Source organism: Chrysemys picta, chromosome 12 (genome assembly GCF_011386835.1).
Source record: "Chrysemys picta bellii isolate R12L10 chromosome 12, ASM1138683v2, whole genome shotgun sequence".
NCBI lineage: Eukaryota > Metazoa > Chordata > Testudines > Emydidae > Chrysemys > Chrysemys picta.
This window is the reverse complement of record NC_088802.1, coordinates 16,571,831-16,714,984: the sequence shown is the minus strand read 5'-3', so window position 1 is coordinate 16,714,984 and position 143,154 is coordinate 16,571,831. Positions and strand designations below refer to the sequence as shown.

Here is a 143,154-nt window from a genome sequence, read left to right as displayed (position 1 = left end):
GATCGCGGCTTTTTTAGATCGCAATCGCGACTTTTTTTGTTCGTTTTCTTTTTTTTGTTTTGGCTGCTTGGGGCGGACAAAAGCCTGGAGCCCGCCCTGGCCCCAATGCCCAGGAGGCTGAGGGCTCTCACTTCCCTGCCCTGGGGGTGAAGGGAGGGGCCCTGGGGCTGCTGTTCCCCATCCCAGGAAGGGGGTGAAGGGGATGTGGACACAGACAATGTCCCTGCTTGCACTGTGTCCACTCTGTTCCAAGATTCGCTTCTGCAGGCTGTGTTGATGAACCCAAAGGGTCTCCAGAGTCTGGGTGTGAAAGTTCCCAGCGTGTCTGACCCAGGGCTGGTTAATGAGAGCGAGGGGGGCGGCTGGCAAAGTCGTTAGATGGAGACACCTGAGCTCCTGGGGCTCTGAGACGGTCTCTGTGACCACTAGCCGCTCTGGGAGACGTCCAGGTGCAGCTGCAGAGGGTCTGTGCCACTCACAGCATCCATAAGACAAATCACTCTGGGCAGAGAGTTCAGGCTGGAGCCGAGTCTCCATTTTCAGCCTGATTTGTGGGGGTGAGATCAGGGGCCCAGGGGGAATTTGTCTGCAAAGGGCAAATTAAACAGCAGCTCTGGAGTGTTTCATAGCTGATGTCCTAAGCCTGGCCTGCCTGTAACTGTGCGTTTCTGGGGGTGTTGACAGTCACTCACTGCAAGTCACTGGGATTCGGGCTCCTAAATTGCTCAGACAGGTTTGCAGTGGAGCTGGGTGAAATGTTTTGGACAAATAGTTTATTTGCTGCAAAATTATATTTCGGGTCAACAGAAACTATTCGCGAATCTATGTTGAGTTTGCTGTTGAGTTTCAATTAAGAGAAAAAGGTGCCGCTGCTTCCCCTCTAGCCTTTAGCCCAGCGGCTGGGCTCTCAGCTGGGAGCCCCAGGTTCAATCCCCCCATGTAATGCCATGAGGGCTCAAAGCGCTGGGATCCGAGTGACATCCCCCTGTGGCTAAACACTGCCATGGGCACTGGGCCAGAGCGTGGGAGTGAGAACGACGCTGCAGCCCAGTGGGTCGGGCCCCCACCTGGGAGCCCAGAGTCCTGCTCCCCTGCTCCAGTGACCCTGTAATTATTGATCTATAACCCCAGTGATGGGAGGGGTTACGGCCCCGGGCACAGCAGTGGCTCAGGCCATGTCTGCTGGGGTTTCCTTGCACCGATGTAGCTGCACTGGTGCAAACCCCTAGTGCAGACGCGCTGTGCGGGTGTTAACTGGGACTGGCACCTGGTGCAGCTTCTCCCAGGTGGAGGGGTCAGGAAGTGGGGAAATGCCCCCTCCCATCCCCTCTGCCCTGGCTTCATTAGCAACAGCCCATTAGTGCGCATTTATACCCCCCCCGAATCTTCCACTGTAATGCCCCCCAAGTGAGCCCAACCCAGAGGACTGCCCCGTGGGGGTGGGGCTTGCCCCGGTGAGGGGAGGGGCTGGCTGTGGGGTTTTCCTGGCTGGAAGGTGGTGCACTTGGGGCCCGCCAGCATGGAGAGTCCCAGCTGCTCTCCCTGGGGCAGGGCTGCACCCCCAGTGTGTGTGGGAACAGCACCGACCTGCTCTGAGCCAGAAACCAACCACACATGACCCAAAAGCCACAGAGATTCCCTGGGGCCTGCCCCTCCCTTACCCTTCCCTCATCCCTGTGACGGACCCTGCATCTATTCTGACCCCTCACCAACATCCCTCCCTCTCTTCTCACTCCCTTTCTGCTCCCCTGGGCCCCTGCCTCTCTACTCCCACTTTGCCTCCTTGGCACGTGCCCCTGCCCTCCACCCATCTCTGCCCCGCTGGAACTCGCCCCTCCCTTCTCCCCCTGCCCTACTGGCACCTTCCCCTCTCCCCCAAACATCCTCTGCATCCTGGAGCCCACCCATCACTTCACACCCCTGCTATGTCCTGGCATCCACCTCTCTCCTTTCCCTCCTCTGTGCCATGTCTCCCACCCCTCCCCTCACCCACATCTGCTTCCCTGGTGCCTACCACTGCCATCACCCCCCTACCCTCTGATGGCCACCCCACCCCTCATCCTCCTCTGGTGTCCTGGCTTTCGCCCTTCTTACTCCCCTCAGCCCTCCTGACACCTGCCCCTCTCCCCACCCTCTCTGACCCCTGGCACCCACCCCTTCCCTCACCCCCCTGTGCCCACCCCTCCTCTAGCCCCACTCTGACCCCCTGGCACCTGCCTCTCCCCAATTCCCTCTCCTAACACCTCCCTCTACTCACCTGCCCTGCCTCTCTCCTCTCCCTTCTCTGCCATCTGGTGCTTCTCCCTCCCTGTGTCTGCCCTTCTGCTCAACCCCCTCAATCCCTCAGCACCTGCCCTTCCCCTTACCCCCGCACCCTTCTGCTGCCTACCCCTTTCTTCCCTCCCCCTGCCCCCCAACACCTGACACTCCCCTTGTCCCTTTCCTTCCTGTTGCCCACCCCCTCACCAGCCTTTGCCCCACTGACCCCGCTCTCCTCTCGCCCCTCTGCCACCATCACCCATGCCACCTTCTCTTTATTTCTCACCCCTGCCTCTCTCCTCGCCCTCTGGCTCTGTGACACCTGCACCCCTCACCACCCCTCCAGTCCCCTGGTGCCAGCTCCTCCTCTGCCCCAAGTCCCAGCTCTACCCTTGCCGCATCTGCTTCCCTGGTGCCTGCTGTTTCCTTTGCCGCCCCTGCCTGTCTGGTGCAAGTCCCTCCCTCACCCCCCTTTGGGACCCCTGGTCTCAGCCCTTCCCCTCACCTCAGCACTGCCCCACCCCTCACCTCTCCTTCTCCTAACCTCTGGGTCCCACCCCTCCCTTCATCTTCCCTCTGCCCCCCTGCTGCCCACATTTCCCTTCACACCCCTCTGCCCCCCTAGGTCCTGCCCTTCTGCACACCCCTCTCTCTGCCCCCCTTCTGCTCACCTGCTCCTTCAACCCCCATTCTGCCCCTTTGGCACCAGTGCCTGCCCATTTGCTCCCCCCATATTTCCACCTGCCCCACTCCTCCTCATCTCACCCCCTGGAATCCCACCCTCCCCTTGATTTCCCCTGCCCCATTGGAGCTTCCCCATTCCCTCAAACCCCCTGTGCCCCCGAGTGCCTGCCCCTTCCCTTGCTTCCCTGTGCCCCCTGGGGTCCGTCCTCTTCTTCTGCCCTCGTGCCCACCCCTCCCCTCACTCCCTGCAGCCCCCTGGAATCTGACCCTCCATTCACCTCCCTCTGTCCTGCTGGTGCCAACCCCTTTCCATGTCCCCCCCATTGCCCTTGTGCCCGCCCCTCCCCTATGTTCCTCCCTCCACCCCCTCTGCTCCTGTCACATCCCCCTCCCATTTCCTCTCCAGGCATCAGCCTGCCCCCTCCCTCGCCTCCAGTGACAGCTTCTCACCCTCCCCCCCGCCCTTTCCCCCCATTGTCTCCTCACAGTTAGAGGGGCCCTGACTCCCCTCAGCCAACAAACCCCCCTCCCCCCCCACAGCGATTAACGGGGGTGCAGGTTAATTTCCCTTTGATCCCAGTGACCAGCCCCTGCCCCCGGCTCTGACTCTGTGACTCTCTCCCCAGTGGATGTGACTCTGGATCCAGACACGGCAAATCCCAAACTCGTCCTGTCTGAGGATCGGAAAAGTGTGAGAGACGGAGACAAACGCCAGGATCTGCCCAACAACCCTGAGAGATTTGATACATACCCTGAAGTTCTGGGCACTGAGGGGTTCGCGGGCGGGAGGCGTTACTGGGAGGTGGAGGTGGGAGACAACCCTGACTGGGCTCTGGGGGTTTGTAGGGAATCTGTGAGCAGGAAGGGGAAGGTCACATACACACCTGGGAATGGATACTGGGTCGTGTGGCTGAGGGATGGGAAATACGAGGCCATCACCTCCCCCAGGACTCCTCTCCCCGCGAGCGTCAGGCCCAGCCAGGTGGGGATTTTCCTGGACTATGAGGCGGGCGAGGTCTCGTTTTACAATGTGACTGACAGGTCCCATCTCTTCACTTTCACTGGCACCTTCTCCGGGACGCTCCGCCCTTATTTCCGTCCTGGTCTCAACGCTGGGGGTGAAAACGCGGCTCCCCTGATAATCTGCCCGGTCCCAGCTCAGGCCGGAGGGAATCTCTGTCCCTGACAGTGACCCCGCGGCACAGACTGTCCCCTCCCAGCCCTGCTGCTCTTCCCGCTCCCCTGTGGTGGGGGCCAGTAACTGCAGCAACTGGACTTTTTGTGCTGACCGGACGCTGCCAGTTTCCCTGTTCAACTGGAGCTTCCAGTCGAAAAACAGACACCTGTGAACCCCCAGCCCTCACCTTTCCCCATTCCCATCCCCAGGGGTAGCAGATGGGGGTGGATGGGGTCATTTACCCTTGTCAGAATTTTCTACCCCTGTGAAATCTCAATATAAAATATGAAAGAAAAAATATCATTTTAATATAGAAATTATTATTGTACCAAGGTGTAAATGCAAGAATATTTTAATTTACATTTCAACAGTATTTCAAAAACAAGCCTATAGATCTATTTGTAGAAATGGAATTATTTACATTAATTTTTATTTTTCCCTCAAATCTATAGTGAAGTTTAACATCTCTAAATAATGTCATTTGCATTTCAACTGTGGAATTTCAAGAAATCCAAAATGTTTATCTTAACAAAATAAACCATTAAATTGTCAGACTGGGTTGTTCAGTTACAATGTACCTGTGTCATAAACATCACAACTACACACATGTGCAGCTGCTCTCTGTTCTCTCTCCCTCTCTCTTTATTGTCTTGTCTGGTTCTCTCTGGAAAGCAGGGCACATATGCTCACCTCCTGCACTACACCTTTGAAAATTAATAGTTGAAAAAATGATAGAATTAATTAAGCAATATATTTAAGTTAACTCACACAAGATTATATAATATTCTTTGAACTCCTGTCAGCATTAATTCATGTGATTTTTAACTTTCTAGCTACATATAATTGGTAATCAAGATATGACCCTTCCTTTCTTTTACTCACATCAATTAACAAAACAGGGTCCCCAACCTCAAATGCTCTCTTCCTATTGATAGAAATCTCTTCTACAATCTCCATTTTTTAGTTTATTTTTCTTTAGAAATATTATTTGCAGGCAATGTACTGTCACTGTGCACTATTGATTTCAATATACTGCCGGGCTCCTCATATTCTTGGTTATAAGGACACAACAAATGTACTTTGGTAAAGAAATCGAGAAGCGGTTGTATTCCTTTACTCAATCATCACAAATTAACTTAATTGTATTAAAGACGCTGGCACTTAATGACACACAACATGAAATTTTGTGAAGCTTTTTGGCAAACTTTTCTTCTAGGCCATAAATCAGTTGAAAGGGTGATATTTTTGTTGTCGTGTGAGGTTTAGAGTACAAAGAAAATAAAATTGCTCCAGGAAATTCATCACAATTCCTCTGGGTTCTGTCCACCACTTTCTGCAATGCTCTGTAAAAATAGTGACCAACTGGTCTAATTCCTTGAAATCAGTGATTGAGCCTAATGTCTTGAAGAGCGAGCTGAGCAGAGTCTGAGGGGAGGCACATCACATGGCATTGCTAGGACTACTTTTTGTTTTAAACGTGATGTCTTATGAACATTTTCAATATAATAATTCAGTTTTGAAGATTTATTCACAATATGCCATCCTTGGCAGAGTGCCCTAAATTTACTTTGATTATTTGAAAATAAATACCCTAAAATTATCTTTTGATAGATTCATTTGTGCTTTTTATCCAGTCTGCTAGTGTCTAGGTGGAATGGGCTCCTGAAGCGATGTGTTCTTCCTAGTTTTTAACACAGGGAAATTTTAATCTAAAATAGATCATTTGTCCCTAAAATTTCCTTCAGAAATATCTGCGTTCCTTTCCCTCTTTCTCACTGAATTATGTGTAATTACTGTGCTTTCTTATCCAATCTTATTGTGTTATTACATGGGAAAATATGTTGGCAAATAGGTTAATATACAACATGGTTTTTACTGTCTGACAAGACATAAAAATGTGTTGTCACTCACAATTTACAGCATGAAGTGTCATGAAGAGATTTCAGGCAATGTTCATTTTTAAATTTCTAACTATGAATGGGTTCCCCCATCAGTTCCTGCAACCCCTGGCTGGCAGACCTCTCTGTGAATGAAGTCTGCCAGGGAACTTCCACCGTGTCTCTTTATTACTTTTTATGGTGCCTCACAACATAGCAGTAGTTACGAGGAGCCCCCTTCCTGCTCCCTGGTTCAGACGTTTATACTGCTGCTTTCTTCTCAGCATTGAGCTAGTGACCAAATCAGGCTCTCTACAGGTGCCAGTGATCCCCTCTGCCCTTCCAAACCCAAACTACTCAGTCCCTCCTCCTCTAACTGCACCCGGTGCCCTGGGTGTTCTCAGTGACCAGGGTGCTGCTTTCAAAGGGCTCAGTTTGTAGCTGCTAACAGCCCCCGTCACACAGCCATGATTGTGTAATTGACCATAGAGTGAAAATAACACCCAATGTAAACTGTTACCTCATTATTCAATTCAGAGCCTAGATCTGCCAGTGTCTGCTCAGGACAGCCATGTTGATATATAATTTTATATGTCGTCTTCTCCACCTCATGTGCTGTCACAGTTCTAAGTGGAAATTCTTCTACCTATTTTGAAAAATGATCTGTAGCTGTCAGTACATACAGGTATCACTTCTGTGGGACTGGATAGAGCCCAATTCAATCTGCTCCCAGCAATTCCCAGGGATTAACAACCTATGTGCAAGAACACAGGCTAGAGTTAACATTTGGATCTTCCCTATGACATTTTTGTTATAATCCCATATATAGTAAGCAAAGTAAACATTATAATGTGGTTTCTATAATAGTTGATGTCTCCACACAGTCAGAATCTAACTTTTGGTGTTTTTCAGAAGTAAATAAATACAGGCCAAACTTCTGCAACTGAAAACTTGCATAAATACGCTGTGCAGGGGCCATGAGTTATATGGGCCCGTGGTGCCTGTGCTCCAGCAGTACTCAAGGCCCAGGGAGCCCAACTCCACCAATGTTTGAGGCCGGGTCTCTCCCACAGCCCCACCTGCCACCACCATGCAGCTCCCCTGGAGCATCGCTACCTATGCCCTGTGCAGCGTATGGCTGCCCTGCTGCTCCGTGCTGCGCTACCTCACAAGAAAGGGACCTGCGCTGGTGGCAGGCTGAGGTGGCTGCTGCACCTGCAGTGGGAGGAGGGGAGGAGGCGCACATGTTATGGCAGTTCCCCCCTCCGCCCAGCACCCACAGGGAGACAACTCTGACTCCGAGGGGGCTTCCGGGAGTCTGGACCTGAGCAGCTGGGGCTTGGATGAGTGTCAGACTCATGACACCCTGCCCTTCGCCCGCAGTGACCACTCCTGCCCCAGGCTTGGCAAGGGGCAGCCCCATCCCCCACCCCATGAGGCTACGGTGAGGGGCGCACCCACCCCAAGGGAGGCGAGGGGGCTTCCTGGACCTGAGCAGCTGGGGCTTGGGTGAGTGTCGTGACACCCTGTCCCCCCTTCCTCCCACAATCACCATTCCTGCCCCAGTCTGGGCAAGGGGCAGCCCCATCCCCCACTGAACAACGATGAAAAGTGTTTGCTCCCTCCTGAAGAACATTGCAAAAGAAGGGGCTACATTTTGTTTTAGTTTTAGAAAGTATTTGCTTTTGAGGGTTATTGATCTAAGAGTGTTGGGTTGTTTCTGTATTCAAAAGAGTATTAATCAAGTTGATATTCTTAGTTAAATAAATTTTTCTGACGATAGTGATATTGTGCAATAGAGGGAAACTGTTAAGCGCTTACTGTTTCCAGTCCATTTTTACATTATTTTAAAAAATATAGATCGGCTTACAAGGCAGGTGTGTGTGTGTGGGAGAGGGGGAGGCGGTGGCAGGACATGGACCCATTCTGGGCACCACCAAAAATTATACAAACCTGCTGCCCCTGACACTGTGCCAGCACAACGGTGAATAGAAGTCGTTGCTGCACTATGTCATCCATTAGTTCACATGGGCACTTGTTATAGCTGATTAGAGGCTTTATTGTGCAGCAATAATAAATACAGATAATGATAAGCAATTAGCTTGGCCAATGTTTAAAAACACTTCAGATGTATTTAACATGGGGAAAGATGCAAACTGTTTGATTTAACAGGGAGCCATCCACTCGGGTCCACTTCATTGCAGAGGTTGTAAAGTTAAGTCCAATCCAAGCAGGACATTAGCCTTGCATGAAATCCTGTATGAATCCCCTACTGGGGTGTCCTCATTTCTGTCCCCACCAACGGCATCTGAGGAAGGGGGAGGACAGTGCTAATGTGGATGCATCTTCCAGACTTTCTAGAGTCCCCCATCCTAGCTGTGGGGACGGGGGGGCTGCATGAGGGGATTTGCCCATCCCAGCTGTGGAGGGACCCATCCAGACATGCAGAGATATGACTGAGAACAGGAGGTCTCATGGGGAGTGTGAGATGTGTATTGAGAATTGGTCCTAGAGTCAGTATTTTCTGTGGCCACCATCGGGGGGGGGGGGGAGGGTGGTGGTGGTGGAGGGTTTGTATTGTTCCTGGTGCTGTACATAAAGAATTTAGGGGAAAAAGCAGCGGGGGGATGGGGAGAAATTAACAAAAGGGAAAGTGAGGCTGAGTCTCTGGGGAAACGTCCTGGCAGTGATATCTGTGGGGCTGGGGAACCATTCCCCCGGGGCCAGTGCTGAGCACCCCATTATTCCATGTTGCCTCTGGGAACCCTGCATCACCAAAGCCCCCGAGACCTGCCAGTGCGTATGAGCTGAAACAGCCCCACAGCCACCTCTGTGCCCAGCTCTGGGCCTCTCCCTGTGCTGCCTGCAGGCTGAGTGAGGCACAGGCATCGGTAGCAGCCTGGTGTATTGCAGCCTCCAGGATTCCCCAGTGGCAGCAGGTGGTGCTGCCCCCCACAGTGTGTCAGCTGCACTGCACAGCAGTTACATTCCTGCTGGGACTTCACTCCACCCTCCCCCAAGGAGGAGCTGCCCCTGCTGGTGACAGGTCTCTGCAGGGCCAGGGCCCCTAAGCAAGAGCCCCTGGTGAGTCGCACTGGAACACACAGTGCAACAGGAGAGAGTCTAAGGAGAGATCCTGGGAGAAGCAGAATCAATTGTGCACAGGCCCTAAAGTGCCAGGGCTCAGAGCTTTTGGCTGTTCTGCCTGTAGCTAGTTCCATGAGGTGAGGCCCATTGTTGTGAAATGAATGAATGAAACTGAATTTCCCCTCCCTGTTGCTCTCCCAGGGCCCTGGCTGCTGCAGCCCCCCGCCCCACCCCCGCTCCATCTCTAGGAGGCTCTCACCTGCCCAGTCTGCCTCGATTTTGAACTTGGGCAGAATTTCTGCTGAGTCTGCATCACTCACAGCTGGGAGGAGTTAGAGGGAGATTTTCACCAGCAGGTGTAAATACCGTTCACCGTCACGGCAGGGCATGTGGAGTCCTCCTGCAAAATCTCTGCCTTGTTCACCAGAACCAAACTGGCTGGGGAAGGGGCTTCCCCATGTGGAGTTATTGTCCCTCCCACTGCTGTAGGTGGCTTCTCAATAGAACACAGAGGGGATTAAAGGTGCAGTTACCTCCAACTCTGTCATCAAGGACCCCCATTTGCCCACCCCACCCAGTGCCAGGGGCCCCAAGTGTCTCCCATTTCCTGCTTCCAGATTTCTGACACAATCAGGGCAGTTCTGCCCGCTGATGCCTAGAACATTCGCTGAAGTGTTGGAATTGATCAGATGCAGCATTGAAACATTATTGTGTTACAGACAGAGAGGTGAAATGCATTGAGTTAAATGTAAGGCCTCTGTACCTCAAAGCAGCACCCTGGAACCCCCATATTCACCATTGTCCGATCATTATGATATGTTTTGTACAAAGTATGCCTTGTGAGGTATCATTTTAAAAGTCTTGATTGTATGTGTTATTGTATGTGAAGTTATGAATTATTGCTATATGTGTTACTAAAATATGTTGTCAGGTTGGGAACACCACAACTAGCCTTTCAGGTACAACAATGGAGTAGCCAGACACCGGTTAATGGCTCATCAACACCCATCAAGGAAAGAATCCACTATCCAGAGACTGTGTACAGTGGAGACGGCTTGACCAATGGGGACTGACTGACCCCCACGTCACAGCAAAAGATCTTTCCAGCAAGCTGGAAGAAACTATAACAGAAGGGGGTCCCAGGGTGGAAAAGAGTCCCAGCCTGTGTATTTAGGAACTAGACCAGGGGTCTCAAACATGTGGCCTGCAGGGCTCTTGCATGTGGCCCACCAAGCTCCCCGCGCCCGCCCCCCCAGCCTGCGGGATTGCCCCCTGTGGCATTGCGAGTCCCGCGCCGCTCTCTGACGCAGCTGGCAGCTCCCCTTCAGGCACGGGGAGAGGGGGAAGGAGGCAGAGGGCTCCTGCATTGCCTCCTTCCAGGCACTGCCCCCGCAGCGCCCATTGGCCAGTAACAGGGAACCACTCTAGGTAAGCAGCGCTGGGCTGGAGCTCACACCTGAACCCCTCCTGCACCCCAACTCCCTGCCCTGAGCCCCTTGCCACATCCCACAGCCCTCCCACACCCCAACCCCCTGCCCTGAGCCCCCTGCCACATCCCAAACCCCTCTTGCACCCCAACCCTCTGCCCTGAGCCCCCTGCCACATCCCAAACCCCTCCTGCACCCCAACTCCCTGCCCTGAGCCCCTTGCCACATCCCACAGCCCTCCCGCACCCCAACCCCCTGCCCTGAGCCCCCTGCCACATCCCAAACCCCTCCTGCACCCCAACTCCCTGCCCTGAGCCCCCTGCCGCATCCCGCACCCCTCCTGCACTCCCTGCTCTAAGCTACCTGCTGCACCCTGCACCCCGACCCCCTGCCGCACCCCTCACCCTCTTGCACCCCACACACCAACTCCCAGCCCTGAGCCCCCTGCCACACCCTGCACCCTTTCTGCACCCCCTTGGGGCAGCGTTAGAGTGGGGACTTCAGGGAAAGGGTTGGAATGGGGCAGGGAAGGGGTGGGAAGAGGTGGGGCAGTGGCGGGGCCTAATGGAAGGGGTGGAGTGGGGGCGGAGCCAGAGGCAGAGAGGAGGGGTGTCAGTGATGCGGCCCTCAGGTCAATGCACTAGTCCTCATGTGGCCCTCGTGGTCATTCAAGTTTGAGACCCCTGAACTAGACCATCTGTCAGGGTGAGACACTGCTTGATTCAAATCCTCTTTAGTTTGTGGAACTTAGCCTGTGAATTTATTTTCATTTCTTAGGTAACCAGCTTTGATCTCTACATTTGCTACGAATAACCACTTAAAATCTATCTTTCTGTAGCCAATAAATCTGTTTGATATTTAATCTAAAACTGTGTGTTTTGCTTGAAGTGCTTGGAAAATCTCAGCTCAGTTTACAAAGGCTAGTGCATGTCCTCTCCACATCAACGGAGGGGGCGGACTGGGTAATGAACTTACATTGGTCAGGCTTCTGACCAGGGCAGGACAACACAGTTCTGGGGTGCAAGGCTGGGGAACTGGGGGGAATTGGCTGGCACCTCCCTATTGATAGTTCATGAGTGTCTGGGAGATCATTCATGTAACTCAGTTGGGTGTGTCCCTGCCTGTGGATGTCTATGTAAGTGCAGCACCTGCCAGAGGTTTGTGGCTTGACATCAGTATCACAGCGTGAGAGGGATGCCCCAGGTTGGTGGGAAAGGAGGCTCAGTGATCCCACACTCCAGGTTGCTCCCCGGGGACCCCGTCACAGCCTCCCAAACTCGGCCAAATATGGAGGAAGGGCTGAACACTCCGAAGAGTCAAGTTCCTAAGTCCCTATTTTAGGCACTAAGTCCTGGATTTGGCACCACTGTGATGCTCAAAGCCTCTGTCAAACCTGTAGGTGCCTAAATTCACTTGGCCCCTAAGTTTTTTAAAGTAAAAGTTCCCTTTGCAGCTATGCTTGAATCTCTAGGCACGTGCAATACTGCCTCCCTGTGGGGATCTGGGCCCTTTAAATCCCTGCCTGAGCCCGGCTGCCAGAGCTCTGGCGGGTATTTAAAGTGCCAGGGGCTCCCCGCAGCAACTGGAGCCCTGGGCCCTTTAAATCACCGCCGCGGAATCCGGTCCAGTCCAGCACAGCATACTGGCTCTTGTCAGTACGCCGGACTGGACCAGCTTACTTTCACCTCTGGATCCACTCCACAGATGAGCGCTCCCGTCTCACCTCCTTGGACAGGCTTGTCTGAGAGACGAAGGACTAAATGGGATCAGAGACTGAAAACTCCTCCCAGCTCTAGAGCTGATCCTGGCTTGTGCAGGGTTCAGACATGGTCACAGCCCAGGATGTCCCTGCTCTGGGGCTAAATATTTAAATCCAGTCTCCCAGGTTTTAAGCCCAGCTCTGCTCTCACCTCTGGAGCAGACCACCCTGACAACCTCTAACCCCACAGAGGGAGAACAGCACCCGCCCTGGATCTCACATGATGGCAGCATCCCTGGCAGGACCCTTGGCTAATAACAAGGCAGGGCAGAGGTCCAAAGCATGTCCCAAGGTGTTTGCAAAATAAAACAGGGATTTTTTCCTCCTGCATTGTATCAACAGCTCCTGGGATGCATCCACTAGAGGAACCCACGGCTCAGGCTGCCCTGTCTGCTTGAAGTCAGTCACCAAGAGGTACCCAGAGGTGAATACTAAAAACGAAGGGCCAGGTAATGAGCTTGTATCAATTGTTACACTTCCATTGAGTTCATGGTAGTTTGGACTGTTTACGCCAACTGGGAATCTGGGCCTTTGATTTCCGTCGAGCGATGTCAATTTACATCAGCTGGGGATCTAGCCCATTACACAGTTATAAATCCAGATTTTTTGCCTGCCAATCTGATCTGAAGCAGATTCAAAAGTTCTGAACCGGTCCGCACTTTCTTAGCTCTTTGCCCCATGGGTTTAATTACAAGTGTAACTTTTATTGGTGACGGAGAATGGTTCAGTCCCACTAGGGAGAGAACTTTGGAGGAATTCAGTGTTTCACGGTTTTCAAGTATCTGATCTTCAACTTCTGTTGGGATGAATGGCCAGGAATCTTTCTTTCTTTCTTTCTTTCTTTCTTTCTTTCTTTCTTTCTTTCTTTCTTTCTTTCTTTCTTTCTTTCTTTCTCAGCCATTACATTAATTTTTCTCTTACTACAGACAGCACTACACTAAAAAGCTCAATGGGCGGCAGATGCGATGCTGAATGACTTTTTAAAAATATTTAGTTCACATTGGTCGCCCAGCAGGTGTAAATTGACTGTAGCTCCTTTGCAGTCAATGGGCCCTGCTGCCTGTTCTGCAGAGTGTTAATCGCCCACTTCATTTTAATTGGTCTCCTACAACATGTGTGATCCCCTTATGCATAACAATCTGTCCCACCTTGTACTGATCGTGGACACTATGGTTCTCTTCTCCAGACCAGAGGAAGAGCTCTGTGAAGCACAAAAGCTTGTCCCATCCACCAACAGAAGTTGGTCTAATAAAAAATGTTACCTCACCTTCTTTGTCTCTCTCAAAATCTTGGAAAGTCTTGCAGGATGGGAAACCCATTTCCCACCCAGCTGCACTCGTCAAGTGTTCTCCCCTGCGCTGTGCCTGGTTCCCCTGTCGATCTAGATAACAATACAACATAGCTGTGGATCTCAAAGTGATTTATCAAGCCGGGTCAGTATCATCATCCTCATTTTTCAGATTGTACAGAGAGGGTAAGTGACTGGCTAGAGGTCACACAGCAGCTCTGAGGAATATAACCCGGGTGTCATGAGTCCCAGTCCCTTAGGGTATGTCTACACAGGGATAAAAGCCCTGTGGCATGGCTGCGGCAGGCCTGGGTCAGCTGACTCGGGGTTGCAGAGCTTGGGGAGTGGGGCTAAAAATTGCTGTGTAGGATCCCAGAGCTCAGGGTTCAGCCAGGGTCCAAATGTCTACACAGCAATTTTTCAGCCCCAGAGCCCGAGCCCCATGAGCTTGAGTCAGCTGACCCAGGCCAGCCATGGTTCTTTTTATCCCCGTGAAGACAGACCTTAATAATGTTGCTCGCTCTCATCATCTAGCAATTGTGACACTGACAGGCCAGATCAAGTCAGAGCAATAGGCCAATGCACTTGTGTGTTGTTAGGGCTTCCCCTACCCTCCCTTGTTCTTGTCACGCAGACAGAAAGCAGATAGTGAGAGTCCAAACTGCAGGCAGTGCGATGTTTATTGGGGTTAACAAGCAAGCATAACCACAGCTCTTTACACCAGTAGTGCTTCCTCTCCCTGAACTGGCCTCCGGGCATAAGGAATAAGTTACATTCCATGTTCAGCACTGGATGAGTTGATTTTTCACCTGCTGTGAAGCACCAAGTATTGGCTATTGCCCAGAGCCACCAAGTATGTCAGTGGCAAAACCAAAAACCAAGTCCCATGAGAGCTGGGTGCATAATACCTTGGAGGACCTGGGCCTGGAACAAGTTCTGAATTCCTATCTACTGCACGAACTTCCTTATACTCCCTTGAAAATAAAAGCCCAAATATGTAATTTTTTGCACAATTCTGGAGTCCTTTCAGGATGCAGAATAAAAGTGACATTTGAAAATGTGGCTCAAAATAATTATTGCAAATTTTGTTTTAAAATTAACAAGACAGCAAATGTAAACGTTGAAGGACTCCTGAAATGAGCTGGACTTGGCATGTGAGGAAATGATGCATTGTAGGCATCACCTTTGAATGGACTAAAATCTCACTATCTTAGGAGCTGAAGGAAGACAGCAGCTTTTGATTTTTATACCAGGCTCAGCGGTAAGTCATTATTAATGTTCACTTCCAAACATACACATGCACAAAATAATATTTGCCCATAAATACACAATCATGTACATGTAGAAACTCACACACAATAATCCAGTCACAACACACATGTAGTCACACAATATTTTTCACTAATAAACACACAATATTGTGTGTTCACAAACACAACAATTATGCACACTTGCACTCCAGAAGAAGCACTGACAACACACACAAAAGTTACACAGTATTTTTCAGTAATAAACACATGATATTGTACATTCACATCATGTATGTTCTCAAGGACATACACAGGAATAGAAAACTCACATGTACATTGATTTCAACTCAGATATATACTCAGAATAATGTGCACTGACAATAACACGCATGTGAGCAGTGTACTTGACTAGCAAACACACACTGAAAGCAATGTCTCAGTACATTGCACTTATAATGTAATCTCACAAAAAGAAACACAAAAGCCAGATCTACACTAGGAACTTTCACCATCATAGCAATGTCAGCTTGGAAGTGTGATTTTTTTTTTGCAACATTTCTATACCGGTAAAACCCCTAGTGTAAATGTGGTTAAACCAGCTTAAAAATGCTTCTGCGGTGTGGCTTGTTTCTCTCAGAGAACCAGTGTAAGCAATATCAGAAAAACATCAGGAGAGTTTGTTTGTGTTGCTATATCAACAAAACTTTTCCAGTGTAGACCTGGCTATACATTGTCTCGCTATACATTCTCCTTCTTCTTCTCATATAAACACACACACTCACACACTCACACTTACACTGGGTAAAATTATCACCCCCCACCAAGTTATTTAGGGACCTAAGTCTTATTTTCAAAAGTGACTTTGGCACTTATAAATATAATACGGCCAAAGTTTTAAAGGTATTTAGGTGCCTATGGAGGATTACCTAAAGAACCTAGATGCTTAATACCTATAGAAATCAATGGGTGTTAAGTGATAAGATGGTTTTGAAAATCTCACAGCACACCTAAATACCTTTAAAAATCTGGCCTGAGTGACTAAGGCATTTTTGAAAATGGAACCTTGTCACATAGGTGCTTTTGCAAATGTTATCCCTCGCCATGAGGCAAGATACGATTGCTCACAATAGTGACGTATTGCAGCAGGTATCAGATGGCCATTTAGAAGTCTAAGGACATGACATCAAAGAGGAAGAACCCCATGCAGTCCATCAGGAAGTGGAAGTAGGCCTGGGCATGGTAGCTAGGGAAGGAACTCATCTTCCAGTTGCTCACCATCGGGATGACCATGCTGGTGAGCAGGACGTCCGGGAGGGAGAGGTTGGTGATGAAGCGGCATACTGGACTGGTGAGTTTGGAGAAGAAGACCCAGAGATTCTGGCTATGGGATAAACTGTTATTTCATGTTAATAATCCAGAACCCAGAAAGGGACAATAATTCCAATGCACCAATTGCAGGGATTTATTTGATTGGGAAAGGAGAGTAACTTGTACAGTGTCAGGGTCTGACACAAGTTTGGTGTTAGCCTTAAGCCCTATCCATAACCCTAACCCATAACCAACAGGGACTTAAGTATAAGTTTTTCTTTAAACCTTCAATGGGGCCACTCCTGTGTTTAAAGTTTAGAATGTGCTGAAGGGGCTGCGGAATCAGGGCCTTTGTACAGAATATTTAAAGTGAGTTTTAATTTCATAATCATGAGTTTTTGGACCAGATCCTCAGCTGGTGTAAATTCTCAGAGATCTATTGACTTCAACAGAGCTATGACAATTTAAACCAGCTGAGAATTAGCCCCTTGATTTTTCAGGAACCCACGTGTGATACTTCCATTCATTCAGAGAAACAAAACGCAGCATATTTAAAATGTATCCAGTGAAAACAGCTCAAAGTCCAAACACCAAGTACTTTTTATGAGCTGTTTGTAAATGAGTCATAAAAATCTTTGCTAAATAATGTTTAATAAGGAGTACTTATAAGAAAATCATGATGTGGACAAAGACAACCATTAAAGGGAAAAGAAGCACAATAATTTCCATAGGTTATTTGTTATCTAGCTAGCTAACATAATTCACACTCAAAGAGAAATCTGTCATTATGACTAAATGAGGTTGTGTTTTAGGAGAAGAAATGGTCCTATCTGTCTGTCTCTCTATCTAAGCACATGATCTGTTTTTGTACCTGTACCATGTTTTTGTCTGTCATATATATAGTGTACAGCAGGAGGTGACACACCATCAGTTAGACTGATCCCGGAATATTGCATTCAGTTTTGGCGTGCACTTTTGACAAAGATTTTGAAATATTGGAGATGGGGCAGCAGAAAGCAATGAAAGGTTTTGAGGGCTGGAGGAAAATGCTTGCTAGTGAGCTATTGAAAGAGCTCAGCCTGTTTAGATTATAAAAAAGATCGGGAGGTGACGTCATTGAAGTACTGAAGTGACTTCATGGAGAGAAAATATCGGGTATTAAAGGGCTCATTAATCTAGCAGAGAAAAGCATAACAAGACCCAGTGGCTGGAAACTCAAAAGAGACCAATTCATATTAGAAATAGGGCACAAATATTCAACAGTGAGGATGAATCACCAAAGGAACAAACTAGAAATGGAAGTGGTGGGAATTCCCTTTTTCTTTATATCTTCTAATGAAGACTAGATGCCTTTCTGGAACGTGTTTAGTCAAAAACTAGCTACTATGCTATACAGAAAGCATGTGATATTCAAGGTGTCAGATTACGTGCTCTAATTGTCTCTTCTGTCCATAAAGTCTGCTAATTTATGAAAACCTGAGCGTAGCATAGGGAAGAGCCTCTCGTGTTCTACTGTGTAGTCGGTGTCACCCCCACAATGAAGAGTCATTGAGTGGGGTGATCCAGGGGAAGCAGCTCAAACATCCAATGTGGCTGAACAGGGACAGGACATCAGCACTGCAGGGGAGCGGTGTGTGTGGCAGTGACATCACAAGGGCCTTTGGCAGGACCTCAGCCTATTGGACAAAGGTGGTGGGGAGGCGATGATCTCACAGAGAGATCTTGACATCAGCCAGGCAGCACAGGGGTGCAGGACAGGGGCAACCTTGGAGATCCCTGTGGCTTTGCTTCAGCACGTCTCCTTCTAGAGGTCTCTCCTTGAGGACTGAGAAAGAATTCACTTTCTCGTATGTGAGCACAAGGAGGACCCTCTTTGGAGTTTTCTCCTTTTCTTTTACTGATTTTGCTAGAAAACAGATGTCCCTGTATAGAAGGTAAGAACCTCCGAGAGGTTTGGAACCTGTTCAGTCTGATCCATCAGGTGCCGGCTGATTTTTAGGAAAGGAAAACACTAGATTGTGGGGACACCATTTTATTTCCGACCTAGGACTTTTGACCCTTAGAATTACTGGGGACATTGGGGTTTCTCCTTTTTGTTTTCCCTTTTCCTGTCTCTCCCTCCTTTCTCTTCTTCTCTTGCATCTCTGTCCTTTCCCCCTGCTCTCCTTTCACCACCAGGACTTGTCTGTGCATGTGGAGTGGGGGGTGGTTGCACTCAAACCTCTCATTGTGGGAGGCCCTCCCAAAGTCATGTGGCTGGAATAGTGCTCTAAGAGTACTTGTGGCACCTTAGAGAGTAACAAATTTATTAGAGCATAAGCTTTTGTGGGCTACAACCCACTTCTTCGGATGCATATAGAGTGAAACATATATTGAGGAGATATATATACACACATACAGAGAGCATGAACAGGTGGGAGTTGTCTTACCAACTCTGAGAGGCCAATTACGTAAGAGAAAAAAAACTTTTGAAGTGATAATCAAGATAGCTCAGTACAGACAGTTTGATAAGAAGCAAGTGTGAGAATACTTACAAGGGGAGATAGATTCAATGTTTGTAATGGCTCAGCCATTCCCAGTCCTTATTTAATCCTGAGTTGATTGTGTCTAGTTTGCATATCAATTCCAGCTCAGCAGTCTCTTGTTGGAGTCTGTTTTTGAAGTTTTTCTGTTTTAAGATAGCCACCCGCAGATCTGTCATAGAATGACCAGACAGGTTAAAGTGTTCTCCCACTGGTTTTTGAGTATTATGATTCCTGATGTCAGATTTGTGTCCATTAATTCTTTTACATAGAGACTGTCTGGTTTGGCCAATGTACATGGCAGAGGGGCATTGCTGGCACATGATGGCATATATCACATTGGTAGATGTGCAGGTGAATGAGCCCCTGATGGTATGGCTGATGTGATTAGGCCCTATGATGATGTCACTTGAATAGATATGTGGACAGAGTTTGCATCGGGCTTTGTTACAAGGATAGGTTCCTGGGTCAGTGTTTTTGTTCAGCGATGTGTGGTTACTGGTGAGTATTTGCTTTAGGTTGGGGGGTTGTCTGTAAGCAAGGACAGGTCTGTCTCCCAAGATCTGTGAGAGTAAAGGATCATCTTTCAGGATAGGTTGTAGATCTCTGATGATGCGCTGGAGAGGTTTTAGTTGGGGGCTGAAGGTGACAGCTAGTGGTGTTCTGTTATTTTCTTTGTTGGCCCTGTCTTGTAGGAGGCGACTTCTGGGTACTCGTCTGGCTCTGTCAATCTGTTTTTTCACTTCAGCAGGTGGGTATTGTAGTTTTAAGAATGCTTGATAGAGATCTTGTAGGTGCTTGTCTCTATCTGAGGGATTAGAGCAAATGTGGTTATATCTTAGAGCTTGGCTGTAGACAATGGACCGTATGGTGTGTCCTGGATGGAAGCTGGAGGCATGTAGGTAAGTGTAGCGGTCAGTAGGTTTCCGGTATAGGGTGGTATTTATGTGACCATCACTTATTAGCACAGTAGTGTCCAGGAAATGGACTGCTTGTGTGGATTGATCTAGGCTGAGGTTGATGGTGGGATGGAAATTACTGAAATCATGGTGGAATTCCTCAAGGGCTTCTTTTCCATGGGTCCAGATGATGAAGATGTCATCAATGTAGCGCAAGTAGAGTAGGGGTGTTAGGGGACGAGAGCTAAGGAAGCGTTGTTCTAAGTCAGCCATAAAAATGTTGGCATACTGTGAGGCCATGCGGGTACCCATAGCAGTGCCGTTGACTTGAAGGTATATATTGTCCCCAAATGTGAAATAGTTGTGGGTGAGGACAAAGTCACAGAGTTCAGCCACCAGGTTAGCTGTGACATTATCGGGGATACTGTTCCTGATAGCTTGTAGTCCATCTTTGTGTGGAATGTTGGTGTAGAGGGCTTTTACATCCATAGTGGCCAGGATGGTGTTTTCTGGAAGATCACCGATGGATTGTAGTTTCCTCAGGAAGTCAGTGGTGTCTCGAAGATAGCTAGGAGTGCTGGTAGCGTAGGGTCTGAGGAGAGAGTCTACATAACCAGGCAAGCCTGATGTTAGGGTGCCAATGCCTGAGATGATGGGGCGTCCAGGATTTCCAGGTTTATGGATCTTGGATAGCAAATAGAATACCCCTGGTCGGGGTTCTAGGCATGTGTCTGTAAAGATTTGTTCCTGTGCTTTGTCAGGGAGTTTTTTTAGCAGATGATGTAGTTTCTTTAGGTAATCCTCAGTGGGATCAGAGGATAGTGGCCTGTAGAATGTGGTGTTAGAGAGCTGTCTAGCAGCGTCTTGGTCATATTCCAATTTATTCATGATGACGACAGCACCTCCTTTGTCAGACTTTTTGATAATGATGTCAGGGTTGTTTCTGAGGCTGTAGATGGCGTTGTGTTCAGCATGGCTGAGGTTATGGGGCAAGTGATGTTGCTTTTCCACAATTTCAGCCTTTGCACGTTGACGGAAGCAATCTATGTAGAAATCCAGTCTGTTGTTTCGACCGTCCGGAGGAGTCCACGCAGAATCCTTTTTTTTGTAGTGCTGGTAGGGGGGATTCTGTGGGTTAGTATGCTGTTCAGAGGTATGTTGGAAATATTCTTTGAGTCGGAGACGTCGAAAGTAGGATTCTAGGTCACCGCAGAACTGTATCATGTTCGTGGGTCTGGAGGGACAAAAGGAGAGGCCCCGAGATAGGACAGACTCTTCTGCTTGGCTAGGAGTATAGCTGGAAAGATTAGCAATATTGCTGGGTAGGTTAAGGGAACTACTGTTGTGGCTGCTTGTGGCATGTAGCAGTTTAGATAGTTTAGTGTCCTTTTTCCTTTGTAGAGAGGCAAAGTTTGTCTTGTAAATGGCTTGTCTAGTTTTTGTAAAGTCTATCCATGAGGAAGTTTGTGTGGAAGGTTGGTTTCTTATGAGAGTATCAAGTTTTGAGAGCTCATTCTTAATCTTTCCCTGTTTGCTGTATAGGATGCTGATCAGGTGGTTTCGCAGTTTCTTTGAGAGTGTGTGACACAGTCTCTCAGCATAGTCTGTGTGATATGTAGATTGTAATGGATTTTTTACCTTTAGTTCTTTTGGTACGATGTCCATCTGCTTGCATTTGGAAAGGAAGATGATGTCTGTCTGTATCTGTACGAGTTTTTTCATGAAGTTGATGGATTTCCACTCCATACGGCTAAATGCAGTGCCTTGCATAATGACAGGTTTCAGGGTAGCAGCCGTGTTAGTCTGTATCCTCAAAAAGAACAGGAGTACTTGTGGCACCTTAGAGACTAACAAATTTATTAGAGCATAAGCTTTCGTGGGCTACAACCCACTTCTTCGGATGCATATAGAGTGAAACATATATTGAGGAGAAATATATACACACATACAGAGAGCATGAACAGGTGGGAGTTGTCTTACCAACTCTGAGAGGCCAATTAAGTAAGAGAAAAAAACTTTTGAAGTGATAATCAAGGTAGCTCAGTACAGACAGTTTGATAAGAAGCAAGTGTGAGAATACTTACAAGGGGAGATAGATTCAATGTTTGTAATGGCTCAGCCATTCCCAGTCCTTATTAAATCCTGAGTTGATTGTGTCTAGTTTGCATATCAATTCCAGCTCAGCAGTCTCTCCTTGGAGTCTGTTTTTGAAGTTTTTCTGTTTTAAGATAGCCACCCGCAGATCTGTCATAGAATGACCAGACAGGTTAAAGTGTTCTCCCACTGGTTTATAATGCCTTATAATGAGACATTGAAAAAGCTCAATCTGTTTAGTATATACAAAAGAAGAATGAGAGGTGAGTTGCTTGACTTCATGGAGAGAAAATGTTGAGTATAAAAGGGCTCTTTTATCTAGCAGAGACAGGCATGACAAGACTCCATGGATGGAAGTAGAAATCAGAAAAAGTATAATGACAATAAGACCCAGATTTGTAAGAGGGTGATTCGTCATTGGAACAAACTACCAAGAGAAATGATGGCTTCTCCATCTCTTGATATCTTCTAATAAAGACTAGATGCCTTTCTGGAAAATGTTTGAGTAAAAGAAAAACCCAGCTCTTCTGACATACAGGAGGCCTTAGGATACGCAGGGGATCAGATTAAATGCTCTAATGGTTCCTTCTGGCCATAAAGTCGACTAACTTATGAAAACCTGATTGCGGCCTGGGGAAGAGCCTCTCGTTTTACTGTGTAGTCGGTGTCATCCCTACAATGAAGAGTCATTGAGTGGGGTGATCCAGGGGAAGCAGCTCAAACATCCAATGTGGCTGGACAGGGGCAGGACATCAGCACTGCAGGGGAGGGGTGGGTGTGGCAGTGACATCACAAGGGCCTTTGGCAGGACCTCAGCCTATTGGACAAAGATGGTGGGGAGGCGATGATCTCACAGAGAGATCTTGACATCAGCCAGGCAGGACACGGGGTGTAGAACAGGGGCAACCTTGGAGATCCCTGTGGCTTTGCTGCAGCACGTCTCCTTCTCAAGGTCTCTCCTTGAGGACTGAGAGACAATTCACTTTCACGTACTTGAGCGCAAGGAGGACCCTCTTCTGAGTTTTCTCCTTTTCTTTTATTGATTTGGCTGGAAAACAGACGTCCCTGTATAGAAGGTAAGAGCCTCCGAGAGGTTTGGAACTTGTTCAGTCTGATTCATCAGGTGCCAGCTGAATTCTAGGAATGGAAAACACTAGATTGAGGTGGCAGCATTGTATTCCCAACGTAGGATTTTGTCCCTTAGAATCACTGAGGACATTGGGGTTTCTCCTTTTTGTTTTCCGTTTTCCTCTGTCCCTCCTACCTTTCTCTTCTTTCTTCCTTTGTCCTTTTCCTCTGCTCTCCTCCCAGCACCAGGAACTCTGTGTGTGGAGTGGGAGGCCGGGGGCATTGTGGGAGGTCCTCACAGAGAGGTGAGACTGGAATAGTGCTCCGAGAGTGATCCCCTCGGTGGTGACCTGAGACATTCTTTGGGCTATTTGATAAGAACCCTTCGCCTCCCACCCCTGAAAGTCTCAACCTTGATTGGCTGAGGAGGGGGCTATTGACAGGGAGGAAACTCTGGTCTTTGTTGTTGTCTTTTATGACCAAACAAATAAGTCACAACCAGTTATATGTTTGACCAATGTTGATGCTGCTCTCCATTCACTGTCTCGGAGCAGTTCATTATCCTCTCTAACATTCCAATTCTTCTAAAATACTTGCTGAATAACACATTTGATCTTAGCTCATAGAGCCGAGAAGAATTGTTGGTCTGTAGCTCATTTGAGAGCAACTCTGCTACTGACTGGCTGCATCAGCTAAGACAAGTCACTGCTCCTTTCTCAGCCTTAGTTTCTCCTTCTGTCAAGTACGAATAACAAACCTCTCCCACCTATCTCGCGATGGGTGGATGATGGGGATCCATTGAAGAGTGTCACTAGTAGCAGTGCAGAATAGGGGGTGTCCTATCACATTGAGCCATCAGATTATGACACAATATTCTATTTTATTTGTATTTTATTATTTTGAAATTGTTAAGAGCAGCAACTACTTAGCTCAGACTGAAGCATCTCATCTAATTGTCTAGATCATAGTGTCTCCCCTTTGTGTACGACGAGACTGTTTAATGCACTGTGACAAACAGGAGATGCTCTTGTTTTGCAAACAAATATTTTTGCAAAGAATTTTCATCCTACTTGTTATGATTTCAAGAAGTAAAGGGGTTTAGTCAGAATGGATTTTCTGACAGAAAACGGTTTCCATGAAAATTTTCACCCCTTATTTCCTGGGCTCTATCCCTGCCTCCAGGGGGGTTGTTGTCTGTTAATTAGAACAGGAGTCAGGACTGTTGGCTTCTCTTTCTGGATCTGTCACCGCTTTGCTGTGTGACACCTTGGGTAGGTCCAACAGGAATAGGGTCAATTCTCTAACTCCAGGCAGCAGTGAACCTGGGTCAGATAAGGGATGTTCAAGCCATCTGCGAAGGAGAAAGATAAACTGGCACTAGAAAAGCAGAGCTCTTTTTGTGAAGAATTGTCTCATTAGACTGACCCCCCCTTGGTATGGCAACTCCCATCTTTTCATGTGCTGTATATTTATACCTCTGGGGCACCTGGCATTGGGCCCTGTCGGTAGACAGAATACTGGGCTAGATGGACCTTTGGCCTGACCCAGTACGGCCGTTCTTATGTTCTTATGTGTTGGAGGCAGCTGTTGGCAGTAAGAACCCGGATGTTGGGGAAAGTGGGTTGGAGGTGACATGGAGGCACAAGGGAAAGAGTTTTGGGACAAGGGCTGCAGCAGGGAGCGGGCATGGTAGTGCTCCACTGGCATGGCTATGAGCGCCTTCATCGAGTCCGCTTGGCACTCCATGATGCTTATCAGCTGATCTATGCTTTGCTGCTGGAGCACTGCGCTTTTGTGCTGGCGCTCCTCGTTCTGCTGGCGGATCCTCCATTCACTCTCCCGCCACTCCTGCACTTTTTGATTTTTATTACTTGAATGCTGCATTATTTCATGCAGCATGTTTTCCTTGCTTTTACGTGGCCTCTTTCTGATACTTTGGAGTCTTTCGGCCAGTGATAACATGGACGGCTAAGATCTCAAGGTTGCGTCTGTAAAGGCAAAATCCAACACTTAACAGAGGCAGCATTGTTCACACCAGACAGAGCAATGATTCCCCCGTACCTAAGAGCAAGCACAGTCTACACAATAGCAGAATTTGCCCATCCCAAAGCGAGCGCACATAACTCCCGGGGGCAGGAAGGGCAACTTGTATGGGCCCGTGGTGCCTGGGCTCCAGCAAATTCAGGGCCCCAGCTCCACCAATGTTCGGGGCTGGGTCTTGCCCCCAGCCCTGCCTGCTGCCCCTGCACGCATCCCCCGAGCTTCCCTGCCTGCCCTGGGCAGTGGGTGGCTGCCCCCTGCAGCTCTGCGGTGCACTCCCTCTCCAGGTGCTGCTGCGGCTGGCTACAAGGGAGCGGCGCTGGGGGCAGTCTGAGGCGGCTGCTGGGCCTGTGAAGAGAGGAGGGGAGGAGGCACATGGCAGCCTCCCCCTCCCCCCCACAGGTGACTTGGAGTCCAGTCCAATGGGGACAGGACAGGACTCATCCTGGCTGGACCCCTTGAGCAGCAGCCTGGGGGGCCAGGGAGGACCCCCCCTTCCCTGGAACTCACTGCTGCCAGTGGGCAGAGGGCTGGGGGGAGTCCTCCTCTCTGGCCCCCTGCCCCAGCCCAGAGCCTGCACCCAGCACCCAAACTCCATCCCAGAGCCTGAGGCGGGGTGGGGTGGGGACTTGGACCTGTTCTGGGCACCGGGGGGTGCGGGGGTCTGTGAGTCCCAGAGCTGCTTCCGTCCCTGACACCCCGCTCTGCTCCCCTGAGCGCCTGCAGGAGCCGAGCCAGCTACAGCCCGGCAGTGCCTGAGTCACAGTCAGTCCGTTCTGATCCCCCCCATTGACCAGCTGTTGCTTCCAGCCCCGGTTCCCACTCAGTCACTCCGGATTTCAGCTCCCCCCTCACCCAGCATTCCTCCCTCCTCCACCTTCCTCATTCTGCCTCCACTTATGGCAGGGCAGCGGGGGGAGGGGGGGGGTGAGAACTGGCTGGTGCTTTTTGCTGCTTTATTTCCCCAGCTGGACCGAGCTGTGGCGGGTGGTGCTGGGCGGGGGAATTACTGAGACCCAGCGATCCCTGGGGAGCAGGAACAGCAGCTGGGGGGGGGGCACTGACACCCCTACACTGGCTCACCCAGGAAACTGCCCCTCCCAGGCCCATCCCCCTAGCTCCAGGCTCTGTGGGGTGGGGTGGGGGGCTGGTACTTCCACAGGAATTTGCTCCGCTCCAACCAGCCCGGGACACAGACCGGTACTTTCACTTCCCCTACTTCTGTACTTCCAGTTTTGCAGCGCGCAGAAGGCCCAGGCGGGAGGGGGGCTCGGCCCCGTCACTTCAGCTACAAATGTCACAACAATAACGATGACAGGTCGGGTCTCAGGCTGCAGCCTCGGTGAGTGACATGGGGACAGGGCCGGATTTAGGGGCACGTAACCGAGGCGACTGCCTGGGGTGCCAGGCTGGGGGGCGCCGGGCTCGGGGGCTGTTTTTGTTGTTAGAGATAAAAAAAAATCAAATGTTTGATGTAAAATGTTTCAGATTTTCCTTATGTGGCTCATTCGTGTAGTGTAGACACCACTGTCTGTAGGAATTTGCTACTTAGGGGGTGCACTTCATATGCTGGGAACAAACTGAGCATGCTCAGTAACATCTGCTGAAGCCACTGCCCTTCATCCTGCCCTTACTAGGCATAAGATTCTGCTGACTGCTTTTTACAGTGGTGAGAAAGGGGCAAAGGGGGCGAATCGGAGGAGGGGATGGCCAGGGTCTGAGCAGGGGGTGAAAATTGACTGGTCAGGGGAGTCAAGCAGCTGGAAGCAGGGTTAGGAAGGGGCTGAAGGGCAAAATCAGGGATGGGGGGAAGGAGCCAGATTTAAGCCCAGGGGTGAGGTGCTGCCCGAGGGTGACTGAAGGCAAAACCCTGGCACAGGCAGGGGCAGATGGTGGGTGGAACAGAGGCGATTTTTTTATTTCCCCTCTCACAGACAAAACCTCTCAGGATGGGCTTCCCAGGGCTGGGTTCTTAAAGGCGCAGACATCCAAATGCATAATCATTGCAGCTCCTCTTTCAAGTAACCTACTGAATAAAGGTTACTGCAGCAGGAGACTTTATTCAGTGAGACCGGGCCCTCCCTACACGCCCCCTTCGGGGGAGGGAGGGTTGAACATCCCCCTGAATTTCCCATACACCCCTCCAGTGGTCAACTAGTTACAACAGTGCTGCCAATTTTGTCATTGGTGGGAAATTTCAATTGAAATTGAAGCATTAATACACACTTTAAAAGTATATACAGTGTATGATAAAATACTTGTACCTGAGAAGTATAATAGCTTAGAAAACTACGAACAAAGACTGGCTTCCTCACACAGCTGTTGTTTTTTCTGACAATGTCGGCACATTCGTTTCGGCAATGTCGGCCAGCTTTATAATTTCAAATTTATGATTTGTAAGCAAGGTCTGAATGAGCTCTCCCCTGACAGCTAGTGATGAGTCAGGGGTGGGGGGAAGGCTTCAGGACCAGACTGTATTTACATGAACTCACCTACTCTGCCTAGGTTTCCAGCAGACAGAGCTGTGTTGCCCAAGTGATCAATTTTGGCTGGTGTTGGGAGTTTCTGTACTAAACATTTTTATTACATTATAATTAATTTTTTACATAAGAACAGTCATACTGGGTCAAACCAATGGTCCATCTAGCCCAGTACTCTGTCTTCCAACAATGGCCAATGCCAGGTGCTTCAAAAGGAATTAACAGAACAGGACAATTATTGAGTGATCCATCCCCTGTCGTCCACTCCCAGCTTCGGGCAAACAGAGGCTCTCAGAGCATGGTGTTGCATCCCTGCCCATCCTGGCTAATAGCCATCGATGGACAATATCCTCCCTGTACTTATCTAGTTCTTTTTTGAACCCTGTTCTAGTTTTGGCCTTTACAACAGCCCTTGGCAAAAAGTTCCACAGGTTGACTGTGTGTTGCGTGAAGAAGTACTTCCTTTTGTTTGTTTTAACCCTGCTGCCTATTACTGTCATTGGGTGACCCCTAGTTCTTGTGTTATGTGAGGGAGCTTTTCACTTTCTCCACACCAGTCAAGTGTTTTATAGACCTCTATCATATCCCCCCCTTAGTAGTCTCTTGTCCAAGCTGGAAAGTCCCCCAGTCTTTTTAATCTCCCCTCATATGGAAGCTGTTCCACATGCCTAATCATTTCAGTTGCCCTTCTCTGTACCTTTTCCAACTCCAGTATATTTTTTTGAGATGGGGCGACCAGCACTGCATGTAGTATTCAAGCTGTGAGCATACCATGGATTTATATAGTAAAAGTGGAGGAGCTTGGTTTGCCAGCCTGATCAGCAAAGCCAATGCTGATAAACTATGTGAAAAGGCTGCAAAACACCAATCCTCTGGACTGCATCGACATGCAAAAAGCCTTATAAACCAGTCATTGTCAAAGTGAATTTTAGAAGTACTCAATGAAGCTCTTAAGAATGCTGGAGACACAACACAGTTTATGCGAACAAACATGACTGTAACATCATACTTTCTCTTTAAGCAAGAGATACCACACGCTACAAACTGGAGGCCAGTGTTAAGTGCATTGTCATTTGTTAATCTAGGGTTACCATATTTCAACAATCAAAAAAGAGGACAGGAGGAGCCCCGCCCTAGCCCCTCAAAAAAGAGGACGGGAGGAGCCCCGCCCTAGCCCCGCCCCTGTCCTGCCCTAGCCCCGCCCCTGCCCCTTCCACTCCCTCCCACTTCCTGCCCCCTCAGAACCCCCAACCATCCCCCCCACGCCTTGTCCCCTGACTGCCCCCTCCTGGGACCCCTGCCCCTAACTGCCCCCCAGGACTCCACCCCCTACCTAAGCCTCCCTGCTTCTTGTCCCCTGACTGCCCCCTCCTGAGACCTTCCCCACATCCTAACTGGCCCCCTAGGACTCTACCCCCTACCTGTCCCCTGACTGCCCCAACCCTTATCCACACCCCCACCCCCAGACAGACCCCTGGGACTCCCACGCCCCATCCAACCACTCCCCACCCCCTGACAGCCCCGTCCCAAACTCCCGACCCATCTAAACCCCTCTGCTCCCTGTCCCCTGACTGCTCCGATCCCTCTCCCCACTCCTGCCCCCTGACAGCCCCCCCCTAGAACTCCCAAACACCCCCCCCGCTCCTTGTCCCCTGACTGCCCCCTCCTGGGACCCCTGCTCCTAACTGCCCTCCAGAACCCCACCCCCTACCTAAGCCTCCCTGTTCCTTGTCCCCTAACTGCCCCCTCCTGAGACCCCCCCCACCTGTACTCTGCCCAAAACCTTACACCCCAACCCCCAGACAGCCCCCCCTGAACTCCAGACCCATCCAACCCTCCCCCCGCTCCCTGTCTCTTGACTACCCCCCCCCCAGAACCTCCCTGCCGCTTCTCTGACCCCCAGCCCCCTTACCGTGCTGCAGAGCAGCGCGCTCGGCAGCGGGGGAAGGGAGAAGGGTCGGAGCTCCAGACTGCCGGAGGCCTGAGGCGACGGCCGGCGATCTGTGAATGCAGGGCGGGGGGAGGGAGGGAGAGGAGGGGAGTGGTGTCAAGTTGCAGGGGAGAGGAGGGGGAAGTGGAGGAAGGGCTTTGGCTGCCGGAGCCCCGTGCGAGTGGCACCATCCGGCCGGCTGCCCTGTAAGCCCCGCACGCTCTGCATGGGGGGGGGGGAAGTCCGGACATTGACAAATTCCCCCCGGACGCTATTTTTAACTGAAAAAAGCCGGACATGTCCGGGGGAATCCGGACGAATGGTAACCCTAGTTAATCCAGAAGTCGGACACTGGTTCTGACCAAGACCAGCAAATGCTCATTATCTTTCTGCAAGAAACTCAACTGACTGGTTAGAAGCATGCAGTGCAACAGTGAAAGATTCAGCAGTTGAAAAAGTGAAGAACTCTCTCACTTCATTCAGAAAATGTACATAGATGGCTGATGAATGCACCAACGCAAATGGGTGTCAAGTATTATGAAGTCATTGCCTACATTCTCTTGATATCAGTGGCAGGTCAGTAGATGAATTTCTAGATGTTCAGGTTATAGAAGACACATCGGCTGGCGACTGCATCTCTGACAACCCACAACTTAGAAGAGTTAAATGCTTGTCAATTGAACCCCAAATAGATGGCTGCTTGTGCATTTGATGGAGCTGCAAACTTCTCTGGAAGACATAGTGGAGTACAAGCTTTGCTCAGAGAAAAGTGTAACTCTAATCTCCCCAATACACACTGCAGAGGCCATCTACTCCAACTAGCACTAGTACAAGCTGCAGAATCTTCAAAGAGCATTTAAAAAGGTATAAATTTAATCAAGTATCAGGGGGTAGCCGTGTTAGTCTGTATCCACAAAAAAAGTGAGGAGTCCAGTAGCACCTTAAAGACTAACTGATTTATTTGAGCATAAGCTTTCGTGGGTAAAAACCCCACTTCTTCAGATGTGTGGAGTGAAAATTACAGATGCAGGCATTATTATACTGACACATGAAGAGAAGGGAGTTACCTCACAAGTGGAGAACCAGTGTTGACAGGGCCAATTCAGTCAGGATGGATGTAGTCCACTCCCAATAGTTGATGTGGAGGTGTCAATACCAAGAGCAGGAAAGTTGTTTTTGTAGTGAGCCAGTCACTCCCAGTCCCTATTCAAACCCAAATTAATGGTGTTAAATTTGCAAATGAATTTTAGTTCTGCAGTTTCTCTTTGAAGTCTGTTTTTCAAGTTTTTTTGTTCAAGTATGGCTTCTTTTAAATCTGTTATTGAATGTCCAGGGAGATTGAAATGTTTTCCTACTGGCTTTTGTATGTTACTGTTCCTGATGTCCAATTTGTGTCCACCTCTCCGAGAGGAATAGTGAGTATTGCGCTGCCGCTGCAGCGCTGCGGAGCCAGTGTGGCCGCCCAATGCGCTGTGAATGGCCTCCAGAATTATTCGGCAGTATCCCACAATGCCTGTTCTAGCCACTCTGGTCATCAACTCAAACTCTACTGCTCTGGCCTCAGGTAACCAACAATGTGACCGACCCTTTACATTCCCCGGGAATTTTAAAAATCCCCTTCCTGTTTGCTCAGCCCAGCGTGGTGTGAAGTGCTATCAGCGAATCTTTCCAGGTGACCATGCCTCCACGCGCCAAGCATACAGCAATGGCGAGTTGCTGGACCTCATCAGTGTTTGGGGGGAGGAAGCTGTACAGTCCCAGCTGCGCTCCAGCCGTAGGAATTACGATACCTTCGGGAAGGTATCAGAGGACATGATGGAAAGGGGCCATGACCGGGACGCCCTGCAGTGCAGGATTAAAGTGAAGGAGCTGCGGAGTGCCTACCGCAAAGCCCGCGACGCAAACGGCTGCTCGGGTGCTCCCCCTGCGATCTGCCAATTCTACAAAGAGCTGGATGCGATACTTGGGGTTAACCCCACCTTCACTCCGAGCACCACCATGGACACTTCAGAGCCGGTGTGGGGGGGAGGAGGAAGAGGAGGAGGAGGAGGAGGAAAACGGGAGTGATGGTGGTGGGCCGGATGGAGACACCCCGGAATCCCTGGAGCCATGCAGCCAGGAGCTCTTCTCGAGCCAGGAGGAAGGTAGCCAGTCGCAGCGGCTGGTATTTGGTGGAGGACAAACAGAAGAGCAGGTTCCCGGTAAGCGGGGTTTTTTTCGGGATGGAATTTTTTCGGTGCAGGCTCTTTGGGAGAGGAGGGTTAGGCATGCATGCCTAGATGCGGAATACTGCATTGATGTGGTTTATCACATCGCGGTAATCGGCCTCGGTAATCTCCTCGAATGTCTCGTCCAGAACGTGTGCAGTTCGCTTGTGCAGGTTTATCGTGAGAGCCACCGTGGTCCTTGTCCCAGCCAGGCTAACGTGTCTGCGCCACTCTGCCAAGAGGGGTGGGGGGACCATTGCTGCACACAGGCAAGCTGCATATGGGCTAGGGCGGAAGATGCATTGTAGTAGAAGACCCTCCCTTGCTTCCCAGGTCACCCTCAGCAGCAAGATATCATCCAGGACGAACTCCTGTGGAAAATGTTGGGACAGTGTTCAGTGTAGGTGCCCCCTGAAGCTGTTGACTCTCCCCAAGGCACAGAAACCCAGAGGACACTACAGCCCTGAAACAATCAGTCCCCCTTACTCACCATTTTGAGGCTCCCGTGGGATATGTGTGCTCTGTTTCGGATGGGAAAATTATGCTATTGTGTAGACCCTGTGTGTTTTCTACTCCTTAAGTGCAGGGGAAATCATTACTCTGTCTAGTATAAACAATGCTGCCTCTGTTAAATGTTGCATTTTGCCTATACAGCTGCATCAACCTTGAGACCTCAGCCGTCCCTCTTATCACCTGCTGAGAGACTGCAAAGACTCAGGAAGAGACCGCGAAAAAGCAAAGAAGACATGCTGCAAGAAGTGATGCGGCAATCTATTAAAGAGAATGAGAAAGCACAGGACTGGAGGGAGAGAGAAAGCAGGATCCACCAGGAAAACGCAGTGCACCGGCGGCAAAGAACCGCGCACCGGCAGCAAAACACTGATAGGCTCATAAGCATCCTGGAGCGCCAAGCAGATGCTATCCAGGAGCTGGTAGCTATGCAGAAAGAGGAGCAGTACCGCAAACGCAAACGCCACCCCCCCTACAGCCCTTTTCCCAAAACTCTTTCCATTGTGCCCCACTGTCACCTCCAACCCACTGTCCCCAACTTCCGTGTTCTTCACGCCACCCGCTGCCTCCAACGCCAGTATCTTCACCACCCAGCCCTGAAAACCACGACCCTTACCCTCTGCACTCAACCCCCATCACCATGCAGTATAGCTATCCTGAAGTGCAGCACTCACTGCACAGCACACCAGACAGGACATACGCGAATCTGTGATTGTACCATTCCCCACTCCACCCCCTTGTTTCTTTTCAATAAATATTTTTTTTTCTTTTCAATAAATGGATTCTTTGGCTTTGAAAACATTCTTTATTATTGCATAAAGTAAAAGACTCCTTAGCCCAGGAAATCAACAGGCACTGCAAGTCTGCTTGTCTGCTAAGCAGACACTGATTCCTAAAGATTGGAACTACTGCACTTCACTCCCGTGCAGGGCACCAGATATCACTGCTGGTTTTCAGCCTCAAATTGCTCCCTCAAGGGATCCCTAATCCTTGCAGCCTCGTGCTGGGCCCCTGTAATAGCCCTGCTCTCTGGCTGTGAAAATTCAGCCTCCAGGTGTTGAACCTCGGAGGTCCATGCCTGAGTGAAGCTTTCACCCTTCCCTTCACAAATATTATGGAGGGCACAGCAGGCGGATATAACCGCAGGGATGCTGTGTTCGGCCAAGTCCAGCTTCCCATACAGAGTTCGCCAGCGGGCCTTTAAACGGCCAAAGGCACACTCCACAGTCATTCGACACCGGTTCAGCCTGTAGTTGAACCGTTCCTTGCTGCTGTCAAGGCTCCCTGTGTAGGGTTTCATGAGCCACCGCATTAACGGGTAAGCAGGATCTCCAAGGATCACAATGGGCATTTCAACTTCCCCTACTGTGATCTTCCACACTGGGGAAAAAGTCCCGGCCTGCATCTTCCTGAACAGCCAAGTGTTCTGAAAGATGCGTGCATCCTGCACCTTTCCGGGCCAGCCTGTGTTAATGTCAATGAAATGCCCACGGTGATCCACAAGCGCCTGGAGAACCATAGAGAAATACCCCTTCCGATTAACTTACTCGGATGCTAGGTGGGGTGCTGCCAGAATAGGAATGTGCGTCCCATTTATAGCCTCTCCACAGTTAGGGAACCCCATTTGTGCAAAGCCATCCACTATTTCCTGCACGTTACCCAGAGTCACGGTTCTTCTGAGTAGGATGCAATTAATAGCCTTGCAAACTTGCATCAACACAATTCCAGCGGTCGACTTTCCCACTCCAAACTGGTTTGCGACCGACCAGTAGCTGTCTGGAGTTGCCAGCTTCCAGAATGCAATAGCCACCTGCTTCTCCACTGGCAGGGCAGCTCTCAATCTCGTGTCCTTGCGCCGCAGGGTGGAGGCGAGCTCCTCACACAGTCCCATGAAAGTGGCTTTTCTCATCCAAAAATTCTGCAGCCACTGCTCGTCATCCCAGACTTCCATGACGATGTGATCCCATCACTCGGTGCTTGTTTCCGGAGCCCAAAAGTGGCGTTCCACAGTGCTGAGCATGTCCGTGAATGCCACAAGCAATTTCATGTCGTACGCGTTACACGGCTCGATAGCATCGTCGGACTCCTCACCCTCACTCTCACTGTCACTTTGGATCTTAAGGAATAGTTTGACAGCCAAACGTGACGTGCTGGCGAGACTCATGAGCATACACCTCAGCAGTTCAGACTCCATTTCCTGCAGACAGATCGTGCTGCACAGAAACCGTTGAAAGATGGCGCCAAAGGTGAACGGAAACAAAGGGATTTCTGGGATGCGAAGTGATGCATCACGGGGCATTTTGACAGGACCCAGAATCCCCCGCACCCACGCCCCCTTCCCACAACGCCAGAATGGGAAGAGGTGCTCTGTGGGATAGCTGCCCATAATGCACCGCTCCCAATGGCGCTGCAATTGCTGCAAATGTGGCCACAACAGTGCACTGGGCAGCTGTCAGTGTGGACAGACTGCAGCGCTTTCCCTACTCAGCTGCACGAAGTCAGGTTTAACTCACAGCGCTGTACATCTGCAAGCGTAGCCATGGCCTCAGATACCTAGCCTGTTCTTTCCCCCGAAGCAGCAGCAATGCCAAGGGGATTGGTACAGAGTCCTACCGATAGTTCATAAAAATATTTTAGTAAAATTCCCCACCTGTCACACCTTCATGAAGAAAATACAGGGTACTAAAGGGCTCTTTAATACAGTGAGGAAAGGCATAACAAGAACCAATGGGTGGAAGTTAAAACTGGACAAATTCTAATTAGAATTAAGGCACAGAATTGTAACCATGAGGGTGATTAATCACTGGAACAAACTACCAAGGAAACTGGTGAATTGTACATCTCTTGCTGTCTTCAGATAAAGACTTGGTGACTTTCTGGAAGATGCTTCAGTCAAACACAAGTTTGGGTTCAGTACAGGGATAAATGGGTGAGAGAGTTTGGCCTGTGCCACAGATCAGACTAGATGATCTAATGGCCCCTCTGACCTTAGTCTATGAATATTGGGAACTGTGCTAATGTAAACATAACTGACCAATGGACCAGGGCTATGAAACCTGGCACTGTCACTGCATCTCACTCTCTCACCGTCTGGTTTGTTATTTCTCCTGTTCCCCAGACCAAGCTACGATGATGGGGAAGGTTCCTTCGTTCTCCCCCAGCTCCACAGTGCGCTCAGCTCTGCCCGGCTACGTCGCTCTCTGCCTCGCTCTACAGGTTCACAGGCTGGCGTCAGGTAGGAGCTCCAGCCTCCTGGCTGGGATTGCTGCTGTTGCTATGGCCGGTCATCACCATCCACCTCACATCACTGCCTTGTCTTGTAAATCACATCTGCTCAACCTGCCCACAACCAGCAACATGGAGAAATCACAGGCTACACCTGGGTCCCCAGTAACCATGGTTACTATCTATACACCATCTTGTCAGACCTTGACACTACATCCTTCCTACTGCTCTGGCTGATTTCTGGCAGCTTCTAAAACACAGAACACAGTGAGCACCACTACAGGACTCATAAACTATTTAAAAGGACACTATCCAATTCCTATACACTGCACTGACAGACCGTATATGTCACAAATCAGACTCTTCAGCCACGAAGGAGTCCTGAGTCCTAGACTCTCCAGTTTAGATGTAACAACCCACAAGTCATTCATGCTGCACTAGGCACATGTGACTAGGGCTCAGAGCTAGAGCTCATCTCATAGTGAGGATGTGAAGATATTTGCTGGCTTCTTCATTCTGTGCCTTCAGTGAAGCCCTGATAGTGACCCACTCCACCCCCGGATCCACAGCTACTCAGGCATTTTGGTTCCCTCCTGCTGTGGTTTCCATCCTGTTAATTTAACCAGCTCTCTCTGTGTCTCCTGATGCTGAGTCTCTGCACCAAGACCCCCACATCCTGTGCAGTTCCACAGTGACCGATTCTCTTTTTCTTGCACTTTTCTATTTGCCTCCTCCCCTCCTTCCATTATCTGACCCCTGACTTTACCTTTATAGCCATTGCCCGCATAGCGATGATCTGTTTTCATATCTTTACACCTTGTCAGCCTTCACACCCCCCTCCTGCAGATGAGGAGGCCCCTGTGCTGGAGCAACACGAAAAGGCCTTGGTGTATCAGAGAACCAGGCCCCAGGGTGTCCATGAGAAGTTAGAGGTTTATTCAGAGATAGTAGGGACAGTGTATAACACTCACATGTGAACTCTGTGTGACAGATATTGCAGCCACATACGGCATTTTGGGGACTATCAAATTCACTTTATGCATGTTCTGTTTATTTTTGTACCCCCTTTATCAATGGTATCTATACATGTTATATGTATCGTTGTGGGTTTGGGATTGTAATCTATGCCATGGGGGAGGGTTACCCCATCTCCTTCAGAATTTGCAAACCAGGGGGAATAATTACTTGTGGGACAGGTAACAGCTCCAGAGAAGCTGTTACCTCTCTCTCACCCCTCGGGAGAATTGCATAAACTGGGTTAGACCAGGTCCCAGAAGCCCAAGAGAATAAAGATTTTTGGTATAAAAGTTGGCTTTGAACTGACCAGAGGCCTGAGATCTTGGGCTGCAAAGTGACAGGACCTGTTAACCAAGAGGACAAACCCTTAGAGAAAGGTTTGAAAGACTTTGGAACCTACCAAAGAGTCCCATGTGCCAAATGAGACTTCTTTGGGATAAGCATAACATATGTTCAGACCTTTTATTGGTTTATGGTAAGTTTTCTCTGTCAGGCTTTTGTCTTTAAATGGTCTCACTTCTAATGCAGGGCACTCTCTTACTGTGTGTTTTACTGCTGAATTAACACCACACCCCAGCTCCTCGCTGATTTAATTTCCTTTTTTCATTGTACATTTCACAGCACAGTTTACAGTGGCTGGACCTGACCACCCAGTCATTGCCTCCCTAGGTGGGGAGGCCGTCCTGCCCTGCCACCTCTCCCCCAGGATGAGCGCTGAGAACATGGAGGTGAGATGGTTCCGATCCCAGTTCTCCGCAGTCGTGCACCTGTACCGTGATGGGCAGGATCAGTACGGACAGCAGATACCAGAATATCGAGAAAGAACTGAGCTCTTAAGAGACGACATCACCAATGGGAGTGTTTCCTTGAGAATACGCAATGTGCGACTCTCTGACAATGGGCAGTACAAGTGTTTTTTTCAGTCCAGTGTCTCTTATGAAGAGGCTATATTGGAACTACAGGTAGCAGGTCAGTAACTTCTTCTGATGTTTTAATGTCTTCAACAGGGTAATAAGTGGAGTCAGAGGGTTCATTGTGAGATGACACAGTTTTTCTCATTATAGTGGGGCAGTAACTGTGCTCTGGATAAAGTTGAGTCTAGTTTGCTGTGTAATATCCATTTTTTTGAAGTTCTCTTAAACCCAGACGCATACTCATGGTGTGTCTACAGTGGCAGACTTTCTTCACCGGCAGTTCCAGCGCCACTCAGCGAGTGCTGAAGGGAAACCGCTGTTGTGTGTTCACACTGTCAGCTGCCTGCGCAATAGCCTGTTCAGACTTGCGGCATTTGCATCGTCATTCAGCAGCTATCCCACAGAGCACGTCTTCCTCTTCCGCCGCTAAGTGTTGTGGGAAGGCAGAGGGGGTCGTGAGGCATCCTGGGCCCTGTCCCAATGCCCTCTGATGCATTGCTTTGCATCCCAGCAATCCCTGTACTTCCTTCCACATTTGGCGCCATCTTTCAACGGTTTGCGAAGTGTGCACTCTGCCTCTTCAGTCTGCAGGAATGGATCCCGCACTGTTGACCAATATGCTGCCTGCTCTGAATAACACGTCATGAGTGGCAGTGAAGTTGTTCCTTAAACTAAAAAGGCAAGAGATGTCTAACATTGATCTCACCGCGCAATAGCTATGACATGAGATTGCTTGTGGCATTCACGGAGGTGCTGACTACAGTGTAACCCCGGTTTTGGGCTCAGGAAACAAGCACTGAGTGGTGGGATCATATCGTCATGCCCATCTGGGATGATGAGAAGTGGCTGCAGAACTTTCGAATGAGGAAAGCCACTTTCATGGAACTGTGTGATGCGCTCACACCAGCTCTGTGGCACAGGGACACAAAAATGAGAGCTGCCCCGTTGTTGGAGAAGTGCGTGGCAATTGCACTGTGGAAGCTGGCAACTCCAGACATCTACCAATCGTTTGCTAACCAGTTCAGAGTGGGAAAGTTAACCGTTGGACTCGTGTTGATGGAAATGTGGAGGGCCATTAATCACATCCTGCTGCGAAAGACCATGGACTCTGGGCAACGTGCATGACATTGTGGGTGGCTTTGCAGAAATGGGCTTCCCTAACTGCGGAGGGGAGATAGATGGCACTCATATTCCAATTCTGGCACCAGCCCACCTAGTCACCGAGTACATTAATCACAACGGGTATTTCTTTATGGTTCTCCAGGCGCTTGTGGATCGCCATGGGTGTTTCATGGACATTAAAGCAGGCTGGTCCAGAAAGGTGCATGACGCATGCAACTTTCAGAACACTGGCCTGTTCAGGAAGCTGGAAGCAGAAACTTTCTACCCAGACCAGAAGATCACCGTAGGGGAAGTCGAAATGCCCATTGTGATCCTGGGAGACCCCACCTACCCCGTAAAGCTGTGGCTTATGAAGCCATAAACGGGGAACCTTGACAGCAGCAAGGAGTGGTTCAACAACAGGCTCAGCATGTGCAGAATGACTGTTGAATGTGCTTTTGGTCATTTAAAGGCCCACTGGCACTGCCTATATGGGAGGCTGGACCTGGCCAATGACAATATTCCTATGGTTATTTCCACGTGCTGAACGGTCCATAATATTTGTGAAGGGAAGGCTGAAAGCTTCACTCAGGGCTGGACCATTGAGTCTCAGCACCTGGATGCTGACTTTGAACAGCCAGAGACCAGGGCTATTACAGGGGCACAGTGCGAGGCCATAAGGATCAGGGATGCCTTGAGGCAGCCATTTGAACCTGAAAGCCACTAATATTTGTTGCTACGCTTGGGATTGCAGTGCTTGTAATGCTAGAAGGTGATTATGTTGGTGTGGATGATGCACTGTGAAGGTTTAAGAAAATGGACTGTTGCTTTGCAGGGCTATGTTTGCATTCAGTTAATGTAATAACGGTGGCTTTCAAACCAAAACAAATCTTTTATTAAAAAAACAACTGGAGGAGACACACACACACACACACACACACAAAATCAGCAGTGAGGGGGATGGTGGAAGGGAGGGTCCCAGGGGGAGGTGGGGTCCTGAGATGTTTAAAGATTTGTGTATGTCCAGGTGTCATATGCACTCTTGTCCTTTGGAGTGCAGTGGGTACTGTACTTCAGCAGGGTAAACTGCAGAGGAACGGGTGTCGAGTGCAGTAGGTACTGGGAGTCCACAGAGCTGGACTCTGTGTGTGTGTGTGTGTGTTTGCGGGTTGGGGGTGGTGCATGGGAAAGAGTTTTGCAACAGCGGCTGCAGAGGAGGGTGGGCCGGAGCTGCTCAGTTTTCAGTGCTGGGAGTGCCTGGAGCGTGTCCACTTGGCGCTCCCTAATCTTTAAGAGCCGCTCTGTGGATTCATTCTGGCATGCTGCATTCTCCTTTTGGTCCCTCTTCTCGCTGTCCCGCCACTCATTCAACTCTTGTTTTTCGGCTGCGGAGTGCAGCATGACATCACGCAGAAGATCCTCTCTACTTTTTCATGGCTGCTTTCTAATCCTGCGCAGCTGTTCAGCCGATGATAAAAAAGAGGGAGGCTGGGCTCCCAAGGTCAGATTTGTGAAGCCAAAATGAAGCATTTTACAGAGGCACTATTGTTTACAACACAGAGAGCACTGAATCACTGTTTAAAACACAGCCAGTACTCACACACCTGTCACTAACTGGCTGACCCCAGGCAAGCACACGTGAGCCACAAGACCCCCAAAATGGTGAGTAGCCACAGAGGCAGGGGAATTCAGTGTTCCAGGACAGCACTGGGCTCTTGGAGAGAGCCAGCACTGTAAGGGGGGCATTGAAATCATTCCTGTCCCCACTTTTTCTACAGGCTGTGTTCATTATGGAAGATATCTCGCTGCTGAGGCTTCATTCTGGTGTGTCGCGTTCTCCTTTTGGTCCCTCTTCTGACTGTCCTGCCACTCCTTCAATTCCTGTTTCTCAGCGGCAGAGTGCATCATAACATCATGCAGAAAGTCCTCCTAAGTTCTTCTTGGCTGCTTCCTATTTCTGCGCAGCCGTTCTGCCGCCGATAACAAAGAGGGAGGCTGGGCTCCCAAGGTCATCTCTGTGAAGTTTAAATGCAACATTTTACAGAAGGAGTATTTACAAAAACATTGTTTGCAACACAGACAACACGGATTCAGTGGCAGTGCTTTAGAACACAGCCAGTACTCACACACCTGTCACTAACTGGCTGACCCCAGGCAAGCACACATGAGCCACAAGACCCCCAAAATGGTGAGTAGCCACAGGGGCAGGGTAAATTACTCTTCCCGGACCCTGCTGTACACTGGGCACGTGGCTCTTGGGGAGAGCCAGCACTGGGGGGGGGGGGCTGATAATTGTTCCTGTCCCAACACTTTCCACAGGCTGTGCTCATTATGGTAGATATCTCGCTTCTGAGAGTGACCGGGGAATCAAGGGAGGCTCATCTCTACGAATGCAGCTTCCACCCAGGCCCTTATGCAACTAGCCCGTGTGCAGCAATGGTCCCCTACCCCCCAGTGATGGCCGAGTGGCAGGGGAATGTTACCCTTAGTCAGGGGTGAAAGTAACTTACAGGATTTACCGGTACTGCCGGAGTCCTGAGCGGGGCGTGGCCTCATCCAGAAGAGGCGGGGCCTCTCAAGATTTAAAGGCCCTGGGGCACCAGCTGTGGCTGGGAGCCCCAGGGCCTTTAAATCACCCCGGGGCTCTGACCGCCGCGGAGCTCTGGGCCCTTTAAATCCCCCCACAGCTCCAGCAGCCGGAGCTGCGGGGGGGGGGGATTTAAAGGGCTCGGGGCTCCCCACAGTGGTGGGAAGTCCTGAGCTCTTTAAATCCCCCCCCCCCCCACAGTTCCGGCAGCCGGGCTGGGGCCTGGATTTAAAGGGCTCGGAGCTCCCAGCCACTGCAGAGAGCCCAGAGCCCTTTAAATCCCCATCACTGAAGCCGGTGCGGTCTGGCATGGCGTACTGACTCTTGCTGGTACGCCGGACCGGACCGGACCCGCTTACTTTCACCTCTGCCCTTAGTGGGGCAAGAAACAAAGCAGCTCTGCCAAAGAACCTGTGGCAGCCGATTGCCCAGTATCTCCACGAGAGTTTCCTGGAGATCTCTGAGGCAGATTCCTGTGAAGTGAGGGAGTCCATCAACACCCTGTTCCGCCGCTCTGCCTAGGCATGTGGTGGTACGCGCATCGCACAGACACAAGGCAGCCTTCTGCAAATCCCTCCGGCAAGCTCAGCACACAGAAACAAGCCAGTCTTCTGCAACCCTCCTCCATGCAACAGCTCGCTTCAGTGATTTCCAAAATCAAAGCCACTTACCAGGGGCCTCATCTCCTGTTTCTGCTTCGCCAAGCTCTGTACGCTGTGACTGGCTAGCCACCTCCAGGGTACACAAGAGCTCCTGGCTGCATGCACCTCTGAACAACTCATCCTCTGGCTCTGGGTCCATCTCCCTCTCAGCAGCCTTGTCCAAGATTTCCTCCTCCTGGCTCAGTCCACTCTCGACTGGCACGGAAGCCCCTGAAGTATCCACAGGACTCTTCGCAGTGGAGGTGGGGTCACCACTGAGTATCATGTCGAGCTCTTTGTAGAACCGGCATCTTGTGGGTGCAGCACTGGAGCGGCAGTTTGCCTCCCGCGCCTTGTGGTAGGCGTTCCACAGCTCCTTCACTTTGACCCTGCACTGCAATGTGTCCCGGTCATGACCCCTTTCTGTCATGAAGTGTGAAATCTGTCCTTAGGTATCATAATTCCAACAGCTGGAGCACAGCTGGGACTGGACTGCCTCCTCTCCCCAAACGCTGATGCGGTCCAGCAGCTCGGCATTGCTCCAAGCGGGGGATCGCCTGGTGTGTGGAGCAGCCATGGTCACCTGGAAAGATGCGCTGAGACCACCGCATGCCGAGCAAACAGGAAGGGGACTTTCAAAATTCCCAAGGAATTTAAAGGATAGGGCTGAAGGTTGGTCACCTGAGGGCAGGGCAGTAGAGTTCTAATCCATGACCAGAAAGGCGAGAACAGGCGTGTGGGACACCTCCTGGAGGCAAATCACAGTGTTGTAATCGACCAGGGTGTCTGCGCTGGCACTGTGGTGCTGTAGCCCCAGTGCAGAAAGTTGTACACCTCTTGTCGAGGTGGTTGTTTTACAGCGCTTCAACTGCGCAGTTTCTGCACACAAAGTGGCTTGGCAGTGTGTACAGCTCGGGAGTTACAGCTCTCAAAGCTGCTTTACTGCGCAGAAACTTGCCAGCGTAAACAAGGCCTCAGATTGTCTTGAAAACTGCTGCGACTCATTGGAGTCTGGGGTTGGGTTAGTGGCCCAAATGTGAGGTCTTTAGAGCAAGGAATTAACAAGACACACAAACACCCCTAAACAGTCAGGTGACATTAACATGTTGTGGTCATTATAACTATTTTGTGCACACCTGGGGCTGAACAATGACTCTGATCCTCCCCAAACTGATGCCACTATCTGGGATTGATCTCAGCTCATGTCTGGCCCCTTCAGGGTAACAGTGGTTGATACACAGGGACCTGTAGCCCAGAGCCTGGTCTAAGGGTGGGAGAATTGAGGAATTCCCCACCCCCAGCACACGTAGAGGCAGGAGGCCTGACCCCTGAAGGTGCTGTCAGAGAGACCAGCAAGGGGACAGAGGTGCAGCTAGTTCTGTAACAATGACATGAGGCTTAGGTCAGGTGTAGGGAACTCCTGGTCTCCATTCAAACACTGCTGCACACAAACCACCCTGACTTGCAAAATTTTATCGCCTCATCACCCTTGCCCTGAGGATTCCTTCTGGGACATTGCCTTCACTTACTCCTCACCAAGCCTGGAGATCACTGGCATATCTGACACCAGACAGCTGACAATCCCCATGGCAAGGAGTCTGTGCCCTGCTACTGACACAGCCTGCACAACTCAGCACTGAAATGAGGCATGATTGATCCCTCAAGTTACACCTGCACCTCTCCGCATATCACAGTGACAGCTCTGCCAATAGGCTCCAAATAATCCCCCCCACTGGTCATTACAGCTACACCAAGCACAGTGCATGCAGCTTTAGTGCATGCAGCCAATTCCCAGTGGTTATTGCCAGCTCCAAAGGGGCAGAGTTAAGGTTGTTTGGGTGTTTACCTTCACTATGGATTTCCTGGTTTTAGAGGTCTGAGTTTTGCTGAAAAAGGCATTCTGGAAAGGCAGGAGATAATACGGAGTTAAGGTTGCCTGGAGGTAACTAAGTTTTTGGTCAGTGAATAGACATGAGGGAGGATTACAGGAAGGTGCCATTGTTTGTGTCGTGTTCCACAGATTTGAATTGCAGCATGTATCTGCCTGCACTGCAGCTGCATTCCCTGTGTTCAGTGTAGCTGTACTGACCAGTGGAGAGAGTAGTGGGGACAGGGTCTCAGAGCTGTCACTGTGCTATGGAAGGGCAGGAGATAATATCACCAGGCAGCCTGAACTCTGTGCTAACCAAGGTTTTGTCAGTGAATTTTCTAGTTGTTTTTTATTTTTAACAGAAAGGGAAACGTTTGTTGTAGGAGCTAGTGGCCATTTACGTGGTTGTAGTTCTCACCTAGGTTTGCAGTTGCTACACGACTGTGCCTAAGTAATAATCAAAAGTATAGTATGGTGCTTTTCCATTAGAGACCAGAAAGAACTTTACATCATTATCCCCATTTTACAGATGGGAAACTGAGGCACAGAGCAGAGACGTGAGTTGCCCAAGATCACCCAGCAGCTCAGTGGCAGAGCAAGGAATAGTCCCAGTCCTGGGAACGCTCTGTTAGGCCACTCAGTTGCTCTGTGGTTACTCACTGCCCCTCCCCCCTGTATGTTCTGTGATAGTGCAATGGGGATAATGGTCGTGCTTTGCAATGTTTGCAGTGTGTAGCTCGTAACAGGGCTGGTGAGAGAAATCTCATCCCAGGTCTCTGTCCCAACACCTTGACAGTTTTATTATACCGCGGATACTCTAAGCGTGTGAGAGGAGACTCGTGTGTCTGTTTCCTTCTCCACCATCCCCCACAACATGTAGCTCCCCTCTGTCCTGCGTTTCTGGTGGCCCACATAACAGGCAGCAGCTTACTGGTGGGCCACACACTACCTCGGTTATGTGAGCTACACACTGAGCTGGGCTTCTCACCCCAACTACCAAGCCTAGCTAGACCCTCTGCCCCCGGTCCAGCCAGACTTCCCCAGCCATGTTACAGGCTCACCCAATCCAACTCCACCTCCCCCACACAGTCTGGCAACCCCACACAGGGGCGATGTGTATTTTAACTATTCATTTCCTGCGTTTCAGATGTTTACATTTTAACCATATTCAGCCCCCACCCCACTCCCTGTGATCACAGATTACATGAGGGGGTTAGATACCCCAAGAGTGGCAGGGGATCCCAGATCCCAGGACATACAGTGGGAAGAAAAAGGAATTCAGAGCCCTGCAATAGGGTAGAGCTCCCCCAGATCCCAGAATGGGGAAGGGGAGAATTTGGGGCTGACAGGACTCCCTGCCCCTAAACCCACAACTTTTACTGTCACTCCTCACAATATCAAATCCCTCCCATCCCACGTCTTCCCCATATCTGAGGAGGCCTCAACCCTTTTTTCCTCCCCTTTCACCCGTTCCAATTTATCCCCCTCCCCATAATACCCACATTCCTTGCTGCAGACCCAACCCCTGTTCCCATCTCCTCTTCCATCCCCATCACCCCTCCCAGCGAGCCTTTGCAGGTGTAATTTATTTTCTTTTCAAATATAGTTTCAGCACGTTCTGAATTATCTCCTGGATACAGATTACATCTCAAAAAAGAAAAACAAAATCAAAACAAAAAACAAAAAATCCATCCACCTTGAAATAAGCCTTGTCTACACTGCCAACTTTTGTTGACAAAAGTTACGCCGACAATCAAGAAGTGCTATAATAATGTAACCCGTCTGCCAGCTGGACTGGGCAGCAGGAAGCACCGGGTTCAATATCTAGGGGGTTCCTTTTCAACATTATAACCAAAACCGGCTTGAGCTCCCGCCCAGTAACGTGGGAAAATTTCACTGTACCCTCTGGGCACTTCTAAGAGGCAATTCTTCCCCTCTCATAAGCACAGAGTCTGAGATAGAAATAGTTTCTTTAATAAAAGTAACCTAGCATTAATCTGAGAAAACAGCACAAGCGATATTCATAAACACAAAAGCATGAGCAAGACACCCTCCACAGAGTATGCTGGGCAGTGTCCTTTGCTTCAGGTTCTTGAGTCCAGCAACCAAGTTCTTGCAGTGTGCCCCCCGTTCAACACAGCGCTCACAGTTGTTGTACCTGGTCAGCACAGACCCAGAGTTCATAGGTACATCTGTGTGCATTCTGCTCCTGCCATGAGCGGGGGGAGCGGGGCAAATGCACCTGCCGGCCGCCTGCTCACCACTCCCACTGCCCCCCTGCTCACTGCTCCTGCCTGCCACCCCCACTGGGTCACTGCTCCCACCGGATTAAGATCATTCAGATTAAGATCATTTTATTTCAGTTTAGCTCATCAGTAAAAGTGTGATCTGGTGCAGAAGGCATTACCTTAACCCTGCATTTTTTGTCATCTAATGTCTGTATTTTGTGGGTGTGAGTGTGAGTGTGTTTCCTGGCTCTCAGAGGAGTCCAGTTTTCTGCTGCCAACTTCTGCGTTCTGGAAGGGTACAAGGCACAGCCGAAGCAACTTGAACTCCCCAGTAACAAAGTTTTTTAGTAGTGAATTAATTTAACGTTTGTCTATACCAGGGGTGGGCAAACTTTTTGGCTCGACGACTGCATCGGGTTTCAGAAATTGTATGGAGGGCCGGTTAGGGGAGGCTGTGCCTCCCCAAACAGCCAGGCATGGCCTGGCCCCCAACCTCTATCTGACCCCCCCCCACTGCTTCTCGCCTCCTGATGGCCCCTCTGGGACTCCTGTCCCATCCAACCCCCACATTCCCTGACGGCCCCCCTGGAACCTCTGCTCTATCCACCCCCCCGCTCTCTGTCCCCTGACCACCCCCAGACCTCCCATCCCTAACTGACCCCTGCTGCCCCATCCAACCCCCCCGCTCCTTCCTAACCGCCTCCCCGGGATCCCTGCCCCATCCAACCCCTGTTCCCTGTCCTCTGATGGCCCCAGCCCCTGACCACCACCCCCGAACTCCCCTGCCCTCTCTCCAACCCCCCTCCCTCAGCCCCTTCCCCCTTACCGCGCTGCCTGGAGCACTGGTGGCTGGCAGTGCGGCTGCACCAGGATAGGCAGCTGTGCCACCCATCTGTTGCCAGCTATGCGCTGTGCAGGACAGAGCACCGGGTCAGGCCGGGCTCTGCAGCTGCGCTGCCCCAGGAGCTCGCAGCCCTGCTGCCCAGAGCATTGCACCAGCAGTGCAGTGAGCTGAGGCTGCGGGGGAGGGGGAACAGTGGGGAAGGGGTCGGGGGCTAGCCTCCTGGGCCAGGAGCTCAGGGGCCAGGCAGAACGGTCCTGCGGGCCAGATGTGGCCCGCAGGCCATAGTTTGCCCACCTCTGGTCTATACATACACATGCACTGGTTACAATGAAGTAGTGCAAAACCCTATATGGACACTCTTAAATGGTTTGGAAATGGCTTATATTACTTTAGCTTGAGTCGATTCCTTCTTGATTTAAGAGTGTCCACACAGGGGTTTGCACTGGTTTAAAAAAAAAACACCTTTACGAAACTGGAGCAAGTTTGTGCATAGAACAGCCCTGATATTACGATTAATTCTATCAAATTGGAATCTGGCCAGTTTAACTAATCAACCACATCCATGGACTCACATTCAATTCTCAGTTTAATAGGAAATGGCTTTTGATAACAGTGTAATAAAACTTTTGGCTCATTACTGGTCACTGTAGGATTATCACAAGTTCATTTATTTCTTCTGTAGGTTTGGGCTCTGCTCCTGCCATCTCTGTGGTGGGACATCAGGACGGAGGGATCCGGGTTGTGTGTCGATCAGCCGGATGGTACCCACAACCCGAGGCTCAGTGGAGAGATCTCCAGGGGCAGATCTTACCATCAGCCTCTGAAAAAATATCCCAAGAGGCCAATGACCTGTTTCAAACAGAGATTGCCATTGTTATAACAGAAGAGTCCAACCAGAAAGTGTCCTGCTGTGTCAGGAACCTCCTTCTCAACCAGGAGAGAGAGTCAGAGATTTCCATAGCAGGTCAGTACCCATCTGTGCCGCACATGGATAGATTGAGATGTTGCAGACATGGGCAGAGAGTATTTATCATTGTGTCTCCTGTTTATTGGCCTGAACCTTCAATGTGCTGAGCACGTCTTGTAAAGTCCTGAAAAACCTCAATTCTCTTTGGATATGTCTACACTGCAATTCAAAACCCACTGGTGACCCAGGCCAGCTGGCTCAGGCTAAGGGCCTGTTAAATTGTGGTATAGATGTCTGAGCTTGGGCTGGACCCTGCTACATGCACTAAAAATTCCCCACTTTAAAACGGGAACAGATCAAAGTGCACCAGGGAACTTTTAGTGCAGTGCAGCAGGGTGCACACAGCCCCGTTAGTGCGCAGCAGGCCAGTGCACGGTGGATTTACACCCCAGCCTGCCGCGCACTAACTGCGCCTATAGGTGAGTTGTGCCTGCTGCCTTAGGGAGACGCCTCCCTCTCAGTTCTGGGGTTCTTGTATATTCAGATTCTGGATTCTAAGAAATAAAGTCATGATACACTGCAACCTTCCAGCAGGAGTATTTATGCTTGTATCTCACTTTGTGTTTGTGTGTGCATGCGCGCACACGCTGTGAACATCACAATTCTCTGTGGGGCTGGGGGAGGGAATTCTCCTTTATTCTCAGTGAGAGTTGTGGGTGCTAAATATTTATGAAAATCTGGGTAATAAAGTCATTTTTCCTGACTAGCACAAGAGAGCCCTGAATATGGCCTGAGCATTGCTACTTAGATTACATCTGAAACTACCAGCAATAAAAGTTCAGGCCCAAAATATGCAGAAACAAAATCTTACCTAAGAGCACCTTAATTTGTAAAAAAAAAGGTTGTGATTTTATGTGTTATTATCTACCAAATAACTTGGTTACTATCGAATGAATATTTCATCACTATAATAGTAAGAATGTTGTATTGGTAAAGCACCAGTTGTTTGAGGTCTCATAGTGCTGCACTTCTGGTTAGTCTATGATATGCCCAGTATTACCTCATTGTTATGTTCATGGCACACACGGAGAGTTAGAAACAAAACATAAATACTCTTCCTGAAAGGCTGCAATGTCACACTGCTGTCAAAGTTAGACTCAGGACTCATAGTTTGTCAGACCACTCTGTTTTATTAGCACAGCGCTCTGCTAATACATTCAGATAATGTGAGCCTCCATGCAAGATTCAAACAGTCTTATTCATACAGATAAAAGGGTGCGAACTAAACAAAGGGACAGAGAGCAAAATTGTAAAATATGCATGGAGCACAATATGCATATCCTGCTTTTTTGTTAACTCTTATAGATCTAAGACTAATGCTTCACCAATTGCCCTTAAGTGGCAAGTTAAGCAGTTAATGTCTGCTTTCCTGCCCCCCTGGCTTGCAGCATTTCTCATTTCTACTTAAAGGTACATACAGCATTCTTTAATTCCTTCTATTTCTTTAATATAATTCATTTCACTTTCACAATCCCTCCTTTTGGTCAAGCTTACGCAAAGACCAACAATTACTGGGTTCCACATATTAATAGTTCTTTATCTCTTCGTTCATCAGTGATATTTAACATCATCATATTAGCACTCTGTTTTGGGGCAGTCACCTGGGTGGCATACCTTACACAATTCTGGATACAACAGGAGATTAACTGAAAACATACAAAAATCATTAGGATTCCACACAGGATAGTCAGGGCTCCCTGAAAAATCAGTTTCCTATGTCAGAGAAATTGAATAGGTTACTTAGCCACTTACATAAAGAACTTGGCTCTTCATGGGGAAGATATGCAATTTGTTCTAAGTGACTAGCGCGATCTATTACCTCATTGGTGTCATCAGGTATGAACACACAACATTCTTTTCCAATGAGAGCACAGGTCCCTCCTTTGGCCGCCAGCACTATGTCCAATGCCTGATGGTTTTGGAGGGCCATCTGTCGGATCGCCCCTGTTTCTTTGGCCAGGGTCTTTAAACTCTCTCCGGTTTCATTTGCCATTATTTCAACTACTGCTTGTAACCTTAGGAGCCTTTTTGCATGGTGTATTACTCCCCCAAGTGGGATAAGGGAACCGCCAATGGCCTCTTCCCAGGTCAAGGGGCTTATGTTATTTACATACCATTGGGCATCTGATAAGTTCCTTCTTCTTCGCCTGAAATTACGAAGGCGTTCTCGTGGGAAGGACCCTAGCACTCGGAATTGTGGGAAGAGTCAGGCGGGATAACAGATACCTGACCAGTTAGCTGGTAACACAGTATAAGCTTTGGTCCCACAAACCCAATGATGACCTATTAAGGCTGGGAAGGGTCGGTTGCACCCATTTGTCACATAGGTGCCTACAAAGGAGGAGTAATATCCTCCGAAGGGCACAGGGTGATTCTCCTTACGAAGAGTGGTGTTATTTGCATGGCATTGAAAGATTGTATTGTTTTCACTAAGATTACTGTAGGGGGAACATGAGATTGATTTTTCTGTTTGATCCCAGGTCGAGAAAAAAATCATATCCCCATACCCGGCCCGCCACTCTTTAGTTTTGTTCGAATAATCCCATACACCATTTGCCACAATATGCTGAAGGCAATGACTTTTTCCCAGATCCAGCCCTGTCCCATTACACACCCAACACCAATGACCTTTTCCCTTCACCACACTTATCCATTTAGATACATTTATTCCCACTGCTTCCCAAGTGTCATTATTGTTCCATGTTTTGTTAAACGGATGAAGTCCTCCAGTGAGGTCTGGGGAATTGAGTGGGATTGCCAGGACAGGAACATCAGCTTGAGAGTGAGCTGGGATGTGGCTGCAGACCCACAATTAGAAATATTAAGAGTCTGAGCTATCCACACTTGCTGCTGGATAAAAGAATTGTCATTGTGGACTCCCCAGACCTTAAGACACCAGCAGCCGAGGAACAGGCACCACCAGAGGCTCATGTTGGAGGCAAGGCCCTTCCGGTTCTGACAACCTCAACTGAGGGAACCGCAGTCACGGTTTTACATCCACCAGGCAGCAGGCGCTAGGCTCACTACTGCTTCTTTTTGGGCCTTGCTTTAGGTCCTCGTCTGCTTCTGGCAACCCTTACGAGAGCGTAGATGGTAAGGTATTGCAGGCTGTTCCTCTACGTCTTCTTCTGGAGTCAAAATTGACTCTGCGTGGTCCTGAGGTGATTGGTTTGCTGTGGGGGTGTCTTCTTACACTGCAAAGCATGTATGCACACTGTGATGCCAGACAGTTTAACAGCCATCTGGATAGTAAGCAGTACCTGATGATTCTTTGATGTCCTTTAAGTCTCTTTACTTCTTCTTCCTTGACTCTGGCTATAACAATGGCCTTCACACCTTATCTTTTCCTGATGCATACATTCCTTATTCACACAGACTGAGAATACAAACAGTAGTATTTTATATGGAGCAAAAAAGCATTGCAAATTAAACCTTGCTAAGTTTTACAATCAATAACCAAGACAATTTACACTGAGACCCAGGCCTTCAATGTTCCTCTAATCTACTTAACATAGACACAATAGAGAATCCTGTTTCTTACTTACTAAACCTTAAAACAAAGAAATGTATATTTAACTAGAGGCCTACTCTGTAATACATATAGGAAACCATAGTAGACATTATAACTTACTCTAAAACAAAAGGGTGACCATAATCAGTCATAAGGATTGTTCTGGTCTGTCATTCCTTTCCCCTATTCAAAAAGGGTGGCTGACAGGGATGAAATCAAATCATACATGAATTCTTATGGGACATTATAAAATCCTGCTCCTACATATCCCCCTTTTGACACTAAGATTATTAATCGCCAGTGTCACTTCTTATTTAGTCCACGTAATAGAAAATACTGGGAGGTGATTTGGGCCTGTGGCTCTAGCTTTGCATACATTTGTTTTATCCAACAGCACATTTTAAATGTTACAATTAAACACATACAATTCAAAATCAAAAACAATTAGGGTTAGTAACATTAGTACGCCAGTAGTTGTGGGAGACCATTCAGAAAATACATTATACCAATGGTAAGCTGTTATGTCTTTCTGCAGTGGCAGTTCTTAACATGTTGCCATTTGCATGTATAATATGAATGGGTCGGTTTCCCACATTGCCCTTTTGTTTGTTTTAGGAACTGTTACCTTTTTACCTTTTGTAAACACATTACTTACATTACATTTACATTTGTCTATTGGAAGGTTGCTAACACTTCCATTCTTTTAAAACACTTTCCCCCCCAAGAATTAACACATACACATAGCCCATTATACAGTACTTTGGTCTCATTATTCATTTTATCCCACATACTGGATCCTAGTGAGATGTCTTTACTACAGGGCTTTGGAGCAACAGGCATGGATAAGCATACCCACTTTTATTTGTTTTTTATTAGGTTGTCCTGTAGCTGATATTAGCTTTTTCTGAAAGACAAAAATAACATTTTTCTACCCCTTTTGGGGTGGCATTCATTGCTTAAAACATTCCTTTCTTTTACAAATACCCTTGCTGATTGCAGGCAAAACTAGAGGAATTACCTCCATATTTTCCTGTGTTTTTGTTCTATAGGCAGGCCAGGTTTTAATGGCTTCTATCTTTTAAGAGTTATGGGGAAATTATCCCACTGTTCAGTCATTAAATCCATGAGGTGGTGTACCTCAGTTTTCTTTTTACAGCAGACCAAGGTTACAATGTCTTGCCTGCTGTATTAAGCTTTAAGTTTGTTCACAGGTAACAGCTGAAAAGCATCATTACCATAAAGGATTTAAAAAAAAAAATCATACACACTATACATTGTTACAGGGGTACTTATTAACATTAAATTTATTTCAATTAAAGGTATCTTGTTATACTGTGCCTTTTATTTAGACAATTTGTTTGCTGACCAGGTATGTTCTTTATCTGCAACTTCTTTGTGCTGGCAGTTCTCTCACTTCCTTTATCAGTTAGTTAATTTGCATCCACACAGGCTTGGCTTTTGGATTCAAAACCATTAGCAGAGCTCAGAGACTCTGTCTTAAAAGGAACACAATTAACTTTTACCAGAGTTTTGATTACTTTTAACTCTTGCTTCCAAAACACACACAGATCTGAAAAAGAAAACACAGTCTATTGTGGCTCCTTTGGAGCCCTAATAGGATTTTAATTAAGTAGCATGTTTCATTTGCATTTCTTTTACCCCCTCTATAATATACACTGCACACGTCTGCACATTCCTTCTATACTTTAACTTTTAAAACATTAGCCATATTCATTTTTACATAAGGTGTAATTGTTTCTTTTGTTCTTACAGAGTTTTATGTACCCTTATCAAAGTGACAGTCTGATTACACAGAGTCATTTTAAGGCTCAGTGTTTCTAACATTGCTTCTTTTTGTTTTGTGCACCTCACCCCTGATGTTGCTTCAGAGGGCCACTGTCTTCATTCACAGACAGATACATACACATTTTCTCTCCCTTAACATCCCTCTTACACTGCTTTGTTTTTACATAGCTGTACATAGATTACATTACCTTTATACATTTGGGGCAGTTACGTTCCAATAGAACCCCCCCTATGTTCTTTTAGCAAATTTGACTCAATTGTCCACAGTCAAATGATTTTAATTAGATAGTCTCTTTACCTGGATTATTTACAGACATTCCTCTGGAAAAGGGCCCATTTTTCCTTTAGAATGGCTGCAAAGAAACCAAGAATTCTTTTAACAAGATCCTTTTTAACATTTTCACAAAGTTTAACTGTTTAATTCTCTCCAGCCTCTGTAGAGTTAACTTTTCACTCTCTTTCCTTAAATCACTTGTTTATTTCCCAAAATGACACCTTTATCAACTCAGATTTCACCATTTTAAGTATTGTTCCAGGGGTTCATACTTGCACTTACTCCTGACACTATGCCCTTAGGGCTTCCAACCTGTTTTTTTTTAATCTGTTGCTTGCCTGCTTGTCTGGGCCCAATCCTGCTTTTTCCAATGAACCATTTTTGTGAGTGATATTGTGGTCATTTCACAATTTTGAAAGAAATGCTTAAGGAAAGGGACCAGGAAGGGTGGGGGCTAGTTGAGGAGCCCACCCTCCTTGCTGAATTGGTAATGGAACACTGAAGAATCAGTTTCTGAGGCAGACAACGAAGGGGAACAGAACAAGGGGCATTTTATCCTTTTTACAATGAGAGGGGAGTATGAAGGGAGTTGGGATCGATCCGGGGTTGTTGTTTTTTCTTGTCAGAGAACAGGGTGAAGGGGAGCGCTCAGTCTGGTGGTGGGAGAGGAGGCTTTTAATAAAGCTTTTAATTTATTATTTGAATATTTGAGAGAGGCGAGTTTTGATTTTGTCCACCTACGATTTGCCTCTTCCCACCACTGCATGAAACAATTAACCTCTCCTTTAGCCAATTTAGTTTTAGGCTGGCCGAGTTTGTTTTTTTTTAAGATGTCCACTCGGTCCTTGTTCCAAGGTTTTAATAGTGGCCACTGAGTTTTGGGATCTCCCTGAGTTAGCCTAGACCATTTTTCCAGAAATTTACAGGAGTCCGGACCCTTCCTAAAACTGAGCCGGCGTTCCTTTAGGGAACTGTCCTGACTTAGACGTCTGGTTACCAATACAGGAGGACTTTACACACACCAATCACACAAGAAGGAAATTCGGGTTCGTCAGAGCGATGCCCGGTGCAACACACAAAAGGAGCCCACAGGCTACTGACTCAATCGCCCTTGCTTTCACACCAAGGGTTTTACCCAAGGTGCGGTGCGGCTGCGATTGTGCAGATTTCACTCACTCAGACCGCGGGGACAGGAACCCCTTGGTCGGCCAATCCCCGGACGGAGATGGCACCCAGACTCAAACACTCCACAGGAGGACGGATAGACACAGAGACAGGACAGTCCTCAGTCCGGACAAAACACAGAAATAATTACCTGACCAGATTCCTGATGTCAGATCCCGGGATCCCTACCAGAACAGAGTGGGAACCAACAGGTTCGATGGCGTAGACCTCACTGTGGTCATGCACCCTTCCGTTCAGGAGGAGGACCGCTTGGGCCAAATGCCCAGGTGCCGGCTACCACGGTCGTCCTACAAAAACGGTCAGGAATCACACAGCCCCAGTGAAGACGGTTGCCATCTCGGTGGAACCTCCAAATTGTCAAAGTTAGACTCAGGACTCATAGTTTGTCAGACCACTCTGTTTTATTAGCACAGCGCTCTGCTAATACATTCAGATAATGTGAGCCTCCATGCAAGATTCAAACAGTCTTATTTATACAGATAAAAGGGTGCGAACTAAACAAAGGGACAGAGAGAGCAAAATTGTAAAATATGCATGGAGCACAATATGCATATCCTGCTTTTTTGTTAACTCTTATCGATCTAAGACTAATGCTTCACCAATTGCCCTTAAGTGGCAAGTTAAGCAGTTAATGTCTGCTTTCCTGCCCCCCTGGCTTGCAGCATTTCTCATTTCTACTTAAAGGTACATACAGCATTCTTTAATTCATTCTATTTCTTTAATATAATTCATTTCACTTTCACACTGCTTTATTTCTAAGAATCCAGAACTCTAACACGCCACAGCCAAATACAGAGAGAGATAAAGCAGGCTGCTCCCTAAGGCAGAGAGGGAGAACCAAACCCACCCTGCTCTAGGCTGGCTCTTTGCAGACTGACTGCAGAGGATCCAGATGCATGCTCCCTACAGAGCCCCCTAGCCTGCAAGCAGGACCAGGAATCCCCTCAGGATTTCAAGTGAGAACTTGTAATTTTTACATGGTTTCAATACACCACACTAATCACTTAGCAAGAACCCTCTAGTCAGCCATTGCTCCAAGGCCCAGGAAAGAGGACGCTGGGGGAATTTTTACTCTAAATCTCTAGGCTCAGTTTTGTTTTTATTAAAATCCTGCATTAACATATTTTGGGCCAGATTCTTTCATGTGGCTGAGCCCCACTGAGCACTGAGAGTCGGGGGTGTCAGGAAGCTCCTCACAACTCTCTGATTCTGAGATCCAGTCTGCACTGGCTTCAGTCTTGGGATCAGTTAGAGCAGCCTAGGGAATGCCTGAACTTATGCCGGTGGGGGATGGTGTAGCATAATGGAGCTGCACCCTACCTCCTCCCTACCCTCTCCCCTCCCTCAACATGCCCCCTCCCATTAATTAACCATGTTCAGTAACCAGGCTAAAGCTTGGGTTTGATTGGCTTAAGCACAAAGCAGCCACATCTCCCTGTGTATTACCCTGTGAGACTCTTAACTATTCACAGCATCACCACTGTCACTGTGTCCTGCCTTCATTCTGTGCGTTTGCTCCCAAGTCAATGGCGCTTTCTCTTGCAGAGCTGTTTTTCCCAAGGGTCAATCCCTGGATGGTGGCTCTGGGGGTGATCCTGGTTCTCCTGCCTGTTCTCATCCCCCTGGCCAGTTACTGCTACTGGAGGCAACACAGAGTGAAAGGTAAAGTAAAAAAAGGGGGGAATTTGGTGATAGATAGATAGATATAAACAAAACCAAAAGTAAAGATACAGGGATTAAGGGGCTTTGATTCAATGTTCAGAGGAGTTCCATGCAATGGGAGCCAGGCTGAGGGTGAAGGGGGAGCTGAATAAATTATGATCATGTTTGAACCAAGAAGTGTCAAGTGGTTTCACCCCTTCAGATCTCACTCAAGGATCCCAATCGAATGTGATTTTGAACTGTTCCCTGGGGATCAGCCTGGCTCAGTTTGAAACACCTTGTGAGTCTCAGTGAGCTGGGCTTGGAGCGCCGACATATGTAACTTGGCTGCTTACAGGAAAACCAGACTGCAAAGCTGGACAGGGGGAACTTATGGCCCAATTCTGCCCTTCAGTCTGTGCATGAACCCCCCACCTCCCATCTCCCCAAGCAGGTGAGCAGGAGCTGTGGATGGGCAGAGTAGTGGCTGTGCAAATGGAAGGGTTAGCTGTTACCTTATCTACCCTAAGGGTATGTCTACACTGCCCATGTTACAGCGCGGCCGTGGCAGTGTAGTCACGCTTTATCGCCGGGAGCATAAAAAACCCCACCCTGAATGAGCAGTGGTGGCTTTATCACCGGGAGCACACTGGCACTTTTCACCGCTAAAGCTTTTGTCACTCGGGGGGCGGGGGGAGAAAGGGGGGGGGTTCACACCCTTGAATGACTAAAGTTTTAGCGCTGAAAGTGGCAGTGTAGACACAGCCTAAGATTTGTTCAGCCTGAGATCCTGCTACAGCAACAGAGCAATGAACTCTCTATTGTAGTATAAGTGCTCAGCTGTAGGTTTTTTTTCCTTTAGTCCCAAAAGGCAGAAATTGTCCTTCGGTGATTTATCTGTTTATAGGGAGCTGGGGTTCTCATAGCTGCCTAAGGGAGCTGAATGCCCGATTTTTGTTTAAAGTAATGGGCACCGAATGTGCAAACCCCCAAGGGAGCTGTGAAAGTCCCACCCGGAGGGTTTTCTCACCTGAAGTGCTGTGAACTGTATGTAGAAATGTACCAGTGTCGGAAGCATTGGGAAGGGGAAATGTCTGTTACAATGATTTCCCAGTGGGGACGGAAGCAGGTAATTCAGAGAAGTAGAGAGGAGCTGTGCTGTTTACTTGTGCTTTGTACTTGTGAAAATTGGAACTGGATGTTGCACCTTTAGAACTGTCACCTACACACTCTGTCAGCACCAGGTGTGAACTGGTTTAGTCTGTGTCCCATTACTTTATGGTGGTGGGGGGGAGGAATAATAACAGAAATGTGGAAATGGCAGAAGTGCTTAATGACTTCTTTGTTTCCGTTTTCACCAAGAAGGTTGGTGGTGATTGAACGTCTAGTGTAGTGAATGCCAGGGAAAATGAGGTAGTATCAGAAGAGGATAAAATAGGGAAAAGATCAAGTTAAAAATTACTTGGACAAATTAAATGTCTTCAAGTCACCAGGGCCTGATGAAATGCATCCTAGAATACTCAAGGAGCTGACTGTGGAGATATCTGAGCCACTAGTGGTTATCTTTGAAAAGTCATGGAAGATGAGGGAGATTCCAGAAGACTGGGAAAGGGCAAATATAGTGCCAATCTATGGGTATGTCTACACTGGCAAGTTTCTGCTCAACAAGTTATACCACTTTTTTTACTAAAGCGCTGGAATTAAACCGCTGTTGCGTGTCCACACTGTGCTCCTTGTGACGGTGGAACGCATCCACATTAGCAGCTCTTGCAAGGGCAAAGACAGCAGTGCATTGTGGTAGCTATCCCACTGTGCAACTGGCCGCAGGGTGCTTTGGGAAAGGTTTGCAATGCATTATGGGGCAGGCACAGTGTCACATGATGTAGGTTTCCCAATCCCATTGTTCCATGGCATCCTATTACAGCTGCTTTTCAACTGAATGGTGGGTGGGCCGAGTGTGTGACAGAGAGTGTGTGTGTGTATGGAGGTGGGGGAGAGATAGTATGTTTTAGGGGACAGAGAGTGTGTCAGCATCAGGGCCGGCTCTAGGCACCAGCAAAGCAAGCAGTTGCTAGGGGACATATGTGAGATGGGACTGGGAACAAGAGGGGTGTGTCAGGGCGGGACCACAGAGCAAGGGCTGGGCCTTAAGGAAAATGGTGCCCTGGGTGGACTTGTATTTTGGTGCCCCTGGCCCCCATGGGCATAGTGCTCCCCCCATTTCCCTGTTCCCTGTGGGTGCCCCCCAGTGATCCTGGCCCCCATGGGCTCCCCCTTCACTCCAACCCCTGCACTGTGCCCCCTCCGCCCCAACCCCAGCCCCCCATGTCCCTAATCCCTTCACTCCCCACCTCCTGCGCTCCTAACCCCTGCCCCCATCCTGTGTCCCCAACCCCTGTACTGTGCCCCCTTTGCCCCAACCCCAGCCCCCGTGCCCCTAATTGCTTGATTCCCCACCTCCTGCGCTCCTAACCCCTGCCCCCGTCCTGTGTCCCTAACCCCTGCACCCTCTTCCTGCGCCCATGTGGGAAAAGGGACCTGAATGCACGGAGCATCTGGCATTGCTGCTCCCTCCCACCCTTGAACACTGCTCCTCTGCGCACCCATAGGGGCTGTGTGTGTGTGTGTGCGGGGGGGATCGAGGAGCGATGTCAGGGTTCCCTGCATCCCAGGTCACTTTCCCCGCCTGGGCTGCGTAAGGGGAGGGCAGGAGAGCAGCAGCTCCTGATGTCTCGCCTCTGCGAGTTTGCGGTGCTCCCCTGCCAGCCAGGAGCAGTTTCTGATATTACATAAACTAAGCCAGAATAACTCACTCTTCTTATGGAATGTGTGTGTTGACATGGGCGTTATACCGGTGTAACAAGAGCGGTTTAAATTGCCACCTTACCTTGTACTGGTGTAACCTTCCCGTGCAGACAAGCCCTGCGTTACTGCGGGGGTTGATTTGGCATCCAGAGCACCCAAGATCAGGAGGATACGGGGCAGGGCTTAAAGCTGCCTGAGCCCTCAGATGCCCCTGGGCTGCAGGTTCTGAGCACAGAATCTCACCCTGAGAGTTTAGGTCACGGAGCATAATTATGTGGCAAATCTTTAACAAGAGGGGAGCACATTTTGTTGATTACATAGGCCCAGTAGTAATCCCGGCTGGGCTCCTCCCCCTCTCCATCCCCCTTCATCTGGTTCCCTCTTCTCCCCACTCTGCCATAACCCTATCGAGCTTGGTGAAAAGCAGAAAACTGGAGAAAACTAATTTCCACTAAAATCAGGCTTTTCTGATTGTCACCCAAACCAATGGAGTTCAGACCAGAGCGCAGATGAGGACGGCCTGGCTGGAATACGGGGGTGAGGAGACCAGCTGGGTGTCCGGCTGACACTGGGGCAAGAAGCCCAACTGGGGCAGGGGTGACTGGAGTGGGGTGAGGGGCCTGCTGACCCTAACTCTAACCTCACCCACAGCTTAAACCCTAACCCTGAGGTCACTGCCTCACCCTGTGTCCTGAGGGATCAAATGGTGAGTTTAGTGGAAATCAGGCTTCTACAGTTCTCCGGTTTTCACCAAAAGCAGGAGGTTTCTGCCCACTGATGCCTAGAACATGCCCTGAAACGCTGGAGCTGATGGGACGTGGTTTTCAAAAGTTATCCCATTACAGACAGACAGAAATGCCATCGAGGTCAGTGTGGGGCCTCACTTCTCTCAGCCAAAACGGAAAGGAGACGGCTATTTACTCAGCATTTTAACTGAACTAGGAATTGTGTCCCCAGTATAATGCTGGGAATAGCTAGGCAGAGCGCCTCTGTGTGTGTTCTACTTTCTACCAGTAGAAAAATTATTCCTATGAGTTTGCAATAATTGAAGATAAGTCTTCTACCTTGTAACTCATCTCTCCTGTTACTCATTTGCGGGGGCACATCGTGCAGAGAAAGGTAAGGTCCCTTTGTTCATTGCAATGGGGAGAGGAGGGGGAATCTCAAACTTTACAAGAAGTTTCATAGACCCGCAGGGCAGGTATTCAGAGCTCTCACTATGAACTGAGAGTCAGTTTGGTTTGTGTGGTGTGGGATCTTATTGAATAACCTCCTTTTTCTTTTATCATATGTTTACTCGTTTCTCTTTGCTTTACTTTTAGAGAAACTGCAGGGTGAACTCAGTAAGTTGTCTTCTATTCCTAATATAAACCTTGCTACAAAATTGTCTCATATTCAGAGTGTCTGTGTGCAGGGGAGGTCTCATCTCTCTGTCTGTTTGGTTTCAGAGTGGAGAAGAGCCCTACTAAATGCAGGTAAATAAATTTGTGTTTTTGCTAATAGTTATCGTACAGAAATATATTTTTCTCTTATCATAAATGTTGTTAGAGATTGTTTTCTATTCAGCAAGTTTGTGTTCAGGGCAGTTCTCATCACTCCCTATTTGCTTGATTTCAGGTTGGGAGAAAGCCCGACAATATGCAGGTAACTGCTGTAAACTCCGCTGAAATGTGATCTGTCAAAACCCCACCAGCCCCTGAGTGCTCTCTGCTCCTTTGCTTTGGAAAAGTGCTGAATAATGAGAGACTGTTTCCCCTCCGCTTCACCTTCCCAGTATGGTATCTGGGTCGTGCCTGATAGACATTATCTCAGCTCACCTTAATAGGCGTTAAACTGCTCAAATCTCCCCTCCCAACAGCAGGGTTTTCATGCTCATACAGGTCTTTAACCTGCAATTTCCCTCTGCAATACTCTGAAGGGCTAAGAGCTGTTCAGTGTCTCCATGGATTTGGGGTGAGGAAGGCCCTGTCTCCAGTGCAGAGGCAGATGTTTTTATAACCAGATTGTGAAACTCACAAGTAAAACGAACTGTGCCCACCAGTGGCGTAGCCAGGTTCTAAGAGCAGGGGGAGCGAACACATAAAAAAAGGCGCCACTCGCTGTGAAGCAGCGAAGAAAAAAAATGCACTTCCATCCTTTAATAAAAAAAAAAAAAAAAGGGACTGGAACATGCTTCCAATTCCACCACAAATGATACTGGCAGTACCCAAATGCCATTCCAGCTCCTCAAAAACGTGCTAGAATGGCGTTCCGGAGTGTTCCGGCACAATTCAAGCCCTGAGTGACCTCTCTCGCTGGAGCCCCGTTACCTAGCTTCTGTAACCTTGCTCTTTCCTGCCCAGTGCTTTCTCTTCCTGTATGACTCCTATTTGTTCTCCTCCTGGTACAGTTTTCCAATGCTCCTATCTTCCCTCCTCCCCTCCTAGGGTCAGCTAAACTGGTTTTCTAAGGATGCAGCTCACTCATTATCCCAGATGTTTACACCTGAATAAGGTCGTTAAGTCCTAAGCACCTTCTTAATGCATCTGTTGGGTGCATATGTGCTCCAGGGCCTGTCAGCAGTACTGGCTCTACTTCTAGAGAGACATTCATAACACAGCAGGTTTGCATAATCAGCTTCACAATATCAAGCAGAATTCATAAGTTGTACAGATCTAGCCCTAATCCATCACAGGAGGACACTCTGGGACATAGCTGATGCACAATTAGCTCTTCTATGGCCAAAGAGGAATGAGAAGCAAGCAGAGCCATATAAAAGGTGCACTAAGTACTAAAGAGCACCCAGGGAGTCGGCGCCTAAGGCGCCACTTTTGAGAATGTGCTCAGTGGGGGAGGGGCCGCTCCCCCTGCCCCCCCCCCCCCCCCAGCTACTGGTGCCCACACAGCAGCTTTCCTGTCTCACAGCTGTGCTGAGCTGTGTTTTACAGTCACACCCAGCCTGCTGCCTGACCTCTGTGTGCCCTGGTGCATGCTGGGAGACTGGGCAGCGCCAGCAGAGGTTAGCAAGCCCAGGGGACAGGCGCACACAGAGCAGCACCAGTAGCCCAGGGGTCAATAAACTCTGCGGTATCCTACCACACTGAGCTGGGAGGGAGGGGGGTGCTCTGGCCAGTTACATGGGAACTGTTTGGGGGTCTGGGCCACAGAGCATTGTAACAGCCTGATGAGCCAGGTACAGTCAGCCAGCCACGAGCCAGCCCAGCCCCTGGTGGGGATGCCAAGCGGCCGTGGTCACTAACGGTTAGCTCCACTGTGGGCCGAATCCTGTACTTATAGCTCCCAGGGGCAGGCCCCATGCCCAGTAACAGCTGTAATATGTGTGGAGCCCTGCTTGGGGCACTGGGGGGGGGTCACCAAGTGTGAGCATCTCTGTTAATGCACTGAACGGCTCAGGGGTCACAATGGACCAGCTGGCTCAGGGGCACAGGGAGGGCAGCTGGGGCCTTTCACTCCCCAGTCACTGATCTCAGCCCAGGCTCAGAGTCCGGTTCCCAGCAGTCAGGAGCTCATATCGTAACTCACATTAACGGCAGCCTCACCGGCCACCTCCGCAGGGAGGCCAAGACCTGTATGGGCCTCAGGGACGGTTCCTCCCCAGGGAGAGGCTCCTGCAGGTGTTAGAGCTGAGCCACGTCAGCAGGACAGTGGGGGGCTCACATGGCTGCTGTGACATCCTCGTACCCTCGATACACAGAGCTCCAGCAGCCGGGGTGTAAACCCCACTCGTACCCCCAGGACTGAACTCACTGACACTGCTCCAAGCCCCCTCTCCTCCTGGGGTGGGAGCAGGTGAGTACCAGCTGCATTTGCTGGGTGCACAGAGCTCTCTGGATGGAGACACTTTCACACTGACCCAGGAATTGGTACTGGGAGGCCCCACTGCCCAGGAGGCCGAGGGCTCTCGCTCTCCTGCCCTGGGGGTGAAGGGAGGGGCCCTGGGGCTGCTGTTCCCCGTCCCACGAATGGGGTGAAGGGGACGTGGACACAGACAATGTCCCGGCTTGCGCTGGGAGGGGCAGACCTGGCTCCACCCTGGGCTTCAGAGCCTGAGCTCCAGTCTGAGCCTGAACGTCTACGTGGCTATTTTTACCGCCACAGAGGGAGCCCCGCAAGCCTGAATCTGTTGACCTGGCTCTGGAACTCACTGCTGCAGGCTGTGTAGACAAACCCAAAGTGTCTCCAGGGTCTGGGTGTAAAAGTTCCCAAAGTGTCTGACCCAGGGCTGGCTAATAAGAGAGAGGCGGGTGGCGGAGGAAAGTAGTTACATGGAGAAGTCTGAGGCAATGTGACCAATATCTGCTCTGTGAGATGTTCAGGTGCATCTGCAGGGGTCTGTGCTGCTTGCAGCGTCCATGCAACAAATCACTCTGGGCAGAGAGTTCAGGCTGGAACCAAGTCTCCATTTTCACCCTGAGTTTGTGGGGTGAGATCAGGGGTGCAGGGGGAATTTTTCTACCAAGGGCAAATTTAACAGCAGTTCTGGAGAGTTTCATAGCTGATGTCCTGAGCCTGGCCTGCCCGTAAGTTTCTGGGGATATCGACAGTCACTGACTGTGAGTCACTAGGATTTGGGCTCCTAAGTTGCTCTGACAGGTTTGAAGTGGAGCTGGATGAAATGTTTTGGGTTGATTGAATCCATGTTGAGTTTGCTGAATAGTTTCAATGAACAAACAAAGGTGCCAGCACTTCCCTTTTAGTCTTTAGCCCAGTGGTTGGGCCTTCAGCTGGGAGCCCCAGGTTCAATCACCCCTGTGTGATGTGGGGCAGGAATTGGAATGTGGGTCTCCCTACCTCAGATAAGGGCTGGAACTGCTGGCCTCCGGGTGTCTGATGTGGGGCTCCCACAATCTCTCCTGCTGATGGCATTCCCCTGTGTCTAAACACTGCCATGGGCACTGGGCCAGAGCGTGGGAGTGAGAATGACTCTGCAGCCCAGGGGGTCAGGCCCCCACCTCGGAGCCCAGAGTCCAGCTCCCCTGCTCCAGTGACCCTGTAATTATTGATCCATAACCCCAGTGAGGGGAGGGGTTACGGCCCCTGGCACAGCAGTGTCTCAGGTCGTGTCTGCCGGGGTTTTCATTCAGTGATAAAGCTGCCCTGGTGCAAGCCCCTAGTGCAGACGTGCTGCGCAGCACCCGGTGCAGCTTATCTCCGATGGAGGGGGCAGTAAGTTGGGAAATGCCCCCTCCCCTCCCGATTGTCCCGGACTCAAGAGCAACAGCCAAATCATTTCTCATTTACCCCACCCCGGAATCCCCCACTGCACTGCCCCCTCCTAGTGAGCCCAGCCCAGACACACTGCCCGTGCCCTGGGGGAGGGGCTGGGCCGGGAGAGGGGAGGGGAGGGGGTTGTCTGCCTGCAAGCTGGAAGAGTCCCAGCTTCACCCCCTTGGGCAGGGCTGCCCGGCCAGTGTGTGTAGGGACGGCACAGACCTGATCTTAGCGACAAACCAACCACACATGGCCCGAAAGCAACAGAGACTCCCTGGGGCCTGCCTCTCCCTCACCCCTCTCTGGCTCCTGCCCCTCCCGTACCCTTCCCTCATCCATGTGCTCACCTGGCCCCTGCCTCTATCCTCACTTCTCCCCTTCGCACCTCCCCTTCTTCTCACCCCCTTTCTGCTCCCCTAGGCCCCTCTGCCCCCGCTTTGCCTCCCTGACTCATGCCCCTGCCCTCCACCCACCTCTGCCCCACTGGATTCCCCCTTTGCCCCCTGCCGTCCTGGCACCTGCCCCTCGTCCCCAAACAGCCTCTGCATCCTGGAGCCCACCCATCACTTCACCCCCCTTCTACCACCTGGCATCCTCCTCTCTCCTTTCACCCTCTGCTGCCCATCTTCTCCCCGGTGCCACCCCACCCCTCACCCTCCTCTGCTGTCCTGATTCCTACCATTCTCCTCTCCTCAGCCCTCTCTGACCCCTGGCACCCACCCCTTCCCTCACCCCCCTGTGCCTACCCCTCCTCTGACCTTCTGGCTCCTGCCCCTCCTCGATTCCCTCTCCTAACACCTCCCTCTACCCACCTGCCCTGCCTCTCTCCTCGCCCCTCTCTGCCCCCTGGTGTCCACCCCTCCCATTGCCCCCCCACTCTGCCCCCTGGTGCCTGTCCCTCCCTCCTCTGCCCTCCCTGGGCCTGCCCTTCTGCTCAACCCCCTCAATTCCCCTGGCACCTGCCCTTTCCCTTACCCCCCCACACCCACCTGGTGCCAACCCCTTCCCTCACTCCCCGTGGCCCCTGACACCTACCCCTCCCCTCACTTCTCTCCTCCCTGGTGCCTACCCCTTCTGCCCCACTGACCCCGCTTTCCTCACGCCCCTCTTCCCCAATCACCCATGACTTGCCCCACCCCCTGTCTTTCTTGTGCTCACCCCTCCATTCACCCCCACTCTCCTGACACACACTCCTCCCCCACCCCCTTCCTTCCTTTTGTCTGGCCCTTCCTTTTCCCCCTTCGGTCTCCCAGAACCTGCCCCATCCCCTGCCCTTCTGGTGTCCACCACTTCCCTTGCTCCTCCTCTACCCCCAATACCTGCCCCTCCTCTTTCCCCTTGTTGGTGCTGTTGCTTGCCCCATTCCATGCCACACCACTGTCCCCCTGGCACTTGCCCCTCCCCCAGCCCCATTGTTGCCTGCCCCTCTGCTTTCCCTCCTGTGCCCCCCAGCTATCACACCTCCCTTTGTACCCCTCTATCCCCCTCGCATCCACCCCTTCCCATGCCCTCCCACCCACTGACGACTGCACCTTCCCTCACCCCCTGCTCATTTGTCCCTGGTGCCTTCCCTATCCCACGCCCCACCACTGTCCCCAACTCATTTGTCTCTTCCCCACTTTGCCATCCAGTGCTTGCCCCTTCCTTCTCCCACACTGGCCCCTACCTTTACCCTCAGCACAAGCCGCTTCCCTCATCCTCCCACGCCCTGGGGCCTGCCCCTTCCCTCGCACACACACACACCCCCAACCTTCCACTTAGTTCTTCCCCTTTCCCTCCCCTTGCCCTCTGCATCCCTGACACCTGGACCTCTCACCCCACCAATCCCTTTGTGCCAGCCCCTCTGTTCATTCCTCCTCTGCCCTCCTGAGGCCCATCTCTACCATTGCCACCATCTGCCTCCATGGTGCCTGCCCTTTCCCATGCCCCCTCTGCCTGCCTGATGCAAGTCCCTTCCCTCGTCCCCCTTTTGGAATCCTGGTCTCTGCCCTTCCCCTCACCCCATCTCCACCCCACTAGTGCCCTCCACTCCCCTCAGCCTCTCCTAACCTCTGGGTCCCGCCTCTCCCCTCACACTCCCTCTGCCCCTCTGGTGCCCACATCTCCACACCCCTCTACCCCCCTAGGGCCTGCCTTTCTCCACCCTGCTCTCTCTGCCCCCCTGTGCTCATCTGTTCCCTTGCCCCCACTCTGCCCCCTGGTGCCCGCCCCTCTCCTCTCTCCCCTCCTTCCATCTGCCCCTCTGCTCAACCCCCCCCATCCCTCCTGGTGACTACCCCTTCCCTCCCACCTCTGTCCTCCTGGCACCCACCCTTCATGCCCCTCTCCTCCTTGATAACTTCCCTTTCCCCCACTGCCCTGTTGCCCCCAGGGCTCCCTCCACTCTTTGCCCACCATACCCCTCTGGCACCTGCCCTACACCTCACCCCTCTTTGTCCCCTTCTAATCTGTGTCTCCCCCTGCCCCCTCCTTTTCCCCTGGCGCCAGCCCCTTCTTCTACTCCCCCTCTGCCTCCCTAGCAGCTGCACCTCTGTTCACCCCTTGTGTCCCCTGGTGCAAGCACATTCCCTCTCCCCTCTTTGTCCCCCCAGTGCCTGCCCCCTCTCCTGACCTCCCTCCTTTGGACTATTGGTGCCCACCCCTCTCCTTGTCTCTCTCTTTCCCTTGGCACCAATCCTACCCCTCACTCATGCTGTACAGCCCTGGTACCTGCCCCTTGTCATCCTACTTAGCCCCCCTCTCCAGTGCCCGACCCTCCCATCACCCCACTCTGCCCTCGGCACATGCTCCTCTCCTCACCCCCCGCAGCCCCCTGGTACCTGCCCCTCCTCCTCTTGCCCTCTTCCACCTACTGGTGACACTGTCCCTGCCATAGCCAGCCCCTCTGCCCCCAGGCTTCTGCCTCACTCTGTCCCCCTGGAGCCTGCCCATTTGCTCCCCCCCGCCGGTCCTGGCGCCTGCCCCACTCCTCATCCCCACCATCCCCTGGCATCTGTCCCTCCCCTTGATTCCCCCTGCCCCATTGGAGCTCCCCCCATTCCCTCACACCCCTCTGCCCTTGGTGCCCGCCCCTTCCCTTGCTTCCCTGTGCCCCTGGGGTCTGTCCCCTTCTCCCCTGTGCCCATCTCTCCCCTCACCCCCCTGGAACATGCTCTTCCCTTCACCCCCCTCCAGCCCCCTGGTACCCCCCCACTCCTCTCACCCCCCACAGTCCCCTGGGGTCTGTTCCTTCTCCTCCCCTGGAGCCCCCACCTCCCCCCACCCCTTGCAGCCCCCTGGGACCTGCCCTTCCCTTCACCCCCCTCTGCCCTCCTGGTGCCTGCTCCTCTGGCCCCCCATTGCCCTTGTGCCTCCCCTCCCCTCTGCCCCTCCCTCCATCGCCTCCTCTCCTGTCACCTCCCCCTCCCCTTTCCTCTCCCAGCATCTACTTGTCCCCTCCCCCGCCTCCACTAACACCTTCTCACCCCACCCCCGCTCCTCCTGCCCTTTCCCCCCATTGTCTCCTCACAGTTAGACGGGCCCTGACTCCCCTCAGCAACAACCCCCCCCCCACAACGATTAACGGGGATGCAGGTTAATTTCCCTTTGATCCCAGGGACCAGCCCCTGCCCCCGGCCCTGACTCTGTGACTCTCTCCCTAGTGGATGTGACTCTGGATCCAGACACGGCTCATCCCAAACTCGTCCTGTCTGAGGATCGGAAACGTGTGAGACTCGGAGACAAACGCCAGATTCTGCCTGACAAGCCTGAGAGATTTGATAAATATCCCTGTGTCCTGGGCACTGAGGGATTCACAGGTGGGAGGCGTTACTGGGAGGTGGAGGTGGGAGACAAGCCTGACTGGGACCTGGGGGTTTGTAGGGAATCTGTGAGCAGGAAGGGGAATGTCACATACACACCTGAGGATGGATACTGGGTCGTGTGGCTGGAGGATGGGGAATACGAGGCCTTCACCTCCCCCAGGACCCCCCTCCCCGTGAGCGTCAGGCCCAGCCGGGTGGGGATTTTCCTGGACTATGAGGCGGGCGAGGTCTCGTTTTACAATGTGACTGACAGGTCCCATCTCTTCACTTTCACTGGCACCTTCTCCGGGACGCTCCGCCCTTATTTCAGTCCCTCTCTAAACGCTGGGGGTACAAATGCGGCTCCCCTGATAATCTGCCCGGTCCCAGCTCAGGCCGGAGGGAATCTCTGTCCCTGACAGTGACCCCGCGGCACAGACTGTCCCCTCCCAGCGCTGCTGCTCTTCCCACCCCCTGTGGTGGGGGCCAGTGACTGCAGCAACTGGAGTTTTTGTGCTGACCGGACGCTGCCAGTTTCCCTTTTCAACAGGAGGTTCCAGTCGAAAAACAGACACCTGGGAACCCCCAGCCCTCACCTTCCCTGTCCCCTGCCCCAGGGGTAGCAGATGGGGGTGGATGGGGTCATTTACCCCTGTCTGAATTTTCTATCCCTGTGAAAGCTCAACATAAAATATGAAAGAAAAAAGATTTTTCTAATTTAGAAAATATTATTGTAACAAGGTGTAAATACAAGAACATTTTAATTTACATTTCAACAGTATTTCAAAAACAAGCATCTCAACGTATTTTTAGAATTGGAATTATTTACATTTATTTTTTGATTCTTCCCTCAAGTCTAGTTTAACTTCTCTAAATAACATCATTTGTATTTCAACTGTGGAATTTCAAGAAATCCAAAATATTTATCTTAACAAAATAAACCATTACATTGTCAGAGGAGGTTATTCGGTTATAATGTACATGTGTCGTAAACATCACAACTACACACATGTGCAGCTGCTCTCTCTCCCCCTCTCTTTATTGTCTTGACTGGTTCTCTCTGGAAGGCAGGGCACATACACCCACCTCATGCACTACATCTTTGAAAATTAATAGGTGAAAAAATGATAGAATTAATTAAGCAATATATTTAAGTGAACTCACACAAGATTATATATTTGTCTTTGAAGTTCTGTCAGCATTAAGTCATTTGATTTTTAACTTTCTATCTACATATAATTGGTAATCAAGGTATGACCCTCCTTTCTTTTTCTCACATCAATTAACAAAACAGAGTCCCCACGGTGTCCTCTGTACAGTGTGACTTTGCACGCGTGGTGCCTGTGAAGTCATGATGGCAGGGGCAGGGTCAAGCCAACGAGGGCGGGCCCATCCTGTTCCAGAAGTTCTGGAATGTGCAGTAGTTGGGGATGTGTCAGTGGCCACCCTACTTGTCTACACAGGGGGGTTAAACTGGATTAAGTTGAGTTAATTTGATTTAAAAAGTATGTGCACACATACCACAATCCTTCCCAGCACACTAATTCTGCATTCATGGTGAACTCTGGAGTCCTCTTGCAAAGTGGATCCCCATGCTGCGAATAAAGTTCCATCCGTCTATTGTTTGAGTGCACACAATCCTGCTGCACACCACTTTGGCAGTCCTCCAATAGCTATCCCACACTGCTGTGCAGGGAACTGTTATTGACCTGTTTACCTGTGTGTCCTCTGGTGTCTACTTCCCAGGATGACCCATCCCCCATTTAAAAGTTGGGATGGAGACAAATTTTGCCCATTTCCTCCTGGGTTTGAGTGTCTCGCGGTTGCTGCAATATTACCCCAGGAACCCTACGACACTCCTTGAGCAGCCTCTGGGAGCCGCGCTGAGACCTGGATATCAGTGACATTGGGGAAGAAGCCTTGGTTCAGGAAGCTCTTGTAGCCAGTCACTGCGATAGAGATCTGTCTGTGGTGTCACTGAGGGGCCGTGACTGGGATGCTGACCAGGGTCTGATAAAGGAATTTACATCCCTGTTACACACAGTGACCAGCACAAGAGAGACCTTTATCTGCTGCACTGATAGGGCCCCACTCAGCGTTACCTGGCAGGGCTGTGTCTGTGCAATTAGGGGAGTGGGTTTGGGGGATTCCCAGGTCCTCTCAGGGCCATTCACTGTGTTATCTGACTCCGAGATGGGCACCTCCGGCATTTCCTGCACTGGGGGAGTCTCTGCCCAAGGAGGGGAGTGAAACAGCCCCAGGGGCCAGCGCGGAGGCAGGAGTGAGAGCGCTGGGGCCCTGCTGTATGGGCTGCTCCATGCTGCAGACTCAGCCCTGTTGGGGAGCTGGTCCCAGTGAGATGGAAGGGTGAGGTGAGCTGGGGAAGGGGATTCGGTGGCTGGGCTAGGGGAAGGGGAGTGAGACCCCTACCCCAGGGCTGTGTGAGTGATGGGCCCAGGCTGGGTAAATGGGACCCGCTCACAGGAAGCATCCCGCGCAGCTTGTTCTCGCCACGTGTTCACCTGACCACACGGCTCCTCCCCAACTGCACGTCCTTCACCTGGGCACCTTCCTGTACAACCGCATCCCTAACCCCTCCTTGCTGTGCTCTGTACCCAGCAGCACCCGCCCTCAGTGCCATCTGTGGGGAGGAAGCTGGTGAGTCTGAGCTGGGCAAGTGTTATGCTCGGGTCATGGCAGGGTGCGCACTCGGCCTTCAGGGGGCAGCACCGACAATGGCATTCAACACAGAGTTCAGCTGTCTCAGTGAGATGGGCTCCCCGGTCGAATGGACTGTACCGAACACAGACAAAGCAGCCAAGCTGCTACCTAGCCAGCCTGGTTTTATTCCGGCTGATTGTCTCAGGGGATGTGCTGTAGCCATTGATCCTGACCTACCCCCAGCCAGCATCAGGTCTGCCCTCCCCTAGGGCAGAAGGCTGAAGAAGGGCTGTAGCTCGTCGCTAAAATCTCTTTGTCGGGGTTTTTCCAGTCAATGATTTGGGGACATGTAATTTGAGTCCAGTCGATAACTCAGAGGCTGCTCAAACTATTTTTGAAAAGAAAAAAAATACACGTCTGCCGGCTGGCTGGGAGGAAGAGGGGTGTTGGGGGCAGAAGAGCAGGCGGTTTGGGGGAGAGGGGTTTAGCTCTGCATCAAGGGATGGGGGATTATACAGATGGGAATAAATGGGTGACAGGGGAGGGAAGAGAGGTTGAGGGCTCACCTGAGAGGAGGAGGTGGGTGTAGGGTGACCAGACAGCAAATGTGAAAAATTGGGACAGGGGGTGGGGGGTAATAAGAGCCTATATAAGAAAAAGACCCCAAAATCGGGACTGTCCCTATAAAATCTGGACATCTGGTCACCCTAGGTGGGTGTGACGGGTCCCCACAGCACAACCTGGACTGTGGGACCCCTGCGCCCTCCAAACCCACCTTTCACACTGTGATGCTGGTGTCAAGCTACAAGCCTTGACAGGCAGTGCACATACACAGCCACTCACAGGCAGGGACACACCCAGCTGTGTTACATGAATGATCTCCTAGCCACTCATGGACCATCAATAGGGAGGCTCCAGCCAATTCCCCCCAGCTCCCCTGCCTTACACCCCAGAATTATACTGCCTTGCACTGGTCAGGAGCCTGGCCTGTGTAAATTCATTACTTACTTCTTCACCACTTCTTCATAGGAAAGTGGATGTGCACCAGCCTTTGTAATCTGAGCTGAGATTCCCCCAAGCACTTCAACCAAACACACACTGGTTTAGGTAAAATATAAAACAGATTGATTACCTACAGAAAGATAGCTTGTAAGTGATAAGTAGCAGGCATAGAGCTCAAAGTTGGTTACCTAAGAAATAAAAATAGAAATGCATCTGAATTCGGACTTTAATAGACTAAGCAAGGTTGAATCAAGCAATGTCTTGCCCTAACAGATGGTACAAGCAGGTTACAGTTCCTTAAAACACAGACAGGATTCCAGGCCAGCCTGGGACCAAACTTTCCCAGTTCAAAGTCTTTGTATTTCAGATCTTCTTCCAGGTGTTGAGAGGGGGAAGGGGGGAAGAGGCCAAGTAATGATGTCACTCTCCTTCTTTTATACTTTCTTCCAGCTGCTAGAAAGATCCTTGGGAGGTGTGTTAGGCCTTGTCTCCACTACAGAGATTTGTCAATGCAAATTATGCCAACAATCAAAAATCGGTATAATTACATCGCTGGTGCATGTTCACACTGTGCTCCTTCTGTCGGCAGAGCGCAGCCACACTTGGTGCTCTAGCATCAGCAGTGAGAGCAGTTGGAAAGGCTGGATCCCGCACCGCTCTCTACTGGGGTGGTCACTGTTCTGAACTAGGGCTGTTGATTAATTCCAGTTAACTCACGCGATTAACACAAAAAATTAAATTAATACAAAAAATTAAAAATTTAATCATGATTAAAAAAATTAATCACAATTAATCACAGTTTTAATCGCACTGTTAAACAGTAGAATACCAATTGAAATGTATTCAATATTTTTGGATGTTTTTCTGCATTTTAAAATATATTTATTTCAGTTACAACACAGAACCCGTTGGAGGGAGCTGGGTTTGGTGGGGGAGGCAGCAGCTGGGGCTGGGCAGTCTCCATGGGGGACAAGGTTCTCGCTGTAGAGGATTTTACACCAGTATTTAATAACCAGAGGAAAGGGGGTGATATCAGTGGGGATTTTATTTCCAAATGGAAGAATTAGAGAGAAAACAGCAACATCTGCAGCTGGAGATGAGTGTCTAGTACTTGAAAAATGGCCTTTCCTTAAAGGTGATCTGAAGGGGAGAGAATAACTGGGATCTGCTTCCTTTTGTGATTCTCTAGGTCACATAGAGGAGGCCTGACAGCTTCCTGGCATGGTTTTCTTCCACCTGAAAAAATGAATTGTGCTTGAGTTTTCTTCCCAAAATACCTTCCCTCCCCTGTTGTTGCTGTGGCTGGTTGGGAAACTACCATGTGTATTGGGAGCTTTCTTAGGGCCAGTCTACACTTCAAACACTACAGCAGCACAGCTGTGCTGGTGTAGCACATCAGTGAAGATGCTCCCTGCACCAACAGGAGGCGTCTCCACTTCCCCGAGAGCTGGTGGCTGTGTTGGAAGAAGCCCTGCCCCATTGTCAGGTCTACACAGGGGTTAGTTTGGTTTAACTGTGTCAAATCAGGGGGGTGGATTTTTCACACCCTGAGCGGCGTAATTCTACCGACTTAATTTCCGATGATAGACCTGGCCTCAGATTCTCAGCGCAGATGGAGGGGCTGAATATTGAACTAACATAGCTTTTGCACCAAGTGTTCTTAAGACCAGAATTTTTAATTAATAAAAGCATAAAAAAGCTTGAAGGCCTTTTTCACCTCTATTGATCCCAGGGAAACAACGATCAGAAAACTTATTATTTGATCTTTTCCTGGTCGCCTTTAAAAATTGTGGCTGCATCGCCTCAATTCAGGTTTAGGTGGAAGGGAGCTTGATGTTGGTAAAGGTCTGTGCCCCAGAAAGGTCTAATCACACCTTTCTGCCACTAGTTAATTATACTAATAACTAAAATGCTGATGAGGAAGGTAAAGCACTGACACTCGGATGTGTAATTTCAGAATCATAAAATATGAAGTGTAGCCTTTTCTGTTTAGAGTAAATGTAGTGATGTTATCTTACATCACTCTGGGTTCGGCTCTGGTTGCTACAGTTTCCAGCTCAACAGAGGGAAAGTCACCTCTGCTACTCGTTTCAGATTTAGGGTCTCTAGAAACTCATGAAGACCAAGGAGAGTGACCACACATACATCCGCCACGTCTAATCTGTATTACAAGTTTTATTAGAGTCACAAGCAACGTTATAATTACCAAAGCATATATTAATTTTATGAATACCCATGCACAAGTTATTAATATAGTCATACTCATATCCTCAAAGATATTCTTAGGGTCTGATGGATTCCTCAGCAATTGATCATCAGTAGAGGGACGGTGCCTGCTGGGAATTTTCCCTTGGGTACTCCCAATTTTACTCAACCTGGGAACCTGCCTTCCCTCTAAGGTGCAGGCCTGGGCAGGCACACAAGAGGGCATCAAGTGCCGCACACCTACTTAGTGGAGCTATGCAGGTGTGGCTCAACTAATTAGGCACCTGGACCCCGGAGAGGCTGCACGTGTAAGAGGTGAGGTGGTGGTGTGGGAGGGGGAATGGGGACAATGTGGGGGTGAGGGACAGTGGGGAGTTTGGGGTGTGCAGGGCTGCCAAGTCGAGGAAGCAACGTCTCTCCCCTAACCCCTGCTGAGCTGCCGTGGCCCCGGGAAGAGAGAGGCGTCTCTCTCCCAGCCCCAGCTCTGGGGCTGAGATAACAGGTTGGAATTACAGGCAGGCGGGATCTTCTCTCAGAAATAGTTGTTAGGGCTCTAACAGTGAAGGCATGCAGCATTTCCATTGATAATAACTGAAATTTACAAATAGGCACAGTAAGAAAAATGCGGCATGAGAACTCATTAGAGTTTGATTTAAGGGTGTTTACTTAGTATATTTTGAAATGTGATGCTGATAATTTGTGTTTTAATGGTTACAAAGTTTTAACTTTTTGAATCTCGGTATCTACTGTCATTAAATAATTATTGTGTTATCAAAATATTGTCTGACCCTCCCCCATAAATTCCCACAACTGTGAACATTTAAATTGATAAAAACTGTGCAACTGTGAACGTTTACATAGATAAATATAAAAAAATACTTAAAAATAAATATTAATTTTATCTGTCAAAATTATATATTGAATAAAATGAATTCTGCCCAAGCCTAAATATCACTCCTTAGACACACAGCTCTGCAAGCTCGTCAGGACAGGTGGACGGATTCTGATGTCTATCTGAAGCCCCAGTGACCCTCCCCACCAGCACAGGGGGTGACTGCAGGACCAGAGCCCTAGTGGGTACATTTTTCACCAAAGTCTCCAGGGCAGTAATGTTGGCTCTTTCCAATTCAGCAAACAGTGAGTGAGTCAGTTCCAGGAAGGGAAACACCCCCTTGCTGCTGCAGGCGGGGCATAGTGTGAACTCAGGAAATTCAAACTAACCCTGTTACTCTGCCCACAGGGAGCCATGGCTGCAGAGAACCCCAGTGAAAGTCTCCAGGAGGAAGCTACATGTCCCGTCTGTCTGGAGTATTTAACAGAACCTGTCACTCTGGAGTGTGGGCACAATTTCTGCCGAGCCTGCATCAGCCAGTGCTGGGAGGGATTCGATACAGCCGCCTCCTGCCCTCAGTGCAGAGAAACTGTGCAACAGAGAAACCTCAGGCCAAACACGCAGCTGGCAAATGTCCTAGAAATAGCCAAACGGCTGAGTTTACAGGCAGCAAAAGGAGCAAGAGAGGAGAGGGTGTGTGAGAGACACCAGGAGGCTCTGAAACTGTTCTGTGAAGAGGATCAAACCCCCATCTGTGTGGTGTGTGACAGATCTCGGGCTCACAGTGCTCACACGGTGGTTCCCATAGAGGAGGCTGCCCAGGAGTACAAGGTAGGGAATTGCTGTTAAGTTTAATGGGTAATAACTTTGGATTTTAATTACAGGCTAATTTCACTGAAAGTTACCTGGCACAGGTGTGATGCATCATTCAGTTCTGTAAAGCCTTCACTGTATGGGAGATATTATAATAAGTAAATGATCTGCTAGTGTGACAAGAAAGGCAAAAAATGAAGTCTTTAAAGATATCTGACGTGGAAAACTTTTCTCTAAGATTCTCAATCCTTTTCAAAACTACTTTCCACTGTTAATTGAAGCTGTTAATTAGGGTGACCAGACAACAAGTGTGAAAAATCGGGACAGGGTGGGGGGTAATAAGACCCTATATAAGAAAAAGACCCCAAAATTGGGCCTGTCCCTATAAAATCGGGACATCTGGTCACCCTACTGTTAATTGATCAGTAAGGTTTAAATCACAAGAGCTGCAGGCCAATCTATGTGGGTGTGTTACCTTCAGCCTGAAGAAGGGAAGTTAAGAGCTGTTGTTACAGATTTGTTTAATAGAATGTATTATTATTATCTCTATTTGCATCCCAGTAGCCCTAATAGAGCACAAATGAGATCTGGGCCCTGCACAAAACACAGTGAGAGACAATCCCTGCCCTGGACAGTTTACAGTCTAAATAAGCAAGACAAACAAAGGGTGGTAAGGGAAACTGAGGCACAAAGAGGGGTAGTGAGTTGCCCAGGGTCACCCAGCATATCCATGGCCAAGCTCAGCATAGAACCCAGCTCTCCCCTGTCCCAGTCTAGGCCCAAACCACTAGGCCATGCTGCCACCTCAGTATCAGCCCCCGTGAAGAAGTTTGTCCATTAGGAGGGAAAGATTCCTCGATAAAGGTGCCAGGCCCAGCAGGGAGATGAGGTTTCTCACTGGGATTCTAAACTCCCGTGTTGCTCCATGAGGGATTAAACTCAGATGCTGCCAGCCTGCACTAGAGGAGATCACTGGGCTAAACACTGGGTGGACCCCAAACACCTTGAGTCCACCCACAAAAGGGCTCCAGACAAATAACTGCTGGGCGGTGCTGAACTGTATCAATCTGAACTGCACTAGTGTGTACGTGGGCAAGGACCAGCCAAAGTGGTTCCATTAGCCCCACCTGCAGCCTTTGGAAATCTCCCAGAATGCACTGCTTCTGGGACCTTTACCAGGGAATGGGACAGTGAGGTACCTACCCAGAAGACACAGTCACCTCCCAGCAGGGCTGGTGAGTGGGTGCAGGGCACAGGAGAGAGGGTATCTGGGAGGGTTTGTGGGGGGGCTCTGGGCAGCGAGGGAGTGCGGGGTGCTAGGCAGTGGGGGTTGCTAGGCAGTGGGGGGGCGCTGGGGAGGTCTGTGTGGGGCACTGGGAAGTTGTGGTGGGGCTGGGAAGTGGGGTGCCTTAATGTTAAAATGACAGGTTTCAGAGTAGCAGCCGTGTTAGTCTGTATCCGCAAAAAGAAGAACAGGAGTAATTGTGGCACCTTAGAGACTAACAAATTTGTTAGTCTCTAAGGTGCCACAATTACTCCTGTTCTTCTTTTTAATGTTAAAAGTGGTGGTATGCCTACTGCCCATGGAGGTAAGGAGCTCTGAGCTGCTGCGGGCAGCAGAGGACCCTGGAGCTCTGAGTCCCTGCAGGTAGGGGGAGGGAGCTCAGACCCGAGGCCCGCGCAACTGCCCAGCCACCAGAGGCAGTGTGGGGATCCCGCCGGGGACACACAAGCTGTAAATCTAGCTCTGTTTCCTCTTCTCTCTCATTTTGACTGGACAAAGCCACGTCCAGTGCGAGTCCCTACCGGACAGGGATAGTGCTCCACAAAACTGGGACTGCGCAGCTTCAAACCAGACAAATGGCCTCCCGACGTCTCATGGGGTTTGACCTGGTGCTTCAACCAGCTCCGCCCAACCAGTGCAGTCCCCAGGGCTGCAGGGATGAAATTCCAGCCCATATTTAAACCCTGGTGGCTTTTGGGATTTTTATCACTTTGTTCATTAAAACTTCTCGATCACAGGTTTATTGATTCACCCCCATGTGACTCCAGAATCCTGTTATGTGCTACACTACTAATCGATTCACAAATACCAATAAAGCTTGGTTACAAATGAGATCTCTCTCTAATTACAAAAATATAATAATAATATTGAACCTGAATTGCTAACAAGTCTGAATATGACACACTCCCAGTCTCCATTAATAAGGTTTCATCTCCTTGGTGGTCCTGATGTCACAAAGTGATTAGAACCAACCAATCTGAGGTTTGGATGGAAAAATACCCAGCTCCACACCCTTCTCAACCCTCCAAATAAAACCTCCCAAATCATTTCTGTTTCTTCAGGAAAAAATCCAGGCCCATTTGAAGATTCTGAGGGAAGAGAGAGAAAAGCTGCTGGGATTGAAAGTGACTGGAGAGGGGAAAAGCCAGGAGTATCTGGTAGGTGCCTGTTGTTATTAACCAGCAGGGATTGGCAGCGGGAGGTCTGTTCGGAGGCAGACTCCTGTGTGGCCTTGGTGAACATGGACTTGTGTGTGTTTCTCCATGATCATGGATTGCTGGGTTAGATTCATGTGTAGACAAGCCCTAAGCTTCCATTTCAGTTAATGAGTTAATGTCTAGTCCTTGTGGCTTTCATAGAAATCCCCCCAGGTGAACTGACTGTCACCCGTGAAGTGCTGTCCACTGTGTCTGGTCATTGCTCGCATTGTTAACAAGTTTGTTTCTTTTAACTCACCTGGCATCTCTGTCAGTGTAGTGCTGAGTCCTGCCACCTGCTGCTCTGGGTCTGAGTTCCCAGAGACCATGAATAACAGAATATGCTAACATGACAGACATGGAAACATCCCTTTCAGAGATACAGGGGCCAAAGGGGAAGGTTTCAGAGAATCCTCTCCCTAGTACCCATAGAGCAGAGTCAAATGTCAGCAAGCTTGGGATTTTCAAAGAAGTTCTCCCTCCTGCACACTCAGCTCCATCCATGTCCCTGACCAGCCCTTTTTCTATTTTTATACAGAAACAAACACAAACCGAGAGGCAGAAGATTGTGTCTGAATTTCAGCAACTGCGGCAGTTCCTGGAGGAACATGAGCGACTCCTGCTGGCCCAGCTGGAAAAGCTGGACGAAGAGATTGAGAGGATACAAAATGAAAATTTCAATAAACTCTCCAAGGAGATTTCCCATCTCAGTGAGCTGATCGGTGAGATGGAGTGGAAGTGGCAGAAGCCAACGAGTGAATTCCTGCAGGTGAGATTGAGTGAGAAACATAGGCACTGATTCTGTGGGTGCTCCAGGGCTGGAGCACCCATGGAAAAAGTTGGCAGGTGCTTAGCACCCACCAGCAGCCAGCTCCCCCCTCTCCCTCTCCCAGTGCCTCCTGCACACCAGCAGCCCTGCCAATCAACTCCTCCCTCTCCCTGCCAGCGCCTCCTGCCTGCCACGATCCGCTGTTCCACAGTGTGCAGGAAGCACTGGGAGGGAGGAGGAGGATTGGGTACAGGGTGTGCTCTGGGGATGGGGCAGAAAGAGGCAGGGAAGAGGCAGGGTGGGGGCGGAGTGGGGGCAGGAAGAGGCGGGGCAGGGGTGTGGCATTGGGGGAAGGGGTGGGGTGGGGTAGGGTAGGGCCTGTGGTTTAGCACCACCAAGGACAACTGGAAACCAGCGCCTGTGGTTAGAAACATTCCAGATCCCCACATGGGGAAGGGAGGGCTCCTGAATCATAAGCACTAGAGTCCAGCAATCAGAGATCTCAGTGTAACTTGGCATGTGCATTCCAGACATGTGAATTACAATTGTTCTTTGCAGAGTTACAGACACATTGATATTAGAGATGGAAAAGCCCCATTAGCTCAGGGAATCCATGGCCCTGAGGCCAGGGCAGGACCTCTATTCCCCATATTTGCAGAATCCCTTCCCTGGGATTCCCTGTGCGTGTGTGTGTGTCAGGTGGTACTGAGATTCTCTCTCTCTCTCTTCTCTAGGACATCAGAAGCACCTTGAGCAGGTACGTGGCTCTCTCTCACTCCCCCTCACACTTCACAATGCTGGGAAAGAGCTTGGTGGTGATGTTAGTGTGACTTTCTATACCTTGGGGGAGCACTCTGTAACCCCCAGAGTCCTCATTTACATATAATTGTGATATTGCATATAAAGCATGCCATGTGAGGTATCATGGGAAGGTTATGATCTGCTGAAAACCATTGTTCCATCTAACTGTGTATATCATGTGTTGTATGCTTGTCACTAAAATATGCTGTGGGCTTGGGAGGCGCCCAGGTACTAGCTCTCCAGAAAGAATGACAAGGGAGGTAACCAACACCCAGGTGTGTACTGAACAGACAACACCAGCCATTGTCCAGCAAGGGAGCTACAATGCGATGACTCACCTGCATAAGGCCACACCAGGGGAATTGCTCAACCTTGCCTGGGGACTCAGCAATGCCCACCAGAGACATGCCTGGACTTGTGTTCTCCAAGCACATGGGCTAAGGGTATAAAACAGAACACGGGCCCATGCTTGGTCTTTCTCCTGCCCTCACCTATGCTGCAAGCAACCAAGACACTGAGAAGACTTAAGACTCCAAGAGAGGAGACTGGCCCAGATTAAGGATGAAATCTGTGTACTATGAACTGCAATATCCACTGGGGTGAGAAAAACTGCTTAATCTAGATGTTGCCCAGTCTAATAGGGTTGAGAATTTAGACTGCGTGCTTATATTTTAGTTTCATTTGGTAATTAACTCTGACTTTTTGTCCATCACTTATAGTCACTTAAAATCTATCTTTTGTTGTCAATAAACTTATTTTACTGGTTATCTTTACCAGTGAGTTTGTATGAAGTGTGTGGTAAATCTGCTCAGGTTTTGCAAAGGCTGGTGTATATCCACTTTCCATTGATGAAGTGGTGAACCAATTAGTAAATTAGACGGTATATTCCTTAGGTAAAGTACTGGGGGCGGATTTGGCTGGTGCCTTTCTCTGTGTGATTGAGTGGTTCTGGGAGAATTCATGCAATCTAGCTGGGTGTGGAGCTCTGCATGCTGTTGTGCTGAGTGATAACAACGCCTGGAGGGGTTGGCTGCTTGTCACTAGCAAGGCCTTGTGAGAGACAGCCCAGGCTGGAGAGAGTTAAGGGGGTGCAGCGGTTCCACAGTCCCAGGCTGCACCCCGGGGAGCCCGTCACAGTTAGTACCACATCTCCCCATGGCTATACAACAAAATGTGTAGTTAAGGTCACATGTTGGATACAAATCTCTCTAATCAGCTTCATCATCAGGTTCTCACCCTTGCTCAGAAGACTCTGGAATTATCCATACAGTGGGGAAGACTGACCTCAAGTATTTCCTACAGATATCACTTCCCTGGGGGACTGGCTGCCTCAGGATTGTGGGGATGGAATATGGGTCTGTTGCTGTTGGGGCCCTGGTTACCATTCAGCCCAGGGCAGCAGTGTTCAGGAGTCTTTCCCACCTGAGGACTGTTTGGAGACCTGTGTGGAATGAGGAGGGGAGGAGGGAGTTGGTGTCTCAGTCTAGTTCCTACTGGGCAGATTTCTACAGCACTTCATCTGGGAACCTGCTGTCCATCAGAGCATGGAGGTCATGGAGTGAATTGGCCATGGAGACTCAATTCCCCTTTTATCCCCAGAGCTGGTCTCTCCAGGCCAGAGTTGAAGAAGATTAATGGGTCCTTGGAGGGGAATGTTGCACCTTCTCTGAGGCTGGCAGAAGTAGAGGAATTCTAACTCCAGGCCCATTAGAGCAGCGACTCATCAGCAAGAATGTATAATAAGTCACTAAATGAAATATAATCATGTGAAATTGTTTCTCTCCAGGTGGGAGAAGGGGAAGTTCCAGCAGCCAGAGGAGATTTCTCCTGAACTGGAAGAGCGAGTCAGTGGTTTCTCCCAGAAAACTATTGCGCTATTGGAGGCTCTGAGGAAGTTCAAAGGTACCTAGAAGGGATCTAGGAGGGGAAATTGGGAGAAGCGTCTGAGACTGTGGGAGGAGAATGGCTCTGGCCAATTGGTTCACAATTAGATTATGCATCTATTTAATTGTTGGATGAGAATGCCACACACTTGGTGTCCAAGTCACTCAACTTGATTAATTCAACCCCTTATTTGTCCCAAAAGCATGGCTTACTATTACAATTAGTATTAAAGTAAGAAATGACTGACATAATGGAAGAAATACTGCCCAGTTACGTTCTCCTGGGGCATAGGCGGGTCATGATACATTTCTCCTATGATGCTCCGTCTACCCTTTACAATGTCTTACATATTATAAACATCCAGATTATATATTTATTAATTCTTTTCCAATCACCTTTGAGTGTTATGAATAGTAAGTATCTTGTATAACTCATACACTACACATGCATGAACTTTCTAATTGGCAGGGCTTTTGCTGTCCAAGCCATTTCAAGTTATTCTCTTTTCTGATTCATTCATTTCCCTCAGTACACACTGATGTGCACAGGTCACTTTGACCCTTTTCTCCACTTGGGATTTTTTGGACTTTGCTAACTGCTCCTTGGCAGTATGTTTTGGGTGTCTGTTGTCATTAAGCACATTGTGTGGTCAGAACATCTCTTTATCCCACATAGGAACTTATGAACACATCACTTAATAACAAGGTCACTTAAGGCAACATTTCCCTTACGTCGTGCAAACTACTGACCAGACCAAAGCCAAGTCAGTCAGTATAAACGCATAATCTCCGTCTGTCCAAATTTATGCATAAGAAATGACCCTTATACCAATTCTCAATACTGAACCTAATGTCTAGTGGGAAGCAGACAAACGGAGCAGATGTAGCGGAGCCCCAGGCATCAGGATGTCTCACATTAATTCACGACTTACCAAAGGTCTCAACATTCAGGCCCAAATTTAGCAAAATGGCCTAATTTGGGGCACCTGAGTTTCAATCCCAACTGGAGAGCTGCAGGCAGGGGCGGCTCTGTGTATTTTGCCGCCCCAAGCACGGCAGGTGCTCCAGAGCTGTGCAGCCTCCACAGCTGCAGGTGGAGTCAGTGGGAGCTGCAGGTGCCCAACCCCTCTGAGAACCAGGCCCCAAGGGCCTAAAGGTCGGCACCCAAAATCTAGTCCCTAAATTAAAAGCCATTTGTTAGAGCTGAACCCAGCCCATCACTGTGCTCTGGTCCTGTACAGCAACTAGTCTGGGCAAAATGGGCTGCAGGGAAGGAGAAAGCCCCTCCCCCACAGCGAGGGATCCCTCCAGCACAGGAGCCTCTTGTGCTTGATCCACAGCAGCTGCAGGCACAAGGCGTGTTCCTGAGAGGGCTGGGAATGGGGTGGGGGAGGGGTGAGGGTGGGTGGAAGAGGGAGGGGGTGGACGAGGGACAGAGGGACGTGGGTACGCAAGGTCTGCACCGGCCCCTGCAGCCACTGAACAGCAGAGTCACAAATGGCCCCTCCCCTCTCTCCTTTCGCCAGTACCGGGGTGAATCTGGCCCATTCAGCCAACCTTCCCCTGCCTCAATGTCCACATGGATAAAATGATTTTATTATTATTCCCATTTCTCCCTATGGATGACGAGGCCCCATCATGCTGCTCTCTGTAGAGACACTGAGTAAACAGACCCAACAGCTCACAATTAGAGCCAGGACTTCGTAAGCTCTGAACATTCCATTAGTGTCAAAGGGACCCAAGTGGGTAAAGTTACTTTTATGCCAAAGTCTTTGCATGATCTGGGTCTAGGTTACGACAAAAGGCAGCAAGTGAATGAGACAAACCAACTGGAGTCTGAAGGGTGGGAGGGGATGATGAGGGGAAAAGTAAATCTCACTTACAGATTGTGTGTCCTGGGATGGTTGTGAGGCTTCATGGATGTTGGTTCCATTGCTGGGAAAGGCCTGAAAGAGAGAGGAAATGGAAGGTTTCAGACCGTTTTATATTAAATACCTGAGTGTGTCTCAGTCTGTTTCTCTGTCATGATGAAAACACAGGTCTAGTTGTTCACAGTGGGAATACTGCTATAAATATGAGAGCCTTAAATCTCACCTCTCTTATCCTTTCCCTCTCCAGACACTCTGCCGTCTGCACTGGAGACAAAAACAGGGGAACTCCTAGGAGCTCACAGACAGGGTGAGTTTGCAGGTGGAGATTGATGAGAAAATTCCAGTGAAAACGTCTTCATGAGATTGTAGCTAAAGTTACCAACCCAACCGACAGCAACCATGACACACCCAGCCCTACAAATAACACGTTAAACAGTGAGGGGATCCCGGGGCACTGGAACAGGGGGACCAGAGGGCCAGGCCATCCCACTTTTAAAACCCTAACCCTGGCCCCCTGCTTTTTAACATGGGCATAGTTTGGGGGCAGGCAGTGGCGGATTTAGAGTTAGTGGGGCCCTGTGCGCAGCTTCATTTTTGGCCCCCCTCCCTCGGGACCCAGCCAAGAAAAAGAACATTCTCTCTTATCTCCCCCCCCCCCCCGTTTTTCATTTTTTTTCTTCATCCTCCTCCTATATTATAAGTAATAGGAAGTAAATGAAAATAAAGTGAGGTCCATTGATTGGGGCAGGGGGTTGGGGTGCAGGAGGGGGCATGGGGGTCGGGCTCTGGGAAGGAGTTTGGGTGTGGGCTCTGGGCTGGGGCAGGGGGTTGGGGTGTGGGGAGGGGTGAGGGGTGCAGGCTCTGGGAGGAAGTTTGGGTGCGGGATGGGGTTGCGGGTTGGAGTGCGGGAGCGGGTCAGGGGGGCAGCGCTTATCTCCAAAAGCAACCGGCACACCCCTGTGGCAGCATCTCTGTGGGGGGGAGAGATCAGGGGGTCTCAGTGCATTCCTGTCCGCAGGCGCTGCCCCCGCAGCTCCCATTGGCTGCAGTTTCTGGCCAATGGGAGCTGCGGAGTCAGCGTTTGGGGCAGGGGTAATGCACGGATACACCCTCCCACTCTCCAGGGGCTGCAGGGACATGCTGGCCGCTTCTGGAAGCAGCGCAAAGGTAGAGGGAGGCAGAGCAGGCAGGGAGCCGCCTTAGCTCTGCTACGCTGCTGCTGGCATGTCTCTGCACGCCCCTTGGGGGGAGGAGGACAGCGGGTCGGGCAGCATGTGGAGCCACCTCCCCCCTGCCAGGTGCATGCAGAGACGTGCCAGCAGCCGGCCACTTCCAGCAGCGGCTCGGGGTCACTGGCCACAGCCTGCAGGCAGCCTGCCTGTCTGTCTGAGCCCTGCTGCGCTGCCGCATTTTGGTGGCCCCCCTGTTGTTGGGGGTCCTGTGCCACTGCACAGTGTGTTTAATGGTAAATCCGCTCCTGGGGGCAGGGGACCATGTTGCCCCCCCAAAACAGCAAGCCTTGGCCAGGCCTGGAGCTTCACAGGCAATGGCTGTGCTTCGTGGCATGGGAGCTGATCAGCTTCCCCCCGTGGCACAGCCCCTGCCCGCAGTGCCAGCCTCTTCCTGGTCCTGGCCCCTCTCAGTGGCTCCACCCCTGCTCCTCTTCCCCCAAGGCCCTGTCTCCTGGCCAGGCCAGGAGCTAGAACTAGGCTGTCACCTAGGGAGCCCAGGCTGCACTTGGGAGCCCTGGACCCTCCACCTGCCCTGAGTGGTGCACTCCGGGGAGTGGGGACATGGGCTGGGGCCTGCTTTCAGGCCCCCTGGACCTTGGCCCAGAGCAGGTGGAGGGTCAGGGGCTCTCCACAGTGGCCAAGGCTCCCAGCCTGGTTGGGGGCGGGACCTTAGTGGGAAGAGGAGATGTAGGGCAGGGCCATGGAGGGGGTGAGGCCACAGGCTGCAGGACCTCATGCCCCCTCCCCCTCCAGCCCCAATTCTACCAATGTTCATGCACTCCTGGGGAGATCCCAACCTGACCACAAAAAATCCTGACACCAAGGTTAGTGCTGAGTTCATGCCCACGCTGATGAACAGAAACACTCTCCCTGAGCAGCACCCGAACAGAGCTCTCTGCCATGAGGGCTGACACATCCCTCTGCTTTACCCGGTGCAGGGGGGCTCCCCATTGCTCTTCTCCAACATCCTGCCTTTCCTCTGGGCAGGGCTGGGTTCTCCCATTGCAGCTGCTCAATGGTCGCTGGATTGGGGAGGTGGTCTCCCTTTGATTCTGGCAGCTCCTCCCTTCTCTCTGGGCTGGGGATGGGGCTAGCCCACCTAATGCCACTTCCTACTCTCTGGTATTAAGCAGCTCTTCCCCAATGCTGCACCTTCCTCTCTGTTCCCTGATCTGGGAGTGGCAGCTTTGTTATGGGAGAGAGCTTCCCTCTGGGGCTTAAAGCTGGTACGTGCTTCTTCTGCTCCCTTTTTCATTAAAAGCTTCTGACACTTTCCTGTCTGTGCTGCTGGGAATGGAGAAGTCCCAGAAGGGGGAGCGGAAGCCTCTGCAATAAATGAGAAACTAGTGAAGTGGGTCCCATTGCAAAGACAGAGGAACTGCAGTGACATCTCTGCTCAGTCTCAGGCGCCCAAGACAGAGGCAGCTCCCTGGGATCCAGGACTGGCACAGCCAGGATAGGGCTGCTGGGGAGTGTGAGAAATCGTCCCAGCCTCCCCCAGGGCCGAGCTCTGCCCCTAACACTTTGATTCTTTCTTTCCCCAGAGAATGTGACTCTGGATCCAGACACGGCTCATCCCAAACTCATCCTGACTGAAGATCGAAAAAGCGTGAAATGGGGAGACACATGGCAGCGACTGCCCAACAACCCTAAGAGATTTGGCACTGAACCCTGTGTGCTGGGCTGTGAGGGATTCACCTCGGGGAGACACTGCTGGGAGGTGGAGGTGGGGGGTGGGGGAGGCTGGGCTGTGGGGGTGGCCAGAGAGTCTGTGAGGAGGAAGGAAAAGATCAGTCTTAACCCTAAGGGGGGGATCTGGGCTGTGGGGCAGTGGGGGAGTCACTTCCAGGCTCTCACCTCCCCTGTGACCTCCCTCTCCCTGAGCCAGTTCCCCAGCAGGATCCGGGTTTGTCTGGACTGTGACCAGGGGCAGGTGACATTTATCGATGCTGGTGACGAGGCCCCGATCTTCACTTTCCCGCCGGGTTCCGTCCCTGGGGAGAGAATCCGACCCTGGCTCTGGGTGGGGGGATCCTGGCTCAGCCTGTGTCCCTGAGACATGGGGTGGGGGGGAGAGGAATATCCCACTGGGGCCCTGAAATCAGCCTCTCTAGGCTCACACACCCTTGTCTCTATCACCTCTCCCTGTGGACTTTCTATCATGCCGTTTCTATGACCCTGGAGGTTGCTTCCAGTCCCAACTCTGTGCAGCCTCTGGACTGTCAAACCCAGTGCCGTAACGAGGGCGAGGCAAGCGAGGCACTTGCCTCAGGTATGCAGAGCCTAGGGGCGCAAGTGTCAGCTGCTCTCTCAGCTACTGCTGCCTCTATGGCAACCAGAGACTGTGATTTGTGGGTAAGATCTGATTTGTATATTGACCTGGGTCTGGGGCTTGGTCCTTTGGGATCAGGAGAACCTTTTTCTTTTACTGGGGCATTGGTTTTCATAACCATTCATCCCCATAACGAGTGGCAGTGGTGGTGATACTGGGAAACTGGAGTGTCTAAGGGAATTGCTTGTGTGACTTGTGGTTAGCCAGTGGGGTGAGACCAAAGTCCTCTTAGTCTGGCTGGTTTGGTTTGCCTTAGGGGTGGAAAAACCCCAGCTGTGGGCTGTAACTGCCCTGTTTTAAGCAATTTGTCCTGAATTGGCACTCTCAGTTGGGTCCTGCCAGAACCGCATCATCACAGTGTCCTTGGGGGGAGGACAGAGGCACAAACATGCTTCTGAGACATAGAGCCCTCCCCTCCCCCAGCACTCACCTGGAGGAGACGCTGAGGGGGCTTCCGGTGGGAGACAGGATCATCGGCAGTGGACCTCGCTCATCACCTGAGCAGCTGCTGGGGCTTCGGTGAGTGTTTGACCCTGTGAGCCACACACACACCCCGCAGCCACCACTCCTGCAAACTGGACAAGGGGCGGCCCCATCCAGCACCCCCAGTGAAGCTATGGCGAGGGGCAGCAGAGGAGGAAGGAAGCCACATGTGATTGCAGTCCCCTCCCCCCCCAGGTAGACAGTCACAGGACAGGAATGATCTTAAACCTGTGTCTATTGTGGGCAATGATTTGCCTTTGGAGGGTTTCTCCAAAGGTTTGTCTGAGGAGAAGAGCTGTTTGTCTGTAAATGAAGTTTCTGAATGTCTGTCTAATGTCTCAGAAGTAAATCTGAAGTTATATCAAGAGCAGAAAGATCTCATTGGTCAGGACAATGTGTCTCAGGAGCAGATTAAAGTGGCTGGTCAGGTGAAAGCCCTGACGGAGGGAGGAAAGGGCAGATTTTGGATGGGTGATGGATTGGTGGCTAGTACAGCTTGTAAAAGGGAACCTGAAAAGGGTAACTGGGATTTGCTGGCAGTAGCTTAGTGTAATGAGAAGAGCAGCAGTGTATCTGTTGGGAGTGGCAATGTGCCTGGTAAGGAAAGTCTGGATGATCCTAGCAGCCTTGTGAGCTGATGGCTTTATCTAGTCAGCAGTTTGGGAAGGCCAGGAGAGTGGAAGATGGGTTTGTTTCCACAGGGCAGGTGGCGCTGGGGGGGGGAGGGGGGAGACTGTTTCTGCAGTGCCTGGCAGCGCTGTGTGTGTGTTTTGGGGGGTCCGGCGCTGGGGGGGGGGGCGCAATTTTATATTCTTGTCTCGGGCTCAAAAATAGCTAGTTACGGCTCTGGTCAAACCATAGAGAGCATTGAGTGAGTGAGGTAGAGAAGCCAATCTCATCACTGCTCCAGGGATTGTGCAGCCTATTTGCCACTGTCCTCTATGGTCCAGGAGGACTCTGGGGATCCTGGGTCAGACAGTGCCACTGAGACATGGGTGGGGGGGGAACAGCCCACTGGGAATGAAAGAATGGGCTTCTCTAGCCACAATTATCCTAGCCCCTATGGCCTGGAGGACTCCTGCCTTCCCAATCTCTTAGCTTGGCTTCCTGGCCTCTTAGCTCTATGACCCCTGGAAGCTCCTTCCCACTCCCTCCCTGCAACACCAGGGGTTGGAGGAGGAAGGGGGGTGAAGAACCCCTGGAGCTGCAGAAGGAGCAGAGGGGCCCTGAGGGGCAGATGTGGGGCCTGAAGGGTCAGAACTAAAGGAGGGGCTGGGGGGCAGAAGTGATGTGGGGTTGTTGGGTAGAATTAACAGCCAGGCTGGGGACAGGCAGATGTGCGGGTGGCAGGGACACAGAATTAATTGAAGTTTGGGGGAGAAACTAGAGACTCCACACCAGCAGGGATACTAGCAGAGGGAGAGCCAGGGACTGGGGAATGTGATTCATCCCAATATCCAGTAGAAATGAATGGCTAGCATAGTCACGTCCTACATTGATAGAAGGGGTTTTTCCTTCAATGCAGTTAATCCACCTCTGGGAGAGGCAGTAGTTAGGGCAACAAAGAATTCTTCCCTTGACCTATCTGCGTCTACATCGGGGTTAGATCAACCCAACTACATCACACAGGGTGTGACATTTTTCACAGCTCTGAGCAATGTAGCTAGGCTGACCTAAGGTTTAGGTGTGGACTAGGCCTCAGGATGAACAAGGGTATGTCTACACTACAGTGGCTAGAGTGACACAGCTACAATGCTCCAGCTGTGTCCCTGAAGTGCCCTAGTGTAGATGCTTCCTACATTGACAGAAGTGGTTTTTCCATCGCTCTAGTTAATCCCGCTTTCTGAGAGGCCGTTGCCAGGTCATCAGCGGAATTCCATTGTCTGCACTGGGGGTTAGGTCGATCTAGCTGTGGCACTCAAGGAACACAATGTTTCACAGCCCTGAGTGACAGCACTAGGTTGACCTAAGTGTAGAGCAGGCCTAAGAGAGGTTTCCCTGGAGCTGGCTGAAAACACGGGCTGAGGGACTGGCTGGCAGCTTGGTGTGTGAGGCAGAAAGCCAAGAGAAGCAGTCGTGAGTGTGATCCCAGGAGGAAACGGAGAGACAGAGCTGGATTCAGGCACAGGGTTCCCTGGAAAGGCAGACATGGAGTTCTGAGTAAGGAAACTGCCGTCTGCTGTTTGTACCGTGTTCAGGGCACAGGAATGTGCGGACATGGTTTGTAACCAATAAAGATTGCACCAAAGAAATACCTGACTCCTATAATCAATTTCTCCTGCCAATGGAAGAACCTAGCAAGGCCCCAAACACTGGCTAACTGCTGAGGTCAAAGGAGCAATGGTACAACCCGAGTCAGAATCTAGACCTGTGGAGGCAAATGTGTTGGTGGGAAACATTTGCGGGACCTCCAGCAGCAAAGAGCCTGTGCAGAGGAGCAGATTGCTGCTAATTGTGGACTTGAGCATGTCCAGCTTTGTGGGCCGAGCAGTCCCCATTGTCCCTTCTCTCCGGCCTGACACTCCTCTACCTAGAGTCAGACAAAGCCCAAACTGGCTCGTATTTCCCCCCAGCAGAACTGGTCCAGTGATTATGGGGTCAATATTGGGCCAAGGCAAAAGACCACATCAAGTACTGATGACATCACCATTATCACCCGACACTGCAGAGACTGGCCTAGGGACTGTGGGGAGGGTCAGTGAGATGATTATCAGACAAACTCTGTGTCTGGGCTCGTCCATCCGTCTCCTTATCCTCTTCTCCCAGGTTCCAGCTGCAGAGGGAAAGGTTTCCCAGTAGCAAAGGTGCTGTTACCCTGAGCAGACCCAGGTTCCGTTTCCTGCTCTGTGTGAAGTCAGGAAAGTCACTTATTCTGTCTGGGCCTGAATTTCCCCTCTTCTAAAATGGGAGAAACAGCCCTTCCGCATCACACAGCAGAAGAAGCACTGTGTGTGTGGCGGGGAGGCCCATGGGGTCATGTGTCCCTCAGATTTAATGCTTGGCTTGTAGTGACCATGTTCACACAGACTGAGCATGCTCAGTAACATCAACTGAAGGCACTGCCCTCACTCTTCCCCCGTGCCCCCACCATCGGTAGGTATGGGTCATCTCTGCACAGCAGTAGGGTGAGTCTAAGCACATTGGCGTTTGCCAGGTGCTCAGACAGTGCAGTGATGGGTGTCAGATAAGGACCTGCAATCGCTAGAAGTGCAGCTGTTTCCTGTCACATCTAATCACAAAAACATCACATTGGGGTTGTCACAAACTTTCCTGATTTCACACTGACTCTTTCACTAGCTGGTGTTTCTCTTAACACCCCAGCTCCTGGAATCCTGTGATTAAATGACAATCTCAGCTCTCACTTTAACAAAGGTCAGTTTCTTGCTCTCATGGCTGAGAAGAAAAAGTTGAGAACAGGGCCACAGTGAATCATGACTGCTCCGAAACAAACAAAAAATCCAGAATGTAATTTTTTAGAAGAAAACCCTCATGTTTCCGTCAGCCAACCTCAAGATTTTGGATTACGTGGTGCTGGCTGTGCTGCCTTTGCAGTGATCAGTTTGTTTTCAGGCCTCTTGTCTCCAGCACAGACTCTAAGGAGCTAAATATAAAAATGAACATTCTAATTTATCTCTTTACTTCACCCCTAATCCAGGGGAGCTGTGCTCATTTGCCGCTTGGCCCCACAGCCCGGCTCCATGCGCATTCCCACACCTTGCCCTCTCTGTCTATTTCCCTTTCTATTAACTCTGCTGTTGTAGATAAATGATGGCATTACATTAGGGGGCTCTCCAGGGGTAGCAGATAGAGCTTTAAGGCCTGAGTTCTCAGTGGCACAGTATTGTCAAGCCCAAACTTTTGAAAATCATGAGTCAGGACCCCCAAAATGATGCAACTGCCTTTTATGAGACATAAAAATAAAAATGATAATAAATGTTGAGTTCTTTCGATTTGTCTTCTGGCTTCTCAGCCCTTTAGGCTGCACTTAGATCACCTTTGTATAGTTTTTCTCTGTAACCAAGAAATCCTTTGTTTAGGAAACAAAAGCCAAGAGTCTCACCTCGTCACATGCTTCCAGGAGCTGGGGGTTTAACAAACACACCAAATATCAGGCAAAACCATGCTCTGAAGTGTCCCTAGCCTCTGTTTGCCAGAAGCTGGAAATGGGTGACAGGGGATGGATCACTTGATGTTTGCCTGTTCTGTTCATTCCCTCTGAAACACCTGGCATTGGCCACTGTCAGAAGACAGGATACTGGGCTAGATGGACTATCGGTCTGACCCAGTCTGGCCATTCTTATGTTCATGAGACTCATTATAAAATCATGAATGTTGGCAACACTTTTGACACTGCGTCTCCTTTACACTGAGGCAGAGCTGCCTTAGCGTATGTCAGAATCAGGCCTTTGAAACATTGATTCCAGCTTAGCCAAGTTTTTGGCCTGTGAATTGAATATCCCTAGACTCGGAAGGATTAGATTTTATTGGTAGATGTCAGTAACTGTTGATTTCACTGTACACACACAAACCATGGGACAATATTTCCATTGATAAGTGAAAATTTCAAATAGGCACAGTAAGAAAAATGCTGCGTGAGAACTTACTAGAGTTTGATTTAAGGAGATTTACTTAGTATATTTGGACATGTGATGCTGACAATTTGTGTTTTAACAGTTACACTTTTTAACTTTTTGAATCTCCGTGTCTACTGTCATAAACTAATTATTGTCTGACTAAAATATTGTCTGAATGTCCCCCCCAATTTCCCCCAACTGTGAACAATAATATTGATAAAAACTGAAACTTTGAAAGTTTAAGTAGATAAATACAAAAAAATCTTACAAATAAATATTAATCTTATCTGTCAAAATTACATATTAAATCAAATGAATTCTGCCAATCCTAAATATCACTCTTTAGACACGCAGTTCTGTCAGCTCATCAGGACAAGGGGAAACTGATGTCCATGTGAAGCCTCAGTGACCCCCCACACCAGCAGAGGGGGCTGATTGCAGGATCAGAGCCTTATTGGGACATTTCTCACCAAAGCCTCCAGGGCTGGAACATTAGGGGTGATCTGTCTCCAGCTCAGCAAACAGCCTGGATCAGTTCCAGGAAGGGAAACACCCAATTGCTGCTGCTGCTGCTGCAGGCGGGACTTATTTCTGAGTTCAGAAAAGTGAAACTAACCCTGTTACACTGTCCAGAGGGAGCCATGGCCACAGACAACCCCGTGGAAAGTCTCCGGAAGGAAGCTACATGCCCCATCTGTCTGGAGTATTTTAAGGACCTGGTGATTATAGACTGTGGGCACAATTTCTGCCGAGCCTGCATCGCCCAGTGCTGGGAGGGATCAAATACAGCCGCCTCCTGCCCTCAGTGCAGAGAAACTGTGCAACAGAGAAACCTGAGGCCGAACAGGCAGCTGGCAAATGTTGTAGAAATAGCCAAACGGCTGAGTTTACAGGCAGCAAAGGGAGCAGGAGAGGAGAGGGTGTGTGGGGAACACCAGGAGACTCTGAAACTGTTCTGTGAAGAGGATCAAACTTCTGTCTGTTTGGTTTGCCATCTGTCCCGGGATCACAGAGATCACAGGGTGGTTCCCATAAAGGAGGCTGCCCAGGAGTACAAGGTAGGGAATTGCTGTCAAGTTTAATGGGTAATAACTTTGGATTTTAATTACAGGCTGATTTCACTGAAATTTGCCTGTCACAGGTGTGATGCATCATTCAGCTCTGTAAAGCCTTCATTGTACGGGAGATGCTATAACAAAATTAATGATCTGGCAGTGTGGCGACAGAATCAGGATATCAAGTCTTAAAAGATATCTGCTGTGGGAAACTTTTCTCTGAGATTCTGAATGTTTTTCAAACCCAGCTTCCCCTGCTGAAATAAGGGGACTTTTTACACAATCACCGGTGTTAACAATCAGTGAGGTTTAAATCACAAGAGCAGCAGGCCAGTCTATGGGAGTGGGTTACCTTCAGACTGGAGAACTGATCATCTAAATATCAACACCGTTAATTATCTTGTTCCCCTGTGAGAGTGGAGAGGGAGAATTACAGCTCGGCACCATTTATTGCCAGGGACGCCTCCTTCCAGTGCTACATGCGGGTGATGTTTTCCCCTGTTATTTTCCCCCCAGTAAAGAAGGACCAGGCCCAGAGAGCTCAGCAGAGCCCCGGGGTATATTCTAGCCCCATGAGGGAAGTCTGGCCCCAGGAGCCCCTTGGAGCCAATTAGCAACTCCATCCTGTTTTGAACAATGCTCAATTTGAACAGATCCTGGTGTCTCCTTTTCGTGACTCACATGGGTGGGGCTTATTTTGTGGGTGGCGCTTCAAAGAATCCAGCAATATTTGTTCCCACCGCCCCCTTCTGATCCCTGCTCATTTACGAAGCTGTTTCGCTGGATGCAAAGGCTGCTTTTCCGCTTCTGTCTCACACTAGCCCCTGCTGGCTCCTCCCTCCCTCCCTCCCTCACTGCTTCCCTGCAGCACCGCAGGGGTGTCACCGAACAGCTCCCCAGGAGCTCTCAGCAGCAGCCTGGGCCCTTGGGCAGAGAGGAGGACAGAACTCGAGGGCTCAGAGAAAAGAGAGAGTGAAATGGGGAGATCTCAGGAGGGGCTCTCGGGGGCTGCCAGGGGTGTTGCACAGAGCGGGGCTGATGGGGCAGGAGCACGTTGCTGTGCTGTGTGAAGGAATCACACGCTGTCAAAGGGGAAGAGAGCCCTGGGTTATTACAGCTCTGGAGCAGTTATAATTATGGGTGGCACATTCCCCCAGACCGAGTGTGTTCCCTGTTCCTCACTGACCTCCAGCCACATCACAGCTTCACTCTGTAGTGGCGTAGCCAGGTTCTAACATCAGGGGGAACGAACACATAAAAAAGGCGCCACCCGACATATCAAATTACTAATTACATACTTTTAAATTCGTTATGTATATTTATTTGTACTTAAAATAAAAACACAAGAATGATCCAGCCACAGAAGGGTTTGCACAGCCGGTATTTCACAGGAGAACTTCAGATTATTCTTAGATATACTTTAGATTCCAGAAAGTAAATCACAGAATACAGTCGTTTGTAATTGTCACTCCTCACCCCCGGAGCAGAGCGGCAGCTCGGCTGCGGCAGAGTCATTCCCCGGGCTGCCATGGCTCGCAGAGAAAAAATGCCGGTAAAGAGAGAACACGAGGAAAAAAAAAATCCCCTCCTCCCCCCCTTTTTCTTCCTTCTCCACCTCTTCCATTGGCACCAGCTGGGCTTTAGAGCCACCAGGAGCTCTGCCCACCAGATTGTGGCTTTTGTGCTGTTCTGTCGAGGTCTCCTTGGATGTCCTGATGTGAGAAAACTGAAAGCTTGGAAGCCGTGTTAACTTCCAAGTGACAGGTGCCTATTGTAGTGCTGCACGCTTGGTTTCCAGCCGATGGTTCCCTTATTTCTTGGTGTTGCATTGGTGCAGCTCATCTAAACTAGTAACGTTCACCTGTAGTTGCTTACATCGTGGCACATCAGTGCAAACCCCCCTCCAGTGTAGACAAGGGCTTAGGAGGATGGAAAAAGGAGCCACCTATGGAATAATTTCCTACTGTCAAAATAGTAAGCAAGCCACAGAAGAAGAAAATGGCTTTACGTCTGCAAATATCTGCTCTTTCCATTGGAATGCAGGTATATTTCTGTAAAGCAGTGGAGACAGGAATCTAGTACATGCCCTGTGAAATCACAGGCCACTCTTTAAACTGGAATACAAACTTACATGTAGTAATGGGCTCCTGTGTAGTAGATGGAGGAACTGGTAAATAAATAAATAAAAAGCCAAAATTAAATACTTTACAAAAAAAACATTTCAATAAACTTTGAGTTACTGGCAAAAATAAAGTAGAATTACATCTGACATGTGCTATTGTAATAAGCTAGATCACTTGCTGCTGTGGGGAAAACATTGTGAAGGAGTCTGGAAGGGCAAAAGTACCACAAGTTTCCTCTTCATTTCTTGCCGTTTAATTCCCCCTTGCAAAAGAACCAGAGGTCAACTCCAAACCCTGCAGAGCAAATAGGATTTTACGGACACATCAATTCAGCTTAAGATACAATTATTAAATCTGGTAGGGAAGGTACCATGGATACTATATGCAGGGCCATACACAGCTGTGTTCACACCATTATTTGTTGGGGGACAAGAAAAAGAGTTAAAAAAATCTGAAATGGAGTTGCTCCAAGAATAATTTTCTATTTAAGAGAAAAGAAAGCCAGATGAAGAAATATTGCATTTGCTTCTGCAGATATCTGCTATGTCCATGAGAATACAGGTGTGTATGTATACAAATGGAAGTGAGAATTCAAGAAATCCACTGTGAATTTAAGGGCTACCCTTCAATGGGCATGTAAACATGGATCACATATTGAAAAGAATATTCCGTAACATAAGAATACAAGAACGGCCGTACTGAGTCAGGGCTTAGGTCCATCTAGCCCAGTATCCTGTCTACCGACAGTGGCCAATGCCAGGTGCCCCAGAGGGAGTGAACCTAACAGGTAATGATCAAGTGATCTCTGTCCTGTCATCCATCTCCACCCTCTGACAAACAGAGTCTAGGAACACCATTCCTTATCCATTGTGGGTAATAGCCATTAATGGACTTAACCTCCATGAATTTATCCAGTTCTCTTTTAAACGGTGTTATAGTCCTAGCCTTCACAACCTCCTCAGGTAAGGAGTTCCACAAGTTGACTGTGCGCTGTGTGAAGAAGAACTTCCTTTTATTTGTTTTAAACCTGCTGCCTATTAATTTCATTTCGTGGCCCCTAGTTCTTGTATTATGGGAATAAGTAAATAACTTTTCCTTATCTACTTTCTCTACATCACTCATAATTTTATATACCTCTATCATATCCCCCCTTAGTCTCCTCTTTTCCAAGCTGAAAAGTCCTAGCCTCTTTAATCTCTCCTCATATGGGACCCTCTCCAAACCCCTAATCATTTTAGTTGCCCCTCTCTGAACCTTTTCTAGTGCCAGTATATCTTTTTTGAGATGAGGAGACCACATCTGTACTCCGTATTCAAGATGTGGGAGTGCCATATATTTATGTAAGGGCAATAATATATTCTCCGTCTTTATTCTCTATCCCCTTTTTAATGATTCCTAACATCCTGTTTGCTTTTTTGACCACCTCTGCACACGGCGTGGACATCTTCAGAGAACTATCCACGATGACTCCAAGATCTTTTTCCTGATTTGTTGTAACTAAATTAGTCCCCATCATATTGTATGTATAGTTGGGGTTATTTTTTCCAATGTGCATTACTTTACATTTATCCACATTACATTTCATTTGCCATTTTGTTGCCCAATCACTTAATTTTGTGAGATCTTTTTGAAGTTCTTCACAGTCTGCTTTGGTCTTAACTATCTTGAGCAGTTTAGTATCATCTGCAAACTTTGCCACCTTACTTTTTACCCCTTTCTCCAGATCATTTATGAATAAATTGAATAGGATCGGTCCTAGGACTGACCCTTGGGAAACACCACTAGTTACCCCTCTCCATTCTGAGAATTTACCATTAATTCCTACCCTTTGTTCCCTGTCTTTTAACCAGTTCAGTCCATGAAAGGACCTTCCCTTTTATCCCATGACAACTTAATTTACGTAAGAGCCTTTGGTGAGGGACCTTGTCAAAGGCTTTCTGGAAATCTAAGTACACCATGTCCACTGGATCCCCCTTGTCCAAGAGTAAGGCAAGAGTGAGAAAAGACTTACTAGTTGTACTGGTCTCTTGTGTGGTAACTATAGCTGGCAATAGAAAAGGAAGACAACAAAATTAAAATAGCATCCCTGAGAGAGAGAGACAGAGAGAAAAAGGGAAAATATATACCAAGCTACAAATGTAACTAAGTATTTGATACCTGTTGGGGTCTCCGCTAGATCACAAAAGTACCCATAGTTGGTTTGTGAGCAATCAAATACATTCGCCTGTATATATCTGGTGACCTGCATTGACTCTAAGCCTTTGAATTATTAATCACACCTGAAAATAATTGTTTTCTTTGTTTTATGTTTTTATACTGCAATAGCTGTGCACAGCACTTTGTAAAGTTAAAAAAGATAAGTGACGAATTTCCTCTGGACTGAAAAAAATTATTTAAAACACTATTAAAAAAATTATTTAAACAGGACTGGGGCCGGCCGGCCGGGATGTAAAGGGCTCAGGGCTCCCCGCAGCAGCGGGAGCTCAGGGCTCTTTAAATCCCGGCCCCAGCCCAGCTGCCAGAGCTGCGAAGGGGTGGGATTTAAAGGGCTCAGGGCTGCTGCTCCTCAGCCCCCCCTTCCCCCGCCACGCTGGGGGGCTGTGCTGCTGTTCCTTCCCCTCCCGGCAGAGCCCACCCCTGCCTGGGCAGCGTGCACCAAGTGAGGCTCGGCTTAGCGAGCTGGGCAGCTGCGGGCAGGGGGGAGCCAGGAAACCAGCCGCGAGCAAGCGGGGCTGGGGATGGGGGAGGGCCATGCAAAACCCGGCTCCGGCCGCTTTTAGAAAATGTGCTCAGGGGGGAGCGGCTGCGCCCCCTGCTCCCCTCCTAGCTATGCTCATGTGTACAGTCAATGGGACTGCGCTGGCTCAGGTGCTCACTGCTGCCTGAGGGAGGCCACATGGGAGCCTGGACAGATGAGAGCACAGTGGGGTCTTGTTCCTGGCCTGGGTCTGGGCACAGGGCAGCGAGGTGCTGTCCCAACCTCTTCACTCCCACTGGCAAGAGGGATCATTCAGAACCTTCCCAGCTGTTTCCCCTCTGGCCTGTGCTCAGTGATTTGAAGCTTTAGCTCAAACACAGGCCCTGAGAAGCCCTGAGTGTCTGCAGGAAGCAGAGCCCCTGCTCTGAGACTGGCGTCTCTGCTCCCATGAGGCCTTTGGGGCCGGCAGAGCCGAGTCTGCTGCTCGCTTCCAGGGTATTTACTGCTGGTGTATGAAATGCCAATATGGACAGTACTGTCCACCCATCGGACAGGCAGACTAATGGCTGTTTATCGCACACGATGCCCCTGCAGGTGAAACTCCAGGGAGCCCTGGGCCCTCTGAGGAAGGAGCTGGAAGAGGCCCTGGCTCTGATGTCTAAAGAGGAGGAGAAAACCACAGCATGGCAGGTGGGTGTCCGGGTTTATTCCTCCCTGAGCCCACCCCTGAGATCTCTGATAGGGACAAATTCTCCATATTGGGTGCAGTATTTTCACTGTTACATGGATCCTGTTTCCCTCCTGCAGATGGGGATGGTGTGTCGGCTGCTACAGCCATCGGTTTTCAGTGGCCTCCATGACACAGCTCTGCAGCTTCTCTGCAGACCTGGAGGAAACAGATTGTTCCTTCTCACTCTGCACTCACAATCCCTGCAATGAATCTGCCCAGTGCCTGGGCCAGACACTGGAGCTGGGAGGACGATTTTCCCCCGTGGAAGAGGTTCAGAGTCACTCAGCTGGCTGGGCTGGGGCCGTGCTGGGAGCTGAGCTCTTCTGAGCATTGAACCCAGTTGTGTGTGTGGAGCTCTGTGGAAAATCTGCCCCTAGGCTGCATCTACATGGCCCCAACAGCCAGCTGCAGGCTAGTCACTGAGTAACACCCAGGGGTCTGGGTGGGCTTGTACAGCCCGTGCTGCTGCGGCTTCATACCTACCAGTACCCGAGCTAGCCAGATCAAAGCTAGTCTGGGTGTGTCTACACACGGTGCTGTCACACCTTCATTGCAGTGTGGACACCACCTGAGTGAGCAGAGCCAGGGGCAGGTCAGTGTCAAGCCAGGCAGCGGTCAGCCACTTCACAGCCTCTGTTGCTATCACGTGGCCTTTTCATCCCAGTCACCTGCTACTGTTACTGTGATTTTACCTGTGCTTGTCTGTAGCAGGTGATGAAACCAGGGGACAAAATGTCTGTTCCGGTTCACCTGCCTCTTAGGCCTGGTCTATACTACGAGTTTAGGTCGACTTTAACAGCGTTAAATCGAATTAAGCCTGGACACGTTCACACGACGAAGCCCTTTCTTTCGACTTAAAGGGCCCTTTAAACCGGTTTCTTTACTCCACCTCCGACGAGGGGATTAGCGATAAAATCGGCCTTAGCGGGTCGGAATTGGGGTAGTGTGGACGGAATTCGACGTTATTGGCCTCCGGGAGCTATCCCACAGTGCTTCATTGTGACCGCTCTGGACAGCACTCTCAACTCAGATGCGCTGACCAGGTAGACAGGAAAAGCCCCGCGAATGTTTGAATTTCATTTCCTGTTTGCTCAGCGTGGAGAGCACAGGTGACCACGCAGAGCTCATCAGCACAGGTAACCGTGATGGAGTCCCAGGATCGCAAAAGAGCTCCATCATGGACCGAACGGGAGGTACAGGATCTGCTCGCCATATGGGGAGATGAATCAGTGCTGGCTGAACTCCGTAGCAGTAAAAGAAATGGCAAAATATTAGAAAAGGTCTCCAAGGCCATGAAGGACAGAGGCCATAACAGGGACGCACAGCAGTGCTGCGTGAAAATTAAGGAGCTACGGCAAGCCTACCACAAAGCCAGAGAAGCAAACGGAAGGTCCAGGGCAGAGCCGCAAACATGCTGCTTCTACGCGGAGCTGCATGCCATTCTAGGGGGTGCAGCCACCACTACCCCAACCGTGTGCTATGACTCCCTCACTGGAGAAACACACAGGGAAGCGGGTTCAGAGTATGAGGAAGATGAGGATGGAGATAATGTAGATAGCTCACAGCAGCAAGGAAGTGGAGAAACCGGTTTCCCCAACAGCCAGGATATGTTTATCACCCTAGACCTGGAACCAGTAACCCCCGAACTCACCCAAGGCATGCTCCCAGACCCTGAGGGCACACAGGGGACCTCTGGTGAGTGTACCTTTGTAAATATTACACATGGTTTAAAAGCAAGCGTGTTTAATGATTTAATGATTAATTTGCCCTGGCAATCACGGCCAGTACAGCTACTGGAAAAGTCTGTTAACGTGAACGGGGATGGAGCGGAAATCCTCCAGGGACATCTCCAGAAAACTCTCCTTCATGTACTCCCAAAGCCTTTGCAAAAGGTTTCTGGGGAGGGCTGCCTTATCCCGTCCACCATGGTAGGACACTTTACCACGCCAGGCCAGTAGCACGTAGTCTGGAATCATTGCATAACAAAGCATGGCAGCGTATGGTCCCGGTGTTTGCTGGCATGCAGACAACATCCATTCCTTATCGCTCTTTGTTATCCTCAGGAGACTGATATCATTCACGTCACCTGGTTGAAATGGGGCGATTTTATTAAGGGGACATTCAGAGGTGCACCTTCCTGCTGTGCTGAACAGAAATATTCCCCACTGTTAGCCATGTGGTGGGGGGGAGGGGTGAAGTGATCATCCCAGAGAATTGGGTGTGGGAGGGGAGGGGAGTTAGTTGGGTTTGTGCTGCATGTTAACCCGGAAACCGCAGCCCCTCCTTTTACATTGCAAACCCATTTTAAATGGCCAACCCAATGGGTGCTTGGTATGGGAAATGAGAGCGCTACTGTTTGAAACCATTCCCACATGTTAAGAAGGTTAAAAAAGCCAAAAGACTGTGGCTTACCATGGCTGCCTGCAAGCCGAAATCTGTTGCCTGGAACTGCATGAGTGATCTCTCACACCAAACCGGCAGGTCCTCAATATAAGAGGAAAAGTTTGACCTTGTAACGAAAGCACATGTGCTGTGTAATGTGAACAGCAAAATTTAACGTGAAAGAGTGTACCCATTGTTCTCTAAAATGTGTCTTTTTTAACCACCTCTCCCTTCTCCTCCACCAGCTGCAAATGTTTCTCCTTCACAGAGGCTAGTGAAGATTAGAAGGAGAAAATGGAGGACGCGGGATGATATGTTCACGGAGCTCCAGATGTCCTCCCACGCTGATAGAGCACAGCAGAATGCATGGAGGCAGTCAATGTCAGACTACAGAAAAGCACAGTATGAACGAGAGGAGAGGTGGCGGGCTGAATCGCGGGATGAACAGAGCAAGTGGCGGGATGAAGATGATAGATGGCGTCAGCTTGCAGACAGAAGGCAAGAGTCGATGCTCTGGCTGCTGGAGCATCAAACTGATATGCTCCAGCGTATGGTTGAGCTGCAGGAAAGGCAGCAGGAGCAGAGACCGCCGCTACAGCCCCTGTGTAACCAACAGCCCTCCTCCCCAAGTTCCATAGCCTCCTCACCCAGACGCCCAAGAACACGGTGGGGGGGCCTCCGTCCACCCTGTCACTCCACCCCAGATGATTGCCCGAGCATCAGAAGGCTGGCCTTCAATAAGACTTAAAGTTTTAAAATGCAGTGTGTCCCTTTCCTGCCCTCCTCCCCCACCCATCCCAGGCTACCTTGGCAATTATTCCCCTAGTTGTGTGATGAATTAATAAAGAATGCATGAATGTGAAATAACAATGACTTTATTGCCTCTGCAAGCGGTGCTCAAAGTGGGGAGGGGAGGGTGGGGTGGTTGGTTTACAGGGAAGTAGAGTGAACCGGGAGGGGTGTGGAGGGTTCATCAAGGAGAAACAAACAGAAGTTTCATACCGTAGTCTGGCCAGTCACAAAACTCGTTTTCAAAGCTTCTCTGATGTGCACCGCGCCCTGCTGTGCTCTTCTAACCGCCCTGGTGTCTGGCTGCGCGTAATCAGCGGCCAGGCGAGTTGCCTCAACATCCCACCCCGCCATAAATGTCTCCCCTTTACTCTCACAGATCTTGTGCAGCGCACAGCAAGCAGCAATAACAATGGGGATATTCTTTTTGCTGAGGTCTGAGCGAGTCAGTAAGCTGTGCCAGCGCACCTTTAAACATCCAAATGCACATTCCACCACCATTCGGCACTTGCTCAGCCTATAGTTGAACAGGTCCTGACTACTGTCCAGGCTGCCTGTGTACGGCTTCATGAGCCATGGCATTAAGGGGTAGGCTGGGTCCCCAAGGATCACGATAGGCATTTCAACATCCCCAACGGTTATTTTCTGGTCCGGGAAGAAAGTCCCTTCCTCCAGCTTTCGAAACAGAGCAGAGTGCCTGAAGACGCGAGCATCATGTACCTTTCCTGGCCATCCCACGTTGATGTTGGTGAAACGTCCCTTGTGATCCACCAGGGCTTGCAGCAGCATTGAAAAGTACCCCTTGCGGTTTATGTACTCGGTGGCTTGGTGCTCCGGTGACAAGATAGAGATATGGGTTCTGTCTATGGCCCCACCACAGTTTGGGAATCCCATTGCAGCAAAGCCATCCACTATGGCCTGCACGTTTCCCAGAGTCACTACCTTTGATATCACCAGGTCTTTCATTGCTCTGGCAACTTGGATCACAGCAGCCCCCACAGTAGATTTGCCCACTCCAAATTGATTCCTGACTGACCGGTAGCTGTCTGGCGTTGCAAGCTTCCACAGGGCTATCGCCACTCGCTTCTCAACTGTGAGGGCTGCTCTCATCCTGGTATTCTGGCACTTCAGGGCAGGGGAAAGCAAGTCACAAAGTTCCATGAAAGTGCCCTTATGCATGCGAAAGTTTCGCAGCCACTGGGAATCGTCCCACACCTGCAGCACGATGTGGTCCCACCAGTCTGTGCTTGTTTCCCGGGCCCAGAATCGGCGTTCCATGGCATGAACCTGCCCCAGTGACACCATGATTTGCACATTGCTGGGGCCTGTGCCTTGTGAGAGGTCTATGTCCATGTCAATTTCCTCATCACGCTCGTCGCTGCGCTGCAATCGCCTCCTCGGCTGGTCCTGGCTCTGCATATACTCCAGGACAACGCGCGTGGTGTTCATAGTGCTCATAATTGCTGCGGTGATCTGAGTGGGCTCCATGATCCCAGTGCAAGCTATGGCATCTGGTTTGAAAAAAGGCGCGAAACTAGTATCTGACGGACCAGGGGAGGGAGGGAGGGAGGGGCGAGTGATGACATGGCGTACAGGTACAGGGAATTAAAATCAACAAAGGTGGCTGTGCATCAGGGAGAAACACAAACAACTGTCACACAGAATGCCCCCGTCTCCAAAGATTAAACTCAAAACCCTCGGTTTAGCAGGCCGTTGATTTCACGCAGGGAGGGGGAAGCAAATGAATACAGAAGAAATCTATTTTTTACATCTTAAGCTGGCAGATGACGGTGCAGCATTGACATCTTCTGGGTGCTTAGCAGAAAATACTGGGCGCCATCATCGTCAAGACAGGTCGCTAGGACTGAGCATGTCTGCCTAGGTGCCCATGATTGACAGCCACTGCAGTACAATGACAACGGATACCAGTCATAATATACCATCTTCTTTCAAAAGGCAAGGGGCTGCTGCTGTGTGCAATGCAGCCCCACATCTGCCAGCACCCAGATCACCAATGAAGGCTACCAGTCATGCTGCACCATCTACCACCAAAAGGCAGTCTGCTGCTGCTGTGTAGCAATGCAGTACCACGTCTACCGGCACCCAGATGTCATATGGTGACGGTGAGCTGAGCTGAGCGGGCTCCATGCTTGCCGTGGTATGTTGTCTGCACAGGTAACCCAGGTAAAAAGGTGTGAATCTATTGTCTGCCGTTGCTCTGACAGAGGGGGAGGGGCCTGACGACATGTATCCAGAACCCCCGCGACACTGTTTTTCATCATTCAGGCATTGGGATCTCAACCCAGAATTCCAATGGGCGGCGGAGACTGCGGGAACTGTGGGATAGCTACCCATAGTGCAATGCTCCGGAAGTGGACGCGGTCCGCCGACTAGAGCACTTAGAGCATTTTATGTGGGGACACACACAATCGGCTGTATACAACCGATTTCTATAAAACCGGCTTCTATAAATTCGACCTAATTTCGTAGTGTAGACATACCCTTAGTGAAATCCCTGCAGAGAGCGTGGGGGGTGTGAGGAAGACGCCAGCAGCAGGGATGAGAGGAGAAGTAGGTGTCCCACTATTCAGATAAAAATGGCCATTTACAAGAGCTGAAATGCTCAGAGCTGGGTTCCTCTGGTTCTGCATCTGAAGCCGTATTTAGAGCCCGGCGGAAGTGGCTGATTTCCAGAGGACAGAACCGCAGCAGCTCCCACTGCCCGCACCGGAAGCAGTTGGAGCTCAGTTCCCCAGACAATAGGGATTTAGGTGGATAACAATTAACAGCCAGATTTGAATGTGTCCGGCAAAGTGCCCAGCCGGCGCCATAGAGATGGCTGCCCCTTGGGACAGTCACTGGGGAGGTTCTGAAACCATTGATTATTGCCCCGTGAGAGCGAGTTACGTCCTACATCACCAGAGGTCACGGCCCAATGATCAGTGTCACTCGGCAGAGTAACTGCAGCCCCAGCGACTGTGAGACGAGGCCCAGCAGGGGCTGCCAGTCACCCACTGAGAGGGGCTGTCATGGGCCTGAGCCAGGTGGGGGGTATCCCCATGGGCGGAGCAGGGCCGGGAGGTGACAGGCCCCATGAAGGATGCACTGCCTGTGTCTGATGGGGGGAGATGTTAGGGATACGATAACACTGCGCCACTCGAATTAGCTGTAACTCAACAGCTCTCGGGGGCAGGAGGGGAAGGAGGCTGCAGGCCCATGGCCCTTTGCAGGGTCCAGGCCACATGCATAAAATCTGGGGCAGGTGCCAGCAGGGGCTGCTGAGGGACCTGGGGCTTGTCAGGGCTGTACCCGAGTTATCTGAGTGCCCCGTGGCTGCAGCGCTCCCAGGGACAGGGTGGGGGTGGGGTGGGGGATGGGTCGGTGTCCAAAGCCCATTGGCAGATGGGCCCAGGGGTGCTGGAGGCTGCGCTGGGGGCTCGGGTCAGCCAGGGCAGAGGTAGAAGGGGGAAGTTACAGCACTCAAGCAGCTGCCTCTTCAGACACAGACACCGAGCACAGCCCCTCCCCCACCACACAGGGAGCCGGACAGACAGACGGGTTAGAGCCCTGCACAGGGAAGGGGGTGCGGGGCGGGGTCAGCACAGGGCACAGACTGGTGGGGGGAAGGGCTGGGGCTCACATACTGGGGTTTCAGGGAGGAGGGCTCTGGGGGCAATGGACAGGGGCCGGGGAAGCTGCTGAAGCCCCTGGCCATGTTGGCATCTCAGGGAGAGTGAGAGGGACTTTCCCCAACATCACTGTGGCCCGAGTCACACTGGGGGGCAGGCTCACCCCAGGGTCACCCAGCACCTCTGCGCTGAGCTGCAGGGGATCTAGAGAGGCCAGTGCAGAGCAGCCAGCCCCTCCCCCACCCAGGATCAGCACCGGCTCAGCATCGTTCCCACGGCTCCTTTCAGGGAGCAGGTGGGGACACAGCTGGCATCAGCCAACCCGCTGCTCTGTGAGCCTAGAGGGCTCCCTAAAGGCTGCGATCCCAGGGGCACTGGGCACATGGGCATGGGGCACTCGACCCGTCTGGGTGAGGACAAAGCCAGCCCTGACAATGCCCTGGGCACCCAACACCCATGTGAGCCCCAGGATGGCACCCAAAGGACTATAAGCACCAGCCCAAGGTCCTGAACTTGGCAGCCCTGGGAGCAGGTTGTCAAAGAAGGAGCATCACCCACATCCCGCTGTGCCGGCTCCCCGTGGTGTCTGAGGGCAAAGCACTGGGCACACAAATCCCCCCATGTACGCCCTGTGCAGCCCCCTGTAAATCTCTCCTGTTCCCTTGATTTCTCCCCACTACACTGTGTCCATCCCATGCCACCTGCAATAACATACGGCGTCTTTACAAAGCACCCTAGACAACCCCATTGTGGAACTGGCCATATTAACTCTGAACTAAAACAAACCCTTTATGGTACGTTTCCCAAAGAAGTAAATATCCTGACAAACCTGATACTGATCTAATATACCCTGATTCTTGGTCAGAGGCCCAGTCTGTGTAACTCAACATCCAGCTCACGTTTTCTCTCTGCCTTTCCTATTCTTCTATCTCCAGAGGAAAGTGAGGAATAAGAGAGAGACGATTGCAGGTGAATTTAACAAACTGCACACACTGCTGAGAGAGGAGGAGCAGCTGCTTCTGCAGAGACTGGAGGAGGAGGAGAGGGAGACTCTGCAGAGATTACAGGAAAATGTCACCAAACTCTCCCGGCAAAGCTCCTCTCTGCAGCAGCTGATCACAGAGATCGAGGAGAAGTGTCAGCAACCAGTTGTCGAGCTGCTAAAGGTGAGACGGCATCAAAATTCTCCCCCCATCCAGAATTATACCTCAGATCCCTGGGTCTGGATCCCAACAATTAGAGTAAATGTGTCTGTGGTTCACTGACAAACAGAACATCCAGCTAAGGGCTCCATCAGTTCCAAAATATCGCAGTTCATGTCAGAGGGGAATTCTCCTCATGGAGACCCAGTGAGGCCGTGGAAGATTAAATGGATGATACAAAAATGATACTGAGCTAAACCCATCCCTACACTGACTCCAGAACATTGGACCCAACACAGTCGATAAACACAGATACTGATGGGTTGGGTCCCTAGAGGGGAGAACCCTTTAGCTAAATTCCTGTCTCACCTACATAAATGAAACAAGTGTTAATGCTTTTTATGCACATTGTGTTAATAAAGAACATTGATTCTCTTTTTCCTTTCAGGATGTGAAAAGCACATTGAGCAGGTGTGTTTCCCACTTTCATTGCTCTTATATTCCTGGTGGTGGTTCTGGGATGATGTGTGTACAGAGCAGCTGAGTGATGATGGGACGTTTTCTTCATAGGAGTGAGAATGTGAAACTCCAGGAACCAGAAGCTGTTTCTACTGACCTGAAGAACGTGTATAAAATTTCCCTTGACATAAATGAAGTGTTGAAAAGATTCGGAGGTGAGTGGAGTCTACTGGGACATTCAGCTGTATTGTGCCTGGGGATCTGTACAGAGCCTGGGACCCCAGGACACGCATGCACCCAGCTGACAGGCCTGGAGCTGTGTGATAGCTGGAGGCTGATGCGCTGAGTGCTGGGCAGTTTGCCTGCTACTTACAGCCACCTGCTGGTACTTGCCCAGGTATCTGACCAGGCCCCATCACTCTGACATCCTGATCCCTCCATGGCTGAGTTAATGGGTGTCCCTGAGCCAGGTGCTGTGAGGCCTGGACTGGGCCCATTGTGCTGGGAGCAGCACAGACTGGTCACAGATGACATGTCTGTGCCTCTCTCCTGGGACATGTGAGGGCTGCGTTGTGTGGCCACCGCTCAGCACTGCCCCCGCCCCCATTAGCCAAGGCTGCCGAACTTTCTGAGCTGGAGGAGGGGCTGGTCTGGCTGCTTCAGTGTGACCTGGGCCGTGAGTTACTGGGTAACAAGCTGAATCCTACGGGCCCCTCGTCTGCTCTGAGTGCAGCCCAGTGTGAGGTTGGGTCAGTGGTTTGCTGCTCAGTGAGTGAGACTTACTCATGAGAGAGTGACCCTGTCAGTGTTTGAGCATTGTTACCAGCTTTGCCCGTTACTTTGGGGTACAGTCATTTATTAGGGTTACTCTTCTGGGGGCAGGGGGTTCTGTACTTCTATCAATGTGCTGCTTGTGTCACTTGTGTTCTCATACAGAGCTCTACTTCTCCCTTCTACAAGTCCCCTCCCAATGGAGCTATCCTGCTGGACCTAGGTTCCCCAGGGCTCGGTTCTTCCAGCCCCAGAATCAGATGAACACACAGACATACGCATTACCAGAGCATGTCTGAGAGGACCAGGTTAATCAGCACTGGGATTTGGGCTCCTAAGTTGCTCAGACAGATTTGCAGTGGAGCTGGGTGAAATGTTTTGGACAAATAGTTTATTTGCTGCAAAATTATATTTCGGGTCAACAGAAACTATTCGCGAATCCACGTTGAGTTTGCTGTCGAGTTTCAATTAAGAGAAAAAGGTGCTGCTGCTTCCCCTCTAGCCTTTAGCCCAGCGGCTGGGCCCTCAGCTGGGAGCCCCAGGTTCAATCCCCCCATGTGATGCTATGAGGGCTCAAAGCGCTGGGATCCGAGTGACATCCCCCTGTGTCTAAACACTACTATGGGCACTGGGCCAGAGCGTGGGAGTGAGAATGACTCTGCAGCCCAGTGGGTCGGGCCCCCACCTGGGAGCCCAGAGTCCAGCTCCCCTGCTCCAGTGACCCTGTAATTATTGATCCATAACCCCAGTGATGGGAGGGGTTACGGCCCCTGGCACACCAGTGTCTCAGGCCGTGTCTGCCGGGGTTTCCTTGCACCGATGTAGCTGCACCGGTGCAAAGCCCTAGTGCAGACGCGCTGTGCAGGTGTGAACTGGGACGTGGCACCTGGTGCAGCTTCTCCCAGATGGAGGGGGCAGGAAGTGGGGAAATGCCCCCTCCTCCCTGCCCCAGCCTCATTAGCAACAGCCTATTAGTGTGCATTTATACCCCCCCAGAATCTTCCACTGTAATGCCCCCCAAGTGAGCCCAACCCAGACCACTGCCCCTGTGGGGGTGGGACTGGGCCCGGCGAGGGGAGGGGCTGGCTGTGGGGTTTTCCTGGCTGGAAGGTGGTGCACATGGGGCCCGCCAGCATGGATAGTCCCAGCTGCTCCCCCTGGGGCAGGGCTGCACCCCCAGTGTGTGTGGGAACAGCACCGACCTGTTCTGAGCCAGAAACCAACCACACATGGCCCGAAAGCAACAGAGATTCCCAGGGGCCTGCCTCTCCCTCACCCCCTTCTGGCTCTTGTCCCTCCCTTATCCTTCCCTCACCCCTGTGAGGGACTCTGCATCTATTCTGACCCCTCACCAACATCCCTCCCTCTCTTCTCACTCCCTTTCTGCTCCCTTGGGCCCCTGACCCTCTACTCCCACTTTGCCTCCTTGGCATGTGCCCCTGCCCTCCACCCATCTCTGCCCCGCTGGAACTCACCCGTCCCTTCTCCCCCTGCCCTACTAGTACCTTCCCCTCTCCCCCAAACATCCTCTGCATCTTGGAGCCCACCCATCACTTCACACCCCCGCTATGTCCTGGCATCCACCTCTCCCCTTTCCCTCCTCTGTGCCATGTCTCCCACCCCTCCCCTCACCCCCATCTGCTTCCCTGGTGCCTACCACTGCCATCACCCCCCCCTCTGATGGCCACCCCACCCCTCACCCTCCTCTGCTGTCCTGGCTTTTGCCCTTCTTACTCCCCTCAGCCCTCCTGGCACCTGCCCCTCTCCCCACCCTCTCTGACCCCTGACACCCACCCCTTCCCTCACCCGCCTGTGCTCACCCTTCCTCTAGCCCCACTCTGACCCCCTGGCACCTGCCCTTCCCCTTACCCCTGCACCCTTCTGCTGCCTACCCCTTTCTTCCCTCCCCCTGCCCCCCAACACCTGACACTCCCCTTGTCCCCTTCCTTCCTGTTGCCCACCCCCTCACCACCCTCTGCCCCACTGACCCCACTCTCCTCTCACCCCTCTGCCACCATCACCCATGACACCTTCTCTTTATGTCTCACCCCTGCCTCTCCCCTCCCCCTCTGGCTCCGTAACAACTGCACCCCTCACCACCCCTCCAGTCCCCTGGTGCCAGCTCCTCCTCTGCCCCAAGTCCCAGCTCTACCCTTGCCCCATCTGCCTCCCTGATGCCTGCTGTTTCCTTTGCCCCCTCTGCCTGCCTGGTGCAAGTCCCTTCCCTCATCCCCCTTTGGGACCCCTGGTCTCAGCCCTTCCCCTCACCTCAGGAATGCCCCACCCCTCACCTCTCCTTCTCCTAACCTCTAGGTCCCACCCCTCCCTTCATCTTCCCTCTGCCACCCTGGTGCCCACATTTACCTTCACACCCCTTTGCCCCCCTAGGTCCTGCCCTTCTGCACACCCCTCTCTCTGCCCCCCTTCTGCTCACCTGCTCCTTCAACCCCCATTCTGCCCCTTTGGCACCAGTGCCTGCCCATTTGCTTCCCCCCCATGGCTCCACCTGCCCCACTCCTCATCATCTCACCCCCTGGCAGCTCACCCTCCCCTTGATTTCCCCTGCCCCATTGGAGCTCCCCATTCCCTCACACCCCTCTGCCCCCTGGTGCCTGCCCCATCCCTTGCTTAATTGTGCCCCCTGGGGTCCGTCCTCTTCTTCTGCCCTGATGCCCATCTGTCCCCTCAGTCCCTGCAGCCCCCTGGAACCTGCCCCTCCATTCACCCCCCTCTGCCCTCCTGGTGCCCGTCCCTTCCCTTGTCCCCCCATTGCCCTTGTGCCCGCCCCTCCCCTATGTCCCTCCCTCCACCCCCTCTGCTCCTCTCACCTCCCCCTCCCCTTTCCTCTCCCAGCATTTACTTGTCCCCTCCCCCGGCTCCAGTGACAGCTTCTCACCCCTCCCCCCCTCCTCCTGCCCTTTCCCCTCATTGTCTCCTCACAGGCAGATGGGCCCTGACTCCCCTCAGGCAACAACCCCCCCCCACGGCAATTAACGGGGGTGCAGGTTAATTTCCCTTTGATCCCAGTGACCAGCCCCTGCCCCCGGCCCTGACTCTGTGACTCTCTCCCCAGTGGACGTGACTCTGGATCCAGACACGGCAAATCCCAAACTCGTCCTGTCTGAGGTTCGGAAACGTGTGAGACACAGAGACAAACGCCAGGATCTGCCCAACAACCCTGAGAGATTTGATTATTGTGTCTTTGTCCTGGGCGCTGAGGGGTTCGCGGGTGGGAGGTGTTACTGGGAGGTGGAGGTGGGAGACAAGACAAGATGGACTCTGGGGGTTTGTAGGGAATCTGTGAGCAGAAAGGGGCAGGTCACATTCACACCTGAGAATGGATACTGGGTCGTGTGGCTGAGGGATGGGGAATACGAGGCCATCACCTCCCCCTCGACCCCCCTCCCCGTGGGCCAGCTGGCTGGGGATTTTCCTGGACTATGAGGTGGGCGAGGTCTCGTTTTACAATGTGACTGACAGGTCCCATCTCTTCACTTTCACTGACACCTTCTCCGGGACGCTCCACCCTTATTTCAGTCCCTGTCTCAACGCTGGGGGTACAAACGCGGCTCCCCTGATAATCTGCCCGGTCCCAGCTCAGGCCGGAGGGAATCTCTGTCCCTGACAGTGACCCCGCGACACAGACTGTCCCCTCCCAGCGCTGCTGCTCTTCCCGCCCCCAGTGGTGGGCGCCAGTTACTGCAGCAACTGGAGTTTTTGTGCTGACCAGACGCTGCCAGTTTCCCTTTTCAACTGGCGGTTCCTGTTGGAAACTGGACACCTGGGAACCCCCCAGCCCTCACCTTTCCCCATCCCCTGCCCAGGGGTAGCAGATGGGGGTGAATGGGGGACATTTACCCCTGTCAGAATTTTCTACCCCTGTGAAATCTCAATATAAAATATGAAAGAAAAAAGATGATTCTAATTTAGAAAATACAAGAATATTTTAATTTACATTTCAACAGTATTTCAAAAACAAGCATCTAAATATATTTGTAGAAATGGAATTATTTACATTTTTTAAATTTTTCCCTCAAATCTATAGTGAAGTTTAACTTCTCTAAACAACGTCATTTGTATTTCAATTGTGGAATTTCAAGAAATCCAAAATATTTATCTTAACACAATAAACTACTAAATTTTCAGACTGGGTTGTTCAGTTACAATGTACGTGTGTCATAAACATCACAACTACACACATGTGCAGCTGCTCTCTGTTCTCTCTCCCTCTCTTTTTATTGTCTTGACTGGTTCTCTCTGGAAGGCAGGGCACATACACCCACCTCCTGCACTTCACCTGTAACAATTAATAGTTGAAAAAATGAATTAATTAAGCAATATATTTAAATTAACTCACACAAGATTATATAATAATCTTTGAACTTCTGTCAGCATTAATTCATGAGATTTTTAACTTTCTATCTACATATAATTGGTAATCAAGATATGACCCTTCCTTTCTTTTTCTCACATCAATTAACAAAACACGGTCCCCAACCTCAAATGCTATCTTCCTAAAGATAGAAATCTCTTCTACAATCTCCCTTTTTTAGTTTATTTTTCTTTAGAAATATTATTTGCAGGCAATGTACTGTCAGTGTCCACTGTTGATTGCAATGTACTGCCGGGCTCTTCATGTTCTTGGTTATAAGGACACAACAAATGTAGTTTGATAAAGAAAAGAGAAGGGGTTGTATTCCTTTACTGAATCATCACAAATTAACTTAATTGTATTAAAGATGCTGGCACTTAATGACACATAACATGAAATTTGGTGAAATTTTATTGGGAAACCTTTATTCTCGGCCATAAATCAGTCGAAAGGGTGATATTTTTGTTGTCATTTGAGGTTTAGAGTACAAAGAAAATAAAGTTGCTACTGGAAATTCATCACAATTCCTCTGGTTTCTGTCCACCACCTTCTGGAATTCTCTGTAAAAATAGTGACTGATTGGTCTAATTCCTTGAAATAAGTGATTGAGTCTAATTTCTTGAAGAGCTAGCTGAACAGAGTATGAGGGGAGGCACATTGCATGGCATTGCTAAGACTACTTTTTGTTTTAAACGTAATGTGGTATGAACATTTTCAATGTAATAATTCATTTTTGAAAATGTATTCACAATTTGCCATTCATGACAGTGTGCCCTAAACTTACCTTGATTATTTGAAAATAAATACCCAAAAATTATCTTCTGATGGATTCATTTATGCTTTTTATCCTGTCTGCTGGTGTCTAGGTGGCATGGGCTGCTGAAGCTATGAGTTCTTCCTAGTTTTTAACACAGGGAAATTTTAATCTAAAAATAGATAATTTCCCCCTAAAATTCCCTTCAAAAATATCTGCGTTCCTATCCCTATTGCTCACTGAATTATGTGTAATTACCGTGCTTTCTTATCCAATCTTATTGTGTTATTACATGGGGAAATATGTTGGCAAATAGTAAAAACCATGTTGTATATTAACCTATCTGACAGGACATAAAAATGTGTGATCACTCACCATTTACAGCATGAAGTGTCATGAAGAGATTGCAGGCAATGTTCATTTTTAAATTTCTAACTATGAATGGGCTCCCCCATCAGTTCCTGCAACCCCTGGCTGGCAGACCTCTGTGTGAATTAACCAACATGCAGTGTGCCAGGGAACCTCCACCAAGTGTCTTTATTACTTTTTATGGTGCATCACAACAGAGCAGCAGTTACAAGGAGCCCCCTTCCTGCTCCCCGGTTCAGACTTTTATACTGCTGCTTTCTTCTCAGCGCTGAGCTAGTGACCAAATCAGGCTCCCTACAGGTGCAAGTGATCCTCTCTGCCCTTTCAAATCCAAACTACTCTAACTGCACCCGATGCCCTGGGTGTTCTCAGTGACCAGGGTTCTGGCTTCCAAAGGGCTCCGTTTGTAGCTGCTAACAGCCCCCATCACACGGCCATGATTGTGTAATTGACCCTACAGTGAAAATAACACCAAATGAAAACTGTTACCTCATGATTCAATTCAGAACCTAAGTCTGCCAGGATCTGCTCTGGACAACCATATTGATATATAATTTTACACGTCGTCTTCGCCACCTCATGCGCTGTCATAGATCTAAGTGGAAATTCTTCTACCTATTTTGAAACATCATCTGTAGCTGTCAGTACAAACTGGTATCGCTTCTGTGGGACTGGATAGAGCCCGATTCAATCTGCTCCCAGCAATTCCCAGGGTTTAACAACCTATGTGCAAGAACACAGGCTAGAGTTCTCATTTGGATCTTTCCTGTGACATTTTTGTTATAATCCCACATATAGTAAGCAAAGTAAATGTTATCATGTGGTTTCTATAATAGTTGATGTCTCCACACAGTCAGAATCTAACTTTTGGTGTTTTTCAGAAGTAAATAAATACAGGCCAAACTTCTGCAACTGAAAACTTGCATAAATACGCTGTGCAGGGGCCATGAGTTATATGGGCCCGTGGTGCCTGTGCTCCAGCAGTACTCAAGGCCCGGGGGCCCAACTCCACCGATGTTTGAGGCCGGGTCTCTCCCACAGCCCCACCTGCCACTGCCACTCAGCTCCCCTGGAGCATCCCTGCCTGCGCCCTGTGCAGCGTATGGCTGCCCTGCTGCTCCGTGCTGCGCTACCTCACAAGAAAGAAAATATTTCTTTCTGACGATAGTGATATTGTGCAATAAAGGGAAACTGTTAAGCACTTACTGTTTCTAGTCCATTTTTACATTATTTTAAAAAATATAGATCAGCTTACAAGGCAGGTGTGGTGGCGTGGGAGAGGGGGAGGCCGTGGCAGGACATGGACCCATTCTGGGCACAACCAAAAATTACACAAACCTGCTGCCCCTGACGCTGTGCCAGCACAACGGGCAATAGAAGTCGTTGCTGCACTATGTCATCCATTAGTTCACAGGGGCACTTGTTATAGCTGATTAGCGGCTTTATTGTGCAGCAATAATAAATACAGATAATGATAAACAATTAGCTTGGCCAATGTTTAAAAACACTCCAGATGTATTTAACATGGGGAAAGATGCAAAGTGTTTGATTTAACAGGGAGCCATCCGCTCAGGTCCACTTCATTGCCGGGGTTGTAAAGTTAAGTCCAATCCAAGCAGGACATTAGCCTTGCAAGAAATCCTGTATGAACCCCCTCCCGGGGTGTCCTCATTTCTGTCCCCACCAACTGTGTCTGAAGAGGGGGGAGGCCAATGCTAATGTGGCTGCATCCTCCAGACTTTCCAGAGTCCCCCATCCATGCTGGGCAGGGGGGTGGGGAGAGGGCTGCATGAGGGGATTTGCCCATCCCATCCGTAGAGGGAGCCATCCAGACATGCAGAGATATGTCTGAGAACAGGGGGTCTCATGGGGAGTGTGAGATGTGTATGGAGAATTGGTCCTAGAGTCAGTATTTTCTGTGGCCACCATCTGGGGGGTTCTATTGTTTCTAGTTCTGTTTTTGAACATAAAGAATTTAGGGGCAAAAAGAGCAGGGGGGATGGGGAGAAATTAACAAAGGGGAAAGTGAGGCAGTGAGATCTGTGGGGTTGGGGAACCATCCTCCCAGGGCCAGCGCTTAGCACCCCATTATTCCATGTTGCCTCTGGGAACCCTGCATCACCAAGCCCCCCGAGACCTCACAATGCCTATGAGCTGAAACAGCCCCACAGCCACCTCTGTGCCCTGCTCTGGGCCTCTCCCTGTGCTGCCTGCAGGCTAAGGCCACGTCTACACTGCCCGCCCGGATCAGTGGGTAGAAATCGATCTCCGAATCGACGCGCGTACTCCACCTCATCAGGAGCAGTAAGCAGCGTCGATGGGGGAGCCACGGCGGTCGATTTGCCACCATCCTCACAGAGGGGTAAGTCGAATAGGATACGTCGACTTCAGCTACGCTATGTGCGTAGCTGAAGTTTGCGTATCTTACATCAACCCCACCCCCTAAGTCAGGCACAGGCATTGGTAGCAGCCTGGTGTATTGCAGCCTCCAGAATTCCCCAGTGGCAGCAGGTGGTGCTGCCCCCCACAGTGTGTCAGCTGCACTGCACAGCAGTTACATTCCTGCTGGGACTACACTCCACCCTCCCCCAAGGAGGAGCTGCCCCTGCTGGTGACAGGTCTCTGCAGGGCCAGGGCCCCTAAGCAAGAGCCCCTGGTGAGTCACCCTGGACACACACTGCAACAGGAGAGAGTCTAAGGAGAGATCCTGGGGGAAGCAGAATCAATTGTGTGCAGGCCCTAAAGTGCCAGGGCTCAGGGCTTTTGGCTCTTCTGCCTGTAGCTAGTTCCATGAGGTGAGGCCCATTGTTGTGAAATGAATGAATGAGACTGAATTTCCCCTCCCTGTTCCTCTCCCAGGTGCCCAGGCTGCTGCAGCTCCCCACCCCCTCCATCTCTAGGAGTCACTCACCTGCCCAATCTGCCTTGATTTTGAACTGTGGGCAGAATTTCTGCTGAGTCTGCATCACTCGCAGCTGGGAGGAGTTAGAGGGAGACTTTCACCAACCGGTGTAAATACCGTTCACCGTCACGGCAGGGAATGTGGAGGCCTCCTGCAAAATCCCTGCCCTGTTCACCAGAACCAAACTGGTTGGGGCAGGGGTCTTCCCCACAAGGAGTTATTGCCCCTCCCATTGCTGTAGGTGGCTTCTCAATAGACCACAGAGGGGATTAAAGGTGCAGTTATCCCCAAATCTGTCATTAAGGGCCCCCTTTTGCCAACCCCACCCAGTGCCAGGGGCCCCAAGTGTCTCCCATTTCCTGCTTCCAGATTTCTGACACAATCACTGCAGTTCTGCCTGCTGATGCCTGCAACATTCGCTGAAGTGTTGGAATTGATCAGCTGCAGCATTGAACCATTATTGTGTTACAGACAGAGAGGTGAAATGCATTGAGTTGAATGTAAGGCCTCTGTACCTCAAAGCAGCATCCTGGAACCCCGATATTCACCACTGTCAGATCATTATGATATGTTTTGTACAAAGTATGCCTTGTGAGGTATCATTTTAAAAGTCTTGATCTTTTGGGTTGTATGTGTTATTGTATGTGAAGTTATGAATCATTGCTATATGTGTTACTGTGTAGGAATGCATAGCTCCCAAATTGCCAGCCCATGGTTACGGCACACTGTTTCCATGGCTACAAGGCAGGAGTGGCCTTCACCCCAGCGTCTGTGTTTTGGGAAACTTCTTGGCTGGCCTGTTTGTCTCCCTCGCAGCTGGCTTTCACGTGCACAAGATACAGGTTTGCTATCTCATGTTGTTGTACACTGTATGCTTTCCCTATGCGCAAGAATGTAACCAGTTAGAAGTGTTGTAAGCAGAGAGGTAGAAAGAATAAAAACCCCAGGAAAGTTTTCCTGGGAGGTTTTTCGGCTTGAGGCTTTTAAGGCTTTCTGGCTACCACAGACCTGGCGTTCTGTTTCCTTTCCTCTGTCGTCGCCACATTACTGAAATATGTTGTCAGGTTGGGAAGACCACAACTAGCCTTTCAGGTACAACAGTGGAGCAGCCAGACAGCGGTTAATGGCTCATCAACACCCACCAAAGAAAGAATCCACTATCCCGAGACTGTGTACAATGGAGACGGCTTGACCAATGGGGACTGACTGACCCCCACGTCACAGCAAAAGATCTTTCCGGCAAGCTGGAAGAAACTATAAAAGAAGGGGGTCCCAGGCTGGAAAAGAGTCCCAGCCTGTGTATTGAGGAACTAGACCATCTGTCAGGGTGAGACACTGCTTGATTCAAATCCTCTTTAGTTTGTAGAACTTAGCCTGTGAATTTATTTTCATTTCTTAGGTAACCAGCTTTGATCTCTACATTTGCTATGTATAACCACTTAAAATCGATCTTTCTGTAGTCAATAAATCTGTTTGATATTTAATCTAAAAGTGTGTGTTTTGGTTGAAGTGCTTGGAAAATCTCAGCTCAGTTTACAAAGGCTAGTGCATGTCCTCTCCACATCCAGGGAGGGGGTGGACTGGGTAATGAACTTATATTGACCGGGCTTCTGACCAGTGCAGGACAACACAGTTCTGGGATGCAAGGCTGAGGAGCTGGGGAGAATTGGCTGGACCCTCCCTATTGATAGTTCATGAGTGTCTGGGAGATCATTCATGGAACTCAGTTGGGTGTGTCCCTGCCTGTGGATGTCTGTGTAAGTGCAGGTGTGGCTTAACATCAGTATCACAGCGTGAGAGGGATGCCCCAGGGTGGAGGGACAGTGGGCTCAGTGATCCCACAGTCCAGGTTTCACCCCAACGTGGCCAAATATGGAGTAAGGGCTGAACACTCCAAAGAGTCAAGTTCCTAAGTCTCTACTTTAGGCACTAAGTCCTGGTTTTGGTACCACCGTGATGCTCAAAGCCTCTGTCAAACCTGTAGGTGCCTAAATTCACTTGCCCCCTAAGTTTTTTAAAGTAAAAGTTCCCTTTGCAGCTATGCTTGAATCTCTAGGCACGTGCAATGCTGCCTCCCTGTGGGGATCTGGGCCCTTTAAATCCCTGCCCGAGCCCAGCTGCTGGAGCTCCAATGGGAATTTAAAGGGTCCGGGGCTCCCTGCAGTGGCTGGAGCCCTGGGCCCTTTAAATCACCGCTGCAGAAGCCCGTCCAGTCCGGCACAGTGTACTGGCTCTTGCCGGTACACCATACCGGACAGGCTTACTTTCACCTTTGGATCCACTCCAAAGATGGGCGCTCCCTTCTTACCTCCTTGGACAGGCTTGGCTGAGAGACAAAGGACTAAATGGGATCAGAGACTGAAAACTCCTCCCAGCTCTAGAGCTGATCCTGGCTTGTGCAGGGTTCAGACATGGTCACAGCCCAGGATGTCCCTGCTCTGGGGCTAAATAGTTGAATCCAGTCTCCCAGGCTTTAAGCCCAGTTCTGATCTCACCTCTGTAGCAACCACCCTGACAACCTGCCCGACTCTAACCCCACAGAGGGAGAACAGCACCCGCCCTGGATCTCACATGATGGCAGCATCCCTGGAAGGACCCTTGGCTAATAACAAGGCAGGGCAGAGGCCCAAAGCATGTCCCAAGGTGTTTGCAAAATAAAACAGGGATTTTTCCTCCTGCGTTGTATCAACAGCTCTTGGGATGCATCCACTATGGGAACCCACAGCTCACGCTGTCCTGTCTGCTTGAAGTCAGTCACCAAGAGGTACCCAGAGGTGAAGACTAAAAACTAAGGGCCAGGTCACGAGCTTGTGTCAATTGTTACACTTCCATTGAGTTCATGGTAGTTTGGACTATTTACTCCAAGAGGTACCGAGAGTGTAATGCTGTATGTACCTTTAAGCAGAAATAAGGAATGTTGAAATACAGGTGGCAGGAAAAGGAACATTAAGCCCACTTAAGCTAATGATGAACCATTAACAGAAGACCGTAATAGTAAGGAAATAAGATATGCATGTCTAGCCCAGGTAAACTTATCAGATTCTAGAGTAGCAGCCGTGTTAGTCTGTATCCGCAAAAAGAACAGGAGTACTTGTGGCACCTTAGAGAGTAACAAATTTGTTAGTCTCTAAGGTGCCACAAGTACTCCTGTTCTTTTATCATGTTCTGATTGCTTTGTTATCTTGTGAAGTTCGCACCTGTTTATGTGTATAAATAAGACTGTTTGAATCTTGCATGGGGGCTCATATTATCTGAGTGATATTAGCAGAGCGCTGTGCTAATAAAACAGAGTGGTCTGACAAACTGAGTCCTGAGTCTAACTTTGACAGGGGTAACCTACAATGTCCAGTTTATCTGGTTGGTAAGATTGGCTGGAGATCCTAGGGGACTGTCTGTGACTCCATGGTAATACTAATATAGTGATCCAGGAGTTCACATTTATTACTGGTTTGGTGAAATCTAATTATAGAATATACCCCCAGTTTGGGGTGTCTGCCCTGTGTTCTGACAGTCTGACCTGAGATTGGCACTCATGATTGTGAGCCATTCCAGACAGCGTGACAGCAACAACTGAGGAAGAATGGTCCAGGTGGTTTGGACGCTAACCTGGAACCTGAGAGACCCAGCTCAGCTACCTGTTTTGCCCTGGGTTTCCTGTGTGATCTTGGGCACCTCATTCTGTCTGGACAACAGTTCCCATCTATCACATGGATATAATAGTACTGCCTGCCTTGTAGGGTTGGGGTGAGGATAAATATATTAAAGAGTTAGTGGTTAAAACAGAGGTGGTTGGAAACTTTGTTTCCTCATGAACATTTTGTGGGTTTTTTTTTTGTCAAAGAAAATCCCCAACATTTCTCAAAACTGAACTTTTTTGTCTGAAAACTGTCAAAAACCATTAAATTAAATTAAAAATACAATTTTCAGCCAAAAATATTTGTTTTTCCAGTTTTCATTTCTTTAAATGAAAAACAGAAAATGTTCAAGGACAGTGAAGACTTTCTGTGAAAATGTTGTTTGGTGAACTCTGCAATTTATACATTTGAAACCATCGGCAGTGTAGTGACAAATGGGACTTTTTCTCCTGTTCATCTCTAGAGTTGAGTTATGACAGTTCCTTCCATTAGAGGCTATCATGAGGCTGATGTCATTGTCAGATTCAATTCATCCATGGGCACCATTTAATTTGGTGCCTCAATGGGAACTGAGTTCTTCTGAACTGGCCTCCGGGCATAAGGAATAAGTTACATTCCATGTTCAGCACTGGATGAGTTGATTTTTCACCTGCTGTGAAGCACCAAGTATTGGCTATTGCCCAGAGCCACCAAGTATGTCAGTGGCAAAACCAAAAACCAAGTCCCATGAGAGCTGGGTGCATAATACCTTGGAGGACCCAGGCCTGGAACAAGTTCTGAATTCCTATCTACTGCACGAACTTCCCAAATATGTAATTTTTTTGCACAATTCTGGAGTCCTTTCAGGATGCAGAATAAAAGTGACATTTGAAAATGTGGCTCAAAATAATTATTGCAAATTTTGTTTTAAAATTAACAAGACAGCAAATGTAAACGTTGAAGGACTCCTGAAATGAGCTGGACTTGGCATGTGAAGAAATGATGCATTGTAGGCATCACCTTTGAATAGAATAAAATCTCACAATCTTAGGAGCTGCAGGAAGACAGCAGCTTTTGATTTTTCTACCAGGCTCAGCGGTAAGTCATTATTAATGTTCACTTCCAAACATACACATGCACACAATAATATTTGTCCATAAATACACAATCATGTACATGTAGAAACACACACACAATAATCCACAGTCACAACACACATGTGGTCACACAATATTTTTCACTAATAAACACACAATATTGTGTGTTCACAAACACAACAATAAGGCACACTTGCACTCCAGAAGAAGCACTGACAGCACACACAAAAGTTACACAATATTTTTCAGTAATAAATACATGATATTGTACATTCACAGCATGTATGTTCTCAAGCACACACACAGGAATAGAAAACTCACATGCACATTGATTTCAACTCAGGTATACACTCACAATAATGTACACTGACAACAACACACATGTGAGCAGTGTACTTGACTAGCAAACACACACTGAAAGCAATGTCTCAGTACATGGCACTTATAATGTAATCTCACAAAAAGAAACACATAAGCCAGATCTACACTAGAAACTTTCACCATCATAGCAATGTCAGCTTGGAAGAGTGATTTTTTGCAACATTTCTACACCAGTAAAACCCCTAGTGTAAATGTGGTTAAACTACCTTAAAAATGCTTCTGTGGTGTGGCTTGTTTCTCTCAGAGAACCAGTGTAAGCAATACCAGCAAAACTACTAGTACATTTACATCGGGAGAGTTTGTTTGTATTGCTATATCAGCAAAACTTTTCCAGTGTAGACCTGGCTATACATTGTCTCACTATACATTCTCCCTCTTCTTCTCATATAAACACACTCACACACACACTCACACTTACATGCACACAGATTCTCCTCCATTTACTGCCATTGGGTAAAATTATCACCCTCCATCAAGTTATTTAGGTACCTAAGTCTTATTTTCAAAAGTGACTTTGGCACTTATAAATATGATGCGGCCAAATTTTTAAAGGTATTTAGGGGCCTATGGAGGATTACCTAAAGAACCTAGATGCTTAATCCCTATAGAAATCAATGGGTGTTAAGTGATAAGATATTTTTGAAAATCTCACATCACACCTAAATACCTTTAAAAATCTGGCCTGAGTGACTAAGGCATTTTTTGAAAATGGAACCTTGTCACATAAGTGCTTTTGCAAACGTTACCCCTCGCCATGAGGCAGCCACCAGCTAGAGGCAGATATGATTGCTCATGATGGTGACGTATTGCAGCAGGTATCAGTTGGCCATATAGAAGTCTAAGGACATGACATCAAAGAGGAAGAACTCCATGCAGTCCATCAGGACGTGGAAGTAGGCCTGGGCATGGTAGCTAGGAAGGAACTCATCTCCTGATTGCTAACCATTGGGATGAACATGCTGGTGAGCAGGACCTCCAGGAGGGAGAGGTTGGTGATGAAGCGGCATACTGGATTGGTGAGTTTGGAGAAGAAGATTCTGGCTTTGTGATAAACTATTATTTCATGTTAATAATACAGAACCCAGAAAGGGGAAATAATTCCAATGCACCAATTGCAGGGCTTTATTTGATTGGGAAAGGAGAGTAACTTGTACAGTGTCAGGGTCTGACACCAGTTTGTGTTAGCCTTAAGCCCCATCCATAACCCTAACCCATAACCAACAGGGACTTAAGTATAAGTTTTTGTTTAAACCTTCACTGGGGCCACTCATGTGTTTAAAGTTTAGAATGTGCTAAAGTGGCTGCGGAATCAGGGCCTTTGTACAGAATATTCAAAGTGAGTTTTCAGTTCATAATCATGAGGTTTTGGACCAGATCCTCAGCTGGGGTAAATTCTCAGAGATCTATTGACTTCCACAGAGCTATGACAATTTAAACCAGCTGAGAATTAGCCCCTTGATTTTTCAGGAACCCATGTGTGATACTTCCATTTCTTCAGAGAAACAAAACACAGCATGTTTAAAATGTATCCAGTCAAAACAGTTTGAAGTCCAAACACCAAGTACTTTTTATGAGCAATGGAGTAAGATATAGTCATAAAAAATCTTTGCTAAATAATGTTTAATAAGGAGTACTTATAAGAAAATCATGATGTGGACAAAGACAATCATTAAAGGGAAAAGAAGCACAATAATTTTCATAGGTTATTTGTTATCTAGCTAGCTAACATAATTCACAATCAAAGAGAAATCTATCATTATGACTAAATGAGGTTGTTTGTAAGGAGAAGAAATGGTCCTATTTGTCTGTCTCTCTGTCTAATCACATGATCTGTTTTTGTTCCTGTACCATGTTTTTGTCTGTCATATATGTAGTGTACAGCAGGAGGTGACACACCATCAGTTAGACTGATCATGGAATACTGCATCCAGTTTTGGCGTCCACCTTTGACACAAATTTTGAAATATTGGAGATGGGACAGCAAAAAGCAATGAAACGTTTTGAGGGCTGGAGGAAAATGCCTGCTAGTGAGCTATGGAAAGAGCTCAGCCTGTTTAGATTATAAAAAAGATCAGGAGGTGACGTCATTGAAGTGTTGAAGTGACTTAATGGAGAGAAACTATCGGGTATTAAAGGGCTCATTAAACTAGCAGAGAAAAGCATAACAAGACCCAGTGGCTGGAAACTCAAAAGAGACCAATTAATATTAGAAATGGGGCACAAATATTCAACAGTGAGGATGAATCACCAAAGGAACAAACTAGAAAGGGAAGTGGTGGGAATTCCCCATTTCTTGATGTCTTCTAATGAAGACTAGATGACTTTCTGGAACATGTTTAGTCAAAAACTAGCTACTATGCTATACAGAAAGCATGTGATATGCAGGGTGTCAGATTACATGCTCTAATTGTCTCTTCTGTCAATAAAGTCTGCTAATTTATGAAAAACTGAGCATAGCATGGGGAAGAGCCTCTCTTGTTCTACTGTGTAGTCGGTGTCATCCCCACAATGAAGAGTCATTGAGTGGGGTGATCCAGGGGAAGCAGCTCAAACATCCAATGTGGCTGGACAGGGGCAGGACATCAGCACTGCAGGGGAGGGGTGGGTGTGGCAGTGACATCACAAGGGCCTTTGGCAGGACCTCAGCCTATTGGACAAAGGTGGTGGAGAGGTGATGATCTCACAGAGAGATCTTGACATCAGCCAGGCAGGACAGGGGTGCAGGACAGGGGCAACCCTGGAGATCCCTGTGGCTTTGCGTCAGCACGTCTCCTTCTCGAGGTCTCTCCTTGAGGACTGAGAGAGAATTCACTTTCACGTACGTGAGTGCAAGGAGGATCCTCTTCAGAGTTTTCTCCTTTTCTTTTACTGATTTTGCTAGAAAACAGACATCCCTGTATAGAAGGTAAGAGGCTCCGAGAGGTTTGGAACCTGTTCAGTCTGATCCATCAGGTGCCGGCTGATTTTTAGGAAAGGAAAACACTAGATTGTGGGGGCAGCATTTTATTTCCGACCTAGGACTTTGTCCCTTAGAATTACTGGGGATATTGGGGTTTCTCCTTTTTGTTTTCCCTTTTCCTGTCTCTCCCTCCTTTCTCTTCTTCTCTTGCATCTTTGTCCTTTTCCCCTGCTCTCCTTTCACCACCAGGACCTGTCTGTGCATGTGGAGTGGGGGGTGGGGGGGTTGCACTCCAATTCTCATTGCCAGAGGCCCTGCCAAAGACATGTGGCTGGAATAGTGCTCTAAGAGTGACTCCCTCCAGTGGTGACCTGGGACATCTGGTGAGAACTCTCAGCTTTCTGATTCTCAGAGTCTCAATGCTGATTGGGCGAGCATGGGGCTATTGTGAGGGAGGAGACTCCGGTCCTTGTTAGTCTCTTTTAAGACCAAGGAAATAAGCCAGAACCAAACATGTATTTGAATATTCTTGCTGCTTTTCTCCATTCATTGTCTTTGAGTAATTCATGATTCTCTCTCTAATGGGCTAGTTCTTCTAAAATACTTACTGAATAATTAGGTTTTAATAAAGCCATATGCAAACCCATACTTCCAGTTACAAAGGAGTCAGGCGGCACCCTACAAAATGGGGGACAGTCCGCTGGAAAGCAGTGACCCTGAAAAGGATTTCAGGGCCATAGTGGATGAGCTGCTCAACATGATCTCTCAATGTGAAACTGTGGTAAAAAAGGTTAAAGCCATTCTTGGATGGATAGAGCAGTGAGTATGGAAAGGGAAGTGATACAGCATTGGTGAGACTGATATTGGAATGTTCTTGTGCCCACATTTTGAATATTATATTTAAAAAATTGGAGAGGGGACAGAAAAGATTAATAATTGAGTGATGGGGATGATGCCTTGTAATGAGACATTGAAAAAGCTCAGTCTGTTTAGTATATACAAAAGAAGAATGAGAGGTGAGTTGCTTGACTTCATGGAGAGAAAATGTTGAGTATAAAAGGGCTCTTTTATCTGGCAGAGAAAGACATGACAAGACCCCATGGATGGAAGCAGAAATCAGAAAAAGTATAATGACAATAAGACCCAGATTTGTAAGAGGGTGATTCGTCATTGGAACAAACTACCAAGAGAAATGATGGCTTCTCCATCTCTTGATATCTTCTGATAAAGACTAGATGCCTTTCTGGAAAATGTTTTAGTAAAAGAAAAACCCAGCTCTTCTGACAGACAGGAGGCATTAGGATATGCAGGGGATCAGTTTAAATGCTCTAATGGTTCCTTCTGGCCATAAAGTCGACTAACTTATGAAAACCTGATTGCGGCCTGGGGAAGAGCCTCTCGTGTTCTGCTGTGTAGTCGGTGTCATCCCCACAATGAAGAGTCATTGAGTGGGGTTATCCAGGGGAAGCAGCTCAAACATCCAATGTGCCGGACAGGGGCAGGACATCAGCACTGCAGGGGAGGGGTGGGTGTGGCAGTGACATCACAAGGGCCTTTGGCAGGACCTCAGCCTATTGGACAAAGGTGGTGGGGAGGTGATGATCTCACAGAGAGATCTTGACAATAGCCAGGCAGGACAGGGGTGCAGGACAGGGGCAACCTTGGAGATCCCTGTGGCTTTGCTTCAGCATGTCTCCTTCTTGAGGTCTCTCCTTGAGGACTGAGAGAGAATTCACTTTCACATACATGAGCGCAAGGAGGACCCTCTTCAGAGTTTTCTCCTTTTCTTTTATTGATTTTTCTAGAAAACAGACGTCCCTGTATAGAAGGTAAGAGGCTCCGAGAGGTTTGGAACCTGTTCAGTCTGATCCATCAGGTGCCGGCTGAATTCTAGGAATGGAAAACACTAGATTGAGGTGGCAGGATTCTATTCCCAATGTAGGACTTTGTCCCTTAGAATCACTGGGGACATTGGGGTTTTATTTTTTGTTTTTCCTTTTCCTCTGTCCCTCCTACCTTTCTCTTCTTGCTTCCTTTGTCCTTTTCCTCTGCTCTCCTCCCACCACCAGGAGCTCTGTGTGTGCAGCGGGGGCCCGGGGCATTGTGGGAGGCCCACACAGAGAGGTGAGATTGGAATAGTGCTTCGAGAGTGATCCCCTCGGTGATGACCTGGGTCATTCTTTGGGCTATTTGATGAGAACCCTTCGCCTCCCACCCCTCCAAGTCTCAACCTTGATTGGCGGAGGAGGGGGCTATTGACAGGGAGGAAACTCTGGTCTTTCTTGTTCTCTTTTATGACCAAGCAAATAAGTCACAACCAGTTATATGTTTGACCAATGTTGATGCTGCTCTCCATTAATTGTCCTGGAGCAGTTCATGATCCTCTCTAACATTCCAATTCTTCTAAAATACTTGCTGAATAATTACTATGAACAATTGTTGGTCTGTAGCTCATTTGAGAGCAACTCTGCTACTGACTGACTGCATCAGCTAAGACAAGTCACTGCTACTTTCTCAGCCTTAGTTTCTCCTTCTGTCAAGTACGAATAACAATCCTCTCCCACCTACCTCTTCTTGTCCTGGTTAAGTGTTGTCCCTGGGCCTTTAAAGGGACCATGCTCCAGCCCCTTTTTGGCATCCCAAAGCAGCTCCTGGCTTCCTTAGCAGCAGAGCAAATGAAGGGTCTATCTCAGGCTTCTCTCCCCCAGCATCTCCTGCAGAGGGGCTAAGGGGAAGGAGCCTTCTGGCCCAGGTGGGGACAGAGAGCTGACAGGAAAATGCTGATGGAGTCCCCTCTCCTCTCCCTTCCATTAGATCTCAGCAGAGTTCCCTAGGATGGGTCACCACGCGGCACAGCTGGCTCTGTTTGTCAGTGACCCAGACAAGGACATCAGCCGGCAGGCCAGGGAGGGGACTTACCGGCTCTACCAGCTGCTGCTCCAACAGAGGGGTAAGGAACCCGCTGGGACATGGAACCCAATAGGGGACGGAGAGTGACCACAGGTGGATAATGGGACCCCAGACAATTTCTCTCAGACTGACCCCAGCTGGAGGACAAGTCTCTCTCTGTTTCTGTTCTTCTCCACTCCACTGTGCAGCCACCAATGGGATTGGAAGGACACAGAAACTGCAACCAGAATGATCAAAGTGTCTCTCTCTCTCTTCCAGGGCTGACCATACATGAGGCAGAAGATCTGTGGTGTTATGACTGGCACCAGGACAGCAGGCTCCTGGGCTACAAGAACACAGACAGGGTGAGGGAGGTAAGGACACTGTGCCAGGGCATGACACAGCTCGGGGAGTGTGCCTGGCTGGGTTCCCTGCAGCTGATGCCTCCTGGAGACAGAAAAAGAGCTCACTCCTTATTTCCAGCTCAGAGTTCCTCATCCAGCACCCAGCAGGACAGGCTGGTGCTAAAGGTCCCACATTGGAACCTCGCTAGTTGCCATAATTTGAGTGTCTTACATGGAGCCATTGCTACGTGGCATAAGGAGAATCCCCGGGCGGGTGAGTTAATATAGGATTATGGCTCTGGGTGTCTCTTTGCTCCTTGTCCCCCTGGCTGATCCCCAAGGGTCTGAGAGGAGACCACTGCGTCAGTCAGTCACTATTGCTTGATCAGGCCCTTGTTTCATTCCCTGCCCCCTGTAGAAGCAGAGAAAGGAGGTGGAGTTTGCCCAATTCCATTGCCAGTCAGGAAGCAGAATGCTCCAACCTGGGAACTGGGTAGTTGACACAGTGATCTCCAGAGCCAATATGGACCACATGCGCCCCCCTCATGTCTCCAGACCCGGCCAGGGAATGGCAGAGTATCTGGACCTCAGCCACTGTTCCAAAGAAGCACATTGTCACTGACCCAAGTTGTGGCTACTTGCTGCGCAAGTAGAAAATCAAAGACACCCCCCCTGTCTCACAACTGTGGTGAGAACATCCAGACCTTCGAACACACCATAACACAGGGCCCCCAGATTGGAGTCAAAGGGGAAATGGGTGATTTCCACAACGTCACAGAGGAGGCCTTGGAATGGCTCCTGGATCTACAAGGGCATCTACAGAATGCTGCTCTACAGACACCATGTGAGAGAGACTCTGTGAGCTTGTCCCACTTCCCACAAGCTGAATTGCTGCAGCAAATGAAAAGTTTCATAGGAGTGTCTGTGATGGGGACTGGGACATGAGTCTCCTTATCCTTGTCAGGTTGCAGATTGGATTCCCTTTGGAAGAAACCAAGGAGCTGCAGAGGCCATACCCAGCTACTAGAGAAATCACTAATTTGGGAGGAATAGTCCTTTGGTCTTTCAGCTCCAACCCCCTCCCTCTCCCCTCCACATGCACACTTCTCTAGCCACTGAGGTGCACGCAGGAGATCTCTCTGCTGGAAGCAATACAGGGTCCCCTATCATCTCTGTGCGCTGCAACGTAGAGTGGGCCCTGCTCACCCGCATTAAAGATCCATTTCCAACCCATCATGGCCCTTACGATAAATTGCCCTCCAGAAAGAGCCACTGGAGGCTTTGATCTCTAAGCATCTGTGACCTTTTAATAAAGGGGCTTCCCTGAGCCATGGGACCCTGAAAGCCTCCTGGGGAATGAACTGCCTTGGCCACAGCAGCTCTTACCCTCCCTTTGGGGCACTAGACATTGAGGCCATTCTATCTCCAGGACTTGGAGGCTGGCTCTGGGTAATCTGCTAAAGCCTCGTGTCCCGTTGGTTTTAGGTCTTTGGAAAATTCTTCTCGGAGGGGCAGAGACGATACTTCCTCCAGACAGCAGTGCTGGCCATCCACGACCCCCTGCTGCGTGTCAGCCAGGCTGGGCTACTGCTAGTCTCCTCCTTCCTGGGGGAAGCTCAGCAACTGATGGGGGACAAGGTAAGCAGCAGCAGGAGCTTGAGGCGGGGCCCAGGGCCTCATTCCCATCCTATCGCCAATCGCTGGCCTGGCAGCAAGGAGCCTAGTGGGGACTTCTGGACTTCATGGACTTCTGTTCTTAGGATGTGATGCTCTGCTATCACTCCTGGGAAGGGCAGGAGAGTCCCCTAAGTGCCCTCTGTGAACCTTTCCTGCCCCACAGAGCTGCACCCATTTCCCCATGTGTCCATGTCACCCAAGCCACCATCTAGAGTTGCTCCCGTCACTGATGGGTGGTGGCAACTGACCAGGCAGGTCTGAGGCACATGGGCATGGGAAGCTGGTCTTGCTGCTGGCAGGGCTGGACCTGCTCTAGAGAGAACAGGAGGATTCAGTCGGCAGGGGCTGCTGACCTGCCCTGTTCACCAAGGCTGACATCCGGTGGCTTCAGCATTTGTCACTGGGGTGACTTGGGGAAAGGTCTCAACCTCCCCACATCCCACTTCACTGCTGCCAGAACCCTCCTGCCCCCTCCCTGCTAGAGTCCCCTCCCTGCCCTACCTGGGTGGGGGTGGAGGTAGGGGTGGAGGAGAGGGTTCTACGAACTTGAGCAGCATCCCCAGGTGGGTCGGAGGTGGAACAGGTGTCAGGGGCACTGATGGGGAGGGGGCAGGAGCTAACCCTACAAGGAGGAGGGTTGCCACTGGAGGTCACTGGAGAGGACAACCCGCCTCCATCCTGGGGATCAGGAGGGTGAATCCACCACTCAGACATGAGCAGCTGCTGGGTGGAAATGGTGCTGGTTCCAGGTGCCCTTAATCCTTCCTGATTCCTGGGGAGTGTCTCAGTCTCTGACATGTTCTCGTTCCCCTGCAGCAGGAGGACGTCACAGCCAAGGTGATGTGCCAGTTCCGCATCATCCAGCACTTGCGCCAGGTGCCCGAGGTGCTGCAAGGGCTGTGCCTCATCTGATGCCCTTAAAGGTGTGTGACAGACTCCCAGATGGGTGCAGTCAGAAGCTGAGCCACCACAGGGAGCAGTGGGCACAGACCACCTTGTCCTATGAAACCAAGCAGTGCTAGTTCTCAAAGAGGCTGAGAGGGAAGACCCTGCTCCCTCATGGAGGTAAGAGCCATTTACTTCTTTGGGCATATGGGTCTCTTGGGGGAGAAATGGGATCCCTTCTGCATAGCGTGGCTGGGAGCTTCCCCCATCCCTGGGACAGAGACATCTCCATCAATGTGCTACCCTTGTTTTTTTCCTAGCAAGAGGCTCCCCAGAGATGTCCTCAAACCTGTTCTCCTGAGAGCATTTCTGGGAGGAGGCTCCCATCCCTCAGTCTCCAACTCCATCGTGCAGTCTCATTCACATAACATCTCCGCTCTCCAGCTCCACTTCCCGCAGCAGGAAAACGAACCTTCAGCTCCTAGAGAACTGACTCTGACCTCCTTCTGATCAGCAATGGGGTTTCACCATCCTCTCAGCAAACCTGTCAGCCTCTGAATGATGAAGGGCCTGAATATCAGAATCACCAGAACCAGCAAAACTCCAGCTGCAGCCAGTCGAGCCTTTGTGAACTTAGCCCCTATGGAAACCAGGTCTGAACTGGAGAGGTCTGAACTCATGGACTCATAGACTTTAAGGTCAGAAGGGACCATTATGATCATCTAGTCTGACCTCCTGCACAATACAGGCCACAGAATCTCACCCACCCACTCTTGTAATAAACCCCTAACCTATGTCTGAACCACTGAAGTCCTCAAATCATGGTTTAAAGACTTTTAGGTGCAGAGAATCCTCCAGCAAGTGAACCGTGCCCTATACTGCAGAGGAAGGTGAAAAATCCCCAGGGACTCGGCCAATCTGCCCTGGAGGAAAATTTCTTCCCGAGCCCAAATATGGCGATCAGCTAAACCTGAGCATGTGGGCAGGACTCACCTAAACCCAATAAGAGCAGGACTGGGCAGCGCAGGTCTGTAACAGGGAAAGGAGAGTGCTTTCCCCTGGGCTGCAGAGCTTGGGGCTTAGCCAAACTGATTACAGAATGAGTCCTACCTCAGAGGGACCATGTATTGGCCCTGAAAGAACCAGACTTCAGCGGTGATAAAGCCCAGCTGGGCTATGGACTGGAATGAAAACTAGGTAGGAAGTTGAAAGCAGCACAGAAAGCCTAGAAGGGAACTTGAGAAGAGAGGTAGGATGTGCCCAGGGAAACCTGCAGCAAAGAGAAAAGAGCAGATCTAGCTGTTGAGTACAGAGCTCTGGGTTGCTACCAGTGTCAGGGTAGGACCGGGTTCCTCTACTGGCCCCAAAGAAGGGGGCATACACGCACCCAGAGGGGGTTACCAAGCCCAGCAAGGGGGCTGCAGGCTGAGCCAGAGCCCCAGCGAGAGCAGAAGACCTCTTTGGACTTTTAGTGTGTGACAAACTGAGCCCCAGAAGCGTGGACTAAAGTCGGTGAGCCGGCCAGAGGGATGAATTACCAGGCAGGGAGACTGCCATGGTGCTGGAGTGACCATCGATGGGGGACCAGAGGGCACCTAACAATGAGTAGATTCATTGATTATTGGCATAGTCAGCAGGATTGAATTTCCCCCTATCATCCGTGAGGGCTCATGGAAGTCTTGGTTACTGAAGGAAGGACCGTCCCCCGAAATGGGATTTCCCATTTGAGTTCCAGGGACTGGTTAAGCAGCCAAAGCAGGGCTCGGGGTTTCTCCAGCAGCTCCTAGAAACCCAACAGAAGCAGAAGGAAGTGCAGGCAGAGCTACAGATTCAGCTGGGAATCTTAAGGGAGCAGCAGCAATACCTGTCAGAGATCCTGCAAAGGGAAATCAACCTGCTACGCCCATGGACAAAAAGAGCCGACTCGGAGAGCATGCCAGGGCTGTGCTGAGAAGGTAGGCCCAGGAGAGCAGGGCATGAGAAAGTGTACAAGCATAGCCTAATGCCAAGATGGGAACAAAAGTTCTTTGGTTTTGGTGCAGAGAAGCAGGCCATATCGAAAGACCCGGCCTGCATAGGAAATTGCTGAGTGGCAAAAGGAGGGGCCAGGCCCCAAGAAGATAGAAAGAAAGGAGAAGGTCTCCTCTTGGACAAACACACATGAGGCAGGCTAGGTGGCGATGGCAGGGATGGCCGTGGACCTTGCAGACCCTCCTCCAACACGCTCTGTTGGCTGCTGCAGGGAGGTGAAGGAGGAAATGGTTGGCACAGAGATGAATCAGGCTGAAGTAGGGACATACACAAGAGTTGAGCAGTGGTGTGTGTTCAGACCCTGATGGAAAAGGCTTTGGGGGATGCAGCGGCAGTAGAAAAAAGGCTACAGAAGAAGCTACTGGCTTCAGACAAGGTTCTGCAAGCAGTTGTTAATGAGAATGAGTGGCTGCAGGAAGACAAGGATGGCCTCTGAGTTCTGGTGAGTACGAGGCTGTACGAGTGCATAGCCGGTGACAGCGACGAGATGGTGAGGGATGAAGATTGGACAAGAGTAGAACTTGCCCCCAGGTTGGGCTGGATTTTAAGGAGGAGGGTATATAACAGGGTGGCTTGGCCTGTGGCTGCAAAGCCTGGAGCTAGGCCAAATTGATGACCAAGTGAGCCCCACCTGAAAGGGAACAAGGGAAAACAGCAACAATAGGACAGAAGCAGACCTAGCTGTTCAGTATACGGCCTTGGGCCAAAACCTGGAGTGCAGGGTACAACTGGGTTCTCCCACCGTCCCTAAGGAAGGCGACATAGAAGACCATAGAAACCCAAGAAGGGCAGGCCAAGCCGAAATCAGGCTGAGGAAGAGCTCCCCACGAGGGTAGAAGGCCAGGAAGGAGTGGACTAAAGGACAGTCACCTGGTTGGAGGGCTGAGTTCCCAGCCAACAAACTGCAAGAGTAACTATGAACGGGGTTGCTAGCCCAGCTAGAAAGCTGTGACACGAGGCCTGGCCAGGATCTAGCGGTGAGTGAACTCTGGTACAAACCTGCTTCCATTATGGAAACAGCCTGGTATTGGAGAGTGGGTGGGGAGACCAGGGAGATGGGATGGGTTACCGAGGGTGGGGTGAGGAGGAAGCTGTGGGGCTGGGAGGGGTAAGACATGGCCCAGCTTGTGGGAGGGATCCTGCTGGCTGTGTCTGGAGCACTGTGTAGCCTCTTCTATGGGAAGTTCCCATGGGTCAGTAGGGCCTGAATCTCTCATGCTTCTTTGTTCTCTTTGGGCTTCACAGGAGATGTCTGGTGAACGGCCCCTGGACTCTGTGCACAGCACCACTCAGAAATTATTCGCTACCTTCAAAGAAACAGGGCACAGCTCAGCTTCTTAGGTAGGCTGGAGACTCACACTTCACTCAAACACACAACACTGAGCTGGTTTGGGAAGCATAGTAACAAAGAAGAGATGTAAGTGATACTAAGCAAGAGAAAGAGAGAAATTTCAAACAGACAAACAAAACAAAACACACTTTGTAGTGACTAAAACTGAAACTTAAGAGTCACAATCTTTGCCTTAGCAGTTTCCAGACTAACATCTCAGCTTTCCTAACAGACATTATTTGATGTCCCTGTATGGTACAAAAATTCTCTGTTGAATCCGCTGATTTGATTGCTCAGCCTTTTGGTTTCAGACCCTCTGTTCTCCTTCTGGGGTACCTGGACCCTGATTGTAACATCTCTCTTCCAGTCTCTGTCCCAGCCTCTTACACAGATGCTGCAGCCAGCCCAGCTCAGAGAGCAGTGGGGACAGATGATCTCATCCTGTCAAACCAAGCGACATGGGTCCCACTGAGGCTTAGATGGAAGATCCCCTGCATCTCCTGGAGGTAAGAACCGTTCACTCTTCTGGGCACTTGGGGCTGTTGCAACAAAGAGGGGGCTCCTGTTACATAGCCTAGTTGTCATCATGACTTTATTTTTTTATTCTCGGAGAATGTGTCCGGGATCCTGGAGACTGTTTCCTGCAGGAGGTTTGAGCAGGGAGAGATCATTCACTGTCATGACCCATGGGTCATTAACCCTGGTCTGCAGGGTTCATGGGAGCAGCCACACTCCAGCACGCCACCTGGAAGCCTACTAAAAAATGCTTACCTAGGACTTACGAAGTCCAGACCCAGTTTGCGGCTCCATCCCTGAGGCCTATTGGCAGAGTCCCAGAGCAGCTAATCAGCCCCCAGGACCTCCTTAAACCAGCAGCAGGTACAAGAAACTGTCTGAACACCCGAGCTCCCCCGTCTTCTGGACCATGTGTTTGCTGTTCCTGCTCCCACTCCCCAGGCTTGATTTCCTGGCATCCTGACTCGCTGGGACTCATCTGATTGGAGGTTCTGAACACAATTTGGTGTTTTGTTTCTGCTCTTCCAGTATTCTGACCCAGCTGACTCTCGACGCCTGTCTTCTGAGTGTGGACTCTGCCTAGGGTGACCAGATCACCCAAATTAAATATCGGGATGCAGGGGGGGGGGGGGGGGGGAGGGTGACGTGGGGGAGCGTGGCGGGGGGCGGGGCAAAAAAAAAAAAAACCCTTCCTCCGCAAGCGCTGGAGGGAGGCCCAGGAGACTCAGAGGAAGCACGGGGCCGGGGTGAGTAAGAGTCCGGCCTGGCCCCGAGCAGGCAGGACTCAGTTGGGTGGTAGGGAGAGGAGGGGGGCGGCCCGCGGGGCCAGGCGGCGGCTGTTCTCCCCCCCGGGCAGCGGGACTCGGGAGCAGCCGCTGCTGCAGCTCCCACTGCCGCGGGGGAGGAAGCGGCCATGGCGCTTGGCGGCTGCAGCTCTGGCGCCCCCGAACCCCCCGAGCCGGGGCCTGCTGCAGGGACCCAGCAGCGCGCACGCTGCGCCCAGCCCCTGGCCAGTCGCGTCTGGGCTGCTGCCCAGCTGGTGCTATCCCGCGGCGGCCCCGGAGCGGGGGCAGCAGGCCCCAGCCCCCCGTCCCGCTCGGGTCCCGCAGGGGAACGAACGGGGCTGGGCTGCCGATGTCTCCACCCCGGGGCCGCGCGGATAGTACCAGCTGGGCAGCAGCCCAGACGCTGGCCAGGGGCTGGGCGCAGCGTACACGCTGCTGGGTCCCCGCAGCAGGCCCGGGGGGTTCGGGGGCGCCAGAGCCGCAGCCGCCGAGCGCCATGGCCGCTTCCTCCCCCCCGGCAGTGGGAGCTGCAGCAGCGGCGGCTCCCGAGTCCCGCTGCCCGGGGGGGAGAACAGCCGCCGCCTGGCACCGCGGGCCACCCCCCTCCTCTCCCTACCACCCAACTGAGTCCTGCCTGCTCGGGGCCAGGCCAGACTCCTACTCACCCTGGTCCCGCGCTTCCTCTGAGTCTCTCGGGAGTCCCTCCAGCGCTTGCGGAGGGAGGAGGAATGGTTGAGCCTGGGGAAGAGGCGGGGATTCGGGGAGGGAGCCAATCGGGGGAGGAGGGGGCGGAGTCGGGGCGGGGGGGGCGGGGTGGCGCGATCACTTCCGGGCTCCAGGCTCCGGCGCATTTCCTTGTTTGTGCAGTGTACCGACCGCACGTCGGTCGGGACGCGGGACAAACAAGGAAATATCGGGACAGTCCCAATAAAATCGGGACGTCTGGTCACCCTAACTCTGCCTCTGACCACTAGGTCTGGCTGCCCATGACCCGGCCATGACACTGAGTTTTCTACAATTCCTCCAGTGCCCTTTTCTGCTCTCCAGCTCTGCTCTCCCAGCAAGACACACCAATCCCTTGGCTCCCAGAGTCCTGGTTGCTGCTACTCAAGGGCTGAGGGGTAGTGCTTGTATTGCCCCCTCCCTCACCACAGCTGCTTTTCCTATGGGAATCTCCCTAGCGCAGAGGAGAAATCTTCTCTTCTCTTAGAATCAGTCCTGGTTCTGGGGAGAGCCTGTCAGGGGCAGGGGTATGGAGAGGGGTCGGGGCAGTCAAGGGACAGGGAGCGGGGGAGTTGGATGGGGCGGAGGTTCAGGAGGGCAGTCAGGGGCAGGGAGCAGCTGGGGTTAGATGGGTTGGGGGTTCTGGGGGGGCAGTGAGGGGACGGGGAGCGGTTGGATAGGTGTGGGAGACCCGGGGGTCTGTCGGGGGCGGGAGTGTGGATAGGGGTCAGGGAAGTCAGGGGACAGGTAGGGGGTGGAGTTCTAGGGGGGCAGTTAGGGTTGGGGGGTCTAAGGAGGGGGCAGTTGGGGACAAGGAGAAGGGAGGCTTAGCTAGCTGGAGCTTGGTGTGCGGGAGGCAGAAAGGCAAGAGAAGCTGTCGTGAGTGTGATCCCAGCAGGAAATGGAGAGACGGAGCTGGCTTCAGGCACAGGGTTCCCTGGAAAGGCAGACGTGGAGTTCTGAGTAAGGAAACTGCCGGCTGTTGTTTGTTTGTCCCGTGTTCAGGGCACAGGAATGTGTGGACATTGTTTGTAAATAATAAAGATTGCACCCAAGAAATACCTGACTCCTATCATCAATTTCTCTTCCCAGTGGAACAAAGTAGCAAGGCCCCAAACACTGGCTAACTGCTGAGGTCAAAGGAGCAATGGTACAACCCGAGTCAGAATCTAGACCTGTGGAGGCAAATGCGTTGGTGGGAAACATTTGCCGGGAGCTCCAGCAGCAAAGAGCCTGTGCAGAGGAGCAGATTACTGCTAACTGTGGACTTGAGCATGTCCAGCTTTGTGGGCCGAGCAGTCCCCATTGTCCCGTCTCTCCGGCCTGACACTCCTCTGCCCAGAGTCAGACAAAGCCCAAACTGGCTCGTATTTCCCCCCAGCAGAACCGGTCCACACAGTGATTATGGGGTCAGTATTGGGCCAAGGAGAAAAAATGACAGGAAGAGACTGGGGAAGCTGGAATGGGGCAGGGGATGGGGGTGGAGAGTGGGTAGGATTGTTACTTTCCCTTCTGTGCATGGAGTTTTACAAAGATTAAACCTAAAATCTTCTTTCCAGCTCTTAGCTGGTGTTTTGAAGGGGCTGGGCTGTAACCTTTAAACTGTAACATCATAAAGCTTAGAGGATTTGCCATAATATCACCCTTCAGCTCCAGGGTTGCTTCTCCTGATTAATGAGCTGTTTACGTTTTCATGCCTTGTCACTAGCACACACCAGCTGCCTCTGACCTTTACCCAGGGAGCCCCCGTAGCCCGGCTGGTCCCAGGCAGGTAGTTAGATGTGAATTAAGAATGGCCTGGTTTGATTGAGGATATGGGAGGTGTGATTCCCAGCTCGGGTAGACGTACACATGCTGACTGCTGGAGCTGGCACACTACCAATAGCAGTGTGGCCGTGGCACCAAGGGGGTGGCTTGGGCTAGCCACTGGAGTACAATCCAGCCCGACCCCCGCCTGGACACGTACCGTGTAGACAGACCCTGACTCTAAGCTTTTGTGTTCGTTAGTTTGTTTCCTTCCCCCCTTTTCCTTTCATTCCCTTCCTGCTTCTTGACACCCCACTCCTCCCGTTCCTTGCCTATGTAATTCCTGGTTTCTTCTTTCCTTATCTTTCTCCAGCTCCTCCTCCTGGGCTCTCCTTTCTCGTCAGCTCATTCTGCACCTGTGCAGCTCATATGAGGTGGGACAGGGACCTCCCGTTATCAGAAAAACCATTTTTGATGCAGAGAGAACAGAAGATCAGAGATCCAGCAGCCATGGCCTCAGTGGCACCTGTACAGTAAGTCGAAGAGGAAACCAAATGTCCCATCTGTCTGCAATATCTGACAGACCCAGTGACCACACACTGTGGGCACAATTTCTGCTGAGTCTGCATCACTTAGTACTGGGAGAAATGGGCAGAGCTGGGCTCTGACCCTTTGTGCTGCCCCACCTGCAGAGCCCGAATCCAGATATAGTGGGAAAAAATCAAACAACTGGATTTCAAACCAGGAAGAGAATGTGTGTGAGATGCACGACAGAGCCCTAGATCTGTTCTGTGAAGAGACCGGGGAAGCCGTGTGTGTGGTTTGTGAGACATCCCCCGAGCACAGATCTCACACAGTGCTTCTCATGGAGGAGGCTGCCCAGAAATACCAGGTAGGACACACTGTGGAGCCGAGTTTATTCAATCTTTCCCTTTTCAAACTAAGTCTCTCAGAACCACAGAGTCTCCCAGTTTGCCAGATTTTCTCCCTGATTTCTGCTTCCACCTAAATCTCTGCCCTACAGGATCCTTCCGCTAGGCAGGTGCAGGGAGCCCTGGCCACTGATGCTGCCCCAGCCTGTCAACCCCGCACTGTTCTTTAGAGAGAGGTGGGCACCAGAGCTCTGGGTGAGGCACTTTCCTTGCACAGAGGATTGAAGCTGGATGTGTCCGTGCTGCCACTAGGCAGGAATGGAAGGAACGAGCTGCTCCCACCACACCCCTGACAGCACAGGCACTGCCAGCAGGGCATCCACATTAATCATGGACACAGCCGCCCTCGCTCTGCTGCACGGAACATACCAGAGTGGGTTTAAACACAGGTGCTATGGGATATTCCCTAGGGACCCATCTCTGGAGTCACATGATTAAAACAGATCCTCAGGTTTCATAATAAAAAAATCAGCAACCAAAAAGGAACCTTCTAGCCCCTCTGATTGAAAAGATACATTTGAACATGTGGCCTGAGCTTAACTGATATAGCGATCCTGAGCCAATAGCTGTGAGAGGAGGGAACTGCCCCATCCATCTCAATGGGCTTGTCTACAAAATTAGGTTGACTTAAGTTAGGTCGACCCACAGGCACCGCAGTAATTAAATCGACTGTTGATGTCCACACTGCCCCCCTGCCACTGGTGCAGGGATGCTTTCACTGACTGAAGTTTGGCATTGTGAGGCACTGACAGCCAGAGGGTGGGGCATTGACAGCCGGAGCCCTCCCCCACCCCGGCCATGGACTAGCAGCTGGAGCCATAGAGGAAATGTGAAAAACTAGCAGCAGTGAAACTGACAAGAACATCAATTTCATGGCTTGTAGGCTCCCTGCTGTGAAACTGAGTCCTGCTGGAGGCTCACACCTTGGGCTGTCCCCTGGGGTGGGGGCTGCTGCTGTGATCCCAGGTCCCTGCTGACAGCTGGGGGCCCCAGCTGTGAGCCCAGAGCCTGGTTGACGTCTCAGGATATCAGCACTGGGGCGGGAGGACTCCAGCAGTTAGCCCAGCTGTCAGCTCGGGTGTGGGGGCAGCTGTCAGCCCTGCGCCGATGTGAATGACTGCTCTGGGGTCCTCATCCACCACTCTCCAGCTGGGAGCCATGTGTGTGCAGCAGGCAGGGAAGGCAGTGCGCCCAGCTCCCTGGTACAAGAAAACAAACATGATACACAAATCGGCAGCTTACAGGTACTCAGGTCCCTGCCCCAAAGAGGTTGCAGTCTATGAAGACGAGTAGAAACAAATTCCCCCTCCCCTCCAAATAAGCATTTGGGCGTGTACTTTATTTTCAAACATAGTTTGAGAACCTTCTGAATTTTCTGCTGTTCTAAGATTGCATTTCCCGAAAATAAATAATAGCCCTTTGCCAGAGGCAGACCTTTTTAAAAAAATCTGATTTCTACCCAGGACCATGGTTGAACTCAGTGTCTGTGTATTACTCAGGTTCAATGGCTGCAAAATTCACCTTTAAATCTCTCAACTCTCTGAGTCATTGCTAGCTCGCTTTCCACCCCCGAAGCTTCTCTCTCTCTCCATATGCTCAGTGTAGTTCTTTGGTTAGGGTTACCATATTTCCACAAACAAAAAAGAGGACACTGGGGGGGGGGGGAGCCCCGCCCTAGCCCCGCCCCATCCACTCCCTCCCACTTCCCACCCCCTGACTGCTCCCCTCAGAACCCCAACCCCCCCTGCTTCTTGTCCCCTGACTGTCCCCTGCTGAGAACCCCCTACCCTAACTGCCCCCCCCAGGACCCTACCTGTCCCCTGACTGCCCTGACCCTTATCCACTCGCATGGGTGGCAGGGTTGTAGAAATTTTGGTGGTGCCCAGAACCCCCCACCCCACCTGCCTAAGGCTCTGGGAGGGGGGTTGGGTGGGGGGAGGAGGTCTGGGGTGCAGGTCCTGGGCTGGGGATTAGGGTGCAGGAGGGGTGCAGGTTCTGGGATAGAGTTTGGGTGCTGGGTGCAGGCTCCGGGCTGGGGCAGGGGGTGGGTGTGCAGGAGGGGGTGAGGGGTGCAGGCTCTGGGATGGAGTTTGGGGGTGAGAGGCGGTGCAAAGGGAGGGGGTGCAGGCTTTAGGAGGAAGTTTGAGGGCAGGAGGGGGTGTGTGGGAAGAGGGAGGGGGATTGGGAGGGAGTTTGGGGATAGGAGGGGATGCAGGGGTGAGGGCTGTGGGTCTGGGGATGAGGGGTTCATGATGCAGGAGGGGGCTCAGGGATGGAGCAGAGGATTAGGGTGTGTGGGGATGAAGGCTGGGGGGTTTGGGGTGTTGGAGAGGCTCAGGGCTAGGGTGGAAGGGCAGGGTAAGGGCAGCCTGTCTTCCCATTAGTGGATGGGGGCACTAGGACCCAGGGGCAGCAGACAGCAGTTGTCTGCATGTACTGCCAGAGCCAGCAGGCAGACAGGAATGGGGGACCCACCGAGGGGGGGATGCACGGAGGGGGGGTGGCAGGTGGAGGCTGGGGACCCATCCAACACTCCCCCACTCCCTGACTGCCCCCCCCCACTCCTCTTACCATTCTGGCTCCACGTGGGTCGGTTTGTGTGTTACAGAGGACTACGGAGAGAGGGAGGGGGGAGCAGGGGAGGGCTCTGGCTGCTGGAGGCCAATGGGAGTGGGTCAATCGGCCTAGCCGCCCAATCAGCAGCCACACTCTGCATGGAAGGGAGGGAGGGAGGCGAGGGAGAAAAAAACCCCGGACATTTTAACCTTGTTACCAATTCCTCCCGGACGGCTATTTAGAGACGCAAAAGCCGGACATGTCCGGGGAAATACGGACGGATGGTAACCCTATCTTTGGTGCTTGACTGTTAGCAAACAGTAAGTTCCAGTAAGGGACATACCCAGTTGTGCTACAGGTGGGGCATACTTCTGAGCTCAGGATAGTGAAAGCGAAAGCCATGGTTGCAGAAAACCCCATGGAAAGATTCCAGGATGAAGCTACTTGTCCCATCTGTGCGGAGTATTTCACAGAACCTGTCACTCTGGAGCATGGCCAAAATTTCAGCCAACCCTGAATCACCCAGTGCTGGGAGGGATCGGCTACAGATGTCTCCTGCCCCCAATAAAGAGAAACTGCAACAGAGAAATATCAGGCCAAACAGGCAGCTGGTAAAAGACATAGAAATAGCCAAGTTTAGAGGTAGCAAAGGGATCAGGAGGGGAGAGAGCGAGTGAGGAATGTTAGAGGGCTTGCCCTCCACCCTCTCACTTCCCTGGTTCTTGTCATACAGGCAGCAGAAATCTGAAGTGCAGACAATACAATATTTATTGGGGTTAATTTCCAGCAAGCATGATTCCAATTTTCTCACCCACTTCCTGTTTGACCCCAATTTATATAGTAATATTCTCAGCTTTACCTTAACCAATCATTCTACTGAAATCTATCTAACCAATCCTAACATACTGTAACATAATTCTCTAACCAATTATATCCCACTACCCTAATTCACTGACACCTAGCAACATTAATTATACAGCAGACAAAAAAACAATTAGAGAACCAGGCAGATTAACAATCAAAAAGTGGGGGCCATAAAGATAAAACAATAGAGAAATGAGGGTTTCACAACCACAAGAATTAATAAGTAATTTCTTACCAGACAGGATGCTATCAAAGTAAGTTTTCTTTATCTGATGGTGTTGGGCATTATCAGGGCAGGATCATCTTCCTAACAGCCCAATAGCACCTTATTTCAATGTGACTGGTTTGGAATGTGAGGAGGTGACCGTAAACTTCCCAGTTTATGGCTGCCCCTGCTGCTTAGCCAAAGGCCTTAGCCTAAGAACAAGACCTCAGACTCTCCTAGTGAGAGAAGGCCCATACACAGGCGGACTGTGATTTTGTTTCTTTGTTTTTATACCCCTTTAACTAGCTAAGTGATAAAAATACACTTAAGTTTCTTAAAGTATAGGCCTTTACAGGCAGGCCTGAATATCTATATTCTAACAGGGAACACCAAGAGGCTCTGAAACCGTTCTGTGAAGAGGATCAAACTTCTATCTAGCTGGTTTTGTCATCTGTCCCGGGCTCACAGAGCTCACACAGTGGTTCCCCTAGCGGAGAATGCCCAGGAGTACATGGTAAGGAATTGCTGTTAAGTTGAATAACTTCAGATTTTGGACAACATATAAAGTTATTAATAGAGTAATAACATGGGATTTTAATTACACATCAATTTCATAGCAAGTTGCCTATCACGGCTATTAGTTTGACTGCATCACTGAGCTCTGTAAAGCCTCCATTGTATGAAACATGCTATAAAAAGTAAATTATGCAGCATGAAGACTTTAAGACATCCAGGGTAAGGAACATGTCTCTGAGAAGTTGAATTCTTTTCCAAATCATTTCCCACTTCAGGTCATTTGAGCAAGAGGGTCCCATGACTGCAGAGAACCCAGTGTAACTGCATTACTCAGCTGTGTAAAGCCTTCATTGTATGATAGATGCTATAACAAGTAAATGATATGGCAGTGTGGGGAAAAAAGCAAAAAACCCTGAAGAATTTAAAGATGTCTGATGTGAGAGAATTTTTTTTTCTGAGAAGCAGGTTCCTCTTCACACCCAGCTGCCACTGGTGACAGAAGGGAACTTTCTACAGAATAGAAGGCGTTAAATGACAGTGACGTTTAAATCATGTGAGTTGCAGGCGATCTATGTGAGCATGTTGCCTGCCCAGAACTGGGCCTCGAGATGGCAAACAGGGTTCGTTGCCTGGTGTGCTTGGCACCAATAAAGACGCCGAGGGGAGAAAGCAAGCCAAGTTTATTTCAGAGCTCTGAAATGGCACTAGGAGACCAGCATGTCTCAAATCAAGTGCAACAAATACAAACAAATTTTACCTTTTATACTCTAAACTGTTTGCATACATCTCTTTGTCTGGCTGTTCCCCCTTACCCCTCCCTTCCAGACAACTGTTACAATAAGCTCTACATAAGCTTGTGAGAAAACTTTCCCAGTCTTTGCGACCTTGGATTAGACGCCTGCAAACTAACTACCCCACTTCTTATCTCTATTATTTCTGCTAGTGTGAGTAAAACTGCAGCCATCTGCTAAAAAGCTGACATTACATTTCTGCTTCAGCCTACTTCAGAGCATGTAAGCAGTTAGCATAGAAGTAGGTGAGAGTTCCCAAGATGGAGTCACTGTGGTTCACAGACCCAGAGCAAAAGAGCTTCATCGGCACTTTTGGCCTTCCACTCTCCCGAGTTACCTGGTAGCTATGCCCAGTGGACCCCAACAATCCCTCCTTTCAGAACACTCAACAAACCTTTGTCAGAGTTTTCTCATACTCTAACGACAAAATGCGATTAAGCTCCATACAATCAGGATTCTCAATGAGAGGGTATAAGGGAACTTCTGGGGTATGGGAGGTACAAATCTTACATATGAGCACTTTACAGCAAATGAGCAAAAGAAAAAGAACAAAACATATCACCACACCTGTGAGCAAGATGCGACACTAAACAAGTCAAAAATAACAAGACCAAATACATAGGCCAGGTCGGCCTTCTGTGAGAAAATAAAACCAATGCTCAGGGTTCTCGCGGGGAGTATGCTGTGGCTGTTCAGAAAGATCACAACGCATTCCCAGTGACCCTTACTGTCTTTTGAATAACAGCTTAAGTCCCAAATTGTCGTTAGCAGTCTTCTCCGCAGG

The 143,154-nt window shown here is 50.1% G+C and overlaps 3 protein-coding genes across 4 annotated transcripts in view; all 3 read left to right on the top strand.

Moving 5' to 3' along the window:
• LOC101940190 (E3 ubiquitin-protein ligase TRIM39-like) overlaps window positions 1-5,720 on the top strand; it is a 22,007-nt gene extending 16,287 nt beyond the window's left edge. For both annotated transcript variants that reach the window (XM_065565002.1, XM_065565001.1), the window contains one exon: window positions 3,570-5,720. In XM_065565002.1, the coding sequence (XP_065421074.1) occupies window positions 3,570-4,129 (560 nt within the window). In that variant the 3' untranslated portion in view covers window positions 4,130-5,720. The remainder of the gene's footprint in view (window positions 1-3,569) is intronic.
• A 20,223-nt stretch (window positions 5,721-25,943) lies between these two features.
• LOC101949556 (butyrophilin subfamily 1 member A1-like) lies at window positions 25,944-68,430 on the top strand. The gene is made up of 9 exons (XM_065564987.1): window positions 25,944-26,081; window positions 34,985-35,101; window positions 36,730-37,077; window positions 46,976-47,257; window positions 55,582-55,698; window positions 59,805-59,825; window positions 59,931-59,957; window positions 60,100-60,126; window positions 67,335-68,430. The coding sequence occupies exons 1-9, from the start codon at window positions 26,051-26,053 to the stop codon at window positions 67,892-67,894; spliced, it is 1,530 nt and encodes a 509-aa protein (XP_065421059.1). The 5' UTR covers window positions 25,944-26,050; the 3' UTR covers window positions 67,895-68,430.
• A 5,828-nt stretch (window positions 68,431-74,258) lies between these two features.
• LOC101940817 (uncharacterized) lies at window positions 74,259-112,381 on the top strand. The gene is given in 15 exon segments (XM_065563893.1): window positions 74,259-75,006; window positions 77,335-77,430; window positions 78,008-78,238; window positions 78,973-78,995; window positions 80,826-80,941; window positions 83,041-83,100; window positions 85,570-86,080; window positions 86,781-86,876; window positions 91,815-92,472; window positions 97,885-97,980; window positions 105,756-105,986; window positions 106,411-106,433; window positions 106,533-106,636; window positions 110,266-110,605; window positions 110,607-112,381. Coding segments are annotated over 15 exon segments (3,213 nt in total). The 5' UTR covers window positions 74,259-74,589; the 3' UTR covers window positions 110,818-112,381.
• The last annotated feature ends 30,773 nt before the right edge of the window (window positions 112,382-143,154 follow it).

Coding starts and splice junctions, on each gene's coding strand:
- LOC101949556 (XM_065564987.1), top strand. CDS start 26,051: ATGACAGGTCGGGTCTCAGGCTGCAGCCTCG. Junction 55,699..59,804: donor GAGGCAACACAGAGTGAAAG/GTAAAGTAAAAA, acceptor CTTTACTTTTAG/AGAAACTGCAGGGTGAACTC. Junction 59,826..59,930: donor GAAACTGCAGGGTGAACTCA/GTAAGTTGTCTT, acceptor GTTTGGTTTCAG/AGTGGAGAAGAGCCCTACTA.